Here is a 144,179-nt window from a genome sequence, read left to right on the forward strand (position 1 = left end):
AACAGAGGTCAGCAGCTATTAAGAGAGGTTGAAGCAGTAGCAAGCACCATTTTTGGCATAGGTTGTTAGACTGACAGTATAACACATCTCAAACAAAGGAGAAATACCTTGCCAAAGTTTTATGAGCAACAACACAGTAACTGTGGTGAGCAGGGATGGCAAGATCGATTAAAATCGATTTGGCTGAAGTAGATGATGGCACAGATCAAAGCTAAGAGCTTTGGTTAGTTCCACTGTCAATCAGCCTGGAGACCACATCAGGGTTGACAGCGGACACTTAAATGAGATCATGTAACTCTCCTGCAGTCACTGTACTTAGTCAGAATAATTCGCTTGCTTCTACCCATGAAAGACACTGCAGTTTTGTAACATGTATTTTCCACAGTGCACCGAGGCTTTTTTCAATTCGACGGCTTTATTTCAACTCTACGAGTAAATACCTTGCTTGTGGAATGATAAGATTTATTTAGATATACAGCACTGAATTGGCCCTCCGGCCCTTCAAGGCACACCGCCCAGCAACCCTAGCCTAATCAAAGGACAGTTTGCAATGACCAATTAACTAACTAGTCCATCTCGGGACCGTAGGGGGAAACCAGAGCACCCAAAGGAAACCCACGCATTCCGCGGAAGGACATACAGACTCCTTACAGAATTGAAGTCCGAATTCTGACGCCCCAAGCTGTTTATAGCATCGTGCGACCGTGGTGCCCAGCTTGCTGTCAATTCTGCCATCTGCCCCCTTCACCTTCAACTCAGCTGAAACACTGACAGTCGCCCTGGGAATGATTAGTCAATATCGTCTCTCCCCAGACAAAATCAGCATTAAGAGGAAATAACTTTAACATAGATTTCTCATTTTTGGAACCATTAATATGTGTATCTGTCAAATATCAAACAGTTGATCAGTTTTTAAACAGAACAGCATGTAGAAAAGTAGACTGAGTTCTCAAATCATCAGGTCCCTCCAAGTGTGGGGTAGGAGAGGGAAGGGCTTGAAATTCCTTGGTAGGGTGATGTTGAGCAGGCGAAATAGTCCCGTAGAGTAACTGTGGGACTAAATAGCGTGCATGTAACTTGAAGATACGATACCACCAACATGATACCCCCACTGCCCAGTGCTCACTTCTGCTCACCTAGTCAAGCCTTACTGAGGGTGAGCGGCCGCCCCCAGCGAGTCCTGGGGGTCCTGTGCGCCAGTGTTTCTGCTCACGGAGTCCCGGCAAGCCAGACTGGGCAGTGGTCTGATCACAGAGGTCTGGCGCACTCCCAGCTCCGCAAGCCCACAGTTAGTCCTCAGCTGACTGGGGACTAGGGGTGAGGGTGAGAGTGAGGCTCTCTCTGGCAGTTTCATAGTGTTATCCACGGACGAGGTGACTGGCAGAGGGGCTGTGGTACTGGCGTCTGTGCCCAGTTTGGTGTGACGTGTGCTCTCTAGCAGGCAGGCTGCGTCGGGAGCTGCAGGCATCTCTGTGGTGACGGCCATCCCGCCAGGATCCCCCTTCCCTTCAGACACCTTCCGAGGGCGGCCCCTCCTCTTCTTGGAGGCCTGCCTGTCTTCGGAGGCAGGCATCGAACTGGCAGGGCGCTTCCGTGGCGAGGAGCAGGCTGGCGGGCTTTTTGGCTGGTCAGGCCAGTGCTTTCCATCCTTGAGCTTGCTGCTGACAGAACCCTTGCCAATGGACAGGTCGAGTAAGGTGGCACAGGGGTTTACCTCTGGCGCAGGACCCGGGAGGATGACAGCCACTTTCTTCAGCATTGGCACGCTTCCCGCAGCCATGATCCCTGTGCTGCTGGCCCCTGGCGGCAGAGTGAGCGGTACCGGAGGTGGGATGGCACCCATCCGGACGGGCAAGGCAGAGGGGGCGACGCAGGGACCAATACTGGCAGTTGGAATTGTAACCAGTTTCTTGGCCTGTGCCTTGGGCCGAATGGGGGCGAAGCGATTTATCACGCTGTCGACATCAGCCGCGCTGGTCTGCTTTCCCCGGCCGGCCGGTGGCCCATCTTCCTTTCCGCTCTGGACACCTGGCACTGTCCCCTTGGAAACCTCCGTCTGTGAGATTGAAACAAATGGGAAATTCAGTTCAGAAACGCAATGGACTGAAAGTTCAAGGAGTACATCAAACACACAGGTCAAGCAGCATCTACCGAGGGGAATAAGACCATAAGTTACAGGAGCAGAATTAGGCCATTTGGCCCATCAAGTCTACTCCACCATTTCATCATGGCTGATCATTTTCCCTCTCAGCCCCACCTCCCTCCCGTATCCCTTCATGTCCTGACTAATCAAGAATAAATCAACTTCTGCCTAAAATACACCCAATGACTTGGCTTCCAGAGCCACCTGTGGCAATGAATTCCACAGATTCACCACTCTCTGGCTAAAGAAATTCCTTTTCATCTCTGTTCTAAAAGGACACCACTCTATTCTGAGGCTATCTCCTCTGGCCCTACACTCTCCCACCATAGGAAACACCTCCTCACATCCATTCTACCAAGGTCATTCAACATTTAATAGGTTTCAATGAGGTCACCCCTCATTTTTATAAATTCCAGTGAGTATAGGCCCAGAGCCATCAAACGCTCTTCAATCCTGGAATCATTTTCGTGAACCTCCTTTGACCCCTCGACAATGTCAACACTTCCTATCTTAGATAAAGGGCCCAAAATCGCTCACAATACTCCAAGTGAGGCCTCACCAGTGCTTTATATGAAGTCTCAACATTACATCCTTGCTTTTATATTCTAGTCCTCTTGAAATGAATGATAACATTGCATTTGCCTTCCTCACCACTGACTCAACCTGCAAATTAACTTGAAGGGAATCCTGCGCAAGGACTTCCAAGTCCCTTTGCACCTCAGTTTTTTTGTATTTTCTCTCCATTTAGAAAATAATTAATCCTTTCATTTCTTCTACTTAAGTGCATGACCATACACTTCCTAGTACTATATCTCATCTGCCACTTCTTTGCCCATTCTTCAAATTCTAAGTCCTTCTGTAGCCTCTCAAAACTACCTGGCCCCCCCCCACCCATCTTCATATCACCCGCAAACTTCGCAACAAAGCCATCAATTCCATCATCCAAACCCTTGACATATAACACAATAAGAATTGGTCCCAACACAGACCCCTGTGGAACACCACTAAGTACTGGCAACCAGTCGGAAAAGGTTCCCTTTATTCCCAGTCTCTGCCTCCTGCCACTGCTTTATCAATGCTAGGATCTTTCCTGTAATACTATGGGCTCGTAGCTTGTTAAGCAGCCTCATGTGTGGCACCTTCTCAAAGACCTTATGCAAATCCAAGTACACAACATCAACCAATTCTCCTGAGGTCAGATTGACTGACTTGTAGTTTTCTTCCTTCCGCCTGTTACATATCCAACGAGCATGATGTAATTATCTTGTGAGCATTATGTCATTACCTCGTGATGGGCATGATGTAATTGTCTCATGATAGCGGAGTGATGTGATATCACGGTATAAAAGAACACAACTGTGATACAGTTCTCATTTTTATTTTTAAAAGTGTGGAGTGACATTTGTAATTTTCCTGTCTTCTGGAACCATTCCAGAATCTAGTGATTGTTGAAAGATCATTACTAATGCCTCCACAATCTCTTCAGCCACCTCTTTCAGAACTCTGGGGTGTACACCATCTGGTTCAGGTGACTTATCTACTTTCAGACCTTTGAGTTTCCCAAGAACCTTCTCAAATTGCAGAGCGTATTCTATCATATAATGATCACTTTCCTTAAGGGTTCTTTTACCTGGAGCTCTCAAATCAATTCTGGTTCATTCCACAACACCCAATCCAGAATAGTGGATCCTCTAGTGGGCTCGACCATGAGCAGTTCTAAAAAGCCATCTCGTAGACACTCTAGAAATTCCCCCTCTTGGAATCCAGCACCAACCAGATTTCCCCCAATCTACCTGCATATTGAAGTTTCTGCACCACCCTTTTGGCATCATTTTCTATCTCCCATTGGTAATTTGTAGGCCACATCCTTTCTACTGTTTGGGGGTTCTGTAAACAACTCCCATCAGGATCTTTTTACCCTTGCAGTTCCTTAGCTCTATCCACAATGATTCAACAACTTCCAACCCTGTCACCTCTTTGATTTCATTTTTTACCAACAGAGAAACGCCACCCCTCTGCCTTCCTGCTTGTCCTTTCGAAACAGTGTACATACTTGGACATTAAGGTCCCAACTGTAATTTTCTTTCAGCCATGACTCAGTGATGCCTACAACATCATACCTGCCAATCTGTAACTGTGCTACAAGTTCAACTACCTTATTCAGTACACTGCACGCATTCAATTACAACACTTTCAGTCCTGTATTCACCCTTTTCAATTTTGTCCTCCTTTTACATTGCAACTCATCCTTCTGACTGCAATTTTGCCCATTCAACAGCCTCTTTCTTCACTACACATTGCCTCTGTAAACCAGCTACCTCATCTTCAGTACTATTATCTGCCTTTTCTATGATAATTCTTGCATTGAAATGTATGCAGCTCAGGACACTATTCACACCATGCTCAACCTTTTGAATCCTAACTTCTGTCTAAGGTTTTACCAACATCTGCCTCCACAACCTCTCCACTAACTGTTCGGGCCCTCTGGTTCCCATTCCCCAGCAACTCTAGGTTAAACCCCACCACGCAGCATTAACAAAATTTACTGCTGGATATTATTCCCCTCCAGTTCAGGTGCAAATCTTCCCTTCTGTACTGGTCCCACTTTCCATTGAAGAGAACCCAATGTTCCAAAAATCTTATGCCTTTCCTCCTACACCAATTCCTTAGCCACGTATTAAACTGTACAATCTTCCAAGTTCTGGCCTCACTAGCATGTGGCATGGGTAACAATCCTGAAATCACAGCCCTGGAGGTCCTGCCCTTTAACTTAGCACCTAACTCACTGAACTCCCCAACTCGTCACTTGTCCTACTCAACTTCTAGCTGTTCACCCTCCCACTTAAGAATGCTGAGGACTCCACCCAAGATATCCTGGACCCTGGCATCTCAGAGGCGACATACCATCCAGGAATCTTGTTCTCACCCACAGAACCTCCTGTCCGTTCCCCTAACAAACAACTTCCCTATCACCACAGCACGCCTCTTCTCCTCCCTTCCCTTCCGAGTCACAGAGGCAGACTCAATGCCAGAGACTTGCCCACTGTGAATTTCCTCTGTTAGGTCACACATCCCGACAAAAGTATCTGAAGTGATATACCTATTGTTGAGGGGGATGGCCACAGGGTTACTCTAAGGTGTCTCCTTAACCCCTTTCCCCTTCCCAACTGTCACCCAGTTTCCTGTGTCTGGCAGCTTGGGTGTAACTACCTCTCTATATGTCCTATCCCCTTCAGCCTCCCGAATGATCCAGAATTCATCCAGTTCCAGCTTCAACTCCTTAAAGCAGATTCGTAGAAGCTGCAGCCAGATGCACTTCTCGCAGTTGCAGTCGTCAGGGACACTGGAGGTCTCCCTGCCTTCCCACATCCTGCAAGAGGAGGATTTCACCTATCTTGTCTGTCATCCCTACTGTCCTAGCTGAGCAAATAAAAAGAAGAGAATGAGAAGAAAATGAGCTTTTCTTTCCTTTGCTTTCTCTGATTAAGCTTCTCTTCATTGAAACCTCGAAGAGCTAAAGCCTTAAGGTTACGACGACCGCTGCGTTTCCCTCTGCCTTCCTTTAATTTGCTCTTACTAATCAATCCCAAACACCGATTGGTCACAAATCAAGGCGCTATTACACTGCTGCAACTCATATTCAAAACATCCGTGGTCACAAGTGAGGTACCAGAAGATTGCAGGATAGCTAATGTTGCTCCATTGTTTAAGAAAGGCTCTAAGGATAAACCACGAAATTATTAGCTGATGAGCCTTACATCAGTAGTGGGTAAGTTATTGGAAGGTATTCTAAGGAACTGGATATAAAAGTATTTGGTCTAGACAGGGAATGATAAGGGTCAATCAATATGGCTCTGTCCATGGCAAGTTGTGTCCAACCTACCTTATTGAGTTTATCAAGGAAGTTACTGGGATAGTTGATGAAGGCAAGACAGTGGATGTTGTCTACATGGACGTTAGTAAGGCATTTGACAAGGTCCCGCATAGGAGGTTGGTTCAAGAAGGTTGTTATTTGGCATTCAAGATGAGGTAGTAAATTGGATTAGACATTGGCTTTGAGAAAGAATGATTGAGAAAGTGGTTGTAGATGGTTGCCACTCTGACTGGAGATCTGTGCCTAATGGTGAGCCACAGGGATTGATGCTGGGTCTGTTGTTGTTTGTTATCTATTGTTATCTATTAATATCTGGATGATAATGTAGTAAAATGGATCAGCAAATTTGTGGATGATGCTAAGATTGTGTGTGTAGTGCACAGAGAGGAGGACTATCAAAGCTTGCAGTGGGATCTAGACCACATGGAAAAATGGACTGGAAAATGGCAGATGGTATTTAATGTAGACAAGTGTGAGGTGTTGTACTTTGGGAGGACCAACCATGTTAGGTCTTACACTGAGCAGTGCAGTAGAAGAAAGGGATCTGGGAATATAGATCCATAATTCCTTGAAAGTGGTGTCACAGGTAGATGGGTCATGAGGAAAGCTTTTGACACGTTGGCCTTCATAAATCAACGTACGAGTACAAGAGTTGAGATGTTACATTGAAATTGTGTAAGATGTTGGTGAGACCTAACTTGAAGTCTTGCATCCAGTTTTAGTCACCTACCTACAGGAAGATGTAAATAAGATTGAAAGATTGTAGAGAAAATGTACAAGGATGTTGCCGGGACTGGAGGACCTGAGTTATAGGAAAAGATTGAAAAGGTTAGGACTTCATTCCCTAGAACGTAGAAGATTGAGGGAAGATTTGATAGAGGTATACAAAGTTATAAGGGACATAGATAGGGTAAATGCAAGCAAGTTTTTTCCACTGAGGTTGGGTGAAACTACAATTAGAGGTCATGGGTTAAGGGTGAAAGGAGAATTGTTTAAGTGGAATATATTTAAGGGGAACTTCTTCACTCAGAGAGGGATGAGAGTGTGCAACGAACTGCCAGCACGTGGTGGATGCAGGGTCACTTTCAACATTTAAGAGAAATTTGGATAGATACATGGATGGGAGGGGTTTGGAGGTCTATGATCTAGGTGCAGGTCGATGGGATTAGGCAAATTAATAGTTTGGCTTGGACTAAATAGCTGAAGGACCTGATTCTCTGCTGTAGTGTTCTATGACTCTATGACTATAATAGATAGGATCTCATTGAACGTTGCATGTGAAGTATGGTGACATTGCACGCTGTACTGTGTGGGTTTGCCTGGTTCTTGAGTTCACATTCAAATGTTGAATCCATGACTTCAAGAAAGGAGACACCAAGATTTTGTTCAAGGCCAGTCTGATCTGTCAGGACTTTCTGGTTTTGTTTAAGAGCAACTCTGATTCCTAGAACAACTGGCTCTGTCAGGGTAATGAGAAATGGTAAGAATGTCAGTAACACGCACAATGAGCAATGCTCAGCACTCACCTGCAGGTCTTGTTGGAACATTAAGCAGTATAGCACGGTACAGGCCCTTTGACCCACAATGTTATGCTAAACGTTTATATTTTTTAAAGTTGGTTTTGTTTGTCACATGCAGGTTGAAACATACAGTGAAAGGCTTCATTTGTATCAATGACCAACAGAGTCAGAGAATGTTCTGGAGGCAGCTCGCATGTGTCGCCATGCTCCTGGTGCCAACATAGCATACCCACAACTTACTAACCCTAACTCGTACATCTGGGGGGAAACCAACGTGGCCAGGATGATAACATTCAAACTTCTTACAGACAGCAGCAGGAATTGGTGATCACTAACGCTGTAAAACAAGGTGTTAACCACTAACCTACACTAAGATCAGTCTAATGCTCCCCACCCTTCACTTTTTCATCCATGTGCCCATCTAACAGTTTCTTAAATGTCCCCAATGCATCTGCCTTTACCACCACCACAGTTCCTTAAGGCCGTCATATCCAGGGGGGAGGGAGAAGATAGTGGAGATAAGCTCACACTACCTATTAAATGGTCCCAGTAGCATGCGTCTGATATCGCCTCTGACTATCAAGTCCAGCTCCTGGCCTTCACACATGGTTTAGCTATGAAGCCCGACATAGCTGGGTCTTTCTGGGTTTTCAACATATTTTCTGCAGGTTAAGTAAAGAGCGGAAATCATCAGGATGGAAGCGTAAATGTCAAGTTTTTAAAAATGAAAGGGGGGCGGGAGTGGTGAAAATTTCTTCCATGTCAGAATTGTGTCTACTGACAGGAGAAAGGGCAAAGGCAGGTTATTGGCGCCTTAAATCCAGTTGTTTCCGGCAGATGGGGCTTGTTAGTCATGGTTGGCGGCTCATCTATGAGAAAGAAAGCTCTGATCTCAAATCTCTGCTGCTTTATGGCTATATCCACTCATAGGGAAGGCTTCGGGAGTAAACTGTGAGGAAAAATCTAGAGCCAGAGTTCCTAAGGCAACACTGAGTTCAACATTGACTGGCAACTCCTGCAACATACTTTTCAGTCAAACTGCATTGGTCTCTGCTCTTTTTTCTGAATCCATCAGCTACATGGAGAGGGGGACCCTGTTGCATGGGCAACAGCTTTCATACTGCCTGTGTTATCATATTGACAGCTGGGACACAGCATCGATGGTCAACCAGGACCAACGGAGAACTTCATCACCCTGGCAGACCAGTCCACACACCCGCCACTCTGTAATAAAGAAACCTACCTCTGACGTTCCTGTCCTCTCCTCAGTTTCCTTCCCAGTGATCTTGGACTGCTGTCGCTGCATTGGATCTTTCTGGGTTTTCAACATATTTTCTGCAGGTTAAGTAAAGAGTGTTAATCAACAGGATGGAAGTGCAAATGTAAAGTTTTTAAAAATGAAAGCGGGGGCGGGAGTGGTGAAAATTTCTTTCATGTCAGCATGACCTTCCATTACGGTGTTTGTTGCTAGTGTGGTCCAGTAAAGCATCTTTCTTCCCGAACATGAAGCGATGCAAGATCTTCTGTTACAGAATCACACCTTTCAGCCCAATGGGACTTGACGGGTTTATTCTCGAGAAAAGCCTCACCACACTGCATGTAGGGTATTAACAGAGAAAGTCTAGGCAACTGTTTTCACTTCCACAGCATTCTGGAACCAATGAAGTTGTTGCACTTCACTGGTCCGGAAGGGCATGTTCAGCGCTGTATCTTTAAATACACAAATCACTGTTGTTCTTATTTTAGGTACTTTATGTGGAATAAATATTGGAGCACTCTCCTGGTTTTCTTCACAGGAATCTACATCCACCAGAGAGGAAGTCACTATTCATGTGAAACATGTTTGAGAGGAAATCATTTGCAAACCTTTGGTGGAACCGCATGGTTGGGAGAGGAGAAGCAGCACATTGAACACAAGGAACTGTAAATGCTGAAATCAGAGCAGCAAACTAGCAGCTGGTAGAAACTGGCTCAGGCTGCATCTGCGGAGGGAAATGTTTCGGGTCAAGACCCATCATCTGGACAGCTTTTCGAAAAGGAGCTACTTTGCATGTTGGGCTGAAGGGTCTTTTGATTTGCCACAGAGTTCTAACAGTTTGAGAAGGAAAAGATTCGAGAAGATTAGAGAAGATCCTGGTTCAAGGAGAGGTGCAAATGCTTCACTCACCAGTCATAAGCTCCTCCTTCACCAGCATTGCGTTCTTGGTCCTGGGGCTGATGAGGTGCTCCATCACGAGGAAACGGGCCAGGTCCACAACTGAGTCGAATTGCCTCATCAGCACCCGCTGAGCCCACTCACAGATCAGGCTGATGGCCGCTGACACCAGCACCTCGTTCTGCTGGGACTTGTCTGCTTCCTTCGCCTCCAGCTAACATGGAGAGAAGCAGGAGGGGAGGGGAGAGTGGGGAGAGGGGTGAGAAAAACACACAAAGCACTGGCATAAATCATGTTACATAGAAACATGGAAAATAGGTGCAGGAGTAGGCCATTCAGCCCTTCGAGCCTGCACCGCCATTCAGTATGATCATGGCTGATCATCCAACTCAGAACCCTGTACCTGCCTTCTCTCCATACCCCCTGATCCCTTTAGCCACAAGGGCCATATCTAACTCCCTCTTAAATATAGTCAATGAACTGGCCTCAACTGTTTCCTGTGGCAGAGAATTCCACAGATTCACCACTCTCTGTGTGAAGAAGCTTTTCCTCATCTCGGTCCTAAAAGGCTTCCCCTTTATCCTCAAACTGTGACCCCTCGTTCTGGACTTCCCCAACATCGGGAACAATCTTCCTGCATTTAGCCTGTCCAATCCCTTTAGGATTTTATACGTTTCAATAAGATCCCCCCTCAATCTTCTAAATTCCAACGAGTATAAGCCTAGTCGATCCAATTTTTTATCATATGAAAGTCCTGCCATCCCAGGAATCAATCTGGTGAACCTTCTTTGTACTCCCTCTATGGCAAGAATGTCTTTCCTCAGATTAGGGGACCAAAACTACACACAATACTCCAGGTGTGGTCTCATCAAGGCCTTGTAGAACTGCAGTAGTACCTCCCTGCTCCTGTACTCAAATCCTCTTGCTATGAATGCCAGCATACCATCCGCCTTTTTCACCGCCTGCTGTACCTGCATGCCCACTTTCAATGACATAAAATGGCATGTCTGGTCCTTAACAAAGGATTGGACTAGTACGGCACAGCCTTGGTCCAGCTCTATATAATGTGCCTTTCTCCCTCCCCCACCGCCAATCAATCCCACAGTGTACTATATCTCTCCCCATCATCCCTGACCATATCTCTCCCCCACTCCCTTTTCTCCATTATCCCTGTGTACCATATCTGTTCCTTATTCTCTGCTCCCCATCATCCCTACTGTGTACCATCTCTCTCCCCTGTTCCTTCTCCCCATCATCCGTCTACCATATCTCTTCCTCATTCCCTTCTCCCCATCGTCCCTACTGTGCACTATATCCCTCCCTCATTCCCTTCTCCCCAATGTCCTTACTACATACCATATCTCTCCCCCATTCCTTCTCCCCATCGTGTGTGTGTACATTTCCCCCGCCTTCTCCCCATCAATCTGCTCTCTTTCTCTCCCCTCCCCGTTCTCTTGTACACTATGCCACCATCTCCCTCATTCCATCACACATTGCAGACCTCTCTGCTTGCTGTGCATCGCCAACTCTGCTGCTGGGTTAGTGTCTCTACAGACCCACTCTGTCTATTTGTCACTCCTCTACATTTGGATTGACATCACACAAAAAAAAACAGCACTTCTGACAGTGGTGGACTCCCAGTAACACAGCAGACTCCCTCAGTATAACATTTAGTATTGATCTAGGTAGTGTGCTTAAGTCTTTGGAGTTATGAACTTGTACCCATGACACCACAACCCTGCAAGGAGAAACAATAAAACTCTGACTACACTTGGGAGTATTGTGTTCAGTTCTGGTCGGCTTATTATAGTAAGGATGTGGAGGCTTTAGGGAGGGTGCAGAGGAGACTTAACAGGATGTTGCCTGGATTACAGAGCATGTCTTACGAGGATAAGTTGAGTAAACTTGGGCTTTTCTCTTTGGAGCGAAGCAGGGTGAGAAGTGACTTAACGTAAGCGTACAAGCTGATAAGAGTCATAGACAGAGTGGACAGCCAGAGATTTTTTTTTCTCAGGGTATTTTTTTTTATGATGGCTAATATGAGGGGGCATCATTTTAAGATCATCGGAGAAAAGTACAGGGGGATGTCAGAGGTAGTTTGTTTGTTTTTAATGCCCTTCCAGGGGTGATTGTAGAGGCAGACACATTAGGAGTATTTAAGAAACTCTTACATTGCCATATGGATGATAGCATAACGGAGGGCTATGTAGGACAGAATGATTAGATTGACCTTAGAGTAGGTTAAAAGGTTGACACAACACTGAGGGGTGAAGGGCCTGGACTGTGATGTTCTATATTGTGTCCATTACCGATAAGAGAATGAAAAGTTACATAATCTTTCTGTGACTGCAAAAGTGAGAAGACAGGAGTCAGTGAGCAGTACAGTGAAGGGCAAGTGATTGCTTTTTTAAGAATGTACAATCCTCCTGGTCCAACGAGCCTACAAACAGACTAATGCAATAATATTTTGCAATCCCACTTACCGGGTCTGGGAGCTTCAAGTCCAGGCTTGGAAGGGAAGGCATGCTGACCACAGTCTTTCTTCTAATCCCACCATAGCAGTATGTTGGAAAGAGTTAAGTATATAAATAAAAACCACGAGATTCTGCACATGCTGGAAATCCACAGCAACACACACAAAATGCTGGAGGAACTCAGGCCGGGCATCATTTATGGAAATGAACAAACAGTCAACGCTTTGGGCCTTCTTCAGGACTGGAAAGGAAGGGGGAGGAACATGGAAAAAACCTACCTGGTTCACTAAGGAAATGTTTCATAGTCTGGTCTATTTCTCCAGCATTTTGGGTGTTGCTCAAGTATATAACTGCCTCTCAAAGTCCAACCCTACATCCCCATCGTGAGAGGTAGAAATGGGTAAGGGATGGCCAACGTAGCTCTGTTAAAACTGTATAGGCCAATCCCCTGTACAGTGGATACAGTGGATTGTAGGAACAATGATGAACTTCAACCATACCATCAACTTTGGACAATGGAGAAGAAGAGGTCATCAATGGGAGCACAGGGCCCAAAAACAAGAAGTACATGAACAACATCATCGCATTGTGGATTATGATAACATTGAATTAATTTCCTGGATTAGCATACAGTAATATTGATAATGATCTTTATTTATTTAAATGTTTTACTTAGAGATACACTGCAGAATAGGCCCTTCTGGTCCAACGAGCCATGCTGCTTAGCAACCCACCTATTTAACACAAGCCTAATTACAGGAGCAATTTACAATGACCAATTAACCTACTAACCTGTATATTTTTGCACTGTAGGAGGAAAACAGAGCACCTAGAGTAAAATCACTCGGTCACAGGGAGAGTGTACAAACTCTTTATCGACAGCGCCAGAACGGAAGTCTGAACTCCACTGCCCTGAGCTGTAATAGCATCACACTAACCAGTACGCTACCGTGGTGCCCCAAGGTAGTAACCTGTGGAGGCATGTTCAAATACCACCCAGAAAGCTGAGGAATTTAGCTTCATTTAATTACTTGAAAAAACTCACCTAAGGAAGAAAATGTTTCACTATCTGGCTTGAAAATTAGTGCAGACCCACCCAGATATCGGCACAGATAGAGTTGCTGCCTCACAACTCCAGTGGTCCAAGTTCGATCCTGATCTCTGGTGGCGTCTGTACGGAGTTCTTTTCTCCATTTTCCCTGAAACTCTGTAAGTTTGCTCCAGGCTCTCATGAATCCTCCTACATCCTCAAGTTGGGCAGTCAGTGGGTTAATGGCCCCTTGGAGTGAATGTGAGGGGGAGCTGAAAGGAATAAGGCCTTAGCATAATTGGCTTGATGGTTGCAAGCACCATGGAGGAATTTAGATTAACCTGCACTAGTTAAAGTTCCTTGGTGTGCACATAACAGATGATCTAACCTGGACCCACAACAGCTCCTCACTAGTCAAGAAGGCCCAGCAGTGTCTACACTTTCTGAGGAGACTAAGGTGTGCAAGGCCCCCCCACCTCTATTCTAACAACTTTCTACAAGAACAGCATCAAGAGTGTCTTTTCTGGCTGCATCATTGTGTGGTACGGAAGCTGCAGGGCATCGGACCACAAGACCCTACAGTGGATAGTAAAAACTGTCAAGAGCATCACCAGGGTCTCTCTTCCCTCCCATATGTGACAGTTAACAGGAGCATTGCAGATGATCGTTCAGAATCCCTACCACCCATCCCACAATCTCTTTGACCCACTACCATCAGGAAGGAGGTACAGGAGCATCGGGATTAGGACTGCCAGGCTGGGTAACAGCTTCTCCCTTCAGGCCGAGAGACTAATGAGTACCCTGCCACCACCGAGGTCTCGTCACTAGGACAGTGTGCTTTACTACATGCATTTTGAATTATACTTTAATAACTCATTTGTAGTATAACATTGTGGCTTACGTGCTGTGTGAAATATATATTGAGTGGGTGCACCTTGGTCCAGAGGAACATAGTTTGTGTTGGTTGTATGTATGTACAGTTAAATGACAATAAACTTCAACTAATATAGGGGGTGGCACAATAACATTACGGTTAGCAGAACACTACTGCACCAGTGATATGGGTTCAATTCTCATCGCTGTCTGTAAGGAGTTTGTATGTTTTCTGCGTGGGTTTCCAAAGACATGTGGGTTAGGGTTATTGAGTTGTGGGAATGCCACGTTGTCACCAGAAGCTCCGAGCACAGCCTTGGATCGTATGGGTGGTTGACGCAAATGACGCATTTTGTTGTACATGTGACAAATAAAGCTAATCTCTGTAAAAACATCTTGACATTAATATCCCAAAGAACAAATAAGTTAAAACATTGATGAGAGGTGTACAGTTAACAAAAAAGAATGCAAAAATGACCAAAATATAAAGAAATGGCTTTCTTCGTCATAGTGCCTCACATCACAAATTGTTCCATAGTCAACAAAATTGTTTTGGATGTAGCAATTAATTTTAGGAGAACTGATTATGGAATAAATATTAACCCTAGAACTACCCCCGTTTGTCTTCATTTTTATACAGTAGGTTCTGTGCTGGCTTCCTGTATCTTTTAGAATTGATTCTGAAGTTCTCTTACTGTCTTTGAAGCTCTTAATGGTCTGGGAGCAGAGCACATCACAGAATTGTTTTAGTTTTATAATCCTGCTCAAGTTCTCGGGTCTTCTTTTGCCCTCCCCTTAAATTTAAACAATCTCCATCAAAAGATAATTGGCTGGTCAGATTTTTTGAACTAAGCACCTAAACAGTGGAATTCAGTACCTAAAGCTGTGAGGGATGAAGACTCAGTTGACACTTTTAAACACCAGCTCAAAACCTATTTATCTACTGTAACCTTGCTTTTAACTAACAACTTTTTGTCTTTTATTTTATTTTCATGCTTGCTCTTTATAGCATTGTAAGCACTTTGAACTACATTGTATGAAAAGTGCTCTAAAAAGTCATTATTATCATATTGTACATCACTTGAATGAGCTCCATTCTAATATCATGCCCGAAATGTGACACCTGCAATAATATCGATCTTTCCGCACTTCACTGAGGGTCCTTGAATACCACCTTGGAGGTTGCTACTCACAGAGACCTCAGAGCACCACCACGATGGAGTGACAAAACACAAGCTGCTTTTAAGAACAAGAGGAAAAGGATATTTAGACTGGCCTCGCCCTCCCAGCCGTCGGGCCTTGAAGTTCGGAAAGACATCGCGCATGATTTTGCCAAAGTTTGCTGCACTCAGGAGCCGGTAGGATAAATTATTACAGTAACGTCTGTGTTCAAAAACAAAAGATTATATTCTTCTTATGTTAAAGGTTGTGAACCCTTTTGCTTATTAGAATCAAAATCAGGTTTAATATCACTGACATACTGTACGTTCAGAAAGTTGTTTTGCAGCAGCACAGTGCAATACAGGAAAAAATTATAAATTACATTAAGAAACATATTAAAACTTTAAATAAGTAGTGCAGACAGAGAGCAGAAACAGAGGTGGTCTTCATGGTGTTATCAATTTGTATGTTGTTTGATAAATCTTTCTGTCAGCCACCCTGATGTGTCAGTAACCATGTGATTGGGGAACCAGCCAACAACCCAAACAATCTGACAGTCCCTGAAGAACTCTAGAACCAGAGGGGGCAGACAAATCATTCCTGTACACATTAGGTATCACTTACGTACTTGTAAGCATCGTAGACATCTTGCTTTGGTAGACAGGTGTCTGGATGTTCCTCCAGGTGGTTCCTTATCCAGTTGCAAGCGTGCATTTGATCAGCAGTGCTTGTGGGATACGGGTCACTGCTGCTGATGCTGGAGCTGTGATCAAATAGGGGTTGCGATAAAGATAGTTAGTCTTATGCTTTTAGGTCTGTACACTACCTCACAAATCTTTTGAGACAATAACAAAGTAGGGGATAAATAAAATCAAGCACAGGCTAGAAACTAGAATATAAAAGCAAGTATGTAAAGGTGAGGGTCAGACTGCAAGGATTATTGTAAGCAGTTTTGAACTCCTTATGTAAGAAAGCATGTGCTGGCATTGGAGGAGGGTCCAGAGGATCGACAATGATTCCAGGAATGAAAGGATTAATGTTTAAGGCGTGTTTGATGGCTCTGCGCCTATACTAGCTGGGCTTTAGAAGAATGCGGGGGGGCAGGGGGGTTATCTCGTTGAAACCTATCAAATATTGAAAGGCAAAGACAGAGTGGACATGGAGAGAATGTTTCCTATAGTGGGGGAATCCAGGGCCGGGGGCACAGCCTCAGAATAGAGGGATGTCCAGTCAGAACAGAGATGAGGAGGAATTTCTTTAGCCAGAAGGTGGTGAATCTGTGAATTTCATTACCACAGATGGCTGTGGAGACCAAATCATTGGGGGTATTTCAAATAGGGGTTGATAGGTTTTGGGGAGAAGGCAAGAGAACTGGGTTTAAGGGGGATAATAAATCAGCCACGATGGAATGGCAGAGCAGACTCGATGGACTGAATGGTCCTATTCTCCTCCAGTATCTTATGGTCTTGACCATTTCGATGGAAATGAAGTATCATATAAACCACCATAGGAATTGACTTTCTGGCCTCATTTGGCTCTTATGTCTTATGCAATATAAACCAAGGGTGTGCCTCAAGATTAAGATGCTGGCCATTAAACATCACTCAAGCTGACAAAGGAGAGGCAACACTTAATAAACCATGGAGGCATCATATCCCCAATGTGTTATGATTTGAGGCTGACTTCTCAACTGAGTCATCAAGGACCCTCACCATCCAGGTGATGCTCTCTTCTTGCTTTTGCCTCCAGGAAGGTACAGGAGCCTCAGGACCCACATCACCAGGTTCCATAACTATTATTAGTCCTCAACCATCAACCTCCTAACCCAGAGTGGATAATTTCACTCACAACACTGAACTGACTACAGAAACTACAGACTCACTTTTAAGAACTCTACAATATGTTCTCAATAATAAGTTTCTTATTTTTATTTTGCTTTTCTTTTTGTATTTGCACAATGTTGTCTTTTGCATATTAGATGTTTGTCTATCTTTGTGTAAAGTTTTTCCATAGATTTTATTGTGTTCTTTGTATCTACTGTGAATACCTGCACAAAAATGAATTTCAGGGTAGTATATGGTGACATTTATGTACTTTGATAACAAAATTCACTTCGAACTTTGGTTTTTTGCTCTCTCCCTAAATCAGTTGTGCCATCAGCTGCCAAGACTCAACATCCCCTACCTAAATAATCCTGTATCACTTTCCTGGTCAAAGACGCTTTTTAAAGCCAACCCACTCTACTCTAATTAAAGTCCTGATAAGGAACTTGGCTCGAAACATTGATTGTTTATTCCTCTCCATAGATGCTGCCTGACCTGCTGAGTTCCCCCAGCATTTTGTTTGTGCTGCTCTGGATTTCCAGCATTCGCAGAATCTCTTGTGTTCATAACTCTAATTATGTTCATTGCTGTTGAATTTCATTTGATAAACCAGTTAATGCATTTGGGATCACTTGCATTTAAAAATCTAATGCATTGCTTGAGAAAGCTGTAGGAAGACTTATTAAGATACTTTTATAACGAGTTGAAGAGGAAGGAACTGCAGGGGAATGAAGAGAGGGCTTGGTGCACTCTTTCTAAGAGCTGTATCACCCAGCAGAATAATCTCTGTCCTCACTGCACTGTTCATCAGTCTCAGCTGAGTGAGCGGCATTGTCACTCCAGGTCATATGTTTGAACAGCATCAGACAATTCATATGAAAGGTCTCAGCCCAAAATAGCCACTATTGAATCACGTCCATAGATGCTGCCCAACCTGCTGAGTTCCTCCAGCATTTTGTGTGTGTAGCTCTGGATTTCCAGCATCCGCAGGATCTCTTGTGTTTACTGTTACTTCAGACCCAGTGACAGCAGCATAGAACAGGCCCCTTCAGCCCAGGTAAACCTTCGCCACAATCAATCCAACCCTTCCCTCCTACACAGCCCATTACCTGCCATTTTCTTACACAGTTTGGGGGGGGGGGGGTGGGAACAACAATCCTTGGTGGAGTCAGAATAGTGTCGCTCATTTCTAGTGGAGGTAGGTGGAATTTGAACCCTTACTCCCTGAATTACAAGTTCGTATCTTAACCCTCCATGCTACCATGTCACTCAGTTTGTAGGATGACACACACACACAAAATGGGGCATGGATGTGTAGCCCCCCGGTAAGCCTCAGGCTCGCTCAACTCGCTTTCGTCTGGGGGGAGCAGCCTTCGGCCCCACTAAACTGGATAATCAAGTAGGTGTGGATGCTGTGTGATGTACCCCACCCCGTCAAATAACAGACAATACACCATATGCCATTAAATGATTACACTTATAGATCTTACTGGAACTATGTAATTAATAGAGATAAAATATAAAAGGAAAATAAAAGGTGCCAAACTTATCAAATTTCAACCACTTCGTGCACAACCGTTGGAGTTCAATTAACGGAGATGAAAGAAAAATTTATTTATTGAGATACACTGTGAAACAGGCCCTTCTGGCCTTTCGAGCTGCACCGCCCAGCAATCCATCTATTTAACACTAGCCTAAAGACAGGACAATATTCAATGACCAATTAATCTACTAACCAGTATGTCTCTGGACTATTGACGGAAACAGAAATAACTGGAGGAAACCCATGCTCACACGGGAAGGGTGTACACACTTCTTAAAGAAGCAATTGAACTCTGACCCCCACCCCCCAAAGCTGTGATCGTGTCGCTTTAACCACTGTGTTACCGTGGGCAGAGAGACACAACCAGCGGAACACGGATGAAAGAAAAGAGAGTTACATGTGAGGATAGGGTTAGACTGATATTGGAGTAGTTTAAAAGGTCATTACAACATTGTGGGCTGAAGGGCCTGTACTGTGCTGTAAAGTTTCATGTCCTCTGTTCTAAATTTAAATGATCAGCATGTACAAGACCTGTGTATGAAGGACCAAACAACTTCAGTTGAGTCCAGCGCATTCTCTAGCAATAGCCTTTATAACTGGGCACTGGATACTTGAGCTGGCACCATTTTAAGAACCTGCCCACCCTGTACCTTTTGTCTCCATGGCTGGGGCCTGAAGGGAGCTGCAGATAGAGGTAAAGCTTCTCTGAATCCGAAAACCCTTTGACTTCTTGCTGCAAACAAAGTGAGAAAGTAAATCAAAACCCTAATCGAATGTTTGAAGAGTGATGAGATTGTTATGGTGGGAGAAGCAACTGAAACGATGCTCAAAGCATTGACAGGGTTCAAATATGGCTACGTATCTTGCATACTTACCACTCATGTTCACCACATTTATTGCCTATTTATCCATCATTAATGTATCCCTCTGCAATATTGTTGCAGAATATCACCATGTTGCGTACCACGCAGGCTCAAGAACAGCTATTACTCCTCAACCATCAGGCTCTTGAACCAGAGGGGATAATTTCACTCACCCCATCACTAAACTGTTCCTACAACCTACACACTCACTTTCAAGGACTCTTCACCTCATGTTCTTGATATTTATTGCTTGCTTGCTTATTTAATTGTTTATTATGCGTTTCTTTTCCCTTCTTTTTGCACTTGCACAGTTTGTTGTCATTTGTTTGTTTGTCCATCCTGTTGGGTGCGGCCTTTCATTGATTCTATTGTGATTCTTGTATTAAGTGTGAATGCCTGCAAGAAAATTAATCTCAGGGTTCTATATAGTGACAAGTATGTACTTTGATAACAAATTTACTTTGAACGTTGAATTCAAACAATCAATCTAAATAGAAATTTCTAACGGCATTACTGGTGGAATATTTCAGTGTGTTTCAGACAAGATATAAAACAAGGTCAGTATCTATCTTCTCGGGTGATCATAAGAGTTCCGTTGCACTAGAGGAAATGCAGGCCATCTTGACCCCATTGTCCAGTGGGCAAAACTTGCCCCTCACCCAACTTTAAAAGGCAAATGATCCAGTTGTTACCATGTTCTTTGTGGAAGCCTACTATGTGCAAATTCAATGTTACAGCAGCGGTTACTTTCAACAGTACTTCACTGGAGCCATCACAGGAATATGAAAGACACAACAAGGAAATTTAGGAGAATGATCCTGGGAATGAAAGGGTTAAAGTAGAAGCATTTGATGGCTCTGGGCCTGTACTTGCTGGAGCTTAGAAGAATTTAGGGGGGTGGGTGGGTGGGAGGATTTCATTTTATATAATGAAATGCCCAGATAAGAGTGGATGTGGAGAGGATGTTCCTATAATGGGGGAGTCTAGGACCAGAGGGCACAGCTTCAGAATAGAGGGACATCTATTTAAAAGCGAGATAAGGAGGAATTTCTTTAGCCAGACATGGTCATTGAGCATATTAGATAGATTCTGGATTGTTAAAGGTGTCAAAGGTTATGGGTAGAAGGCAGGTTGAGAGGGATATTTAAAAAATCAGAATGGTGGAGCAGGCTCGATGGGCTGAATGGCCTAATTTTACTCCTATGTCTTATGATCATAAAAATGCAGGTTCCCCAATAAAGGTTTCATAAATGTTTCAGGCAGAAAAAGGGAATCCATTCATTTTTAAGAAATAAAGCATCCTTTGTCATTGCCCCACAACCAACTCTGGAGATGAGATTTGAGGTTGAATGAAGAAACCTTATTTCCATATATTTTATACCCTTTTCAAACTGTTCGACTGTATGCTGGGGTGGAAAGAGAAGACATCAGAGGGTAGAAGACTGAACAAGTGCTTACCAGAACATTGTCGACCTTCAACTGAACATTTTTGCTGCAAGGAACAAAGAGAAGGCTGTTAAATTGTATCTTGGATCTTGCAATGCAGATGAAGCACTGAAGTTCAGTAGATCATAGCTGATCACAACACCATGAGCTCCTGATATTAGGAGCCATAAATGCAGACTTCATACAACTTCCCCGTTCTGCTCCAACATCTCCTGTACACAAGACCAATTCCTCAGGCACTCTTCCAGATGTGTAAGCATGAATGAGGCTGACACAAAACATCGGAGGAACTCAGCTGACTGAGCAGCCATTCATGGTGAGAAATGTTTCAGGTCAAGACTCATTGGCCCAGATGAAGGGTCTTGACCCAAAACTCAGTAGGTCAGGCCCTTCATCAATGCTGCCAAGCTCCTCCAGTGTTCCATCGCCATCTTACTCTGTTTTCAGGCTTCTCAGTTTGGACCCACTGAGGCTAACCTCACCCCCTCCCCCATCCACCTGCCTTCTCCTTCACCTTACTTCACCATCACCACCAAGCTTTCACTTTTTCTCCTTCCTCCACCTTCTTATTCTGGCTTCTTCCCCCTTTCTTTCCAGTCCTGATAAAGTCTCAGCTTGAAAAGTCATCTGTTTATTCCTTTCCAAAGATCCAAGATTGTTTAATGTCATTTCCAGTACACAAGTGTAAAGGAGAACACAATAATTGTTACTGCAGATGCAATGCAGCACAGAAAAAAACCACAATAACATAAAGAACACAATAACAGAAAAATGCAATGAAAATAAATACATGAGATACCTTATATACATAGAACAATTCTATATCCATAGTGACCCTAGATACAGGAGTGTCTGTATCTGAGGCAACTGACAGGAAATGATAAAGTAGAGGTGGTGCAGATGTGAAGGGGTGGGTCAGTGGGTGGAGGTGTTGATCAGTCTTACTACTGGGGGCGGTGGGGGGGGGGAGGAGCAACTGTTTTCTTGGAGTTTGCTGGTCCTGGTGTGGATGCTATGTAATCTCCTCCCTGATGGGCGTAGGACAAACAGTCTGTGAGCAGGGTGGATGTAACTGACCATTTACCAGCACCTTCCTGAAAATATGTCCTTGATAGCAGGTAGCCTGGTGCTGGTGATACGTTGGGTAGTCTTGACTACCTGTTGTAGTGCAGTTTCCATCCCATACAGTGATGCAGCATGTTAAGATGCTCTCCACTGTGCATCGTAGAATGATGCAAGTAAAGACGAGCATTGAAAGTAGAGGTTTCCTGATTGTGTAACGTATGCTCTGGCACCATGACAAGTTGTGCGAGATGCGCACTCCCAGGAGCTCTCTGACTTGCTGAGTTCCTCCAGCATTTTGTGTGTGGTCTCCCAGTGTTTTGTGGGTTGCTCAAGATTCCAACATCTGTTGTCCCTTAGGTCTCTATGTAAGACTGCCTTGCCTTTGGGAATTGAAAATCAAAGGAAACCACCCCCACGTGGGTAAGAGTTGACATATGGGCCAGACCAGATATTTACCAGCTGGAATTCGGGGCAATAGTCAATCCAACCTGCAGACATCAGCAGCAGGAGTCACCTTTGAAAGAATGTGTGCCTCCTTGATTTGAGTACTTATTCTGCAATGGACTGTATCTGCTGAGGTATAGCCAATTGGTTAAGGTATGCTGAACCCAGCATAAACAACACAGGCCAGGAGTGGTGCACCAATGGCACACACATTCAAGATGGAAAGCATAAAAATTTTGTTAGTACTTGGCGCCTCTACGATTCCTAAACCCCACCTACAATGAAAAGATACATCATAATTATCTTTACTCCCAAAAGAAGAAGCAAAGATATTCTTTTACAACCCGAGAGCAGTGAGATGATTTCACACGCTAGCTTGGTGCCAGCTAGACGGTTGGAAGAGCCTGTCATATTGGATGATACATTTTGAAATCCAAACAGACCTGGTGTAAACATCAGTATTTGGATAATAAACAGCTGGGCCAGTTGGTATTGGCTTCGTTCTGCTTACATTTTTTTTCTTCTGTCATTTGTGAGTGGACCGTTATTCAGTGATAATGGTAAATACTGTATGGAGTAGAGTGCCCCCATTTAGTCATGAACTTGGCCAAGTCTAATTCTAGGAGTAGAACTTACTGAAGAAACTTGTGCTACGAGCAAGGCTCTCAAATCAACCCAGTAGAAACCAGATACAAAATATTTGCCACTGTTCATACAGCAACAAAACTCTCACTGAGAGTAAAGTATGTTTGTTTTTCTTTCCTTCAGCTTTTATAAATTTCCAGTTTCAAGTTTCATTATCATTCAACCATATATGAATAAAGCCAAACGAAACAGTGTTCCTCCAAGGCCAAGGTGCAAAACACATTACCAACAGCACACAGCACATAGCAACAAACAGCATATATAATTATAATTTCAGAAAAACATACATTCACAGAGAAAAAAAACTGCCCAAGTCCCTGAGTGGCATGACTATAGATTGATGGTAAATTGACCTGGTCCAGTTTGCACCAAATCTTATTATTTGACGTACATATTTCTTATGTTATATATGAGATACAGTAACAATCCCATTTACAAATGATTCTACAGGTGTGCACACTGTTCTGATATCCAGCACCTGCAGAATCGCTGATGTTTATTTTTAAGAGATTATATTATTTTTCAACTGTGTTATGAAAAAGTAATAATGATTTTTGAATGTTTTTCCTAAAATGCTTCATTTGTTTCAATCTGTCTCTGGTATACTTTTATTAATAGTAAAACAATGAACACATATAAAAGACAACAGGACTCATCCTTTTTCCTTAAAAAAAACATCTGTAATTATTATCAAATTCATTAATCAATGGTAATTTCTGCTCAAAATTACCCTGGCACAAGGTAATTTTTAAAGTTTTTAAAATATTATCCCAAAAAGGGTCGCCATCCCTGACATAAGTAGACACACCTTACTACTATTATAATGACAGTTAGAATAGCATTGTTACTGTACCCACGAGAGGTAATTATCAGGAGCACTGTGTACATAAGATATTAGCATTGCCGATGATCCTTCCCATCCATTCTTTGACTGCACCCCCCACCATCAGGCAGGAGGTCCCATAGCATTAGGACAAAGACTGGTAGGATGGGAAACAGTTTCTTCCCATTGGCCATGAAACAACTGAACTTCCTGCCACCACCCAGGTCTCATCTCGTATGAAGTGCCAGTAGCGTTATATTGTTCACTTTGTAACTTGTGTTGAATATGCACCTTATTATTTGTTAATTTCTTTGTGATATTACTTTACGTGCTATGTGCGAGTTATGTGTTGTACACCTTGGTTCAGAGAAACGTTGTCTCGTTTGGCAATATAGATCAAATGACAATAAACTGAACTTGATAAAACCTGCGAACATGAAATTATAAGTAGAAGCCCTACTTTATCAAACAAATACTTGCTATTATTGCTTTTTAAACAGCACAGCCACGATCCAATTCTTATGGAATACTACGAGGGGTGATTGATAAGTTCATGGCCTACGGTAGAAGGAGTCAATTTTAGAAAACCTGCACATTTATTTTTTCTACATTTACACACTTAGTCCAGCGGTCGTGGAGCATACGGATCCCTTTGTTGTAGAAGTCGGCGTCTTGGACCTCCAGAAAGTGGTCCACAGCAGGGGTGATTGATAAGTTCATGGCCTAAAGTAGAAGGAGATGAGGAGAGCCTTCAAACTTTCTGCGTTTTCACTCAAAGAGTTGAACTTCACCTGCATGTAACGAGAGCTGTATAACTCATCTCCTTCTACCTTAGGCCACGAACTTATCAATCACCCCCGCTGTAGACCACTTCTACAAAGGGATCCGTATGTTCCATGACTGCTGGACTAAGTGTGTAAATGTAGGAGAGGACTATGTTGAAAAATAAATGTGCTAGGTTTTCTAAAATTGACTCCTTCTACCTTAGGCCACAAACTTATCAATCACCCCTCATACATTTCTACTAGTCTCTCCCACTCTTCTACGGCATAGGAGAACCAAAGCACCCCATAGAGAAGCAAAAAGTTGATTACTCTTCTGCAATTATGGATAAGAATGGGAGCCCCATGCGGAATAGTATTCAGACTGCTTCTCACCTGATACCACCCTTTAACTTGTGGAGCAGAGTACTTGGCTCGGTATCCACTGCCTCTGAATCGTGGGGTGTTAGACTCCCTCGGTTCGGTGATTTCAGGTGGGCCTCTTCTTCCTCCATGGAATCCAATCTCTAGGAGAAATGACATAACTTTTTCCCAGTGAGACAAATGATCCTACCCACCTCAGGTGTTAGTGAGGCTCAGTGAAGACCCATAAAGTTTTGCTCATTAGCACACCAAGTTCACATTTATTGTCATCTGACTATATACAGTATATACAACCAAATGAATTAACATTCCCCTGGATAATGGTATACCCACAAAACATGTATCGCGCACAGCACACAAAACAAGATAATACCATAAATAAGTTAATAAAATATCATTCGAAGTGCATGTAGTGCACAGCATAGGGATCCTCAACAATGCTTTGAGCCATTTGTCTACAACACTCCTGATGAATGTCATAAATAGGGGCGAGGGAAACCCTGGTGATCATCTCAGAGGTTTTTACTTTCAGTGGAGGAACATCGTTTTTATTATTTATTTAGTGATACAGTGCAGAGTAGGGCCCTTCCGGCCTTTCCAGCAACTCTGCCCCAGCAACACCGACAACTCTGATTAAGGAAGTATGGGATACAGAGAGAGATGATGAGAATTAAATTAAGGGAGTTGGGGGTGCAGGAATTCACATTAAAAGGGTTGCTGGGCATGGGTGAGAGAGCACAAGTCCGGGTATTGTTAGCGTTTTTAAGGGGTACAGGGGTTTTTTTTTATAGGATATGACGGATAAACAGGAATAGGGTACTAGGATGGTCAAAGATGGGAGGGTAAAGTGTAGGTTTGTGTGTGTGTGTGTGTGCGCGCGCGATTGGGTGAAGGGATTTAGAATGTATGTCTAGTGCACATTCTGGAGCAGAGGGTGGCGGTAATGCACCATTAAGCTGGATGCCAACCGCCGTAAAACAAGATACAGACAGACAACCCTGATTAAGCCTAATCTAATCACGGGACAATCTACAATGACCAATTAACCTACTTGATACATCTTTGGCCTGTGGGAGAAAAGCAGAGCACCAGGAAAAACCCATGCATTCCACAGGAGGTGTGTGCGCAGAGACTCTTTACTGAACGGCGTCAGAACTGAACCCCGAACTCCAATTCCCCGAGCCAAAGGGGAATATGTATCAATAATTTGAACAACGTTGCTTGAGAGATTAATACTGGAGCTGCACAACTCATCCTCATGGGATCATTTAGGTCCACCTGAGATGGGTCTCTCCCTGATAACTCACCCAAGAGATGGTACCTGTGGTCATTCAGCACCCCTCCGAATTCTCAGCCTGGATTTTTCTGACCAAATTTCTGCAGTGAATACAGCACTGTCAGAGGCCAGAGTGCTCTCAGCTGGACGCTGGTAGGTTTGGGCAGGGAAGGTGTATAATATGAAAGTACTGAGGTCAATTAGACCTACTCCATGCTCAGCTCATATCAATTCCCAATTAAACACACGCGATTGGTTACCACATGCACAAGAGGTTCTGCAGATGCTGCAAAACCTGATCAACACACAAAATGCTGGAGGAAGTCAGGAGGTCAGACAGCATCTATGGAAAGTAATAAAGAGTCAATTTTTTGGGCCAAAACCTTTTATCAGGACACTTGCTATCTACATAGAAAGGGAGAGGGAAGAAGCCAGAGTAAATTTACTTATTTAGCAATGCAGTGCTGACTCGGGCTTTCCGGCCCTTTGAGCTGCCACCCCAGTAGCCCCAATTTAACCCTAAACTATTTGAGGACAATTTACAGTGAGTAATTAACCTACCCAGTACATCTTTGGACTGTGAGAGAAAACCTACAGTGAGGATGTACAGAGGATGCCGGGATTGAACTCCAAATTCTGACAGCCCGACTGTAATAGCGTTGTGCTAACAACTATACCAACGTGGCACCCAATAATAAGGTGGGGGGGGGGAGCAGAGGGAAAGTAGAGCTAAAAGGCAATAAGTGCAGGTGAAATGAGAAGAACTGGGTTTCTCAGCGGGGTCCAAACTGGGGAGCCTCAAAAATGAGCTGGAAGCCATGTGCAACAAGATGGCAGTAGAGAGAGAGGTTCCCAGGAAGGAGACATAGCTGGGGTAGTGAGTCTGTGTGACCAATATGTTGGCCAATGAGGGACAGTAACGTATCTGTTTTTGTTTAACACCATGACAGACAAAAGAACCAAAGGCCTTGCATTTGCATTGTGCATTTCCTTCCTTTTTCAGACCCACTGGAAGGAGAACTTAAAGGGCTCTTCAATTGTGACTTGATTCTTCCCACAGCAAACTTAATGATCCAATCTGGCACTGAGTTGAAAGGGCAGTATGCCAACAAAAACGCTGGGAGTACCTCTCTTATCTGACAAGATAGGAAGTTGCCATATTTGTCACCACCTTCAAGGAAGGAGAGAAATCCAATTGCTGTAACTGTTGATGGATCACCCTGCCATCAGCCATCGGGATACCAGTCAGTGGCTCAAAGGCAGCTGCCCGAATCACATCATGCAGAGTGAATATAATATTCACCACATGACAACTCTAGTGATATTAGAGACCTGATGAATCAGATTCAGTTTTAATATCACGGCAATACTGTATAATATGAAGTTTGTTGTTTTGTGGCAGTACAGTGAATAAGCTATAAATTACATTAAGAATACAAATAAGTTAAAAGTAGTGCAAAATAGAGCAAAACAAGAAGAAAAAAAGTGGGGGAGTGTACATAGGTTCATTGTTCATTCAGATATCTGATGGAAGGAGAAAAAGCTGCTCCTAAGTTGATGAGAGTGTGTCTTCAGGCTCCTGTACCTCCTACTTGATGGTAGCAATGAGAAATGGGCATGCCCTAGGTGGTGGGGGCCCTTGATGAGGAATCACCTTTTGAAGACGTCCTCAATGCTCGATACTGTATGGTCCTGACCTAAAATGTCGACTCTTTATTCCTTTCCATAGATGCTGCCTGACCTGCTGAGTTTCCCCAGCATTTTGTGTGTTTTACTTTAGTGATATTATGGTCTTCTTGATCTAACTGTCTATCAATCACGAGGAACCATGAAGAATCCTTTGGAATTTCAGGAATCCTCAAAAACTTACCTCCATCCTAAATATGCTATAAAACTCAGTGATGGATGGTCCCAAGCCTGGCAGTGAAAAGAGGAGGGTTAGGCATGGGGCTAGTAACTCCATCCTGTTAAAAACCCAGAGCTACAGAAACACCAATTAAGACCTCATCCCTGGATCTTTGATGGGCTACATCTGGGGGCAACTTGAAAGACTGGTCCAGGGTAGAGGACTCTGGTGAGTTGCTGTCAGCAGCCTATGCCCCAGTAGGGGTGATGGACTGAAGTAAGTAAATAAGTAAGACAGACAATCTGTGATTTTAACCACAAGATCCAATTTCAATGCAAACTGGTGTTAAGTAAGCCCACATCATCCCAAAAACGTAATTTTGAACTTTTCTTATCATAATACTTCCACTGGAGTGCGGCTAACTGGAAAGTCAAATAGGAAATCCTTCACTCTACATAACCTCCACAAGACCAATGTCCATGAAGCCTCAGAACTGCAGTAATCTGATGAAGCTTGGATGTGCACCCTCTTGGAAGCCAAGCTCCAAGTGACCATCAATTCACTTGAAAAAACAGACAAGGAAACAGGCTTTTATACTTAGCATCCACAATCCAAAGGCCCTCTATCAAACTGCTCCAGGTGGACAACACAGCCCACCGACAGAGGTGCAAGGCTATAGACCCTACCAAACCAACTCTTCTTCCTAAATCATGAACACCCTCAAACAAGGGAGTACCATTGATGAAAGTTACCAATGCCCTCAGTAAGCCATGGTAGTCAATTGAGAAAAAAGGGTGTTTTAGAATGCAGAACTCACAATTGGCACAGAGTTCATGGTTTACCGGTAGTTGTACTACTCTTTGCTTATAGAACAGGCAACTGAAAGAAACGGCAAGATACAGCCACCACTGTCTGTGCAAAATTTTCCAAATTCACTGAAGGGGTAAGTAAACACACATCGCTTTCTCTCTTAAGCCAACATCTGATTAAAGATCTAATTACACCACCTGCAGTGAAGACACAATGTTTGCATGCCCTAAAGACTTAATAAAAAATTAACTCTAACCGTCTTATGTACATCGAAACATAGTGAAATGCATTGTTTGTGTCAACAACCAAAGACAGTACGAGGATGTGCTGGGGGCAGCCTGCAAGTGTTGCCATGCTTCCAGTGCCAACATAGCAAGCCCTCAACTTAGTAACCGTAGCCTGTCCATCTTTGGAATATGGGAGGAAACAGGAGCACCCGGTGGAATCCCAAGCAGTTATGGGGGAGAACATACAAGCTCCTTACAGGCAATGGCTGGATTTGAACCCCAATCGGTGTTCGTTGCCACTGTAAAAGTGATACACCCTACTCTGGTGCCCTAAGATAGGAGGGAGTCACCACTACTGGTAATGTGCAAATTTCTTATAGACAGTGGCACAAATTGAATCTCCATTACACTAAAGCCTGATTTATACTTCTGCGTTAACTCGACGCCATAACCTACACAAGTAACTTACACGCGTTGTGAGCATTTATACTTGTGTGTTGGTGTGTCTGTGTCACTCTGCAATTCACGCACGTCACGCATGCGCACACACCTGCCCACGCAAGGCTTCATGGTCATGGTAGTCTTTCTCCAGGTAAACAAGAAGCGAGCGTCTTTTTTCATAAAAGCGAAATGTGTCCTCCATAATTTCGGAGGTCTGTAAAGCTTTATGGAAAGCATTGCAGCCAGAGTTCCTTCCCTGCCCTTCAGTCACCCAATGGGAAGCTATTGCAGCGTAGGAGGAAATGCGATGCTACCAAGCCGACCAATCACAGCTGTTGCAGTCTGCGTTGCCGGGAGGCGCGATTACATTTTAGGAGAGGTGCGTGTCGCAGCAACGCAGGCTCTGGCGTAAGGATCCGCGTCGGCTTTGTGTAGGGTTTGCAGCGACACAGTACTTATAGTGTCACGTTAACGCAGAAGTATAAATCAGGCTTAGCTGCTACACTACCAAGCCATCCTAGGATCCTAAAACAAGAGTTCTGTTCCAAACTCCATTACAGGTGGAAAGAAGAATCAACTCAAGAATGATTCTCAAATTCATCCCTGTCAGTTTGTGGGGATGAATGGCCCATCATCATTCAAAATGGAAGACCATTCAAGGCACCACCAAGAACCAAAAGTATCTTCAACTAGAGCTCACGGAAACCCAGAAATAAGAAGTATCCCATAATGTCAACCAACAAGAGAGGTACAACTTTGTTGGGGTTTGGAGGCTCAGTGACGCAGAGAGCTATGTTGGCTGGAGTCAGGGCTTCACGCTTTAGCTCTTGGTAGAGTCACCCATGGCAGGCAGGTCAAAGGGTAGAGGGCAGACTAAAAGTGGTCCACCGTCCCTCCAAGTTTGGGGGTTCAGCTAGGGCTAACAACCCTGACTAGTCAAAGAAAACTGTTACGGAAACTGCAATGAAGAATCCTTTTACATCTGTGTGTGATGGTATTCCTGAGTCTCCATCTGGGACTTGCATGGCTGCCAAGGACAGACAGAGATGGAGGACTTTCACTGCTGCCCTAAATGCCTATGGCATAACGGGCAGTAAGTATAATACCAAATGGAGGATAAATATTAACAGGATACAGGGCAAGAAATACAAGAAGGATGCTGGAGGAACTCAGCCAGTCAGGAAGCATCTGTGGAGGGAAATGGACAATCAACATTTTTGGTCCAGACCCTTCATCTGAGTTGGAATCTCAACATGTGACCTTGACTGCTCACTGTGTGTGAACGGCACACTCGTGTAACACTTCACAGCATCTGCAATCGGGTTCAATTCCCGCTGGTATCTACAAGGGGCTTGCACGTTCTTTCCGTGAGCACGTGGGTTTTCTCCAGGTGCTCTGGTTTCCTCCCACGTTCCGGAGACAGAAAGGTTAGGGTTAGGGAATTATGGGCACGCTATGGCGGTGCTGCAAGCATGACGACACTTGTGGGCCACCCCCAGCACACTCTTGGACTGAGTTGTTCGTTGACTTTGTTGCTCCAGGTTCCAGCATATGCAGTCTGTGTGTCTATGAAGAATTATAGACAGAATTAAAAGGGCTAAATTCTGACTGACAGTTACAGCTTGACTATGCAAATAATGTTGCAAGTTAACTGTGGGTTAGATGTAAGGAAGACAGGAGTGCTTGTTGCATGAGAAAGCTGCTTGTGTAACCACTAATCAAGGATGCCTGACAACGATCAGAGTGCTATGTGATAACGAAAGTTTAACAAGCAGCTCCGGACAGTGAACATAGAATAGTACAGCATAGTACAGGCCCTTCGGCCCACAATGTCGTGCCGACCCTCAAACCCTGCCTCCCATATAAGCCCCCACCTTAAATTCCTCCATATACCTGTCTAGTTGTCTCTTAAACTTCACTAGTGTATCTGCCTCCACCACTGACTCAGGCAGTGCATTCCACGCACCAACCACTCTCTGAGTAAAAAACCTTCCCCTAATCTCCCCCTTGAACTTCCCACCCCTTACCTTAAAGCCATGTCCTCTTGTATTGAGCAGTGGTGCCCTGGGGAAGAGGCGCTGGCTATCCACTCTATCTATTCCTCTTATTATCTTGTACACCTCTATCATGTCTCCTCTCATCCTCCTTCTCTCCAAAGAGTAAAGCCCTAGCTCCCTTAATCTCTGATCATAATGCATACTCTCTAAACCAGGCAGCATCCTGGGGAATGCTGTGCTCGGGGCTTACTTGATTACAGATTTCCAGGGTCTATGAGCGGGGCTCTGTAATATCAACTGAGACGCAAGCTTGCTAATAAACAGTATGTAATCTTAAGTAAACTGTGTTTGACAACTATTCCCTTGGTCTGAACCTAAAGTCGTCTGGTAGAGAGGCAGAGCGACATCGTGAAATCGTGCCTCACATCTTTCACATCCACCCAGAGCCATTCAAAAAATCATTCCCAATGACAGTACACAGCTCCCTCAGTACTGTGAGGAGTGTCAGGTTGGACCAAGCTGAGCACAAGCTTTGTACCAGGTTTGAGGTCTTCAACATGCAATATGGTACAGTGGTGTAGTGGTTAGAATGACTAATACAGCCCAGGGCATCAGAGTTGGGGATTCAATTCCGGCATCTTCTGTCCTTTGCGTGTGACGCGGTTTTCCTCCGAATGCTCCGTTTCCTCCCACAGTCCAAAGATGTGCCAGCTAGTAGGTCAATTGGTCATTGTAAGTTGTCCCATGATTAGGCTAGGGTTAAATCGGGGTTGCTGGGTGGTGTGGCTCGAAGGCCTGGAGGGCCCTGTTCCGTGCTGTATCTCTAAATAAATAAGACCTTCACCTCAGACTGACAAAGGGTGCATTGACACACCAAAGGCCACTAGGATCTGCCCTCACTGAGAGGTGGCTACTGAAATGCAGAAAAGAAATTCACAATGTCCTGCTCTCCCAGTGCTAACAATCTACCTGCAGAACTCAGCAGGTCGAGCAGCATCTGTAGGAGGAAAGGAACTTTCAACGTTTCATGGTAAATACCCCAAATCAGGAAGTCAATGCCTCCGAAGCACATCAAAGACAACTGCTCTGTGCAAAGTCTGAGCTCTTTTTAAACACCCTTTACCTCAGACTGATGCAAGGTTTCAATCCAAAAATTTTTAGATTTACGAGGATGGTTGGATTGAGTTGTTCTGAACTTGACAATCCATTTGCAAATGTTTCATCGCCATATGAGGAGACATCATCAGTGCCCTGCTCATTTGGGGTGTCCCCCCCGGATGCTTATCAATCAGCTGACTGGCTGTCATTACGGAAACAATTGTGACGTAGGGAAGGGGTCTCGTTGCTGACTGGATGCGGAAAACCATGCTTCTAGGAATTCTCTTGCAAGATTAAGAGGGGCACAAACTTGACTGGGCACCAGTGAAAGTCATGATGCAAGCGAACGTGCGGCATGCAAGGGGATTCCTGAAAGCTTGGCTTTCCTTAAAGAATTCTGTAAACTGACATGTAGACTTCGATCCTATTTGTAAGCCAATGTGGGCAAAATTCCAGACCACAATGCACAGAGTTCACCATGCAGCCAATCAGCAATGAGACCCACCCCTCAATGTAATAACAACCAATCAGCTGATTGGCAAGTATACAAAGGCCATGTACTCGGAGCATACACCACAAATAAACAGCGGCCCGATGACATCTCCGTGTATGGTGATGAAATGTTTGCCAAGATCAGAGAACAACTCAACCCAACCATCACCCACCTGAGCTACACATTTTCCCAGTTATTTCCATTAGGAGATATTTCTGGGACAGTGTTACGAAGAGTTTGAGCAGACTGGGACTTTACTCATTTCAGTTTATGAAAATGAGACATTTATGGAGATGATGAGGATCCTTTCCCAAATTTGTAGAAATCAAGACTAGAGGGCAGAGGTGTACAGCAAAGGGGAAATTTAATAAGAACCTGAGGGGCAACTTCTTCACAGAGAGGGTGGTCAGTGTGTGCAATGAGCTGCCAGATGGTATTTTGAGGCAGGTGGGGGGGGGGGCCTTCGTCAGTCAGAGTTGACCATGAACGTTGCGTTCTAGTTGTCTAGATATGCAAGCCAGGGCAGAACGATATGGAGAGCAAGCTGTTGAAATTGCAACTGGCTTCCCCTCCCTCTCCATGCAGCTGATGAATCCAAAGGAAAGGCAGAGACCGATACAATTTGGCACCAGCTACGTCGTAGGAGTTGCTAGTCAGCGTTGAACTCCACGTAGAACTGCCTTAGGGCCTCCACCCCTGGATTTTTCCCTTAGGGTTTATTCCTGAAGCCTTCTCCACGAGTGGGTGTAGCTGTAAGGCAGCAGAGGTTTGAGATCAGAGTTTTCCTTCGGCTAGATGAGTTGCCGACCACAGCTGGCATGTCCTAACAGCCCGAAGCAACTGGTTTTAAGGTGCCAGCAACCCACCTTTGCCCCTTCTCCTGTAAGTAGAAATGGTTCCACTGGGCTTAGTAGCTAAACTGCAGGTAATGGCCAGCAGCTGGACTTTGCTGTCAAAGCTGAGGCAGGTGCATTAACAACATTTAAAGGGCACACGTGGATAAGAAAGGTTCAGAGAGATATTGGCCAATGTATCTCCCTTGGATATAAATCTTGGTCAGCATGGACCAGTTGGGTCTGAGGGCCCACTTCCATCCTGTATGGCTACAATCCGCTGAGTTCCTCCACTTGTTGCTCCAGATTATAACATTTGCAGTCTCTTGTGTCTTCCATTACCACCTGACTTGCACTATAGACGGCCACGCCACAATAATTCTGCAATGCCCCATCTAGAGAAAAAAGGGCATGAAAACCTGGTGCAGCATGCCTGCAGACACCCTCCCCAAGACTGAATTTGGTTCATTGGCTGTGCTTATTAGTTAAAATCAGGGCTGGAGCCCTGGTAGTTGGGATAGATTGGAGGGAGATGGCGAGAATGTTGACATTATTGAAGCCAATGTCACTAATCTTTCTTTCTTTCCCTCCCTCTCTCCCGGCCGGCCTACCACACCTCCCACCGTCTCGTTTACACCACCACACCATTCCTCCCCTCACGCCCATTCCTTCTCTTCTCTGCGATAGGCGTGTCCCAAATTCATACACAAACCACCACAAACGTGACATGAAGAACAAACGCATAAAATTCCCCTCATCGCCCAACAGCCTCGCGGAAATTAAATATAAATTATACCTTAAACAACTCGACCTCGGCTCAGAAGTCATGCCCCGCCCCCGACACCCGAGATAATTGGACAATCTGCCACCGGATGCGCCACATCCACCCTTCCATTGGACCGCCACCTTGTCAATTAACGCGCGGTATAAACACCAAGCCCGGATCAGCGGTTTCACATTTGAAAAAAACAGTCGATTTTATTTGTAGAAGATTCGGTTCCTTTGTATTCTCCATCGGTGTTTTTTTTAAACACTTGTTCGGAAATTACGGTTAACGACAAGTCACGTGCTTTAAAAGAAGAGACAACAGATGCAGATCAACCGAACTTAGTCAACAAGAAGATCCAACCTTCACATCACTCGCACATTTTTATTGGATGGTCGGCTTCCACCCCTACCGAATCAGATCTCTCATTGGACAGGACCGATGTCAATCAACCAAGCCCTCAAATACACAAGGTTGAGAGCGCACTAAATTAACGCAGCGCAAGCCAAGGCGCGCAAAATGTCAATAATGTTTGTGCTGTGAATCAGACTTTGTTAAACGCTGTTTTCTTATATTATTCGTATTTATTTGAGATTTCTTAGGCGCTTCTAATGTAAATGTTTAAAAACATGTTTTTGTTCAAGTATTGGGCAGTGGAAGTTACTAACTTCACATTTAACTTCATCATTCCATGCCCGTAGTTGATTGGCTTACGGGGATGGACTAGACCACAAAGTCTTATTCCTATAGGACAGGTCTGACGTCAATCATTCGAGTAATTGAGAGTGTGACAGGCAGTGGCTTAATGCTAGCCTAGATATGTTTGCTATTTAAAAAAATATTTGATACGGGTTGGCAAAAAACCTGGAGTACAAAATTCCACACTGTTATTTTTCAATTTTGACCTTTTTAAAAAAAAGGCAAGTGTGGGCACGTGGCCAAGTGGTTAAGGCATTGGACTAGCGACCTGATGGTCGTGAGTTCGAACCCCAGCAGAGGGAACGTGTTGTGTCCTTGAGCAAGGCACTTAATCACACATTGCTCTGCGATGACACTGGTGCCAAGCTGTATCGGTCCTTGTCCTTCCCTTGGACAACATTGGTGTCATGGAGAGGAGAGACTTGCAGCATGGGCAACTGCTGGTCTTCCAAACAACCTTGCCCAGGCCTGCGCCCTGGAGAGTGAAGACACAGATCCATGGTCTCACAAGACTAACGGATGCCTTATTATAAAAAAAAGGCAAGGATATAATTGATTCTCAGGACCATTCTCAAATTTTGAGTGACCTTAGATGTGAGATTCAGATTTTTTTTTATCACATATACATTGAGATATATAGTGAAATGTGTGGTTTGCATTAACTACCAACACAATCTAAGCATGTAGCCCACAAGTGTCGCTGTGCATTCCAGCGGTAACATAGCATGACCACAATGTTCTGCAGAACAACACAAGCAACAACAGCACAAACACCCTCCCCCTGCCCACTCACGTACACAGACAGGCAACCAACCACAGGACAGGCCGCATTCCGGCCGACAGTCCGTGGCCCAGGACTCGCAGAAATCGGGTCTCCAACCTCCAGTCCCAGGTCAGGTCTCACAGACTTGAGGGACTCCAGCTCCAGGCTCACCAACTTTTTGAAATATTAAATATAACACTGAAAATTATAGAATACACCACAGATGAAATCCAACCAGGCCATCATATTTCTGTGGTTAATTTCAGAGACATGTAATTAGTCCCTCACACTTGTGACTTTGCCAGCTGCAAATTACGAGACAAACTGGACCGTCTACAAGGAGTTTGTACATTTCCCCATGTGTACGTGGGTTTCCCCCCAGTGTCCGTTTCCTCCCACAGTCCAAAGGCGTTTCAATTCCGAGGTTAATTGGTCTTTGTAAATCGTCCTGTGTGTCTCTTTACTGCCCGTTATGCCGCTGGTGTTTAGGACAGCGAAGGTCCTACATCTCTGGCAGTGTTCAGGGCTTCCCTCATCATGTCAGTAGCTCGGTTTTCACTACTGTCAGTCATGCAGGGTGGAGGCTCCGGAGTACTCAGATGTAGAATGATTCTTCATTGCTGTTTCCGTAATAGTTTAGTTTTATAATCACAGTTGTTAACCCTGAACTGCACCCCCAAACCTGGTCTCTACCCGGTTTGCCATGGTTGATCCTAGCAAGAGCCAAAGCATAAAGCCCTGACTCCACACAGTCTAGCTTGGGTCATTGAGACGTGCAAACCTCAACCCCTACGATAGGAGGTTGTGGTCCTCTTAGTGGAGTCCTATGATCAGGCTAGGGTTAAATAGGCAGCACAGTCTGTTGGGCCTGTTCCGTGCTGTATCGCTAAATAAACAAACAAACAAATAGATAGATAGATAAAATCAGAAATGGTTTGGAAGGCTGTGAATTGTCTTTATATGATTATTCATTCATCTGCCCGATGAAAGTTACAACTGAAAATCTTTTGGTTTCCTATGTCAATGCTAGTAATTCACTGCAAGGAAAACTGTACTTATCTATTGTGTGTTTACTTGCCAAAGGTTCCTTCTCAACAAGCCATTGATGAACCATTTTGAATTGATGCTGACAACCTGAGTTGCTTTTATTTTAATTGAACTGAACCAGACTTTTATTTTCTGAAAAAGGCGGGAGGAGAAGATGGCAGCGCGACGCAGCGCGCGCAGCTCTCCGGTGAAATGATATTGTATTTGTAAGTAGGGGCCGTGCACAATTCTGATTTGATGGAGACAGACATGAGAAGCAGAGGAACATCTGGAGAAATTTTTGAAATGCCCGGTTCGCTGCCGCTGCTACTGTGCGATCGAGAATCTCCGGAGGGAAGGCCCCAAAATCCCTGGCTTTGCCTGCTACTGGCGACTAAGGCTGAGGTCGAAGCGTTCAGCCGAGATGGTGCTCGGTACTCGGTGTGGGAGGGCTGATCGGAGCTCGAAGTTTTCGGATGGCTCAGAGTCAGACCCGTGGTCGGGCATGGCAGGGAGAGTTTTCTTCCTTCTCTCACCTGCGTGAGATGTGGGACTTTCGAGAGACTTTGAACTTTTTTTACTGTGCCATGGCCTGTTCTTCATCAAGTTATGGTATTATTGCACTGTTGTAACTATATGTTATAATTATGTGGTTTTTGTTAGTTTTTCAGTCTTGGTCTGTCCTGTGTTTCTCTGATATCACACCGAAGGAATATTGTATCATTTCTTAATGCATGCATTACTAAATGACAATAAAAGAGGACTGCATGTCCTCATAATCTAATCTTTTTATAAAGTGGATTTTCTTTTATTTAAAGTTAAATTGCGAAGATGAGATTTAGTTTTGAGTTCTTCAGACAGGGTGTCCTTCACAAAGTAAGGGGGAGAAAGAATATATTTGAGTGTATTGTTGGAACCTGAAATATTTTGGAGGATATACCTTGGTACTGTAAAATACAAAATCAGTTTTCATGGAAAAGAGTGCAGTTGATGTTTCAGGCCGAGACCCTTCATCAGGACTGGAAAAAAAGATAAGGAGTCAACTCAGACTCCTCATCTTTTTTCACAATCTTGATGATGGGGCTCAGCTGAAAGCGTGGACTGTACTCTTTTCCACAGATGCTGCCTGGCCTGCTGAGTTCCTCCAGCATTTCGTGTGTGTTGCTTGGATTTCTAGCACCTGAACATTTTCTCTTGTTTGAAATCAGTTTTCAGTCTTACAGGCAATGGGAATGCGGAGGTCCGAAAGAAGTTTCTCATGAGAAGATCTTGAACTGTAACAGATTGCAATATCAATGTGACCAGCCAAGACCAAATTGAAGGGGTTTAAATAAAATGCCAGAGGAGATGAGGGTAACTATTTCTTCTGGGGGTTGAGTCCCAATCAGGAAGGAAAATTAGTGGTGGTGTTGAGAAGTTCTCTGCACATAAGGGAGTACGATAAGGGGCTGAGAAGGAATAAGGCATATTGGTCTTCATTAGCTGGGGATTGAGTTCACAAGCCATGAAGTAATATCGCACCTCTATGCAACCCTGGTTTGACCACACTTTGGTCAGTGTTGTGCTCAGTTCTGGTCACCTCACTACAGGAAGGACGTGGAAGCTTTAGAGGGCGCAGGGGAGATTCACCAAGATGCTGCCTGGATCAGAGAGCATGTCTTTATGAAGGTAGGCTGAGTGAGCTAGGGCTTTTCTCTTGGGAGTGAAGAAGGATGATAGGTGGCTTGATGAAGATGTACAGGATGGTAAGAGACACAGATTGAGTGGAAAGCTGGAGACTTTTTCCCAGGGTGGGAGTGGCTAATACCAAGGAGCACAATTTTAAGATGATTGGAGGAAAGTATAGAGAGAGGGGTGTCAGAGGTACATTTTTTTTCCACAGAGAGTGGTGGGTGTGTGGAACAGGGCTGGTAGTAGAGGCAGAAACTGTCAGATAGGCACATGGATAGAAAAATAGAGGGCTATGGGGGAGGGAAGTTAGACTGATCTTAAAGTAGGTTAGTCATAGTCATAGTCATACTTTATTGATCCCGGGGGAAATTGGTTTTCGTTACAGTTGCTCCATGAATAATAAATAGTAATAGAACCATAAATAGTAATATGTAAATTATGCCAGTAAGTTATGAAATAAATCCAGGACCAGCCTATTGGCTCAGGGTGTCTGACCCTCCAAGGGAGGAGTTGTAAAGTTTGATGGCCACAGGCAGGAATGACTTCCTATGACGCTCTGTGTTGCATCTCGGTGGAATGAGTCTCTGGCTGAATGTACTCCTGTGCCCAACCATGTAGTGGATGGGAGACATTGACCAAGATGGCATGCAACTTGGACAGCATCCTCTTATAAGGTCAGAACAACATTGTGGGCTGAAGGGCCTGTACTGTGCTGTAATGCTCTATAGATCTGTAATTCCCTCCCCTTCACTTGAACCAATTGAAGATATCAAACTCTGGCAGAATTTTGTTTGTAACGGTATTAAGAAATGTATAAACAAAGCATGCGAGATAGGGTTGAAATTAAGATCAGCCAAAAGCAGGCAGAGGACCTCATATAATCAAATATCCTGGCCTCCTGCCACATTGTAGCCTCTCTCAGGGTGGGGGTGCAACACTTCATATTCTGACAAGGCAGCCTCCAACCTAATGTTGTGAATGTGGAAGCACAACAGCGTGGTTGAGCACGGCTGGGGCCCTGGCCTCAAACATCACCAGCGCCCTGCTCACTTGTGGTGTGTCCTCCGAACGTTTGGCCTTTGTATATTTATCTATCAACCTTGCAAGATTGAGAGGGCAGAGGTCCAGCAGTAGAATGACAGGCTGAACACTGCTAGGAAAATATACCATCAATTGCCAAACATTGCTGCTCAGGATCCTGCACTATTTATGTGTTGTTTTTTTGAGTGAATATGCTTCTTTGGATTTGATATTTGTTATTTTTGAAAATTTTGATCCTTGGCGGCGGTCTTGTTCAGCTGTATGTAGGCGTGGCTTGAATGGTAGTTAAACTTGATTTGATTGTTCTCCTTCTGGTAATCTTCTTCTTTTCTTTTCCCTCCCCTTTCCCCCTTCTATTCCCCATTCTGGCCTCTTACCGCTCCTCCTCACCTGTCTATCACCTCCCTTTGGTGCCCCTCCTCCTTCCCCTTCTCCCATGGTCGACCCTCCTGTCGGATTCCTCCCTCTCCAGCCCTTTACCTGTCCCACACCACCCCCCCACCCCCCCAGCTTCACCCATCACCTTCTACCTTGTCCTGCTTCCCCTCCCCCCCCACACACATTTTTATTCTGGTGTCTTCCCCCTCCCTTTGCAGTCCTGAAGGTGGGTCTCAGCCCAAAAGGCCAACTGTTTATTCATTTCTACAGACGCTGCCTGCCCTGCTGAGTTCCTCCGGCATTTTGTGTCCGTTGCTCAAGTAGAAGCTGGCAGTAGTATTTTTACCTACTACAACTCAGAAAAAAGAGAGAAAATGAAAGCCTCCTTCTGTGTTATCAATTTCACTGACACACTGAGAGGAAAGCGGTGCATAAATTTGCGTTAAGTTCCTCAAAAAGTTCGCGAGCAAAGCGTTAAGACAACAGAAGTGATACACGTGAAGTACTCCCTTTAAAAGAGCTCTACATTCGGCCCAGTTACATCACGGGTAAAACCGTCCCAACCACTGACACATCAATGTGAAGCGTTGCCATAGAAACACAACATCCACCATCAAAGATCCTCAGCACCCAGGCCAAGCTCTTTTCTCGCTGCCGCCATCAGGTAGAAGGTACAAGAGCTTCAGGACTCGTACCACCAGGTTCAGGAACAGTTACCACCCCTCAACCATCAGGCTCTGGAACACTATATTCATTCTATTTCTGGTGTTCCCACAACTGATGATCCCACTTTAGAGACTGTTTATTTTGTTATTTCATGCTCATTATTTATTTATATTTGCATTTGCACAGTTTGTTGTGCATTGATCCCGTTTACAGTTACTGTTGTATAGATTTGCTGTGTATGCCTGCAGGAAAAGGAATCTCCGGGTTGTATGTAGTGACGCATATGCACTCTGATAATAAGTTTTGCTTTTAACTTTGAACTTACGTTTAGAAGATAAGAAAATTTAGCCTTTGCATCAAAGCAACTGCTTCAGTTGATTAGTTATCAGGCGATATTAAATCAGAGAACAGTATCGGAGGAGCCTTCTAAGACCCTTAATGATTCTCTACCTCCCCCACCCCAGGATCTTTTCTTCCCCCCCCCCTTCAATATCACTCAAAGTTCATCTACAGCCAGATATCGGAGCTGCAGTCCCCTCCAGGGTATCGGATTTCATGGGCAAGAACCGGCCCGTCGGGTTCCTTCCCGAAGTCCACCAGGAAGCTCTCGTTGATCGAAAGGCCACCCTTTACTGTGTCCACGTCAACCTGCAGCATCATCGATCCTCCCCTGCAAGAAAAACAGGTCACTGCACGGAACTGACACCCTTCATTGGGATCAACATGCACAAAATGCCCGAGGAACTCAACAAGGCAGGTAGCACCTGTGGAGGGGAGTAAACCATTGAAGTTTTGGACTGAGACCTTTCAGCAGGACCTCATTTGATAACTCACGGGTGCAGATTTCCTCATAAACCAAGGAGGCAATTGAGAGCTAACTGAATTTAAAGATAAAGATTAGCTTTATTTGTCACATGCAGATTAAAATGTATGACATGTGTCATTTGTGTCAACAACCAACACAGTCCAAGGATGTGCTGGGAGCAGTGCACAAGCATCTCCACACGTCCGGTGCCAACATAACATGCCCACAGCTTACTAACCTTTAGAACGTGAGAGGACACCTACGTGGTCACATGGAAAACGTACAAACTTCTTACAGACGACGGTGGAATTTGACCCAGGTCGCTGGCGTTGTAGTAAACTTACGCCAACCACTACACTGCCATGCCACCCTGAGTAGATGAGACTATTCTTTAGAGCTTGTAAACGTGAAAGGAGATTTGGTTGAAACTTGATATTCCTAGAGGGCTTAATAGGTTAGATATGTGATGTTTCCCCTGACTGGAGAGTCTTGGACTGGGGACTGCAAGGAGGGTTGGCTGTTGAACACTGAGATGAATCGCATCTTCACTCAGAGAGTGGTGAACCTTTGGAATTCTCTTCCTCCGAGGGCCATGGAGACCAGATTGCTATCTGTTCAGAACAGATCAATAGATTGGTCAATAAATTGGCCTGTTTTGAACAGATAACAATCTGGTCTCCGTGGCCCTCGGAGGAAGAGAACAGATTGATTAATCAATAGATTGATCTGTTTTGAACAATAATCAACAGATAGATTGATCAATAGATTAAGACTGTCACCTAAAACACATCTAAAATTGTTCAGTTGTACCGTGGAGGGCATTCTAACCGGCTGCATCATCTGGTTGGGGAGAGATGGGGGGGCAGGAAGGGCTACTGCACAGGATCAGAATAAGCTGCAGAGAGTTGTAAACTTAGTCAGCTCCTACATGGGCACTAGCCTCCATAATATCCGGGACTTCTTCAGGGAGCAAAGCCTCAAAAAGGCAGTGTCCATCATTAAGGACCTCCATCACCCAGGTCATGCCTTGTTCTCATTGCTACCAGCAGGGAGGAGGTACAGAAGCCTGAAAGCGCACACAGTGGTAAACCGTATACATATGTTGTAACTGGGTTACCTGTCTGGACACGCCCCTCTGCTGACTGCTCCTGTGGCTCCTCCCACAGGCTCTGAATAAAGGCGATTGCGCCATTGCTCCTCCTCTCAGTCTAGGGGCCGATACTCAGGATGGTGGAGGTCACACTTCACTGCTAATAAAAGCCTTTCAGTATTTACTCTACTTCTAGTCTTTTGGAGTTATTGATAGTGCATCACACACTCAATGATTCAGGAACAGCTTCTTTCCCTTTGCTGTCCGATTTCTGAATGGACACTGAACATCACTACTTTTTCTTTTCCATTTATGCCCTACTTATTTAATTTAACTATCTTACATATACAGTGCCTATCAAAGGTATTCACCCTCCTTGGAAGTTTTCATGTTTTATTGATTTACAACATTGAATCACTGTGGATTTAATCTGGCTTTTAACCAAACAAGACTCTTTTGTGTCAAAGTGAAAACAGATCTCTACAAAGTGATCTAAATTAATTACAAATATTAAAAACAAAATAATTGATTACATAAGTATTCACCCCCTTCAAGTCAGTATTTAGTAGATGCACCTTTGGCAGCAATTACAGACTTGAGTCTGTGTGGATAGGTCTCTGTCAGCTTTGCACATCTGGACACTACAATGTTTCTCCATTCTTCTTTACACAACTGCTGAAGCTCTGTTGGATTGCATGGGGATCGTGAGTCAACAGCCCCGCAAATTGGATTGAGGTCTGGACTCTGACTTGGCCACTCCAGGACATTAACTTTGTTGTTTTTAAGCCATTCCTGTGTGGCTTTGGCTTTATGCTTGGGGTCATTGTCTTGCCAGGAAACAAATCTTGTCCCAAGTCGCAGTTCTCATGCAGACTGCATCAGGTTTTCCTCCAGGATTTCCCTGTATTTTGCTGCATTCATTTCACCCTCCACCTTCACAAGCCTTTCAAGCATCCCCACAGCATGATGCAGCCACCACCACGTTTCACAGTAGGGATAATGTGTTTTTGATGATGTGCGGTGTTTGGCTTACGTCAAACATAGTGTTTAGTCTGATGGCCAAAAAGCTCAATTTTGGTTTCATCAGACCATAGAACCTTCTTTCAGCTGACTTCAGAGTCTCCCACATGCCTTCTGGCAAACTCTAGCTGAGATTTTACGTGAGATTTTTTTTCCAACAGTGGTTTCTCTTTGCCACTCTCCCATAAAGCTGTGACTGGTGAAGCACCCAGGCAACAGTTGTTGGATGCGCAGTCTCTCCCATCTCAGCCACTGAAGCTTGTAACTCCTCCAGAGTTGTCACAGGTCTCTTAGTGGCCTCCCTCGCTAGTCCCCTTCTTGCATGGTCGCTCAGTTTTTGAGGATGGTCTGCTCTAGGCAGATTTACAGCTCAGCCATATTCTTTCCATTTCTTGATTGGGTTAACTGTACTCCAAGGGGTATTTGGTGACTTGGAAATTTTCTTGTATCCATCTCCTAACCTGTGCTTTTCAATAACCTTTTCGCAGAGTTGTTTGGAGTGTTCTTTTGTCTTCATGGTGAAGTTTTTGCCAGGATACTGGCTTACCAGCAGTTGGACCTTCTTCTTGTGTTGTTTTATGGCGGTTGGCAAACCAGCTTTTAGGTGCATTACCGCCACCTGATAGACTGGAGTGTGGATCGTTGGATAAACAGGAGAAGGGAAAAGAATTGCATTCCCTATATTCTATATAATAAATGAGAGTCTTTCAGATACTTCATGATACGGAGCTGTATTTCTCTTGAATTCCCACTTAAAATGTCTTCTATATCCACATCAGTTTTTTTTTGTTTATTTTAAGCACTCCTATCATCTTCACTCTTTCTTGTTGATACTTCTTACATTTTATCAATACATGTTCAACTGTTTCTGGTTGATTCCAGTGTTCACACAACCCAGTTGGATGCTTCCCTATTTTGTGTAATGTGTAATTAAGACTAGTGTGTCCAATTCTCAAACGACTGATGATCACTTTCTATAGCCACTTGATAACCATTTGTATCTGACTTGTCTCTGTATTTTGTACAGATGTCTCCCTGTTTCACTCTCATCCCAATGCTTCTGCCAAGTCTCCTCAATACGTGTTTTAATAATGCTTTGCTAAGAGGGATCCGGACCTCTAATATAGACGATTTGAGCGACTGTTTAGCTATACTGTCTACCTTTTCATTACCCTCCACTCCACAATGAGCAGGAACCCAAAGAAAGCTTACTTCTACCCCATTTTTAGTCAGTATATATAACTTGCATAAAATCTCCAATAAAATATCCTGTCTGCTTTCTGATTTTCTTGATTTGATCGAGGTTAATGCGGATAAACTGTCTGAACAGGTTACAGCCTTTTTGACATTATTTTCTTCTGTCCAAGATAATGCACTCAATATTGCCATTAATTCAGAACTGTTCTCCAGCCCAGCAGTTGCCTGCAGTTGGACCTTCTTCTTCTTCCTTGAGTTTTTACGGCAGCTGGCATCCACACTGTTGCATTACTGCCACCTTCAGGATGTATTGTCCCTCATTGCCCATTCGCTTTAAAGCCATCTTTCCAGTCCCGTCGCCCTTAAAAAACTAAACAACCGTTTCCTCCCCTGATCACTCTCCCCACATTCCAATAAACAATTAACACTGTTCTCTACCAGTCCTATTTTGCATAATTGTTGTCACATTTGTCATCTTTCCTGTGCAAATTTCCTGCATGAAATAAAGATATGCTCTACTGTTTCAGTCTCCTGCCATAGATCGCAAAAACCTGTTTGATGTTTATTTATGATGGCCAGAGTGCCATTAAGGTTGCTGTGCCCAATTCTTAGCCTACTTATAATTACTTGCTCCTTCCGCTTTACTCTCCTACTTCTTCCCATATCTACTCTGTTCTGAATTGAATGTAAATGTCTTCCTTTTATTGCTCTATCCCAATGCTGCTGCCACTGTTGATTTATCCTTCTCCACGCTATGCTCTTCCCTGCAGTTGGACCTTCCAGGTACAAGTGTATTTCTACTGTAATCAATTGAAACACCTTGATTGCACACAGGTGATCTCCATTTAACTAGTTATGTGACTTCTGAAACCAATTGGCTGCACCGGTGATAATTTGATGTGTCATTTTTAAATGGTGGGGGGGGGGGTCTGGTGAATAGTTATGCAATTATTTTGTGTTTTATACTTGTAATTAATTTAGATCACTCAGTAGAGATCTGTTTTCACTTTGACACGAAAAATTCTTTTTCTTTTGATCGGTGTCAAAAAAAAGCCAAATTAAATCCACTGTGATTCAATGCTGTAAAACAATAAAATACGAAAACTTCCGGGGGGGTGAATACTTTTAATAGGCACTGTATATATAATTACTGTAATTCATTTTTTCTCTATTATTATGTATTAAAGTCAGGAGGAGAGCGAGCAGCGCGCCGCATGTGTGCAGCCCTCCGGTGAAAAATGATATCGTATCCGTTAAATAGAGGCCGTGGACAATTCTGATTTGATGGAGAATGGGCGTGAAAGCACAGAGGAACATCTGGAGAAATTTCTGAAACGCTCGTTCGCTGCTGTCGTTACTGCGTGGTCGGGAATCTTTCGGAGGGTAGGCCTCAAAATCCCCGGTTTTGCCTGCTGTTGGCCACCGAGATGGAGGTTGAATCGTTCAGATGGAAATGGCGCTCAGTACTCGGTGTCGGAGAGCTGATCAGAGCTCGAAGTTTTTGGATGACTCAGAGTCGGACTGTGGTCGGCATAGCAGGGAGAGTTTTTCTTCCTTCTCCCGTCTGCGTGAGATGTGGGACATTTGAGAGACTTTGAACTTTTACTGTGCTCACAGACTTCTTCATCAAGTTATGGTATTGTTGCACTGTTGTAACTACATGTTATAAGTTTTGTTAGTGTTTTTCAGTCTTGGTCTGTCCTATGTTTTGTGATATCACACCGGAGGAAATATTGTATCATTTCTTAATGCATGCATTACTAAATGACAATAAAAGAGGACTATGCGTCTTCATAATCTAATCTAATCTATTGCATTGTACGGCTGCCGCAAAGTCAACAAATTTCATGATATATGCCAGTGATATTAAACCTGATTCTGATTCAGATAGGGGGGAGTGCAGGGAATTGGCAGTGAATTGAAAATTAACGAATGGAAGCACAAGCTAGCTGGACTGAATGGCCCACTCCAGTTTCTACTTGTGTTCTCCTACAAAATTTAACACGATTTCTAAGATCTGGCATTATTTTTTGGGTGGAATAGCACCTTGATTTAAAAGAAGGGCTCTGTGATTATGTGTATGACTTACTTGACAACTTCGGGGTAGAATTGTTTGTCCCACCCACTGTAAAGAGACGTGGTGACATACAGACGTTTTCCGTCCAAGCTCAGCTGAATCATTTGAGGTCCACCGCGAATCCTTGTTCCCTGTTTCGGTAGAAGGATGTTATTTGAGATATGTAAGGAGTTTCATTTGTGTACACGCCACATCCAAAAGCCAGTTCAGTAGACAAGTACACACAAAATGCCGGGGGTACTCAGCAGGTCAGGCAGCATCTGCAGAGGGGAAATCACAAATGAAGGGTTTTGGCCTGAAATGTTGACTGTTTGTTTATTTCCATAGATGCTATCTGACCTGCTGATTTCCTCTGCATTTTGTATGCGTTGCTCAGGATTTCCAGCATCTCTTGTGTCCATAGACAAATACATGATGCTTCTTAAGAAAACAAAGAATTTGGACTCTTACACCAACTGAAACAATGTTCTGAAGCCTTTGCAAAAATCTGAAGTGTGGAAAATCTGCATGCAAATGTAAGTTCAAAGTTCAAAGTAAATTTATTATCAAAGTACATACAGATATATTACCATATACAACCCTGAGGCTCGATTTGCTGCAGGCATTTACAAGAAACAAATCAACAGAATTTACGAAAATCTATGCATATACAGACCAAGTCTGACAAACAATCAAAGCGAAATAGAATACTACTGTGCAAATGAAAACAATACTGAGAATATTAGTTGTAAAGAGTTCCCGTAAGTGAATCTGTAGACAGTACAATTAGTTAAGAGTAGTTTTCAGTTTACCAGTGTTCCAGTTATTAAGGAGCAACAAACGGGTTCCTGAAGGAACTCAGCAGGTCAGGCAGCGTCTGTGGAGGGAAATGGACAGCCAACATTTCAGATCCTGACTCTTCATCAGGACAGAAAGAGAGAGAGTTGGTATGAAGATGTGAAAGAAAGGGATGGAGCAAGAGCTGGCAGATGATAGGTGGATCCAGATGAGGGAGGGTGAGAGGCAGATAGGGGAGAGGTGGGTGGAATGGAAGGTGATGGGTGGATCCAGGTGAGAGAAGGTGAGAGGGGAGGGGAGAGTGGGAATGGGGGTAATGGGTGGATCCAGGTGAGGGAGGGTGAGAGGGGAGGGGGAGTGGGAATGGGAGGTGATGGGTGGATCCAGATGAGGTGTGGGGGGCTGTAATAGTCAGGTGGGGGAGGTAAGGGCAAATACTTCTTCCCCACTGTCTGCAAATGTCGCCATGCTTCTGGCACCAATGTCGCATTCCCACAACTGTCTAACCCTGACACATATGTCTTTGGAATGTGGGAGGAAACCCACACAGTTACGGGGAGAACGTGCAAACTCTTAACTAACAGTGGTGGGAAATGAATCCAAATCATTTTTGAGGCTTCTTGGTGCTGTAATGCATTTTGCTAAATTCTATGCTAAGTTGTAACTAAGCAAGAAGATAGCACTCGGGCGAAACCCACATGGTCATGGGGAGAAAGTACAAACTCCTTCTAGAGAGCATTGAGCACTAAACCCTAATCTCTGACACTTGCTAACCGCTAGGCTACAATACTGACCCTAATTCTATTTTAGACCATCTTTCCCTCAACTTACACTAATGTCATTATAGTTATTTGTGTTACTTGGCCATGTACATTTTGTATAACTTATGTTAATTTATGTTTATATGATTTATATTTGTAATATACTAGGCTGCTGCAAAGAGATAATTTTCATGGTGTTTACATATCCGTATGGCCATGCTAATAAACTTGAACTTGACTTGAAAGAAAATATCGGCATTGAAGAATGTCCAGAAAGATTCTCTAAGCCAAGTCCTGGGAGACACAGGAGAGACTGCAGGTGCTGGAAACCCAGAGCAGCACACCCAAAATGCTGGAGGAACTCAGCAGGTCGGGCAGCATCTGTGGAGGGGGATAAACAGTCAATGCTTCAGTGCGAGACACTTCAACAGGACCCTGTGACAATTAGCCTCCTGAGCCTGATACGTTCACTCACCACAACTCCACAACCTACAGACTCACTGTCAAGGACTCTTTACAACTCATTCTCAGTATTATTTTAATTTGCACAGTAGTTGTTTGTCAGTCGTTGTTTAGAGATAGTTTTCCATACATTCTGTTGTATTCTTTATTTTTTCCTGAAGTGCCTGAAAGCAAATGAATCTCAACATAGTCATATGCCAACATAAACACACTGATGATAAATTTACTTTGGACTTTGAGCAGGACTCATCTGAGCTGACCTCAGCCTGGAACCTCATAGGATGGAGGAGGATAAGAGCAGAGCTTACCTTAACGACTCGTGGCTCAGGCTGAGTCTTCAATTCCTTGTCTTCCAGAACCTTTACTGGTCCGTCCTTCAAGACGCATCCTCCGATAAACACCTAAAAGGGAAGTCAGCGTTGGTCTCCAGAGTCTGGTGCGGCAGAGTTTTGTTCCAGGTTCAGTTTATTGTCATTCAACCGTACACACGTACACTGCCAAACTAAACAATGTTCCCCGGGACCAAGGTGCACAACTCAGTACATGTAACTAACATATAAAGTGATATTACCACAAATAATAAGTTAGATTTGTGCTTCCTGAAGCACTAAAGGGAAAGGTGCACAATGTAAGATTTGAACCTTCCTGCATCAAGAATTCCTTACCTCCATCCTTCTCCACCATTGGAATCTCCCCACCACCAAGAAATGGTGCCTCAATAAGGCAAAATCCATCATGATAGAACTCCACCATCCAGGCCATGCCATCTTCTCTCAGCTGCCACTGGGCCAGAGGTGCAGAATCATGAAGTCCCACACCACCAGGTTCAAGAACAGTGACTTCCCTTCCACCATTCGGTTCTTGAACCAACCGGCACGATCCTAATCACTACAGTTTAGCGACAATTGTGTTCTTTCTCTTTCTCGTAAAATTGTGCATAAATTATGTTTGATGTTCTTGTGAATGTTGCTTTTATTTTATTCAGGGTAACAGTCCCTCCTGGTCCTATGAGCCACACCACTCGATTATACCCATGTGACCGATCGGCCTACGTCCTGTATGTTTTTGGAATGTAGGAGGAAACCGGAGCACTTGGGGTCAAGGGGAGAACGTACAAACTCCTTATGGACAGCGACAGAATTGAACCCGGGCGGCTGGTGTTATAATAGTGTCTCACTGACCACCACACCACTGTTCTGCCGCTCATCTGAAGCTCTGTGATGCAGGTTTCTTATTTCACCTGTGCACACGCGGACTTGTGCAACTGACAGTAAACTCCACTTTGATTTCGACACATGGGCAACTTCTGATCTTCCAAACTCAAACCTGAACTCACCCAGATTCGCCCGCACTCACCCAAACCCCGGCCCGTTCACCGTCCTGTGTGTTGTTGACCTGCACTGACTCAAAGTCCAGCAGTAACCCAGTCTAAGCCTTTTTCCCAGATTGCTCCGCAGGTCCGCACTTTTCCTTAGTCCGTGTTTCTTTATCAGTACGACATAAAGAACAGTTATTTATAGGACAGAAAGGAGGAACAGGCCATTCAGCCCACTACTGGACTGCTGGTTTGATGTTTGATATTCTATCTGTTGTTCGCTTGCATTTTGCCACTTGTGCAATTTGTTCTTTTTATTTTGTGCATTGGGTGTTTGATGTTTTCTTGAGTGGGTTCTATGGTGTTTCTTTCCTTCATGGCTGCCTGCAGGGTGGTGAATCTCAGGGTATATTCTGTAGAAATACTTTGATAATAAATACACTTTAGTTCTTGGAATTTTTGAATCTTGCACTAAAATAGGCCAACAACATCAAATGACCCTGTCTCTCCAGTTTCTCAGACAGAGCAGCTCCATTCTGGGCAACACCTTGATAAATCTCCTCTGCTCTCTCACGTTCTTCCTATAGTGCAGGGACGGGAACTGCAAGCAGAACTCCACCTGAGATCTGACCAACATTTTGTATTCAACGCCTGAGTGGAAAGGAATAGAACATAATCCCCTCTGCCTCCTCAAGGACATTACCAGGGTGACACGGTAGCATGGTGGTTAGTGTAACACTATTACAGCCCCAGTTTCAAATCCCCACTACTGTCTGTAAAGAGTTTGAACATTCTCCCTGCGACCACATGGGTTTCCTCTGGGTGCACGGGTCAGTAGGTTAACTGGTCACATGGGTGTCATTGGGCAGCACGGGCTCGTTGGGCTGAAAGGCCTGTTACTGTGCTGTATCCTAAATAAATAAAATAATTTCCTTACTTTTGCATTCAGTGTCCTAGCAAAGAAACGGACAGTGCCCCTTATGGCTCTTTAATCACCATCATGGATCTCTTAAACATTCACACCAAGATCACTCTGTTTCCTTTCATTCACGGAGAATGTCCCAGCCTCATCATCACCTCATACTTATCAGGATTGAACTCCATCTGCCATTTTATCAACGTGCCAACTGGTACCTGGGCGTAAGACCTCAGACCTCCACCGTGCAATAACTCGGTTACGGTCACATAGCTTGCTTGAGTTGGACCCTCTTCCCAAGGCACAGTTGGGTTGGACTAGCCTGGTCTGGCCTTCATGTAGGCCTCAGTTTTCCCAACTGTGCCTTATTCATCAACTCATTGACATCAGGTCAAGATGACCTTCCCTTTCCCCCCCTCTTCCTCTCCTCCTGCACAACGATAAACTTCCCTGAACGACGTTCCCATTATTTGGATCTCCAACCAAAGCAGAATCTGTCCATGCACTCTCACCTGCCCGACCAGCCTGGGGTTTCTGGTGTCCGTGATGTCGTACTGACGGATGTCACCATGCAGCCAGTTACTGAAGTACAGGAAGCGGTCGTCAAGGGAGAGGAGGATATCGGTGATGAGACCTGAAGCAAAGGCAAGTTCACATGTCAGAGCTTCCCGGCCATCAGGGTGACAAGCACACTAATTTTCTGGTAGATCTGTTCACACACAGAACAGGAGAGGTCGCCACCACGTTGATTTCAACTACAATAAAACTCCGATAATCTGGTGCACCTTATCGGAATTTTCAGAGCTGATACACCAGAGGCTGCAGATTGTAGAAGCTGAAGCAACACACACACAAAATGCTGGAGGAACTGGCCGTTGTTAATTAACTGGACTCTGAAAACTTGCCCCACTCCTCACCTGACTATCACCTACCCCTTGTTCCCCTCCTCCTTCCCTTTCTCCCATGGTCCACTTTCCTCTCCTATTAGATTCCTTCTTCTCCAGCCCTTTGCCTTTTCCCTCTAACACCTCCCAACTTCTTACTTCACCCCATCCCCCGCCCACTTGGATTCATCTATCACCTTCCAGCTTATCCTCCTTCCTTTTCATCCTGGCCTCATCCCCCTTCCTTCCCAGTCCTGAAGAAGGGTCTCAGCTCAAAACGTTGACTCCTTGTTCATTTCCATCGATGTTGCCTGACCTGCCGAGTTCCTCCAGCGTTTTGTGCGCATTGCTCTGAAAACTTGCAATCGTTCCTCAATCATATATAAATATTTAATGTTATGTAACTGTCAAGCTAGAGTAAACTCATGCCTGGTTACCAGCCTAGCAGCGGCTTCATAAAATTCCAAGACAGAAGCTTGTCATTGTATATTGAAAGGTTAAAGCAGAACATTGGTCCTAAAACTGACCTCACCCTCCTGTCTATATACACACTACATGCGGGGTGGAGATTGTGGTGGGGGGGGTAGTAGATATGTTCACGTTCAATTGTCATTCTACCATACATGAATACCCATGAACACAGCCAAACAAAACAACGTTCCTCTGGGGCCAAGGGAAAAGAGTCATATGCAGCACAAGGCATATATAGCACATCTAAGATAGCAGTAAACAGGTAGACACACAAAAAAATATATATAGCTCAATTTCCTGAGTCCGTGGTTATTGTTGGCAAGATCAAGCTGACAGGTGTCTGCAAACAAATGCAATCCAGCTTGACTTCCACCGAGCAAATACTGGAGGGCAGCATGGAGGCCCACCACACTGCCACAAATAATATAGTATCGTGTAGGAATAAGACCATAAGATGAAGGAGCAGAATTCGGTCATTTACCCATCGAGTCTGCTCTACCATTTCATCATGGCTGATCCATTTTCCCTCTCCTGCCCCAATCTCCTGCCTTCTTTGCCTTAAATATACATAAAGACTTGGCCTCCACAGCTGCCTGTGGCAAATCATCTCCATTCTAAAAGGACGCCCCTGTATTCTGACATTGTCTCCTCCGATCTTAGAACTCTCCCACCATAGGAAACATCCTTTCCACATCCACTCTACCAAGGCCTTTCACCATTTGATAGGTTTCAATGAGGTCACCTCTCATTTTTCTGAACTCTAGTGAATGCAGGCTCAGAGCCATCAAACGCTCTTCATATGACAAGCTGTTTAATCCTGGAATAATTTTTGTAAACCTCCTTTAAACCCTCTCCAATTTCAGCACATCCTTTCTAAGATAAGGGGCTCAAAACTGCTCACAATACTCCAAGTGAGGCCTCACCAGTGCTTTATAAAGTCTCAACATTACATTGTTTCTTCTATATTCTAGTCATCATGAAATGAATGCAAACATCACATCTGCCTTGCTCACCACAGACTCAACCAGCAAATTACCTCTAGGGAATCTTGCACAAGGACTCACAAGTTCCTTTGTGCCTCAGTTTTCTTGTATTTTCCCTTCATTTAGAAAATAGTCAACCTCTTCATTTCTTCTACCAAAGGGCATGATCATACACTTCCCAACACCGTATTCCATCTACCATTTCTTTGCCCATTCTCCGAATCTGTCCAAGTCCTTCTGTAGATTCTCTACTTCCATCAAAATTACCTGCCCCTCCATCTATCTTTGTATCACCTGCAAAATTTGCAACAAAGCCATCAATTCCATCATCCAAATCATTGACATAATAACATAAAAAGAATCAGTCCCAACACAAACCCCTGTGGAACACCACTAGTCACCTGCAGTCAATCAGAAAAGGCTCCCTTTATTCTCTCTCTTTGCCTCCTGCCAATCAGCCACTGCTTTATCAATGCTAGAATCTTTCCTGTAATACCATGCACTCGTAACTTGTTAAGCAGCCTCATGTGTAGCACCTTGTCAAAGGCCTTCTGAAAATCCAAGTACACAACATTAACTGATTCTCCTTTGTCTATCCTGCTTGTTATTTCTTCATAAATTTGTCAGGCAGGACTTTCCCTTGAGGGAAATATGCTGACTATGGCCTATTTTATCATGTGCCTCCAAGTACCCTAAAACCACATCCTCAACAATCAACTCCAACATCTTCCCAACCTCTGATGCCAGGCGAACTGCCCTGTAGTTTCCTTTCTTCTCCCTCTCTCCCTTCTTCTCCCTCTCTCCCTTCTTGAAGAATGGAGCAATTTTTCAATCTTCCAGAACCATTCCAGAAACTTGAAAGATCATTACTAATGACTCCACAATCTCTTCTGCCATCTCTTTCAGAACTCTGGGTTGTACACCATCTGGTCCAGGTGACTTATCTACCTTCAGACCTTTCAGTTTCCCAAGAACCTTCTCCCTAGTAATGGTAACTTCACACACTTCTGTCCCCGACACCTGGAAATTCCACCATGCTGCTAGTGTCTTCCAAAGTGAAGACTGATGCAATGTACTTATTTTGTTTGTGCGCCATCTCCTCGTCCCTAATTACAACCCCTCCAGCATTGTTTTCCAGTGGTCCGATAGCCACTCTCACCTCTCCTTTACACTTTATGTATTTGAAGAAACTTTTGGCATCCTCCTTAATATTATTGGCTCGCTTACTTTCGTATCCCATCTTTATCTTCTTAATGACTCTTCTTAGTTGCCTTCTGTTAGTTTTTAAAAGCTTCCCAGTCCTCTAACTCCCCGCTAATTTTTGCTCTATTATATATCCTCTGCTTGGCTTTTATGTTAGCTTTGACTTCTCTTGTTAGCCACAGTTTTGTCATCTGGCATTTGCAATTACAACTTCCTCTTTGGGATATATACATCCTGTGTCTTTCAAATTGCTTCCAGAAATTCCAGCCATTGTTGCTCTGCCATCATCCCTGCCAGTGTTCTTTTCCAATCAATTCTGGCCAACTCCTCTCTCATCCCTCTGTAATTCTCTTCATTCCACTGTAATACTGATACATCTGACTTTAGCTTCTCTTTGTCAAATTTCAGGGTGAATTTGATCATATTATAATCACTTGCCCTTTAGGTTCTCTAATTAAATTCTAGTGTATTGCACAACACCCAATCCAGAATAGCTGACCCTCTAGTAGGCTCTGTTAGAGTGGATTTCTTTTTGGGTAGATGATTTGTTAACAATTAAATGACTTTGGCCACCAGACTTCTATTTTAACTGTTTGACAAAGGACTGTGGAATGAGTCCACCACAATGGGCTTCCTAAAAGGTGTAAATACCAGATGCTTCTGGTGCCTGATGCTGTAGTTTCGAAGGCAGTATCACCTATACATTATAAATATTAATTGTCTTCGATGTTAGCACGTAAAATGCCAAATAAATGTACTGTGGATTGAACTAAAGGCTGTGGATACCAACACAGACATGTTGGCGTCAGAAGGAAAGGATGAAATCTGAAGGTGTGATGTTTGTATGTAGCTTCAAAAGGAAGCATTATCTATGCATTGTCTGTAACTTTTTAAGTAGCGATTGCCTTTGTGTTTAGCATATAAATATCAAGCCCACATAGAGCTAGCAGACCTTTCTTCGGAAAGCGTCTCCGTCCGTAAGATGCCTGCTGTACCTTGTGTCAAATAAAGAAGCTGCTTTGTATCTACCAGTGACTCTGTCTCTCCGGTAATTTCATCCACGCTACCACATTTGGTGTCGGAAGTGGGATACCATTGTGACCCGTCGTGTGGCCAGCATTCCTAGCAGTCTAAGTTGGTGAGTATTTTTCTAAAATACACTCACACTTGGATCTGTTCGGTCGGTGGTGCACGGGTCACGAGGTAATCGCGAACGTGGAGAGCTGAACTGGTAGATATAAAAGTAGTGTGTGCATGTGCATGTGTGTTTATGTAAGTGAGGAATCTTTGCATGTTAACTTGGTGAGAGTTGGACCACCAGTTGCGAAAGGTGGTAACCAACGGTACGGTTCGAGACGTCAGCGTGGGGGCATGTATACTCGTTCGGGGAGCTGCATGTTAGTGTATACGTGTGCAAGTGTGATGCAAGGGAATACAGCAGGCATCAAGAGTTCAGGTACTCAAAAGTGGCAGATTGTGGAACACATACTCTGTGGTTTTAAGTATGTACTGTTTAACTGCTACCGGTCTATGATATTTTGCATAGTGTGGGAATTAGCGTGGGGATATCTCAGGGAGAGGTTTTACCCAGAGAGATCTACCAGAATGGCACCTACTGAGGTCAGGCAACGTCAGGTTGAGAACTCTGATGATCCCAGTCAGCCCTTGACATTGATTACGACTATTCATAAGCCCTTCACCCCCGGGGAGAAACAGAGCATTTTGTCCGAGTTGCCCTCACTTAAAGTTGCATGTGGGAATTCAGAATTCTGGCGTAAGCTCAAGGAAATGGTTGAAATTCACCAGATGCACCCTAAAGATATACATGTGTTAGTGAAAGCCAAGTGTCCGAGGAATATGTGGGACAGGATGGCCCAGGGAGGTGCGGGATGGTACATGGGCAACTACCGGGAGCGCCAGTAATGAAGAAAGATATCGCTCTTTTAAAGGGGAAGTGAGGCAGCGCCTGGGGGGAGGCGAGAGTAGCTGGGGAATGATAATGGCAGTGACCCAGAGGGCTGACGAGACAGCCATGGATTATGCAGAACGTAAATACCGAGTGTACGAGGACTATTCTGGGTTGGATAATCCAGGGAGGGATGACCCAGTCTTCCTAAAAATGCTGAAGGAAGGCCTGAGTTCAGCCCACCAGGAAGTTTTGGATTTAGGCATAACGGTGGGGTCCAACTACTCTGAGATAGTGTCATGGGCCAGTGAGATAGACCAAAGAAAAGGCAAGAGAAATCGTTAAGTGGATATAGTGGATGCAGCTGCTGTGATGTCCCGGAGGGTTTGCTTTGCTTGCCAGCAGCCAGGGCACCTAGCAAAGGACAGCCGGACCAGGTAAAAGACAGTGAAGGAGTTGATATGCTACAGCTGTGGCTTATCGGGACATAGCTGGAGACAGTGTCCAAAAGGGTGGGGGAAACCCCAGGCGAAGGAGACGGCAGACACCCAGTCACTCACCCCATCAGCACCCAGTCTGTCCAGTCTGACTGCTGACCAAATCATAGAACTAGTAAAGACGGCTTCTAAGTCAGGAAAAGATGTGGCAGCAGGCTCCACTGCCAGCGCTGGTGACCCGCGGATGTACACAACGGCATTGTTAGGGGGACGGCAATGCAATATGTTAGTGGACACAGGGGCATCTGTATCGATAACAGACTTATCCTTACCAACAACCGGACAGGCCAGTTATATCAGGGGTGTAGGAGGGAAAACAGTAAAAGCAGAAAGAAGCAAGAAGCAAATATTAGAAATCGGGGGAGTACAGCTTCCAGTGTATTTTTGGGTATGTCCAAATAATGAAGGCATGATCATTGGAACAGCTATCCTAAGGGAAGCAGGAGCTGTTATAGATTCAGGAAAAGGAGAAATAGTATGGACGAGCCAGGGGCAGCGAACGTGCACAACCAACAGAATACACGGCCTGGCCAGCATAGGCGCAGCTGCCCTGATCATTAGAGACTGGAGCCAGGATGGTGTCTCTGGGTTACCCTGTCAGCAGTTCCCAGCTGTGTGGGCTAGAGACAAGCAAGATTCTGAGCAGGTAGAGATAGACCCAGTTAAAATCGAGGAGGGTCTGTATAAACCCCCTAAGCAGGACCCTATACAAACTGACACTCTGACCGCTGTTCAGGGTATAGCGAAGGAACAAAAACACCAGGGGATACTCAGAGAGACTGCAGCCACTCCAGAACATAAAGTTTCCCCAGTTCCTCCGAGGGCAGACATTACTGCAAATAAGGAAGCAGGGGAACAAGAGGCAATTGAAATTGCAAGTGTGCAGGAGGAAACGACAGAAGCCAGCTTAGTAAAATTATGTGAAGAGGTAGAGGCAGAAGAGAAGGGAAAATGGAGGAGAAAAGGAGTGAAGAAGGGACCAGGTGGGTGCTGGACACGTGGGAATGTTGAGAAATTCTGCCGCCGTTTATCACTTGTGCCCAGCATAACCCTGGTAAGGGCAGAAAGCTGCAGCGGGCAAATCAGCCTCGGCCGAGGGGACCCTGGGAAAACATCCAGATAGACGTCTAAAAAGCAGGGGGAAAAGTTACTATCAATTTAAAGTATTAAAGGACCGAGCGAAACAACAGCGAATCGCTGATCAGAAAGAGCCAAAGGGAAAGGGGATAGTCCTTCCACAGCCTGGCGACCAAGTCATGGTGAGGGTGCTGCCAGAAAGGCCGGGGTTTGCCCCAGGTGGATAGGACCACAGACGGTACTCTTAACGAATGATACATGCGTCTGTGTACAGACTCGGCGAGGCAGCCAGTGGGAACACTGGACTCAGGTTAAAGCATACAACTCACCCTCTTGTTGCTCCCACGGACGGAGTGGGGAACCAAGTGTACCCAGTAACCATGTAATTACAGAGAACCTAAGAGAGGAACACCAGCCGGCCATGCCAGACCTGACCACTGCTGATGAAAACATACCCGGAGAAAACGCAAAGGCAGAAAACGCTGAGAGCGTGGCAGAAGACACGGAGAACGTGTGGAAAACCATGAATAGCCTGCTAAAGCGTGATGATGATGGTACTCTGTAAAGAAGGCTGGTTGCTGAAGGCAGATGATTAATTTTATAGCATAGTTATTTGGGAAATAGACGGGGAGGGATTTTTGAGTTAAAGCAGAGATGGCAAGTTCCACCACTTCGATGGCATTTCAGATTGCACACGGCATCTGGAAGCAGTCACCCCCAGTCTGAGGAGCTGGGCCCTTTTCAGCAGTTGAGCCAGTGATCGACGGAACAGTTCGCAAGGGGGTGCCACCAGGGAGAAGTCCTTGCAGACATTTACGTAGAGGCCACCCCAACCCCTTCGTGTACATCGATCAGAGAGCCTGTGGGTGCTCCTGGAAGGAGAGTTTCAGCAACCAGAGGATAAAGGGCCGAAGACAAAGGAATGTGATTTAAGATGCAGTCAGCCTGCAGGCACATGAAACGAGCTGCATTCCTAAAGACTTGGAACAGCCTCTCTGTTTAACATTTGGTAGGTAATGCTAGGATAGATATCGAGGTACATAAAATTGGGGGGGAATTTCAAGACAGGGCATTTTTGCTGCCCTATTTCAGCAGATCACCCTAGGTTGGCCTTTCCTGATACAAATTTAATTTGTCCAGGGGGGCCAAGAGGAGGGACTGTTAGAGTGGATTTCTTTTTGGGTAGATGATTTGTTAACACTTAAATGACTTTGGCCACCAGACTTCTATTTTAACTGTTTGACAAAGGACTGTGGATTGAGTCCACCACAATGGGCTTCCTAAAAGGTGTAAATACCAGATGCTTCTGGTGCCTGATGCTGTAGTTTCGAAGGCAGTATCACCTATACATTATAAATATTAATTGTCTTCGATGTTAGCACGTAAAATGCCAAATAAATGTACTGTGGATTGAACTAAAGGCTGTGGATACCAACACAGACATGTTGGCGTCAGAAGGAAAGGATGAAATCTGAAGGTGTGATGTTTGTATGTAGCTTCAAAAGGAAGCGTTGTCTATGCATTGTCTGTAACTTCTTAAGTAGCGATTGCCTTTGTGTTTAGCATATAAATATCGAGCCCACATTCCTTTCTTCGGAAAGTGTCTCCGTCCGTATGATGCCTGCTGTACCTTGTGTCGAATAAAGAAGCTGCTTTGTACCTACCAGTGACTCTGTCTCTCTGGTAATTTCATCCACGCTACAACAGGCTCAACCATGAGCTGCTCTAAAAAGCTATCTCATATACACTCTAGAAACTCCCCCTCCTGTAATCCAGCACCAACCCAATTTTCCCAATCTGTCTGCATATGGAAGACCATCATGATTACTGTAACATTGCCCTTTTGGCATGTATTTCTATCTCCCGTTGTAATTTGTAGTCCACATCCTTACTACGGTTTGGGGGGTCTGTATACAACTCCCATCAGGGTCCTTTTACCCTTGCAGTTCCTTAGCTCTATACACAATGGTTCAACATCTTCTGACTGTATGTCACCTCTTTCTAATGAACTAATTAGATTTTTTTGCCAACAGAGCAATGCCACCCCTCTGCCTTCTTGCCTGTCCTTTCAATACAACGTGTATCCTTGGACATTAGGCTGCCAGCTATAACCTTCTTTCAGCCATGATTCATACAACATCATACTTGCCAATCTGTAACTGCACTACAAGTTCATCTACCTTATTCCGTATACCGCACGCATTCACATATAATACCTGCAGTCCTGTACTCAGCCTTTTTGATTTTGTCTGCCTTTTACATTACAACTCATCCTGTTGACTGTAATTTTGCCCTATCATCAGAGACTCCTTGCTGGGAGTCTCACTACACACTGCCTCTGTTTGTAAACCAACTACCTGATCTTCCGCACTATCACTCCAGTTCCCATCCCACTGCCAGATTAGTTCAAACCCTCCCGAACAACTCTAGCCAACCTGCCGTCAAGGACATTGGACCCCTCTGGGTTCCCTTTTGTACAGGTCATACCTTCCCCAGGAGAAATCCTAATGATCCATAATGCTGAACCCCGGCCCCCCTGCCCCCTGCACCAGTTTCTCAGCCACACATTCACCTACCAAATCATCCTGTTCTTACCCTCACTGACATGTGGCACAGGCAGCAATCCAGAGATTACTGCCCTGGAGGTCTTGTTTCTCAACATTCTACCTAGTTACCTGAAATCTCTCTTCAGGACTTCCTCACCCTGCCTACCTATGTCATTGGTGCCAATATGCACCAAGACTTCTGGCTGCTTACCCTCACTCTTGAGAATGTCATGGACCCGATCCAAGACATCCCTGATCCTGGCACCAGGGAGGCAATATTCCATCCGAGTGTCTCCATTGCACCCTCTGTCACTCTGACTAGGGAATCTCTGATCAACACTGCAGTCCACTTCACGCCTCTGCTCTTCTGAACCACAGCACCAGACTCAGTGCCAGAGACCCAGTCACTGTGGCTCCCCTGGTAGGTCATCCCCCTCAACAGTATCTGAAGTTGTATATTTGTTATTGAGGAGAAGGATCACAGGTGTACTCTACACTGGCTGTGTATGTCCCCTCCTTCTCCTGACAGTCACCCAGTTACCTGTCTCCTGCAGTCTAGGAGTGACGACCTCCCTGTAGCTCCTGTCTATCACCTCCTCGTTCTCCCGTATGTCCAAGGTCATCGAGCTGCAGCTTCAGTTCCTTAATACATTCTCTCGGGAGTTGCAGCTCAGTGCACCTGCTGCAGATGTGTTTTCCAGGAGAATGGAGGTTTCCCAGACTTCCCACTTCCCACAGTGCAGGACACTGCCCTGGGAGCCGTTCTCATGACACTATCTATGCCCAGATAAGGATGAACAAAAAAGAAGAGAGAGAGAGGGGGGAGAGGAGGCAGGAAAGAGAAACTTGCAAGATACTTTACCTCACAGAAGCCTGATGAGCCAAAGCCACTTTAAACACCGGCACATTCCAAATGAATGGCTGCTGTTTGCACTTGAGTTATTTTTAATTGTCCCTTTCTAATGAATCCTTCTTGCTGATTGGTCCTTCCTCAACTCAGAGAAAATGCCACAAAACTCTGCCTTTAAAATCTCAATTGCCGTCCTGATTAAAAGATAGTTCTTTTTACACGCCACTGACTTTGATTATCTGACTCAGAGAAAACGGGCTTGAAGCTCCGCTTTTAGTCATCGTCATAATCATACTTTATTGATCCCGAGGGAAATTGGTTTTCGTTACAGTTGCACCATAAATAATTAAATAGTAATAAACCATAAATAATTAAATAGTAATATGTAAATTATGCCAGGAAATAAGTCCAGGACCAGGCTATTGGCTCAGGGTGTCTGACCCTCCAAGGGAGGAGTTGTAAAGTTTGATGGCCACAGGCAGGAATGACTTCCTATGACGCTCAGTGTTGCATCTCGGTGGAATGAGTCTCTGGCTGAATGATTTTTAAATCTTGAATGCAGACCTGACTGAAAGGTGGGTCTTTTTACACAATGCCACTTGCTGATTGGACGTTCCTCAATCCAGAGAAAATGCCATGAAATTCTGCCTTTAACATCTCAAATGAAAACTTAGGTTCAGGAAGCATTTCAGGTTTTGGCATGGACTAAATGGGCCAAAGGGCCTGTTTCTGTGATGTACTTTTCTATGACTCTATTCATTCTAGGATTAGTAACTCCCCTGTTGATGTCAGCTTGTAATGAAGAGTAGGTTTATTCTGAAGGTGAGCCCCAGACTCCGTGTGAATTCTATCTACAATTGTCATTGCGTAAGACTATCGCCCGATCGATGTGGAATTTTTTCACTTGCCTGGCATTTCTGGCAACATCCAGCCTTCAACTTTCTTCCCAGGAACGGTGATGACTTTCTCAGCAGCCCAGTCTCCTTTCTGTGGGAATGGAAGGGAAATCAGTGAAAAATCAAAATTTAAGGTAAGATCCAATTCAGATTCATTTATTCCTCACATGGACATCAAAACATACATTTCTCACTTCCATCCACCCACACCAACAGACAGTCCCCCAACTCCAGGATAGGCCGCCTGCGGCCTACAGCAGCCTCACTGATTCCTAGACTTTGGACCTTTGACTTTCCCAGTGGACGCGCAGACCCAGAGCTGTATCAGCCCATGTTCTGCCAACTCCCGTCTACCCATACCTGGGTCATACCCCTCCCATCCAGGTACTTATCCAAAACTCTCTTAAAGGTTGCAATCATGCCCACATTCACCACTTGTGCTGGCAGCTCATTCCACACTCTCACCACCCTCTGTCTGAAGAAGATTCTCCTCAGGTTCCCCTTAAATAAAGTTCAAAGTAAATTTTATTATCAGGCACATAAACGTCACCTCATACAACCCTGAGATTCATTTTCCTGTGGGTATACTTAGCAAATCTATAGAATGGTAACTATAACAGGATCAATGAAAGATCAACCAGAGTGCAGAAGACAACAAACTGTGCAACTGCAAATATAAATAAATAGCATTCAATAACCAGAGCATGAAATGATGAAGTAAAGGATCTTTAAAGTGAAATAATTGGTTGTGGGAATATCTCAGTGGATGGGCAAGTGAGTGTAGTGATCTCGTTTTGTTCAAGAGCCTGATGGTTGAGAGGTGGTAACTGTTCTTAAACCTGGAGGTGCCAGTCCTGAGGCACTTGTACTTCTACCTGACGGCAGCAGCCAGAAAAGAGCATTCCCCATATCTGTCTCCCGTTCTCACCTTATCTCCTTACCTGCCCATCGCCTCCTTCTGGCGCTCCTCCCCCTGCCCTTTCGTCCATGGTATTGCCACCTTTCCCGTAGTGGGAGAGCAGTGCCCCTTGCACGTCATTTTATTCTGCGTTCTGCTTTGCCTTTTACTACCTCGGTGTACTGATCTATGGCACGGTGTGCCTGGATGGCATGCGAAACTGTATTTCACCGTTCCGATAACACTGAACCAATAATAACACCGAGACGTCATGCTGATTCGTGGGCCTACCTCTGTCTTGTAAAAGCGGAAGACACAACTGCTCAGAGCACAGCCGACCAGCCCCTCTGCGGCACTGGGCTCGTGGAGGAAGCGGATTTCCAGGGGAATGGACCCGTCCTTGCCGAGATCAATGGTCTGTATGCGCGTGTGCTTGTTCCAGTCCCAAACGTGAAGGCTGTGCCCGTAGTGTCCTACAAGAAGCAAATCCCACCTCACCATGAAAACCTAAGACCTTTACTAGTACTTTCAAATTAAATTTACTTTCAAACCACGCACACTCAGTGGCTACTTTATTGAGTGCCTTCTGAGCCTAATAAAGTGACCACTGAGGGTGTGTTCATGGTCGTCTGCTCCTGTAGCCCATCCACTTCAAGCTTCAAAGTGTCCTTTAACCAGTCTGGCCATTCTCCCCTGACCTCTCTCATTAACAAGGCAGTTTTGGAACAGTTCAGTGATGGGGAGAGTGAAGGTATGTTTCTGTAGGGTCGCGATGTTTGGAAGTCAGGTCGTTTGTAGCCCTGGGAGCCCCTGTATTCTTATCTGATGCAGGCAGGGTGAATAAGTTTTCACGTTGACAAGCGTGAGTTTGTGCGAGAGAAGAGAGCATCAAAATCAGAATCGGAAGCACAAGAGATTCTGCAGATGCCGGAAATCCAGAGTAACACACATTAGATGCTGGAGGAACTCAGCAGTCCAGGCAGCATCTATGGAGAGGAATAAACAGTTGACATTTTAGGCTGAGACTCTTCATCAGGAGGGGAAAGGAAAGGAAGGGGAAAAGTGAGAGTAAGAAGGTGGGGGAGGGGAGGAAGTAGTACAAGGAGGTAGGTGATAAGTGAAACTGAGAGAGGGGGAAGGATGAAGTAAAGAGCTGGGAATCTGATTGGTGAAAGAGATAAAGGGCTGGAGAAGGAGGATTCTGATCGGAGAGGACGGAAGGCCATGGAAGAAAGGGAAGGGGAAGGAGCACCAGAGGAAGGCAATGGGCAGGTAAGAAGGTGAGAGAGGGAAAAAGGGAATGAGGAATGTTTTTTTGGGGAGGGGGGTTAAATTATTGGATGTTTGAGAAATTGATGTTCATGCCCCTCTCCTGCAGCATGAATTTGAAGGTATCAACAATCATCTTCATTGTTACAATGAAAATGAAGATTTGGAAGATGCAATCATTGAAAGCATTGTCTGAAGGCATTCGAATATCTACATCAGGTGTCTACGCTGATTTTGTTCATTTAAATTAGGTTAGATTAGATTAGATTATGAGGATACACAGTCCTCTTTTATTGTCATTTAGTAATGCATGCATTAAGAAATGATACAATATTCCTCCGGTGTGATATCATGGAAACACAGGACAGACCAAGACTGAAAAACTAACAAAAACCACATAATTATAACATATAGTTACAACAGTGCAATAATACCATAACTTGATGAAGAACAGGCCATGGTCACAGTAAAAAAGTTCAAAGTTTCTCTCATTTACAGTCAAACAAAAGAACATGCCAGCGTACAGCGGACGAATTCCTCAAATAATAACTGTTAGAAACTAGTACACAGTTTAATGGTACTGTATTAGTATTGTTAATGTTCTAATTTATTCTGTAATTCATTTAAATACATAATTTGTTACTCAGTTAAACAGAGTTTGTGTTTTTTATGCCTTTTTATCTATTTCCATGAAAATTCGGTTAATTAGGTCAGCCATTTAATTGAGCCAACATAATGAGTCCCAATTAACTGGAATCCCCTGTATTTCTAGAGTACAGAAGGAATAAGAGGATTATCTTTTAATTGTTCATAGGACACAGGTCTGTGTCAGAGCAGTACGTACTGATGTTCCCTAAACGCCCTTGAGGAGTGAGCCAGTTTGTTCGTGTGGTAAGGGCGTTCCCACAATGCTGTTCGGTGGGCACTTGCAGGACTCAGACTGAGCGTTAAAGGAATAATAATGTACACTCAGTGACCATTTCATTATGTACTTCCTGTGGCTAATGGAGTGGCCATTGAATGTATTTCAGAAACAGAAAAATGTGCGACACAGGGCAGCCGCTCTGATTGAGGGATTGAGAAGGCAGTAAGAGCAGAGTCTGGCAAAATGACTTGGAATTTTTTTCTCCAAAACGCTTTGGAATTCTCTACACAACAGGTTCAAAGTTCAAAGTAAATTATTATCAAAGTACATACATGTCACGTACAATCCTTCTTGTGTGCATTTACAGGAAATGCAAAGAAACACAATGGAAACAATGAAAGACCGTATCCAAAACACGGACATACAGCCGATGTTCAAAAGACAACAAATTGTGCAGATACAACAGAAAGAAAACAGACAGATAGATAGATAGATCGTGAGTCCTTGAAAGTGAGTCCATAGGTTGTGGGAACAGTTCAGTGATGGGGTGAGCGAAGTTATCTCCCCTGGTTGAAGAGCCTAATGGTTGGGGGGTAATAACTGGTGGTTCAGGAGCCGTCGGTGTTGGCTTTCACCGAATATTTCTGACTGAGATGGATGGATTTTAAGCCAATATGGGGATTTGGGGATTGTAGGGAACAGGCAGGCCAAGGTCAGATTGGCCAGAGGAGAACAGGTGAAGTTCGAGCGCACAGGGAGCCAGAGATCTGCTGCCGTTCAGGAATGGTGAATGAACTTGCATCATCGCCCTTGGTACTGGTTTATTACTGCCGCTTGTCCCGAGATACAGTGAAAAGCTCATCTTGCACACGGTTCATACAGATCAGGTCATTACAGTTCCGGCATTGAGCTAAAACAATAACGTGTAACATGGAGGTGTACTGTGGAGAGCATTGTAACTGGTACAGAGCATTGTACAGAGAAAGTTCAGTGCAGGCAGACATTAACGTGTGAGGGCCACTGAGGTCTCGAGTCCTGGGAACCATTCAATCGTCCTGTAACAGTGGGGTCGAAGCTGTTTTTGAGTGTGATGGTGCGCGCTTTCAGGCTTTTGTATGGGGAAGAGACAATGTCCAGGTGAGAGGGGTCCTTGATTATGCTGGCTGCTTTACTGAGGCAGCGGGAAGTGTGAACAGAGCCCATGGAGGGGAGACTGGTTTCTGTGCTGTGCTGAGCTGTGTCCACAACTCTCTGCACTTTCTTGTGGTCCCAGACAGAGCAGTGGCCTTACCAAGCTGTTGTGCATCAGGAGAAATCAGTGAGGGTCAACGGGGACATGCCGAATTTCCTCAGCCTTCAGAGGCTGTAGAAGTGCTGGTGAGCTTTCTTGGCCATGACGTCTCCCTGGTGTTGATCCAAGGACTGAGAAATCCCTTTGAGACAGGGAGGTGCTTGCGAGTTCAGGCTACAGGAAGGTAGCAGAAGGAAATGACAGACATTGTGGATGAACAGAAGCTTGGCTCGTAGAGATACAGCCTAGTTCAGCTCAAACTTCTTGACAATTATCATCAGTTTTGATACACATAACTACGGGTTATAATGTGGAGATAATTATTTGTGAACATCCCACAGTCGTGTAGGGGTTAGTGCGATGCTATCACAGCTTGGGGCGTCGGAGTTCAGAGTTCAATTCCAGCGCCTTCTGTTAGATGTTTGTATGTCCCTCCTGTGAACCACATGGGTTTCCTCCGGGTGCTCTGGTTTCCTCCCACAGTCTAAAGACATTCCAGTTAGTAGGTTAATTTGTCATTGTAAGTTGTCCAGTGATTAATCTAGGGTTGAATCGACGGGTTACTGGCCAGAGGGGCCTGATCCACATTGTGTCACAAATAATTAACACAATAGGGGTGTGTGTGTGTGTGTGTGTGTGTGTGTGTGTGTGAGTTTATGTGTCTGTGAGAGAGTGGGTGGTTGTGAGTGTGTGTATGTGTGTGAGAAAGAGAGGAGTGTGTGTGTGTTTGTGAGTGCGTGTCTATGTAAGTGGGTGTGTGAGAGTGTGGTTGTGAGTGTGTGAGAGAGTGTGTATGTGTGTGAGAAAGAGAGGAGTGTGTGTGGGAGTGTGTGTGTGTCTGTGTGAGAGTGTGTGTCTGTGTTTGTGTAAGTGTGTCCGTGCAAGTTTGTGTGTCTGTGAGTGTGAGTACATGTGGGTGAGGGTGTGTGGAGTGGAGACATGGTAACGTGTTTGTGTAGAATCGGTTGTTTGATGGTTGGCATGGATTCAGATTTCCGTATCTCTGAGTCCAGCACAAGGAAAGTTTGGAGCAGGTTTTTACGTTATCACACACTCACCGGCTTCAACATCTTCCAATTTAAATCCGTAGGCAAGGGCTTTGGGTGTGCCCCATTCTGAGCTGATCATGACATTGTGCCGTGGCTGGTACCAGAAGTCATACCCGAAGGGAGCCGCGTCACCCTCGCGTTCCCAGTTCCCCTTCACCTCAAACGTCTCTCCGTCCAGTAACACAAAGCCACCTGTTTGACAAAGCAGATGAGAGTCAAAGATTAAAGAGGGGCACCAGTTTAGCGGTTAGTGTGACACTATGACAGCTCGGGGCCTCAGAGTTTAGAGTTCAATGCCAGCATCCTCCGTAAGGAGACTGTGCATCCTCCCTGGGGAATGTGTAAGTTTCCTCCACGTGCTCCGGTTTCCTCCCACAGTCCAAATACGTATCAGTTAGTAGGTTAATTGTTCATTGTAAGCTGTCACGTGATTAGACTAGTGTTAAATTGGTGGGTTGCTAGTGGCACGTTTTATTGCATATACATATCACACACACACACTCACTCACCAGGGCTCATATACAGACTTTTTTTTTTGTTTTGCTCAGCATAACAAAACTTTCAATTTCTAGGTACGTTTACATTTCTTCCCCTCACAGATATCAGCTAACAAAACACTTCCATCAAAGTACAGACATCACCACCACATCCTATACAAAAGCCTTTATTAGTATAGCAGACAGGTTTACATCTACATATTGTAGAAAAGGTTGCCATGTCTTATGAAAACTTTTTGTTTTTGAGTGTACCATACATGTTAAAAAGTCCAAAGGAATATATTCCATGATTAATTCACACCAACCAGAAAGTCCAGGGGCCTTATCGGATATCCAACAAAGTAAAATGTTCTTCCTCGCACAAAAAGTCAGGATGTTAAAAAGTTTTTTCTGATGTGCGTTAATAGTATGACTGCTGGGTAGGCCTAAGAGAAAAGATACTGGGTCCAGTATTTTGGGTGAAATGGAAAAGATTCTGAAGATGGAGCTTGAGCTGGGCCCATATACAGACTTGGCTTGTTAGCCGACTCTGCTAACAGCCACGGGACCCAGTGGTCAGAAGGCCACCTCTGATAAACAATACGTCTCGGGTTGGTATCTTCAGGGGTTCAACCAAACAGGAACGGCGTGATGGTCTGATTAAAGGAAAGCCCAGAAATGACAGATTGTGCGCCAACATAAAATTATAAAGAAAGTATATTTAACAAATTTTTCAACTTTAACAGTTACAGAAAAAGAAAAGGAAAATAAATGGGTCCGTTACAGTTAAATCAGTCCAAGATGCACATAAACATGGGAGCTCAGTCTGGAGACGGTGGGGGTGGGGTGTCTCTTTTCTCACGCACTGGTCTACATGAAGGCACCCACCACATTCCAAGTTTCTCTTGAAGACGATCTCAAGTGAAATGCCTCTCTCTCTCTCACAGGAGTATTGGCCCTTCCTCCCAGGAGCCATTCGTCAGCACAAAGCGCTTCTTGCAACGGGGACTCTCCTTCCGACAGCATTCTGCAGCCAATTTCCTTGTCCTGCGCTCTGCAGCTCCCGCCAAAAGACCCGAAACGAGACCGCTGTCCTTCAGAAAACTCTTCCCCACAGCTCTCGCGCACATCCCTCAATGTCATCCTGATTGGCTGACACACATTCCTAAATTGGGCAACATGGCTCCTTATCTTTAGCCGAAGCCAAAGCACTCTTTCCAGCAGGTCACACTGCTTTCACAGAAAACTGCTGAAATAGAATCTCTCACAGCATAGCAGCAGAAATCTTACCCAGGCCATTACTTATGTATTGCAATGACCTGCTGCTACAAAACAACAGATTTCATAACATATGCTGGTGATATTAAACCTGATTTTGATTCTGATTTCATTGGGCGGAAGGAATGTACCACCAGGTTCACGGATAGCTTCTACCCCACTGTTACCAAACCCTTGAATATTCCCCAAGTTACGTACAATCATCCCTTGACCTCATCATTTTTCTCCTCATGACCGTTCACCTTACCGTCTGCCTGCGCTGCATTTCCTCTGGCACTGTCACATTTTATTCTGCTTTCTGTTGTTGCTTTTCCTTGTACTACCTCAGTTCACCCTTGCAATGAAACTATGGACAGTGGGCAATGAAACTATGGACAGCAGGCAAAACAAAGTTTTTTTACTGCGCACACGCCAATAGCAAAGCAACCTTGAACATACTTCAGACATATCCTGCCTTTTGTGACAGACGGAGCAAAGGTGCTTGACAAAGAGAATCCTCCAGTCTGTGTCAGGTCTCTCTGATGTAGAGGAGGCAGCACTATGGGCACCGGACACACTACAAAACTCACTTTGTTCAGAACATATTTCTTGGTTCTCGCCCAGAAGGTGCAGTTTTGTGTTTTGAAGATCACGATGCAGACTGTTTTCCGGGAGGGTGGCAAGGTAGTGTAGCGGTTCGCGCGACGTTTTTACAGCTTGGGGTGCGGGGGTGCGTGAGTTCGATTCCTGCACTGTCTGTAAGGAGTCAGGACATTCACCTTGTGACAGCACAGACAGCAGTTCTCCCACTATCCAAGCGTGTACGGATTAGTAGGTGAATTGGTCATTGTAAATTGTCCTGTGATTAGGCCAGGGTTGTCGGACAATGTGGCTCTTTAGGCCGGAAGGGCCTGTTCCATGTTGTATCTATAAGCAAATAAAGCAAAACATGACACGACTCCACCTTCTCTGGAAAACAGGAGTTGTCTGCACGTGGCTCTGTCAGGGGTGGCTTGGTAGTATAGCAGTTAGCATGGTGCTCAAAAGCACCAGTGAATTGCGTTCAATTCCCACTGCTGCCTGTAAGGACTTTGTACAGTCTTCTCATGACTGCCTGGGTCTCCCCGCATCCTCATTCCAAAGGTGTGCAAGTTAGGGTTAGTAAGCTGTGGCTGTGTTATGATGCAGGCTGCCCCCCCAGCACATCCTCGGACTGTGTCGGTCGTTGACACAACTGACACATTTCGCTGTATGTTTTGATGGACAGGTGGCAAATAAAGCTAATTTAATCTAAATATCTTTATATCTTCTCTTTATGAGAGCCGTTGCCTTTGAGACTTTACCTTTGGCGTTCCCAGACGGGTCACCAATTGTACTTATCATCACCTCCCCACTGGCCAGGCAGTGAGACGTGTGCGGGTTTGCCAAGTTGCACTTCCAGAACACATCCGTTGGCTCCACAGTCTGAAGAAAGCAGGGAACAATTAAATAAAAGGGTGCGGGTTATTTCTGCAAGATCAATAAACACATGTCATTCTACGTTACAGGAAGATCCTGAACTTCACCTCAAATCACTGAGATTGTTTCCATCTACACTTCTTGCTGCTTTGACATAATCAAGAACCCCTCCCCACCCCAGTCATTTTCCCTTCTCCCCTCTCTTATCAGGCAAGAGATGCGAAAGCCACAAAGCATGTAAGAAAGCTCACCAGCCACTCAACTTTCTCGGGAGGCTAAAGCAGTTCAACATATCCCCATTGACCCTGGTTAAGTTTGATCGATGGACCTCAGGAAGCACCCTCTCTCGTTCGGTACGGCAATTGCTCAGCCCGAGACCGCAGAGGGTTAGGGACACAGCTCGGCCCACCATGGAAACCAGCCTCCCCTCTATTCACTTTATCTACACTTCTCGCTGCCTCGGTAAAACAGCCAGCGTTATCAAAAACCCTACCCACCCCAGACATTCTCTCTTCTCCCCCCTTCCTTTGGGCAGGAGGTACAAAAGTTTGAAAGCACTAACCACCAGGCTCAAGAGACTCCACCCACACACAATCCATTTGGTAGGTTTCAATAATATTCCCCCTCCCCAACTTATTCTTCTAAATTCTATTGAGTATAGGCCCAGAGAAGGCAACATAGAACATAGCGCCCGTGGTAGTGCGTTCCACTTTTTGTGTAAAAAAAAACTATCTATCTCTGTCACCCCCATCCCATACTTTCTTCCAATCACCTTAAAAGTATATGCTCTTATACTAGCAATTGACACCCTGGGAAAAAGGCACTGGTTGTCCAATCTAACTATGTCTCTTAGCTTGTACACCTCCATCATGTCACCTCTCACCCTCCTTCCATCGAAGGAGAAAAGCCCTAGCTCACTCCACCTTTCCTCATTAGACATGCTCTCTAATCCAGCCAGCATCCTGGTAAACCTCCCCTGGACCCTCTCTAAAGATTCCACATCCTTCCCACGATAAAGTGGCCAGAAGTGAACGCAGCCCTCCAAGACAGGTCCAGCCAGGGTTTGATGGTCGTACATTGAGGTGTCGAACTGGAAAGTGTCACCTTATGCAACCTGGGTGCTCGGGGTTCCGTTCCCACGTCCGCCACGTAAATCCGGGACGAGATGAGAGCTGGCAGGATCAAGCGGTCACGCTTCTTGGAAGGGTTCCCATAGCAACTGCTGCAGGCGTTCCAGCCGGAGTGGTGCAGCTCGTCATTTAGGTTCGGCATCGGCAAGCGATGGATGACCTGAAGACAGAGAAAGAAAGACAGTCGTTTTTTTTCCCCATTCCCTCCGCTCTGCCCAGATTTCCCCTGGACTCCGGGAATATGTCAGTCGCAGCCTCAGAGAACTCAGATTCTCCCAGTTGCACTGCCTGCGACGGGTAAACTATCCCTGCTTCTTGGCCACAAGCTGGTTGGTGCATCCTTAGAGTCAGAGTTATACAGCATTACAGTACTGAAACAGGCCCTTCAGTCCATCTATCCTAACCCCTTCACACCCAGAAGGAGAACGAGGGATGCTGCCACTAGTAGGTTCCCCTCACATCAAACACTACCCTCACTTGGAAATATATTACCACTTCTTGGAGTCACAGAGCGCTACAGCAGTGAAGCAGGCCATTTGGCCCATCTAGCCTATGCTGAACTGTTATTCCCATCAACCCACACCTGGATCATAGCCTCCCACACTCCTCCCAACCATGTGCGTGTCCAACTTCTCTTAAATGTTGAAATCGAACCTGTCTCCACCACTTGATCTGGCAGCCTGTTCCACACTCTCACCACCCTTTGAGTGAAGAAGTTCCCTCTCGGATTGCCCTGAAATATTTCACCTTTCACCCTTAACCGATGACCTCTAGTTCCAGTCTCACCCAACCTCGGTGGAAAAAGCCTGCTTGCATTTGCCCTATCTATATCCCTCATAGTTCTATATACCTCTATCAAATCTTCCCTTTCCTCAAGACCTAGCAACGTCCTTTTAAATTTTCTCTGCACTTTTTTCTACCTTATTCATACTTTTCCTGTCGGTAGGAGACCAAAACTGGACACGATATTCCAAATTTTGCCTCACCAACCTCTTGTACAATTTCAACATAACATCCCAACTCCTGTACTCAATCCTTTGACTTCTGAAAGCCAAAGTGCCAAAAGCTCTCTTTATGACCTTGTGAGTCCTGTGCCGTCTCCTCTGCTTTCTTGATATCAATTCTAATACCATAGTTGTAATAAATGGAGGAGAAATAGAATTCTGATTTGCTGTTCGGAGAGAGGGGATCAGAACAATCACTTTTTTAACTCTCTCCTCTGTTTTGACCTCGCCAGGTTACGTTTCAAACTTGGGCTCATGCTCAAGGAGGCAGCTTACAGCAATTTCAGGCTCAAGGAACTGCAGAAGGCATAGATGAGAGAGGCTCAGCTTGACCCCAAACTCGTACAAATGTATTGTTGAGAGTATCCTGACTGGTTGTGTCAGGGAGCGGTACAACAATTCAAATGCAAAGGAGCTGGAGTCAGCCAATCACGTGGCTGCAACTCGATGTACAAAAGCATGCAGACATGGTCAAGAGGTTCAGTTGTTGTTCAGACCAAACATCAGAATGGGGAAGAAAATGTGATCTAAGCGACTTTGACCGTGGAATGATTGTTGGTGCCAGATGGGGTGGTTTGACTATCTCAGAAACTGCTCATCGCCTGGGATTTTCACACACAACAGTCTCTAGAGCAGGGGTTCCCAACCTTTGTTATGCCATGGACCAATACCATTGAGCGAGGGGTCTGTGGACCCCAAGATGGGAACCCCTGATCTAAAGTTTACAGAGAACAGTGCGAAAAACAAAAAAAAAGTGGCAGTTCTGTGGGTGAAAACACCTTGTTAATGAGGGAGGTCAGAGGAGAATGGGCAGACTGGTTCAAGCTGACAGGAAGGTGACAGTAACTCAGATAACCATGTGTTACAACAGTGGTGGGCAGAAGAGCAACATGTCCAACTCGTAGTGGATGAGTTACAGACGTAGAAGACTGCACCGGCTTTTGCAATGGCCGGTGACCTTTTGATCTCTGTCTCAGACACCAATGTCAGGACATCTTTCAAGAGGGTGAACCCCCACAAGGCGTCAGGTGTAACTGGTAGGGCATTGAAAACCTGTGCCAATTAATTGACGGGCGTGTTCAAGGACATCTTCAATCTCTCACTGCTGTAGTCGGAGATTCCCACCTGCTTCCAAAGGGCGACAATCCAGGGTTAGCTGACCCAACAACTGTCGCCCAGTTGCACTCACATCTACTGCGATGAAGTCATTGAGACTGGTCGTGGTCAGAATCAACCCCTATCCAAACAGGGACCTGGACCCGCTGTAGTTTGCCTATCGCCACAGTAGGTCTACGGCAGATGCAATCCCACTGGCTCTCCACTCATTTATCACATGGACAATCGCAAAGTCTATGTCAGGCTGCTGTTAATATTGACTACCGCTCAGCGTTCAACACAATTATACCCTCAGTTCTAATCAACAAGCTCCAAAACCTGGGCCTCTGTACCTCCCTCTGCAACTGGATCCTTGACTTCCTCAGTGGGAGACCACACTCGGCGCAGATTGCTGATAACACCTCCTCGTTGACAATCAACACTGGTGTACCTCAAAGATGCACCCTTAGCCCACTGCTTCACTCTCTGTACACCCACAACGGTGTGACTGTGCACAGCTCAAGCGACATCTATCAACTTGCAGGTGACACAACTACTGTCGGCAGAATTTCAGATGGAGGAGTACAGGAGCCAGGTAGATTTGCTGGCTGAGTGGTGACGCGACAACAACCGCGCGCTCAGCGTCTGTAAGACCAAGGAATCGAGTGTGGACTTCAGGAAGGGGAAGTCGAGGGATCACACTCCTGTCCTCATGGAGGGGTCATCAGTAGAAAGGGTGAGCAGCTTCAGGTTCCAGGGTGTCAGCACTTATGCGGATCCATCCTGGACCCAACATATCGATGCAGTTACTAAGAAGGGACGGCAGCGGCTGTATTTCATTAGGAGTTTTAGGGGGTTTGGTACGTCACTAAAAACACTCACAAATTTCTATAGATGTTCCGTGCAGAGCATTCTAACTGGTTGGATCAACGTCTGGTGCGGTGGGGCCACTGTGTAGGATTGGGAAAAGGTGCAGAAAGTTGAAAACTCAGCCAACTCTATCATGAGCACTAGACTCCCCAGCACGGAGGACACTGTCAAAAGGCGATGCCTGAAAAAGACTGTGTTCATCTTTCAGGACCCCCATCACCCAGGACATGCCCTCTTCTCATTGCTACCATCCAGAAGGTGGTACAGAAGCCAGAAGACGCAATGATTCAGGAACAGCTTCTTCACCTGCTTGCCAGATTCTGAATGGACAATGAACACGTGAACACTACCTCAGTATTTTTTTTGCTCTCTTCTTGCACTGCTTACCACACACACACACACACACACACACACGCACGTGCGCGCACACACACACACACACACACACACGCGCACGCGCGCACGCACACACACACACACACTCACACACACACACACACACACACGCACGTGCGCGCGCACACACACACACACACACACACACACACACACACACACACACACACGCATGTTTTATTTCCTCACCAGGAGACCATGAACATACATTCAGTGGCAACTTCATTAGGTACTGGAGTTACTGAGTGATCATTCTTTCCTGAAAGGCTTGTCTCTGAACGTAAGATGATCCCAATTGCCCTGGAGTCCACCATCAGTGAGACTTTACGGCCCTGATAAATGTACTGAACCCTTTGCTGAGGAGTGGTTTATTGGAGCTGTTTTATCATGGGAGTACACTGAAAACCTTTGTTTGCACACTTTCTGGCTGATCATTTCATACATAATTACATCGAGGTAATAAGTGTACAGGGAAAGCAGGATAAAGCGCAGCAGTTACAGGGAGAGGGCAGTACCAATGCACTTTTTACTGAACTCCCAAAGCAATCTATTGCTAAGCTCCAACTCATTCAGAATGCTGCTGCTGGACTGTTAGCCAAAACCAAGATAAGAGAACAGATCACTCCTGTATTAACTACTCTGTATTGGTTTCCTGTATCTTTCAGAGTTGATCTTAAGGTTCTCTTGTTTTTAAAGCTTTGGGATCAGAGTACATCACAGAATTGTTTTATAATCCTAATTCAGCTCTCAGGTCTTCTTCTGAAGGTCTCTTAAATTTATACTGTCTCCCTCAGAAGATAATTGGCAGATCAGCTCTTTTGATCTATGCTCCTTAACTCTGGAATTCAATACCTAAAACTCAGACTCAGACTTCAGTTGACACTTTTAAACGGCAGTTCAAAACCCATTTATTTAACCTTGCTTTTAACTGACAACTTTTTGCCTTTTGTTTTCATATTTGCACTTCATCCCCCTGTAAAGCACTGTGAACTACATCGTCGTTGATCCTGTGGGCTCAGGCTTATTTATTTATTGAGATACAGTGTGGAACAGACCCTTTCGACCCTTCAAGCCACACTGCCCAGCAATTCCCCCGATTTAATCGCAAACACGAGGAAATCTGCAGATGCTGGTGTTTCAAGCAACGCACATAAAAGTTGCTGGTGAACGTAGCAGGCCAGGCAGCATCTCTAGGAAGAGGTGCAGTCGACGTTTCGGGCCGAGACCCTTCGTCAGGACTAACTGAAGGAAGAGTGAGTAAGAAAGTGGGGGGGGGGGGAAGATCCGAAATGATAGGAGAAGACAGGAGGGGGAGGGATAGAGCCAAGAGCTGGACGGGTGATTGGCAAAAGGGATATGAGAGGATCATGAGACAGGAGGCCCAGGGAGAAAGAAAGGGGGAGGGGGGGAAGCCCAGAGGATGGGCAAGGGGTATAGTGAGAGGAACAGAGGGAGAAAAAGGAGAGAGAGAAAAAGAATGTGTGTATATAAATAAATAACGGTTGGGGTAGGAGGGGGAGGTGGGGCATTAACAGAAGTTAGAGAAGTCAATGTTCATGCCATCAGGTTGGAGGCTACCCAGTCGGAATATAAGGTGTTGTTCCTCCAACCGGAGGGTGGCTTCATCTTGACAGTAGAGGAGGCCGTGGATAGACATGTCAGAATGGGAATGGGACGTGGAATTAAAATGTGTGGCCACTGGGAGATCCTGCTTTCTCTTTACAATGATCAGTTGATACATCTTTGGACTGTGGGAGCAGCCAGTGGAAACTCAGAGAGGAAGAACATACAAGCAGTGGCAGGAATATTGTATCTCCTGTCTGATGGGAGAGGGGAGAAGAGAGGATGCCCAGGGTGCGAGAGGTCCTTGGTTATGTTGCTGCTGTCTGGAGGCAGCGGGAAGATGGCATCAACAGAGAAGAAACTGGTTTATGTGATGGTCTGGGCCACGTTCACAACTCTGGAGTTTTTTTTGTGGTCTTGGACAGAGCAATTCATCATTAAGGACCCCCATCAGCCAGGACATGCCCTCTTCTCATTGCTACCATCATGGTCTCTGGCTTGTATGTCTCTTGTCATCTTGTACACCTCTATTAAGTCACCTCTCAGCCTCCTTCACTCCAAAGACAAAAGCCCTCTCTCATTCAAAGATCTTCATTGCTATCATAGAACCAGAGGCCACAGTTTGAGAATAAGGGGTAAACAATTTAGAACGGAGTTGAGGAAAAACTTTTTCACACAGAGGTTTGTGGATCTGTGGAATGCTCTGCCTCAGAGGGCAGTGGAGGCCAATTCTCTGGATTCTTTCAAAAAGAGTTAGATAGTGCTCTTAAAGATAGCGGAGTGAAGGGATATGTGGAGAAGGCAGGAAAAGGATACTGATTGTGGATGATCAGCCATGATCACAGTGAATGGTGGGGTTAGCTCGAAGGGCTGAATGGCCTACTCCTGCACCTATTGTTTATTGTCTATTATCATCAGGAAGGAGGTGCAGGAGCCTGAAGACCCACACTCAATATTTCAGGAACAGTTTCTTCCCCTCTGCCATCAGATTTCTGAATGGACATTGAACCCATCACATTTCTTCACTATTCTTGCTCTCTTTTCTCACCAGTTTAATTTTTTATATCTATGCAGGCATATATTTCTTTTTCTAGTTTATAGTATATTTTCTGCACTGCACAAGATCTGGGTTGTGGCCTTGACCTTCACACAAACCAGCCTCCCCTCTATTGACTCCACCTACACTTCCTGCTGCCTGGGGAAAAGAGCAGAAAAACAACAAATTTCCCGACGTATGTCGGTGGTTCTGATTCCGAGTTGCCATTCCGAGCTGCGATGCATCCGGATCGGAATCTCTCTGTGGTACGTCTGTTAAAATCATTAAGTGTGATCGGGAAAATACAGAATTTCCTTAACTTGTAAAGAAGTAGAGGCTCTCTCTATCCTCCACCCATCCGAGATATTTATCAGGAGCCCTGTATACGCAGGGCCCTGAGCATTTTTCAATGATCCCTCCCATCTGTCCAACAATCTCTTTGACCACTTCTCCCCCCCACCACCCCAAACCAGGCAGGAGGTACCATAGCATTAGGACAGGAACTGTTAGGATGGGAAACAGCTCCTTCCCCCAGGCTGTGAGACTACAGAACTCCCTGCCACTACGTATGAATCTCTTCGTATGGTCTCATCACGTATGAATGGCCAGTAGCATTATACTGTTTACTTTTTAACTTGAGTTGTAAATGCACCTCATTATTTGTGAATGTATTTGTGGTAATATTACTTTATGTGTTATATGTACTGTGTTGTGCACCCTGGTCCTGAAGAACGTTGTTTCGTTTGGCGATATACATGCGTAAAATGAATGACAATAAATTGAACTTGAACTCGAGGTGAGTGTTCTTGGCCGTGGCGTCTGTGGGGGTGAAACAGGACAGGCTATTGGTGATGTTTTCACCGAGAAACTTCAGAGTTCAATTCTGGTGCCGTTTGTAAGGAGTTTCAATGTTCTCCCTGTGAGTGTGTGGGTTTCCTCCGGGTGCTCTGGTTTCCTCCCATATTCCAAAGACGTAGGTTAATTGGTCATTGTAAACTGTCCTGTGACTAGGCCAGGGTTAAATAGGTGGGTTTGTAGGTGGTGTGACTTATTGAGCTGGAAGGGTCTGGTCCATGCTGTAACTCTAAATAAATAAATAAGTGCATCTCCACCTCAGCTCCATTGATACAGACACGGGTATGGACTCCATCCCACTGCCTGAAATCAAAGACCAGCCCCTTCATTTTGCTGATGCTGAAGGAGAGGTTCTTGTCTTGACACCATGCTCCAGGGCTCTCCGTCATCTGATCATCCCACCTCTGAAACCCCATATGAATCGGCCTTGTAATTTCCAGCAGGGGGGTACCCACCTGGGAGTACGTGGGGGACTTGGGATCCACGTCCACCGTGGCAAGGTAGTCCGGTTTGTTGACCGCCGTGTTCCTGTAGATACAGGGCAAGTAGACAATTTCTTCCCGTGGCCCTTATTGAAGAAAGAAGAGCGTTTCAATCCCAAACCTTGCGTTTGTTCACAAACACGGGAGATTCTGTGGATGCTGGGAATCCAGAGCATCACGCACGCAGTGCTGGAGGAACGGTGGCGCCATGGCTCGCGGAACACGTCACAGCGCCGAATGTAACATTGGGGTTCAATTCCCGTCGCTGTCCCTAAGGAGTTGGTACGTCCTCCTTGTGACTGCGAGGGTTTCCCTCAATGTACAGATGTGACAAAGTGGTCTGCATGGGCAGCAAGCAACACAAAGTTTTTCACTGCACCACAGTACTTTTGCAAACTGTTTATCAATTTAGCAATACAGCACGGTGTAGGCTCTTCTGGCCCTTCGAGCTGTGCCAGCCCGGAACGCCTGACCTAACCTAATCACGGGACAATTTACATTGACCAATTAATCTCCAGGTACATGTTTGGACTGTGGGAGGAAATCGGAGGACCTGGGGAAACCCCCCGCAGATTCCACTGGGAGGACGGGCAGACATCTTACAGAGGATGCTGGGGCTGAGCTTTGAGCTCTGACACCCTGAGCTGTGACCAGCATTGTGCAAACCTCTACGCCACCATTGCGCCCAATCAGCAATTGCCAAACAGGACCCATTCATCACCCGGGTTATTACCTGGAGGCGTTCATGTTCGGTCTTTGAACATTCCTCAAGTTACACAAATTTCGGTCACTGTTACCTTGTCCGTCTGTTGCAGGATGTTGATGTTCTCAAATTGGCCACATTTGAGGCCCTCTGTTGGCCAGGGTCGACCTTGGACATTGTGCCCGACTGTCTACATGACACACAAGCTGGGACAGTCTGATATGGAGACCGAGCTGTTGCCCGTACAGCAGGCTCCACGCAGCTGATGAATCCAAAAGGATCGGCAGAGACCGACACAGTTCGGCACCAGCAGCGTCACAGGAGTTGCCAGTCAGCGTTGAACTCAACGTAGGACTGCCTTCGGGATGCCAGCTCCAGATTTTTCCTCAGGGATTGCTCCCAAAGCCTTCCCCATGAGTGGGTATAATCGGAAGGCAGCGGAGGTTTGAGATCAGAGTTTTCCTTCTCTGAAATGAGCTGTTGAGGAACTCCACCTGCCCGACGCGACCGGTTTTAAGGTGCCAGTGACCTGCTGTTGCCCCTTCTGCTGTCAGTAGAAACTGTTCCGTCCAGCTCAGTAGCTAAGCCACACGAGAAAGTCCAGGAGCTGGACTTGGTTGTCAGAGGCTATTTAAGATGCACACCATTGATAGGTAGTGAGAGTTTGTCCCCATTACCACCCCCGGCTACAACATCCTTAAGGGGCCCACCTGCGACATGACAACATCTAATGTGATCCCATCTCACAACTCACCCTTCATGGCGTTGAGGGGGCTGCTGAATCCAGGGCCACACTGTCCGCACTTCCCGGCTGCGGAGGAAACAACAACCTGTCAGTTTGTCTCCATCACCTGCAGCGCCCTGGAGAGAGAACCACCCACCTTCATGCAGAAACATCTCCTCTTTTCGCTCATGAACCTTTTCCACAGGGAGCCAAACGGCCTTGTTCTGTTCCTGTGCCTTATGGTCTTCATTGCCACAGACGGCTGTGGAGGTACAGTGTGCTTAAAGTGGTGGTCAATAGGTTCCCGGCTACTAATGGCACCAGAGGTTACGGGGAGAAGGCAGGAGAACGGGGTTGAGAGGGATAATAAACAGGCATGATGGGATGGCAAAGCAGTCTCGTCTCGATGGCCTAATTCTGCTCCTATGCCTTATAAGACCATAAAATCTATCTATCAATGTATTTGTCTACTCATCTATCTATTTACTTCGAGATAGAGTGTGGAACAGGCCCCTCCAGCCCAACGAGCCTCACCATCCAGCAACACCCCCCTGGTTTAACCCCAGCCTAATCACAGGACAATTTACAATGACCAATTAACCTACTAACCGGTACGTCTTTGGACTGTGGGAGGAAACTGGAGCCCCCGGACGAAACCCACGGTCACGGGCAGGATGTCAAAACTCCTCACAGACGGTGCCAGAACTGAACCCCGAGCTCCCGAGCTGTCATAGTGCCACGCCAACCGCTACGCTACTGTGGCGCCCATGAGCAGAATCGGGCCATTCGGCCCAACGAGACCGCTCCACTGTTCTATCGTGTCGGCGCGTGTTCTTCAGGCTCTCGCTCTTGCTGTCCCTGGCACCAGGCTGCACTCCTCTGCTTCGCTTGTGGACCAATACCGTGGTTTTGGAGTACGTCCGGCAGCTTCTGTCGCGCAGTCCGCCTCTCACGTGTAACGTCCCACCAGGCAGAAGCCGGCCATCATTCTGTGGGAGGCAAGGTAACCATCCAGGTGCAGTTTCTGCTGCTTTCTGTGAGCAGTTTGTACGTTCTCCCCGTGACCGCGTGGGTTTCCTCCCACAGTCCAAAGGTGTCCCGGTTAGGGTTACTAATGTGTGGGCATGCTACATTGACATCAGAAACATGGCAACCCTCGCCAGCTGCCCCCAGCGCATCCTCGGACTGTATTGGTTGTTGGCACAAAATTTCACCAAGGGTTCCGATGGCCTTCGAGGGAATGGAGCAAGTGTAGAGACAAGGTAAAATATTAAATATTAAATTAAATTTGGATTACTTGTCACATGTACTTCAAAGCAAATGGTGAAATCTGTAAACACGAGGAAATCTGAAGATGCTGGAATTTCAAGCAACACACATAAATATTGCTGGTGAACGCAGCAGGCCAGGCAGCATCTCTTGGAAGAGGTACAGTCAACGTTTCGGGCCGGGACCCTTCGTCAGTGAAATCTGTTGTTTGTGTCAGCGACCAACACAGTCCAAGAGTGTACTGGGACAGCTGGACTTCCAGTCTCAACATAGCATTCCCACAACTCTCTAACCCTAACTCATACGCCTTTGGACTGTGGGAGGAAACTGGAGCACCCGGAGGAAACCCACACGGTTATGGGGAGAACGTACAAACTCCTCATAGATCACGGCGGGAACTGAACCCGGATCAGTGGCGTTAAATCTACGCTAACTTGCTGGGCATGTAGAAGTCAGGGCAAAGAGGGCAGCCGTTTGGTCCTCATAACTATTGATAACCCGATGCAAAACTTTTACCCTGTTGCCCCATCACGGGGACCAAGGACCCAATCTCCCCTTGCGTTCTTTACAGAGGTCGAAGTGAAGTACCGAGAGTAAAGACTCTCACTTCGTAAGAGGAGGGCAGGAAATGCTGCTCCTTCAAGATCTAAACAACAGTCACTTGGAACAAAGCCATGGCAGCCAATGAACTCCAACTTTCTAAATAATCATTCCTCTTTCCCTTGTTGTTGGGTGGACTGGTGGACTCAGGGTTTCATATGAGGTGGTGATGGTCCAGCCTGTATCTTTTGAGTGGACTCATGGTTTTGTGTACAGCGGTGATAGGCCAAGGTGTAGGGCATGGTCTGCTCACAGAGGCAGAGGGAGAAGGGTAGAGAGAGGTGCAGAGGGAGGGAGACAAATAGATGGAGAGGGGGAGGGGTTTAGAGGGGGGGAGGGGGTGGAGGGAGAGGGTGGAGGGTGGAGAGTAAGGGTAAGTTATAGTGATATTCCATTCGCGTCAGAAGCATGACTCGCTTGAGGCTCCTCGGAGCTAAAGACTGAGACGTTAAGCCAATCCCTCACTAGCCTGACTAAGCCTATGGACAATAGTGGGCTGCGTCTGCCCACTGCTCTGAGACAAGTACTTATTCTGCAAGGATATATTACCCTATTATTAAATAGCTTTAGAGATACAAATCATACAGCAGGTTCTATGCCGAATAAAATTCTCACCTGGGCTAGTCTGAAAGAAAATAAAAGAAGTCAGACCTATATTCCTGGATTGCTGTATCAACCTTTGAATTAATTTAATGTTTTGAAGTTCAAACATAGCAGCCTGTGTTTGGCCTATGTCCTCTGAACCTTTCCTATCTGTATACTAGTCCAATCAACTTTTAAATTTGATTTCTGTGGGATATTTTCTGTAAGTAAAAGATCTGCTACATTGCTAATACTCAATCAACTTGATTGTGCTGAGAACTACGCCCAGGCAGCAGTGTTGCCTGTTGCAGCTGTCCAGGGGGGAGATCCTGGGGCGGTGTGGAAGAGAGCATTTCAAACTCTAGCAACACACATCAAAGTTGCTGGTGAACGCAGCAGGCCAAGCAGCATCTATAGGAAGAGGCGCAGTCGATGTTTCAGGCCGAGACCCTTCGTCAGGACTAACTGCAGGAAGAGTGAGTAAGAGATTTGAAAGCTGGAGGGGGAGGGGGAGATGCAAAATGATAGGAGAAGACAGGAGGGGGAGGGATAGAGCCGAGAGCTGGACAGGTGATAGGCAAAAGGGGATACGAGAGGATGTTTGAAGACTGTAGGACATAGGACCAGAGTTAAGCCATTTAGCCCATCAATTCTGCTCTGCTGTTCCATCGCGTCTGATTTATTTTCCCTCCCAACTCTTTTCTCAGTTGGACAGTCATGAATCTGTGGAATTCATTGCCACAGGCAGCTGTGGAGGTCAAGAAATTGAGTATATTTAAAGCGGAAATTGATAGTTTCTTGATGAGTCAGGGCATCAAAGGCTAAAGGGAGAAAGCAAGAGAGTGGGTTAAGAAGAGTCAGAGATCGGCCATGATAGAATGGTGCAGCAGACTCAATGGGCCGAATGGCCTAATTCTGCTCCAATGTCGTGTGGTCTTATGGTCGATCTTGTGGGTTGAGACACTTCATTTGAACTGAAAGTCAGACTGGGAGCAGCCCACATACAGTGGTAGAAGGAAGGGGTAGTGCAAGATCTGGCAGGTGATGGGTGGATCCAGGTGAGGAGGGGGTGTAGGCAAATAGGGGAGGGGAGAGTGCGAATCCACCAGAAGCTGGGAGGTGGTCGGCGGAAGAGACATGAGGCCCACGATGGTAGAAAGCGGGAGGTTGTGATAGGAGCCCAGAATCAAGGGAGGGAGTCGGGGAGGCCAGATGGAGGGAGTGGGGGACGCGAGCCTGAGGGAAGAGGGTGTGGGTGACAGGCAGAATCCGAGAGTGGTGGAGAGGAGTTAATGAGGAAATGGGGAAAGTAAACTGGGTTAGAACTGGATTGGTGCAAAAAATGGAAACATACAAAATGCCAGAGGAACTCAGCATCTATGGGGAGGGATAAACAGTTGACTCCTCAGGCCAAGACCCTTCCTCAGCACTAGAGTGCCTGACAGCTGAGGGATCTGCTCATCGCTTTATCTCTCTCTGCGACTCCTGTAATATTTACTTCAGGACTAAGTTGGGCCCAGCTTCCCTCGGTGAATCCTGTTTGTCCCTCGTCCCCCTGAATGAGGCTCACAACACACTTATTTTTACTCCTACGCAGCAGAGACAGTTTGCTGTATTAAAAGAGTCCAAGTAAATATTAAAGCTGTTGTGCTTCAAGTTACTCACAGACAGAGGCTCTGAATAACTGACACTACAGTTGATCTACTGCACGAAGAGATCTATTTATAATTCAGTTTCAAAAGTTCAGGAGCTTCAGGCTCTGTTGAAAGTCTTCCAAAGGAGACACATGCATCAAGACTGTCCTTAAGATAGGAACAAATCAGGCAGAGTTCCTGCATCTTACCCATTCTCTCTGAACACGGGCGGCCAGCAATGAGTTGAGTGAGAGAGCAGAACGACACAGCAACTGGCACCAAGAGACTGGAAACTCGACTATGTTTTAAGGTCGTCTGCAAATTTACCTTGGGGGGAGGGAGTATGGGCTTATTGCCAAGAAACTGGCTGAATTTTTAACTCTTGGCAGTCCAAGCTGCTGTAACCCAATAACTCCTTTCCCCGCCCATCGTAATTGCCTGCAACTAACAGATAAGGGTGACACACGGCGTGTGTGTGTGTGTGTGTGTGTCCGTACAAGACCATAAGACATAGGAGCAGAATTAGGCCATTTGGCCCATCAAGTCTGCTATGCTATTCCATCGTGGCTGATTTACATAGAAACATAGAAAACCTACAGCACAATACAGGCCCTTCGGCCCACAATGTTGTGCCGAACACGTCCTTACTTTAGAAATTACCTAAGGTTACCCATAGCCCTCTATTTTCCTAAGCTCCACGTACCTATCCAGGAGCCTCTTAAAAGACCCTGTCGTATCTGTCTCCTCCACCGTTGCCGGCAGCCCATTCCACGCACTCACCACTCTCTGCGTAAAAAACTTACCCCTGACATCTCCTCTGTACCTTCTTCCAAGCACCTTAAAACTGTGCCCTCTCATGCTAGCCATTTCAGTCCTGGGAAAAAGCCTCTGACTATCCACACGATCAACATGATCCACACATCATCTTGTTCACATCTATCAAGTCACCCTTATCCTCTGTCGCTCCAAGGAGAAAAGGCCAAGCTCACTCAACCTATTCTCATAAGGCATGGTCCCCAATCTAGGCAACATCCTTGTAAATCTCCTCTGCATCCTTTCTATAGTTTCCACATCCTTCCTGTAGTGAGGTGACCAGAACTGAGTACAGTACTCCAAGTGGGGTCTGACCAGCATCCTATATAGCTGCAACATTACCTCTCGGCCCTTGAACTCAATCCCCCAGTTGATGAAGGCAAATAAACTGTATGCCTTCTTAACCACACAGTCAACCTGCGCAGCAGCTTTGAGTGTCCTATGGACTCGGACCCCAAGATCCCTCTGATCCTCTACACTGCCAAGAGTCTTACCATTAATACTATATTCTGTCATCATATTTGACCTACCAAAATGAACCACCTCACAGTTATCTGGTTTGAACTCCATCTGCCACTTCTCAGCCCGGTTTTGCATCCTATCAATGTCCCGCTGTAACCTCTGAGAGCCCTCCACACTATCCACAACACCTCCAACCTTTGTGTCATCAGCAAATTTACTAACACATCCCTCCACTTCCTCATCCAGGCCATTTATAAAAATCATGAAGAGTAGGGGTCCCAGAACAGATCCCTGAGGCACACCACTGGTGACCCGTCTACAGCAACTCTTTGCCTTCTGTGGGCAAGCCAATTCTGGATCCACAAAGCAATGTCCCCTTGGATCCCATGCCTCCTTACTTTCTCAATAAGCCTTGCATGGAGTACCTTATCAAAGGCCTTGATGAAATCCATATACACTACATCTACGGTTCTACTTTCATCAATGTGTTTAGTCACATCCTCAAAAAATTCAATCAGGCTCGTAAGGCATGACCTGCCTTTGACAAAGCCATGCTGACTATTCCTAATCATATTCTGCCTCTCCAGCCCCATTCTCCTGAAACCCTTGACACCCTGACTGATCAAGAACCTATCAACCTCCGCCTTAACTATACCCAATGTCGTGGCCTTTGCAACCTCCTGGGGCAACGAATTCCACAGATTCTCCATGCTCAGGTCAAGAAACTTCTCCTCATCTCTGTTCTACTGGGACATCCCTCAATTCTGAGGCTGCACCTACTACCGGTCAGCCGATTTTCTATCCATGCTAATATCTGTCCTGTAATACTGCGGTGTGTGTGCGTGTGTGTGTGTGTGTGTGTGTGTGTGTGTGTACGTGCAGTTGACAAATTCTCTCAATGACCATATGGATTTCACCACCACCTCCCCACCCCCCATCACCACCTCCAGTTTCCACCCACACCTCAAAGTTTGCACCTTAGTTAGCTGCTGTAAGTTGCCCCTGGTATGTAGGTGAGGGGTAAACTTTGGGAAGTCACAGGGATTGGTGAGTGCGTGGAACGCGCTGCCGGGGGTGGTGGTAAAGGTAGCGGGGGGGGGCAGGAAGTGGCACCAACGCAGCGCAGGAAGCGTTGAGGTGCCTTACTGGTGAAGGCTTGTTCCATGTAGCTGATGAGAGACAGGCACAGATGGGGCCAATGTGGTTGCTCAAGGCTTCACCTTGGGCTTGGACAAAGTGGGAGTAGGAGGCAAGAGAGAAATCGTTGAGGATGAAAACCAGCTTTGCCAGACACAGGAGGATGTTAATAGAGAGCAACACGCAGAAAGTGCTGGAGGAACTCAGCAGGCCAGGCAGCGTCGATGGAAAAGAGTACAGTCGACCTTTCAGGCCGAGACCCTTCGGCAGGACTGGAAAAAAAAGATGAGGAATAGAGTTAAAAGGTGGGGAAGGGGAGAGGGGAACACACAATGATAGGCGAAATCGTGAGGGGAGGGGTGAAATAAAGAGCTGGGAAGTTGATTGGCGAATGGAGAAGGGGAGATCTGATAGGATAGGCAAGAAGGCCACAGAAGGAAACAAAGGGGGGAGGGAGGGAATGGGCAGGCAAGGAGATATGGGAAAAGGGGATGGGGAATGGTGAAAGGGGGAGGGGGCATAACCGGACCTTGAAAAATCAATGTCCATGTCACCAGTTTGGAGGCTACCCAGTCGGAATATAAGGTGTTGTTAATCCAACCTGAGCAGGGCCTCATCGCGACAGCAGAGGAGGCTATGGATAGACCATTTTGATACCTTTTAACCCTACTCCTCACCTTTTTCTTCTCCAGTCCTGCTGAAGGGTATCAGCCCAAAACACCAACCGTACTCTTTTCCACAGGTGCTGCCTGGGTGCTGAGTTCCTCCAGCATTTGTGTGTGTGTGTGTTGCTTGGATTTCCAGCATCTGCAGATTTCCTCTTGTTTGTGGTGATAGAGGGGGACTGGTTAGGTCAGTTGTCCATTAAGAAGCACAGAGTTTTGAGGCCTTCCTGAGAGGGGATGGATGCGTACAGGGACTGGACATCCATGGTAAATATGAGGCAATCAGGGCCACGGAACTTAAAGTGATTGAAGTGATCAAAGAATGTGTGAAAAGTCACAGGTATGAGTAGGAAAGGACGAAATCTAGGAGGACAAAATGGAGTCCAGATATGCGGACAGGAGTGCAATGGAACAGGAGAAGTAGAAACAAGTTGCAGTGTCTGTGGGAAGTGGCTTCAGGTGCTGATTAATCCCCATCAAGCCATTTCCCACAGACACTGCAACTTGAAAATCCATTTCAAATCTTTCAACCGGTACATCCACCCAGTTTGTTAATCGTTTACAAACAAGACGCTGGAAATCCAAGCAACACACACAAAGTCCTGGAGGAACTCAGCAGGCCAGGCAGCATCTATGGAAAAAAGTACAGTTGATGTACAGGAGTCCTGCTAAAGGGTTTCAGCCCCAAACATCGACTGTACTTTATTTCCATTGATGCTGAGTTTTGTGTCTGCTGCTAATCATCTAACTCTATTCAACCAATTTGGTTCTGAATCATTTCACATTATAAAGAAATGTGAAGCTACAAATCTTTTAATAGTCATTCGTTCTGAAGCCCTCTTTGTTCTTTGGACAATCCTTGGCTTTAAACACCTTAAACCTCTTAAATCCCAGCAATGCCAAACCAGGTGTTGTGAAGGTCAAAATTTTAAGTCGAATTTATTGTCAGATGCAGTGAAAATGTTGGACTCTTGACCTCACAATCTATCTCGTGATCTTCCACCTTATGTCGATTCACACTGCAGCTCAGAGTCAGGTTTAACATCACTGGTGGAAGGCATGAAATTTGTTGTACGTTGCAACACATAATAATAAAAAAAAATTACAACATAAAATACTTAGATTATTACGTTTATTGAAGAGCTTTTTTCTGACCCTTTGCAGTGGTGATGTTAAAACACCACCACATTACATTTTATCAAAGTTGCTGGTGAACGCAGCAGGCCAAGCAGCATCTCTAGGAAGAGGTACAGTCGACGTTTCAGGCCGAGACCCTTCGTCAGGACTAACTATTCTGGTCCTTCCTTCAGTTAGTCCTGACGAAGGGTCTCGGCCTGAAACGTCGACTGTACCTCTTCCTAGAGATGCTGCCTGGCCTGCTGCATTCACCAGCAACTTTGATGTGTGTTGCTTGAATTTCCAGCATCTGCAGAATTCCTGTTGTTCACATTACATTTTAATCTGCTTTGGTGTTCTTTCCTTGTTCTATCTCAGTTCACTGTCAGATGAACTGAACTGCTTGGACAGTTTGCAAGACAAGACTTTCACTGTGTCTCAGTACATGTGACAACAATTAAACCAATTCCATAGGACCATAAGATACAGGAGCAGAATTAGGCCATTTGGCCCATTGAGTCTGCTCCGTCATTTCATCATGGCTGATCCATTTTCCCTCTCAGCCCCGGTGTATCCCGTCATGCCCTGACCAATCAAGGATCTATCAAAGGCTTCAAAGGTACATTTAATGATAGATAGATAGATATACTTTATTAATCCCGAGGGAAATTTGGTTTTGTTACAGCCGCACCAACCAAGAATAGAGTGTAAATATAGCAATACAAAAACCACCAACAGTCAAACAACAAAATGCAAACTATGCCAGATGGAAAATAAGTCCAGGACCAGTTTATTAGCTCAGGGTGTCTGACCCTCCATGGGAGGAGCTGCACGTTCGATGGCCACAGGCGGGAACAACCTCCCGTGCTGCCCAGTGTTGTATCCCTGTGGAATACGGCCAAAGTCCAACAGTAAAAAGTTCAATATCCAGTCTGCAAACACGTTCCTCGATCGTAATATACCCCGGATTGCACCATCCGTCGTTAACCAGAACAGTAAGCACCCAACTCCTTTACGCTTACCGCTCTCAGTGCACTTCCGGTCAGCCGGAACTGTGTTACCCACCGAACTCCTCTTCTCCAAAAGTCTCTGTTGTCTCGACCCGGTCCTCTTTCCTCGGCTTTGTAATGTCAGAGAAATGTACACCCTGAAATACTTTTTCTTTGCCACCATCCACGAAAACAGAGGAGTGCCCCCAAAGAATGAATAACAGCTAAATGTTAGAACCCCAAAGACCGTCCCCAGCTCTCCTCCCTCCCGCACATAAGCAGCAGCGAGCAACAATTCCCTCTCCCCCCACCAGCAAAAAAAAATCATCGGCACCTGCCAGCAAGCACTCAAGTGTGCAACAAAGCATCAATAAAGACACAGACTTGCATCATCCCAAAGACTGCTCGTTCACCCGGTAATTCGACATTCCACAGGCTCTCTCACCATAATAAGGGAAAGAGAGGAGTCTCTATTTCAGAGTTTTGCCTGTGTTCAGAGCTGTGTGTTCAAAGCTCTGTATCAAGCTTTGCCTTAAGCATACCCAAAGACCTGGCCTCCACAGCTACCTGTGGCAATGAATTCCGGAGATTCACCACTCTCTGGCTGAAGAATTTCCTTCTCATCTCTGCTCTAAATGGACGTCCCTCTATTCTGAGGCTGTGTCCTCTGGTCCTAGACTCACCATAGGAAACATTCTCCACACCTACTCGATCAAGGCCTTTCAAAGTCATACGAGGTAGATTAAGTGGGCATTGTTAATTGTCCCGTGATTAGGATAGGGTTGATGGGGCAGTGCAGCATGAAGGGCCTACTCCACGATGTATTGCAAAATAAGATAAATAAATGGTTGAAGGGAGCATGCTGAGGGAACTCGGCATCACTAACACACACAAAATGCTGAGGGAACTTGGCATCTCTCACACTCAAAACACTGAGGGAACTCGGTGTCTCTAACACACAAAATGCTGAGGGAACTTGGCATCTCTCACACTCAAAACGCTGAGGGAACTCGGTGTCTCTAACACACATAAAATGCTGAGGGAACTCAGCGTCTCTCACACACAAAATGCTGAGGGAACTCAGTGTCTCTAACACACACAAATTGCTGAGGAAACTCAACGTTTCTAACACATAAAATGCTGAGGGAACTCAGTGTCTCTAACACACACAAATTGCTGAGGAAATTCAACGTTTCTAACACACAAAATGCTGAGGGAACTCAGTGTCTCTAACACACAAAATGCTGAGGGAACTCAGCATCTCTAACACACACAAAATGCTGAGGGAACTCAGCATCTCTAACACACACAAAATGCTGAGGGAACTCAGCATCTCTAACACACACAAAATGCTGAGGGAACTCGGTGTCTCTAACACACACAAAATGCTGAGGGAACTCGGTGTCTCTAACACACACAAAATGCTGAGGGAACTCGGTGTCTCTAACACACACAAAATGCTGAGGGAACTCGGTGTCTCTAACACACACAAATTGCTGAGGAAATTCAACGTTTCTAACACACAAAATGCTGAGGGAACTCAGTGTCTCTAACACACAAAATGCTGAGGGAACTCAGTGTCTCTAACACACACAAATTGCTGAGGAAACTCAACGTTTCTAACACATAAAATGCTGAGGGAACTCAGTGTCTCTAACACACACAAATTGCTGAGGAAATTCAACGTTTCTAACACACAAAATGCTGAGGGAACTCAGTGTCTCTAACACACAAAATGCTGAGGGAACTCAGCATCTCTAACACACACAAAATGCTGAGGGAACTCAGCATCTCTAACACACACAAAATGCTGAGGGAACTCAGCATCTCTAACACACACAAAATGCTGAGGGAACTCGGTGTCTCTAACACACACAAAATGCTGAGGGAACTCGGTGTCTCTAACACACACAAAATGCTGAGGGAACTCGGTGTCTCTAACACACACAAAATGCTGAGGGAACTCGGCATCTCTCACACACAAAATGCTGAGGGAACTCAGCATCTCTAACACACACAAAATGCTGAGGGAACTCAGCGTCTCTAACACACACAAAATGCTGAAGGAACTGTGTCTCTCACACACAAAATGCTGAGGGAACTCGGCGTCTCTCACACACAAAATGTTGAGGGAACTCGGTGTCTCTAACACACAAAATACTGAGGGAACTCAGCAGGTCAGACATAGAAGGATTGACAGAGATGCATACAGAAAAGGAGAAGAAAGGTGGACAGAGCTGTCAGAACCACTTTCTGCACTCTCAGAGTCAACTCCTACAAACATCATGGAGGAGGCCCCAGAACCTGAGGTTGTTTCACAGCCACAAGTCTCTCCTGACAAGCAGAGTGATCCCCCTTGTCAGGAGAGATGTTATCCCACAAGAATAAGTAATCCTCCACACCTCAGTATAATGCATTGCAGGTTATCTGTAAAAGTACATAAATGGCATACGTCATCATGCCACCGTGTAATGTGCACGTGCCTCACTTAAAGTAAAAAAAAAGTTGGACTCACATTTCAGACTTCATCTCTTCCTTTCAATTATTTTAATGGAGTTACAAAGCATAACAAGACCATCTGTGTGAATTAGTTTGTCCCAGCAAAAGGCGGCTGAACTTTCACAGGTGTCTCATCAATTACAACGTGCTTTCACTGTAAATGTGTACCTCAAAGGAACCATCTGTCAGACACAAAATATTGAGAAAAGCGATATCGTTCTAACTATTGAAATTGAATTGAATCACCCGCCGTACCTTTGATCTTAAGGGTGTAAAATATTTTGAGTTTGTGAGGCTCTACTGAAAAGATCTTCAAGAGAATGTCTGTTTGTGGCGATGAATAAAGACTTTCCTGTGTACCATCTTCTCCAGTGACGTAGTCACAGTCACAACACCCCCCCCCCCCGCACACACACACCCTGTACATCCTCTCTTCTTCCCCACGAGCGGGTAGAAGAGATTTGAGAGGTCAGCTTTAGCTGTCACAGGTACATTGAAACATTCAGCGAAATGAGTCGTTTGGATCAACGACCAACATGGTCTGTGGATATGCTGGGGGCAGCCCGCTAGTGTCGCTGTTGGCCAGCGGCGCCAACACAGCACACCCAAAACTTACTAAACCTGACCCGGACGTCACTGGGAGGATGTAAAAACTGCTTACAGACAGCAACAAGAACTGAACACCAGTCTCACAGCTGGCACTATAAATTGTCATTCTAACTGCTACGCCATCATGCTGTCCCAAAGACAAAGACACTTACCAGCATGCTCAAGGAGAACTGCTATCAGACTCTTGACTGGTTCCCTTGTATGAGATGAACTCTTGACCTCACAATCAACCCTGACATGACTTTGTAGCTTAGTGCTGCCTGCACTGTGCTTTCTCTATAACTGTCACACTTCTTTCCTGCATCCCGTCATTGTTTTTCCTTGTATTCCTCAATATTATTCGGGAGGAGGAGAAGATGGCGGGGCGACGCAGCTCGCGCGGCCTCTCCGGTGATGGATATCTGTTATCTGTCAAGTAGGAGGCCGTGCACAATCCTGATTTGATGGAGACAGATGTGAAAACACGGAGGAACATCTGGTGAAACTTCTGAAATGCCTGTTTTGCTGCCCCCGCTACTGTGTGATCTGAAATCTCTGGAGGGGAAGGCCCCCGAATCCTCGGTTTTGCCTGTTGCTTGGCGGCTGGGGCCGGGGTCAAAGCGCTCGGCGGAGATGGTGCTCGGTGTCGGAGGGCTGGTCGGAGGCTCAAAATTTTCGGACGGACTCAGAGTCAGCTGTGGTTTGGTGCTTCCAGGGTGCTGCATCGGCAAGTTTGCGGCGCTGGAGGTTCATGGCAGGAAGAGTTTTCTTCCTTCAACCGTCTGCGTGAGATGATGGGGCTATCGGGACTTTGAGACTTTTTTTTACCGTGCCCATGGTCTGCTCTTTATCAAATTACGGTATTGCTTTGCACTGTTGTAACTATATGTTACAATTATGTGGTTTTTGTCAATTTTAGTCTTGGTCTGTCTTGTGTTTCTGTGATATCATACTGGAGGAAGATTGTATCATTTTTTAATGCAAGCATTTCTAAATGACAATAAACGAGGACTGAGTGTCCTCATAATCTAATCTAAATAATCGAATATTCTGATATAATGAAATGATTGGTATGGATGGCAGGGAAAACAAATGCTTTTTACTTGTGGCATGTGACAACAATGTATTTTATTACGAGATCCAGCACAGTTACAGTCCCTTTGGGCCCAACAAGCCCGTGGTACCCAATTACATCACGTCACCCACCAACATGTATGTGGTTGTTGTTCCTTTTCACGCCTTGTGGCACATCGTGGGGGGGGGGCAAATTTTCCATTTCCTTATCATTTTTCTGTTTTTTACGAGGCAGAGTTGCCAGCTCGACACTCCGTGTGCAAGGAGCCAGCCAAATTCAATCCCAGGACCACTCAGCTCGAAGTCACTGCACCGTTGGCCGGCTAAGTATGCGGTTGGGTTGAGTTGTTTTCTGATCTTGTCAACAGTTTACTCTTTTCCATAGATGCAGGCCAGCCTGTTGAGATCCTCCAGCATTTTGTGCGCGTGTGTTACTTTGGATTTCCAGCATCTGCAGATTTTCTCCTGTTTGTGTAGCCTTTTCCATTCCTGGGTTTTGGCGTTTCCATACTAGATCATGATGCAACCATTTAGGATAGTCTCCATCTATAGAAGTTTGTCAAAGTTTTCAGTGACTTTGTAAGAGTTTTGTTTCTGCAGGGATTTGTTGCAGACATCAAATAGAACATTACAACATAGCGCAGGCCCTTTGGCCCATAAAGTTGTGCCAACCTTTGAACCCACTCTACGACCAATCTAACCCTTCTCTCCCACATAACCCTCCATGTGCCAAATGCTGGAAACGCTGAGCCAGTCAGAAACAGTCTCTCCGCAGATGCTGACTGACTTGTGAATATGTTTAGCAGTTATTTCAGATTTCCAGGAATGCATCGTTCAGTTTGCACGCTGCGAGGGACTGCACACGGAGGGCGCCGGGGTGCATGCAGTGCCCTCTTGCGGTGCCGAGAGTTACTGCAGGTACAGAGTAAACTCCCTCCAGTGGGAAACTCCCGGAAAGATCGTACGCACCTCGGGAAGATGCAGGTGGAAATGGATAGAGTAGAACATGGAAATGCAAGATAGAACAGAAAACCCACCAGCATTTAATGCATATGAAAATATATACAATAATAACAATTAAAAACAAAAAACTATAGTAATATATTATAGTTAAGCTGAAATAAGTTAGTATGAAACTCACAGACCCCCCCCCAGTGTGTCGACCCAACGAGCGGCTGCGGAGTTTGATTGACAGTGACTGTACCACAGATAGACGGGGGGGTGGTAATTAAGATTAAAATAGACAGTAATTTACAGAGAATGAGTGATTTTATGCTAGATACATTTATTTATTAATACTATAGCTGGTAGAAGGTGTGTGGGCTACTTTATTGTGGTGATCACGGCGGCAGGCAGAGTCGCTCCCCCCGTCCCTCGGCTCGGTGCTGCGGCCCGGCTCCGCCCTCACTTGGCAGAAGATGGCGGCGCTGAGCGACCGGTCGGCGGGGATGTGGGCGAACGGACCGGTGCCGGGGCAGTTTTATTCCGTGCCCGGCACAGGCCTGGGTCCCAGGAAGTGTACCCTGTGAGTGTAACGTCGGTGCTGCACGGAGGGCTGGGGAGATCCCGCCGGCTGGTGGTTGCCTGGGCCTCAATTGCTGTCTCATCCGCTCTGGGCTGGGCGTCGCGGCCTAGGATGGAGGCGACTGTGGGCTCTTCACTTCCCCTTCCTCCCGCTCCTGCTGCCCCTCCGTCCTGTTGCCCTTACCGTTTCCTCCTCTCTTACTATCCCCCGCTCCCCTCAGCGTAGAAACAAGCTCTTTAGATCAGCCAACCAAGGTGTCTCTTATCTAGGGCCATTGGGCCCACGCCGGTCTTTCCTACCCATAAACTGCTCCAGATGTTCTTTATATACCCATCTCGACTAGCTGTAGGCTCCCAGGTTAAATCCTGATCTGTGGTGCTGCTTGCCTGTGTGTGGAGTTTGAATGTTCTCCCTCTGACTGATAGGTCTTCCCCGGGTGCTCCCATTTCCTCCCACATCTCAAAGTCGTGTAACTTGCTAGGTTAATTGGCTGTGTAAGTTGCCCGTGGTGTGTGGGCCTGATGGGCTAATGAGAACATGGGGATGAGTGTGCAGGATTAGTGTAAATCGGCGACTAATGGCTGGTCCAGACTCAGTGGGCTGAAGGGCACGTTATGGTGCAGTATCTCTTCATGAACACCCTGGTCCTCATCCAGGAGCGACTTTAGTGTACATCACCCACTACAGGAACTACAGCTAATGTGGAGAGAGTGAACAATGAAAGGGGGTGCAGGCTGAGAGGGCCGTCGTGTCCTGGATGGGGATGAGCTCGCTCATCTAGAAAGGAGGAATGAAAACTCACCACGTTGCTTTGCGGGGGGGGGGGGTCCCTGGTGGAGAGACTTTGGGGGTGGGGAGGGAGGGGGTCAGGAGGCAAGTTCTTGATGCAAGATACCCTCCTTCAATAGTTCAGTCTCTTAGTGGCCGCCCCGACACAAGCCAGCTCCCATTCACCCCCCTTTTATCTACATTCACTCGGCCTGGTTACCTTCTCCTATGTGATATTTCCCAGCTGAGAGGGGTCCCTCTATTTCCACACCGGCCACAGTGACGGTCGCTAATTGGTACTGAGAGGCAAACAGCGAGAAGGGGTTTAGTCTCTTTTCCCCAGGATGCTGTATGAATTAGAACCTTCTGGTTGTAAAAAGAGTTTGTTCAAACTTGGGTTGGTTTACATAGAATACTACAGCACAGTACAGGCCCTCTGGCCTACAATGTTTTGCCAAACTTTTAACCTATTCTAAAATCAATCTAAATCTTCCTTCGTACATAGCCCTCCATTTTTCTATCATCTATATGCCTATCTAAGATTTTCCTCAATGTCCCTATAATATATCTGCCTCTTTCACACTCTCGCCTTTCTCTGTGCAAAAAAAACCTTACTTCTGACATCCCACCCATACTTTCCTCCAATCACCTTAAAATTAAGCTCTCTTGTATTCACCATTTCTGCCCGGGGGTTGGCGGGGGTGGGGGGGGGCGGTCTCTGGCTGTCCACTCGATCCATGCCTCTTTTCATTTTGTACATCTCTACCATGTCACCTCTCATCCTCCTTCACTTCACTCCAAGGAAGAAAGCCCTAGCTCATTCAACCTATCCTCATAAAACACGCTCCCTTATCCAGCAGTGACCTGGTAAATCTCCTTTGCACCCTCTCTAAAGCTTTGGCAACCTTTGGAAGTAAGTGGTGTGGCAGTGAATTCTAAAGATTTACCACCCTCTAGCCAAATAAATTCGGCTCCATCTCTGTTCTAAAAAGATATCTTTTTAAAAGGAAGGCGGTGTCCTCTGGTCTTAGATTCTCCCATTACTGGAAACATTTTCTTTCCATGTCCACTCTATCGAGACCTTTCAATATTTGCTATCAATGAGAACCTCCTCCATTTTTGTAAATCTACTCTGGATCCTCTCCAACACCAGCAAATCCTTTCTCAGATGTGAGGTCCAAAACTGCTCACTGTGCTCCAAGTGGAGGCTTTCCAATGCCTTGCAAACCCTCATCGTTACATCTGTGCTCTGATTGTCAGAGGCATTGACCAAGCCCTGGTGTCCCTGCGCTGTCCAGCAGGAGGTGGAATTGGCGGAGTCTAAGCCCCTCAGGTTTCCAGCTGGGGGCAGTGCTAGAGGTGCCTGAACCACTGTAGTCTACATACGAGCCACTGTGATGTGTTTGGTGGGGTATCTGAATCCTGGAGTCCCTGAAGGGTCTTGGCCCAAAACATCACTCTTTATTCCTTCCTATAAATGCCTGACCTACTGCATTCCTCCAGTATTTTGTGTGTACTTCTCTGGATTTCCAGCAACAGCAGAATCTCTTGTGTTCCTGAAATATGTCAGGACTTGTCCTGTTATCCCTGCACTGACCAGCAGGTGGGGAGTCTGAGCTGTGATGCCCAGCAGATTGGTCTTTGACCCAGCGGGAAGTGAGCAGGGAGAACCTGGCAGTGTACAGCAGTTAGTGGTGCGGTCCTGGAGACTGTCTGATATCCCTACATTGTCTGATACCCCAGAGAAAGGGGCCCAGATGGCCTGGCATTGTACGTTGGTTAGTGGTGTGTCCGAGCACCGGATTCCTCACACAGCCCAGCTGGAAGCTTTGTCCAGTTGAAGGTCTTGAGAACTTAAGCGGTCATCATGGGAGTGTAGCAGTCAGCACCATCACTTCGCAGTGCCGGTGATCGGAGTTCATTTCCCGCTGTTATCAGTAACGAGTTTGTACGTTCTCCTCATGACTGCATGGGATTCCTCCAGGTGCTCCGGTTTCCTCCCACATTCCAAAGATGTATGGCTGGGGTTAGTTAGTTGTGGGCATGTTATGTTAACACCAAAAGCGTGGCAACACTTGCGGACTTACCCCTGCTCGTATTCAGACTGTCGGTCATTGATACAAAATGTCACATCTCACTCCATGTTTCGATGTACATGTGACAAATATAGCTAATCTGTGTAAAACTGATCTTCATTTCTAGGAGGGGACAGTGTTGGGAGATGGAATCCTGGTGTTCCTGTACCCTCGAATGGGTGAGGGTGAAATCTCTGCTCTGTTCACCCCACCCTGTCCAATGGGAATCTGAGCTCTAATGTCCCTTCTCTGAGCAGCAAGAGAGGCACTTGCAGACTTTAAAACAGGTAGTCAGAACTGCCCAACGCATCACTGACACCAGCCTCCCTCCCCCCCCACCCCCAGCCGCCATCAAGGACATATGTGCAGAAAAGGGCCAGTAACATGAAGGAGCAAATCCACCCTGTTCATGGACTGTTTGCCCCACTCCCTTAAGGGAGGAGGCTATGTAGCATCCACACCAGGACCAGCTACAGTTATTTTCCTTAAGCAGGAAGGCTGATCTACACTTCCCACTAACCTGCCCACCACCACGACTTTATCGTTTCCTGTCAGGATGTTCAGGAACACTTGTGCCTAGCTTCACTTTATGGATAACTATAGCCATATAGCAGTTACAGCACGGAAACAGGCCATCTCAGCCCTTCTAGTCCGTGCCGAACTCTTACTCTCACCTAGTCCCACCGACCTGCACTCAGCCCATAACCCTCCATTCCTTTCCTGTCCATATACCTATCCAATTTAAATGACAACATCGAACCTGCCTCTACCACTTCTGCTGGAAGCTCGTTCCACACAGCTACCACTCTCTGAGTAAAGAAATTCCCCCTCATGTTACCCCTAAACTTTTGTCCTTTAACTCTCAACTCATGTCCTCTTGTTTGAATCTCCCCCACTCTCAATGGAAAAAGCCTATCCAAGTTAACTCTCCCAATCCCCCTCATAATTTTGAACACCTCTATCAAGTCCCCCCTCAACTTTCTACGGTTATAATCAATCTATGTCTATAAGCTATCTTATATATTTATATTTATTGTGTGTGTTTGTTATTGTGTTTGTGTGCTGCGTTGAAGAAACATTGGAGTGTCAGCACTATGCCGGAGGCTGTGCTGGGTGGCTGCTGTCTCAGCGCTGGCCAGCAGGTGGTGCTGCTGAGCTGCCTCATCCCTGACACCTTCCACTGACCAGCAAGGTGCTGGAGGTCTCAGCCTCTGTGTTCCTGCAGTGACCAGCAGGTGCTGCTGCTTGGGACATCTGAGTCTGGATGTCCCTCCACTGAGCAGCTAGGGAAATGCAGGATTTGGAGGGAGCATGAGAGAAGTCTAACTCTGCCATGGATGGTCTGAAGCCAAGGCATGGGGCTAGCAATCCCATCCAGTTTAAAAACCCAGTGCTACAGAAAAGACCTGATCCCCGGGAGTGGAAGGATCTTCGAGATGGGCTATACCTGGAAACAACTTGAAACACTTGCCCAGGACAGAGGACTCTGACAAGCTGCTGTTAGCGACCTATGCCCCAGTAGGGGTTATGGGTTAAATGAGTGTGATATCTCACTCTCCTCACGCTCCTCCCTCTCCCATGAGTGAGATTAGCTTTATTTATCACATATACATCAAAACATTACAGTGAAATGTTTTGCATCAATGATCAGCACAGTCTGAGGATGTTCTGGGGGCAGTCCACAAGTGTCTCCATACTTCCAGTGCAAACATAGCATGCCCACAACTTACTTACCCTGACCGATACATCTTTGCACTGTGGGACTCTGGGAAGAAACTCCTGGATCATGGGGACAATGTACAAATTCCTTACAGGCAGCTTCTATCCTACTGACAGAAGACTACTGAAAGTAAGTCCATAGGGTGTGGAATCAGTGCAGAGCTGAGGTCAAGAGCTTGATGGTTTCAGGGTAACTGGTGGTGTAGGACCTAAGGTTTGTGAACCTCCTGCCTGATGGCGGTAGAGAGAAGAGGGCATGAATTGGATGGAAGGATGTGGACACTGTGTGAGCAGGAGGACTGGTTTAAACAAAAACATAGAATAGTACAGCACAGTACAGGCCCTTCGGCCCACAATGTTGTGCCGACCCTCAAACCTGCCTCCCCTATAACCCCCCACCTTAAATTCCTCCATATACCTGTCTAGTAGTCTCTTAAACTTCACTAGTGTATCTGCCTCCACCGCTGACTCAGGCAGTGCATTCCACGCACCAACCACTCTCTGAGTAAAAACCCTTCCTCTAATATCCCCCTTGAACTTCCCACCCCTTACCTTAAAGCCATGTCCTCCTGTATTGAGCAGTGGTGCCCTGGGGAAGAGGCGCTGGCTATCCACTCTATCTATTCCTCTTATTATCTTGTACACCTCTATCATGTCTCCTCTCATCCTCCTCCTCTCCAAAGAGTAAAGCCCTAGCTCCCTTAATCTCTGATCGTAATGCATACTCTCTAAACCAGGCAGCATCCTGGTAAATCTCTTCTCTACCCTTTCCAATGTTTAGTTAGGTATTTAATTACTAGTTAGTTTGTAACATTATTTAACTGTTGGCACTATGACTCTCCAGGACTTGTCCACTTTGCAGCCGCATCTTCTGTGAGTTTTTCATCTTCAATATCATCCTGATGTAGCTTCTCGGCTTGAAATGCTGACTGTTTATTCCCCTTCTGACCTGCTGAGTTCCTCAAGCATTTGTGTGTATTACTCTTGATTTACAGCATTTGTGGAATCATCTGTGTTCAATTTAATTTGTTAAATTGTTGGTCTGTGACCTGGAATGAGAGGCCATCTAAATCTTTCTGTCCCCTTTTTAATATTCCTAATGCCTGGAAAAGTATTTAAATCAAAGGGAGATGAAGACCCAGAGGTAATCATCTCTAAATTTTTGGAAATATGAACACTTGAATTTGAAGCAGACAGATTGTCCTTGAATCCAATCAGTTCCTGGATGTTTATGAGTAAAGGAAATCTAGTAATGTGGTTTTATAAACATGCCCTTGAGGCCGCTCCAGTATGGAGGTTGCACCCCAGCTGCCTATGTGATATGCAAGGCAGGGTAGTACGATATGGGGAGCAAGCTGTTGCCCACGCAGCAGGCACTGCCCCTCCACGCAGCTGATGAACCCAAAGGAATGGCAGAGACCGATACAGTTTGGCACCAGCAGCACGGCAGGAGTTGCCAGTCAGTGTTGAAGTCAATCGAGCCTTAGGCACACCAGCTCCTGATTTTGCCTTGGGGTTTACTCCTGAAGCCTTCCCCATGAGTGGGTATATTTGCAAGGCAGTGGTGACTTGAGATCAAAGGTTTCCTTCTAGATGAGCCGCCAACCACAGCTGACGAGCCCCATCTGCCCGAAGCGACTAGTTTTAAGCTGACAGTAACTTTCTTCTGCCCCTTCTCCTGTCAGTAGAGATGGTTCCACCAGGCCTAGTATATAAACTACATATGAAGGCCAGGAGCTGGACTTGCTTGTCAGAGGCCATTTGAAACGCGTACTGTTGCACCCATTTTATAGGTAGTGGGAACTCATCCCCACTGCCCCCCCCAACTGATTATTAACAACTTTTTTGATTCGTTTATGGGATGTGGGCCTCACCAGCTAAGCCAGCATTACCCTAGTTGTCCTTCAGAAGGTGGTGATGCGCTGCCTTCCTGAACCACTGCAGTCCCTGAGGTGCAGGTACACCCACAGTGCTGTTAGGGAGGGGATTCCATGATTCTGACCCAGTGAAGGAACAGCGATATGTTTCCAAGTCAGGAGGGTGAGTGACTTGGAGGGGGATTTCCAAGTGGGGGTGTTCCCAGATATCTGCCGTTCTCGTCCTAGATTGTAGTGGTCGTGGGTCTGGAAGGTGCTGCCTTAGGAACTTTGTGTTGTTGCAGTGCATCTTGTAGATAATACAAACTGCTGCAACTGTTTGTCGATGGTGGAGGGATTGGATGCTTGTGGAAGGGCTACCAATCAAGTGGGCTGCCTTGTACTGGATGGTGTCGAGCTTCCTGAGTGTTGATGGAGCTGCACTCATCCAGGTGAGTGGTGAGTATTCCATTACACTCCTGACCTGAGCCTTGTGGATGGTGGACAGGCTTTGGGGAGTCAGGAGGTGAGATACACACCACAGGGTCTTAGCCTTTGACCTGCTCTGGTAGCCATGTGTTTACATGGCTAGACCAGTTCAGTTTCCTGTCAGTGGTCACCCCCAGGATGTTGATAGTAGGGGACTCCGTGATGGTGATGCCACTGAATGTCAAGACGATGGTGGGAACCTCTCTTGCTGGAGATGGTCATTGCCTGGCACTTGTGTGGCTCGAATGTCACTTGTCAGCCCGAGCCTGGACCCTTGACTCCCACAGAGCCTAACAAGCCACTCGCCTGTATCAAACCCAGCTTTTTGTTGATCAGGATTAGCTACTACTCTATGGTTAACTGCTTTATTATTGTCTCTTGTACCGAGGTACCGTGAGGAACTTAGTTTTGCACGCTGCATTGGGGTTGTACAAATGCAGAATGAAGTGTTACACTTACAGAGAAGGTGCAGTTGAAGCCATGACAAAGAGGATTGTGATGTCAAGAGACCACCTTGCTGTACTAGGGCACAGTTCAACAGTCTTGTAACAACAGGGGAGTAGCTGTCCTTTAGCCTATGGGACATACTTTCAGACTGTTATATCTTCCCAATAGGAGGGGTGATATGAGAGAATGTCTGGGTGGGTTTTGCTGGCTGCTTTACTGAAGCAGTGAGAAGTGTAGACAGAGTCTGTGCAGGGGAAGGCTGGTTCCCATGGTGTGCTGAGCTGTTTACACAGTTTCTTGCTGTCTCAGACACAATAGTTGCCGTACCAAGCCATAGTGCATTTGGAAGGACGGGTCAGAATGAGCAATAACCAGCTGCAGAATATTTAGTGTTCCGGGAAAGTGAAAGCAGTCTCCAGCTTCCTGCTGTTTAACACAATTCTCAGTGAAAGTAAAACCACAGTAACCACGGAATGACAGGGTTGTTTCAGTCTCACTTGGCATTATGGGTAAATGCAGTCTCCATTATTGCCACTAAGCAACCAGCTTACACAAAATAGTGGAGGAACTCTGCAAGTCAGCAGCATCTATGGAGGGAAATAAACAGTTAACATTTCAGGCTGAGACTGTGTGTGTGTGTGTTGCTCAAGATTTTCAGCATGTGCAGAATTTCTTGTGTTTATAAACTACAGAGTAAAATCCAAGTAGAACGTGCTGGACGACACTCTGGGTTGCACAAAGATTTTTGGGTCAATGGTCTGTATCAGGACTGGATAATGTGTGAAATTTAATTTCATAATTGCAGCCACACTAGGAGTGACGTCGATCAATATTTCTTCACCAAACGTGGAAATCGGAAAACATTTAAAATTGACAGACTATTTGTGGGGTTGAGGTATTAAATCAGAAGCTGGTTAATGGAGTTACCACATTTGTCTTGATTTCTTCAGAAGGATTAGATTTATTTGTCACATGTACATCGAAACGTACAGCGAAATGTGTTGTTTATGTCAACAACCAACATAGTCCAACAACGTGCAGCACCAACATAGCATGCCCACAACTTACTAACCCTAACCTGCACATCTTTTGGAATGTGGGAGGAAACCAGAGCACCTGGAGGAAATCTATGTGGTCATGGGGAGGAAGGATACAAACTCCATTTTGACAGCAGTGGGAATCGAACCCAACTGGGGATTGTTGGCGCTGTAAACCATTTGCACTAACAGCTAAGCTACTGTACTGTTCATAATGGAACATGCAAAGAGGCCTGCTGTAGGCTCCCCGATCCTAATGCAACCTTGTTTTTCTTTGTTCCAGGAGCCCCATGGTGACAGGTACCTCAGTGCTTGGGGTAAAGTTTGATGGTGGGGTGATCATTGCGGCTGACATGCTTGGCTCGTATGGGTCCTTGGCACGCTTTCGGAACATACCTAGGCTGATGAAAGTGAATGACAACACAGTACTGGGGGCCTCGGGTGACTACGCTGACTACCAGCACCTCAAGCAGGCTATCGAGCAGATGATGTAAGTGAAGAGTGCAATGTTTCATTGTATCGGCTCCTCCAGTAGCAGAATACCAATAATGCAGCAACAATGGGCTATTTGTAGTGTGTAGCTGTGGAATTCCAGCATCTGCAGAATCTCTTGTGTTGATAATAGGTTACCTTATCACTGAAGCTTGTCCAGTTCATTAACTTTGTCTCAAATTCATTAGGTCCAGCCCCAACACCTCTCTTCACTTTCTCAATCTGTCTGGTGACATCTTTTACAAATCCACAGGGATTAGATTTAAAGGTTTTTAGAGATAAGCTTTATTTGTTGCGCTTATGTCGAAACATACATTGACATGTTGCCATGCTTCATAATGCCAAAGGCTTTTAGTGAAATTTTCAGAGTGACTTTCTAGCATTTCCTTTCGCCTCCACAGAAATGCTTTTCTTTCTCTAGTTCGCCGTAAAGCAGCGTCTCAGGCAGCTGATGGGGTGGGATACGAGCGATGAGGCCTGCCTAGTGTAGGATGGTGTAGATACTGGGCTTACCCGCCGTGGTATATACCTCAGTATCAAGGATTCTGCCTTGCCACTTAATGTTGAGGAGCTTTCTGAGGCGGACTGTGTGGAAATGGTTCAGTTTCTTGACGTGCTCTTGGTACACTGTCCATGCTTCGCAGGTGTAAAACAGAGTGGGAAGTACTATGGCCCTATACGCACTCAGCTTTATCTGTAGACTTGCTGCTCTTCTGTTCCAGATGTTGCTGTGAAGTCTGCCATAGGCTACGTTTGCTTGAGCGATGCTGGGGTTTACTTCATCACCAATGTTGATGTTTTGGTGTGCTGCCAAGATACATGAACCTGTTCGTTGGGTTGAGACTTTGACTGTTGATTGTGATGCTTGGCTCAATAAATGATTTCCCTGGAACGGGTTGATGCATTACTTCAATCTTGGTGTTGATGGCAAGCCCAGAGTTGGTACCTGCATCAGAAAACTTGTTGACACAACGCTGAGTATCATCAGCATTGAGGGCACAGTCATAAGCAAAAAGGAAGTCTTTGATGATAGCTATCATAACTTTAGTTTTTGCTTGGAGCCTCCTGAGGTTGAACAGTTTCCCATCAGTGCAGAATCTGATGCCGATGCCCAAGCCACCGTCTCTGAAGGTATCAGTCAACATGGTGGAAAACATCAGACTGAATAGTGTTGTGCCAAGACACAGGGTCAGAGGCAGGGAAGGGCTTGGATGTCTCACTGTAGTCCTGAACTCTAGCTTGCTTGCCATCATGGAATTGCAGCACCATGGTGATGAATTTCCTAGGGCATCCGTACTTTGCCATGATTTTCCACAGACCGTCCCCACTAACAGTGTCAAAGGCCTCAGACAGATTGACATTAAGGGAGAACAGGTCAACAGGTTTTTCTCCTGACATTTCTCTTACGGCTGCCTTGCAGCAAACACCATGTCAATAGTCCCGGAATCCACACTGGCTGTCTGGTAGGAGTCCCTGGTCAAGGTGTGATGTGAGATGGTTGAGAAGAAGCATGACGAAGATCTTGCCTGCGATCGACAGCAAGGACATTCTGCAACAGTTGTCGCAGGACTGTTGCTTTTCTTTTTGGTTGTACAGGTGGATGGTGTATGAGTCTTTAAATTCCTGTGGAATCGACTCTTGCTGCCATATGAGTTGGAAGAACTGATGGAGTTTTTCTGTTAGCACTGCCCCGCCTTCCTTGTAGGACACGGCCGGTATTGTGTCTGATCTAAGCACTTTGGTCGCTAGAGAGCTGATGTATTGCTTTCTGGGTCTTGGCTAAGGTCAGTGGAACATCCAATGCTTCACTGACAGGTACTTGTGGGAGGCAATCAATGGCTTCGTCATTTATAGTTGAAGAACAATTCAAAACAGTGTTAAAGTGCTCAGCTCACCTGTGAAGAATTTTCTCTTTGTCCATGATCAGCATCCTTTCCATCAGCACTAAGGAGAGGAGATGATCCTGATAATGTGGGGCTTTTAGTCCAGTATAGAAGTTCTTTAAATCATACCTCTCTGCATGCGCCTGGATCTCATCAGCTTTATTGCTCAGCCAGGAATCCTGCATCTGGTGCAGCTTGTGTGTACAGTTCTCCATATGTTATTGAAGGCATTCTTCTTTGAGATGGACGGGGTCACTAAGGAGAGCTTTGTACAGACGATCTTTCTCATCTAGCAGTTGTTTGATGTCAACGCAGTTTTTCATCAAACCAGTCCTTGTGCTCTCTGGTAGCAGGCCTCAGAATCTTTGTAGCAGTGTGGTAGATTAGCTCTTGAAGGGTTAGAAACATAGAAAACATACAGCACAATACAGGCCCTTCGGCCCACAAAGCTGTGCTGAATATGTCCCTACCTTAGAACTTCCTAGGCTTTACCCATAGCCCTCTACTTTTCTAAGCTCCACGTGGCCGTCCAGGAGTCTCTTAAAAGACTCTATCGTTTCCGCCTCCACCACCGCCGGCAGCCCATTCCACACATTTACCACTCTCTGCGTTTAAAAAAAACACAACTTACCCCTGATATCTCCTCTCTACCTACTTCCAAGCACCTTAAAACGATGCTCTCTCGTGCTAGCCATTTCAGCCCTGGGAAAAAGCCTGTGACTATCCACATGATCAATGCCTCTCATTATCTTGTACACCTCTATCAGGTCACCTCTCATCCTCCGTCGCTCCGAGGAGAAAAGGCCAAGTTCACTCAACCTATTCTCATAAGGCATGCTCCCCAATCCAGGCAACATCCTTGTAAATCTCCTCCGCACCCTCTCTATGGTTTCCACATCCTTCCTGTAGTGAGGCAACCAGAACTGAGCACAGTACTCAATTCTGAGTACTGAGTCCAGGGTCCTATATAACTGCAACATTACCTCTCGGCTCTTAAACTCAATCCCACGATTGTTGAAGGCCAATGCACCGTATGCCTTCTTAACCACAGAGTCAACCTGCACAGCAGCTTTGTGTGTCACAAGATCACAAGACAAAGGAGCAGAAGTAGGCCATTCGGCCCATCGAGTCTGCTCTGCAGCTCCCCCATGAGCCAAACTATTCACCCATCTAGTTCCAATTTCTGGCTTTTTCCCCATATCCCTTGATACCCTGACTAATTAGATATCTATCAATCTCCTCCTTAAACACCCTCAATGATCGGGCCTCCACAGCTGTATGTGGCAACGAATTCCAGAAATCCACGACTCGCTGGCTAAAAAAATTTCTCCTCATCTCTGTTTTAACTGGGTACCCTCTAATTCTAAGAATATGGCCTCTTGTCCTGGACTCACCCACCAAGGGAAACAACCTTTCCACGTCTACTCTGTCCAACCCTTTCAACATTCGAAATGTTTCTATGAGATCCCCTCTCATTCTTCTATACTCTAATGAATACAATCCAAGGGCCAACAAACGCTCCTCATATGTTAGGAATATGTCTCCTCATATTCCAGGAATCATCCTCGTAAATCTTCTCTGAACTCTCTCCAACATCAGTACATCCTTTCTAAGATAGGGGGCCCAAAACTGCACACAGTATTCTAAATGAGGTCTCACTAATGCCCCATAGAACCTCATCAACACCTCCTTACTCTCATACACTATTCCTCTTGAAATGAATGTCAACATAGTATTCGCTTTCCTTACCGCCGATCCAGCTTGGTGGTTAACCTTTAGGGTATCCTGCATGAGGACCCCCAAGTCCCTTTGCACTTCCGATTTTTGAATTTTCTCCCCATCTAAATAATAATCTGCCCGACTATTTCTTCTTCCGAAATATACAACCGTACATTTGTCAACTTTGTATCTCATCTGCCATTTCTTTGCCCACTCTCCTAAACTGACTAAGTCTCTCTGCAACTTTTCCGTTGCTTCAACATTTCCTGCTCCTCCACCTATCTTGGTGTCATCCACAAATTTAGCCACAAAACCATTTAATCCATAGTCCAAATCATCGATACACATCGTAAAAAGAAGCGGCCCCAACACCGACCCCTGCGGAACATCACTAGTAAGCGGCAACCAATCAGAATAGGATCCCTTTATTCCCACCCTTTGCTTTCTGCCTATCAGCCAATGCTCCACACATTTCAATATCTTTCCTATAATTCCATGGGCTCTCATCTTATTAAGCAGCCTCATATGTGGCACCTTATCGAAGGCCTTTTGAAAATCCAATACACAACATCCACGGCCTCTCCCTTGTCAATCTTATTCGAGATTACCTCAAAAAATTCCAATAGGTTGGTGAGGCAGGATCTTCCCTTCATGAAACCATGCTGGCTTCGGCCTATCTTGTCATGCACCTCGAGGTATTTCATAACCTCGTCCTTGAGGATTGACTCCGACATCTTTCCAACTACCAATGTCAGACTAATAGGTTTGTAATTTTCTTTTTGCTGCCTTCTTCCTTTCTTAAATAGCGGAATTACATTTGCGACCTTCCAGTCCTTCGGAACCATGCCAGAGTCTATTGATTCCTGGAAGATGATTTCCAATGCTTCCACAATCTCCAAAGCCACCTCCTTCAGAACCCTTGGGTACTCCTCATCCAGACTGGGAGACTTATCTATTCTTAGTCCATTTAGCTTCCCAAGCACTTTCTCTCTAGTAATCTTGACTGTACCTAATTCTATTCCCTGATACCTCTGGCTATCAGGTATATTGCTCATGTCTTCCACTGTGAAGATTGATGCAAAATACTCATTCAGTTCCTCCGCCATCTCTTTGTTATCCATTATAATTTCTCCAGCATCATTTTCAATCCGTCCCATATCTACCCTTGTCACTCTTTTACTCTTCATATATTTAAGAAAAACTCTTAGTATCCTTTTTTATGTTAATTGCCAACTTCCTTTCATAATTCATCTTTTCTTTCCTAATGGCTTTCTTAGTTTTCTTCTGTAAGTTTTTAAAAGTCTTCCAGTCCTCACTTTTCCCCACTAATTTTTGCTTCCTTGTACGCCGTTTCTTTTGCTTTTATTTTTGCCTTAACCTCTCTCGTTAGCCACATTTGTGCCATTTTTCCATTCATGATTTTCTTCTTTCTTGGAATATATTTTTCCTGCATTTTCCTTATTTCTTGTAGGAATTTCATCCAATTTTGCTCTGCCGTCCCTCCATTTAGTTTACTTTTCCAATCGACTTGGGCCAGTTCCTCTCTCATACCACTGTAATTTCCCCTGTTCCACTGAAATATCGATACACCTGATACCAGCTTCTCCTTTTCAAATTTGAAACTGAACTCAATCATATTACGATCACTACTTCCAAGGGGTTCCTTTACCTTCAGCTCCCTAATCGCCTCAGGTTCGTTACACAGCACCCAATCCAAAACAGCCGGTCCCCTGGTGGGCTTCTGGACAAGCTGCTCCAAAAAGCCATCCTGTAGGCATTCTACAAACTCCCTCTCCTGAGATCCATTACCTTCCTGACTTTCCCAATCCACTTTCATATTAAATTCCCCTGTAATTATCTCGACATTTTCCTTCTGACACGCTTTTTCTATTTCCAGCTGCAACTTGTAGTCCACATCCCGGCTGCTGTTTGGAGGCCTGTATATAACTGCTATTAGTGTCTTTTTACCCTTGCCATTTCTTAATTCTACCCATAAGGATTCTACCTCTTCTGATCCTATGTCCCTTCTTTCTATTGATTTGATATCGTTACTTACCATCAGGGCCACGCCACCCCTTTTACCTACCTTCCTATCCTTCCTGTACACTGTGTATCCTTGGATATTCAGCTCCCAATCACATCCATCATTTAGCCATAACTCAGTGATGGCCACAATGTCATATCTTTTAACCTGCAGCTGTGCAGCAAGGTCATCCACTTTATTTCTAATGCTACGTGCATTTAAGTACAGTACATTTAGATCAGTATCTGTTGTCAATTTTGCTATATTTCTATTTTGCAGCAAATTATCCTGTATATTCTCCGGCCTGTCCTTCTTGCCATCTTTGCTGCACAGTATTTTTGACTTATTTCTATTTTCCTCTTCCTCGACCCTAACACCTTGGTTTCCTTCCCCTTGCCAACTTAGTTTAAACCCTCCCTAACAGCTATATTAAACAATGCTGCCAGGATATTAGTACCTTTTGAGTTCAGGTGTAATCCATCTTTTTTGTATAAGTCATACCTTCCCCAAAATAGATCCCAATGATTCAAGAATTTGAAACCCTGCCCCCTGCACCAGTTACTTAGCCACACATTCATCTGCTTAATTCTGCTATTCTTACCATCATTAGTGCGCAGCTCGGGCAGCAATCCTGATATTATTACTCTGGAGGTCCGGCTTTTCAATTTTCTTCCTAGCTCCCAGTAATCTTTCTTCAGGACCTTCTCTCTTTTTCTGTCTATGTTATTGGTACCAACATGTACCAAGACTTCTGGCTGCTCGCCTCTCTCCTCAGAATACTCTGGACCTGATCTGGGACATCCCGTACCTGGGCACCAGGGAGGCCACACACCATCCGGGTATCCCTGTCGAACTCGCAGAATCTCTTGTCCGTCCCCCTTAGGATGGAATCCCCTATAACTACCGCATTTCTACTTGCTCTCTTGATTTTGGCACTGGGCAGAATGCCAGAGTCTCATTCACTGTGGTCCTCCTCTGTCAGGTCTGCCTCTTCAACAGTCCTATGGACTCGGACCCCAAGATCCCTCTGATCCTCCACACTGCCAAGTGTCTTACCATTAATGCTATATTCTGTCATCATATTTGACCTACCAAAATGAACCACCTCTCACTTATCTAGGTTGAACTCCATCTGCCATTTCTCAGCCCAGTTTTGCATCCTATCAGTGTCCCATTGTAATTTCTGACAGCCTTCCACACTATCCACAACACCCTCAACCTTTGTTTCATCAGCAAATTTACTAACCCATCCCTCCACTTCCTCATCCAGGTCACTTATAAAAATCACAAAGAGTAGGGGTCCCAGAACAGATCACTGAGGCATACCACTGGTCACCGGCCTCCATGCAGAATATGACCCATCTCAACCACTCTTTGCCTTCTGTGGGCAAGCTAGTTCTGGATTCACAAAGCAATGTTCCCTCTGAACCCATGCCTCCTTACTTTCTCAATAAGCCTTGCTTGGGGTACCTCATCAAATGCCTTGCTGAAATCCATATACACTACATCTATGGCTCTACCTTCATTAATGTGTTTAGTCACATCCTCAAAAAATTCAATCAGGCTCGTAAGGCACGACCTGCCTTTGACAAAGCCATGTTGACTATTCCTAGTCATGTTATGCCTCTCCAAATGTTCATAAATCATGCCTCTCAAGATCTTCTCCATCAACTTACCAACCAGTGAAGTTGACCAAGCAGTTTTTACATTTTGATTGTCCGGAGGCGTAGAGTCAAAACAATCTTCCAGAGTGTTAGCAGAAGACTGCTTTATGTTGCTGCTTTTCAACTTGGAGATGTTCGGCCACTTTGGGGCTTTCTTGCCTTGTCAGCATCTCTTGGGCTGGATATGGATGTTCAGTTTAGAAACTATGAGATGATGGTCTGCCCAGCATTCAGCACCGCACATAGATTTTGTCACCCTTACATCCTGCATCTGTCTCTCTTCCTGACGATGATGTTGGCAATTAGGTGCCAGTGCTTAGAGTGATGATGCACCTTTGAAGTTCTGTTATGGGTGGGAAGGCGAAAGATAGTGTTGGTGATCAACAATTTATGTTCGGTAGGTCTGGAGTAGTTGAAGACCGATACTGTTGCAGTGGCCAACGGTGTATACCCCAATGACCCCATCCCAGAAGGGGTTGTCAGAGCCTACTCTTGTGTTAAACTCACCAAAGATGATAAAACTTGTCTGCTTTGGGACCAGTGGCAATAACTGAGTGCGGTTCTTCATAGAACTTATCCTTGACATCATCTGGTTTGGTCATGGTTGGGGCGTAAGCACTGATGATGGTGACATGTTTCTTACCATGCGGCATGGGGGGGAGATTCCCCTCTGAGGTCTGTCAGCATCGACTCTGTCCAACAGTGTGCGCACATTCCACACACCAAGGGTAAAAGAAATGATCCTTAATTTTCTCTTTGTATTTTGACCTCTGTGATAGGGTCCCTGCCAGCTGTGGTAAACTGGCCAGGGAATGAATGGCGCAGGCAATGTTCAAGACACCCTTTCTAGCCCCTTCCTCATACCAGGTAGGTGAGCAGTGCATTCCTGAAAAGAGCTGCTCAGTCACTCAAGACGCTGCCGATAGCTGCTCCTGGATAATGACCAGTTGGCCTGAGCCACAGTGTGCAGGTTTGTGGCTGTGGTTGGCAGTGTACCCACACCTGCCGCTTTGTCGCTAGCCTGTCGCCACAGGACAGGTTAGTTTGGGTTGGGAAGAATGGATGATGAGAGTGACGTGCAAAAATTTAATTTAAAGTGAGGAAGAGCTGCACAGTGTCGACTTCACTCACTTTTCTGAGACCATCTGTATCCGATGTCAAGACAGCTGGAGATGGAGTCAGATGTGGTGGCTGAGCATGACGACCATAGTGCCTCACCACGCTCTTAAGTGCTCCACAGCATCTTGCTGGGTTCTCCTTCCTGCCTGTTGGGCCAAACTAGTGGTTTCCTCCACACAGTCTGCCGGGTCTGATCTTTGCTAGCTTAGGTGGGCAAGCCCAAACTCATCGAGGGTTTAAGACCAGTAAGTTTCCCTCACCTGGTTTATTCTGCTCGTCAATGTGGTTTACCATGGTGTGGTCACTATTGCTAGCAAACGGCTACTTGGAACCACTGGTGAGAGCTGAGTGCCAGGTGGGGACCAATGGTGGACGAGCTACTCCCAGGGGAGCATGACGTGCCCACCTAATCTAAGGTGCTACTCCTCCCTGCCACCCCATACGCCTGTGTATCCACTTTCCACAGGGATCACTCTCATCGTAACTCCCATGTCCCCTCATCCCTTGCCACCAGCTCCCCCTCCAGGCACTTATCCCTTCAACTGTGCAAAGTGCTACACCTTACTACCATTCAGGGTCCTGAACAGTCCTTCTAGTGCATCAGATGTGAATCTATTGGGGTAATTTATTACATCCAGTGCTCCTGGTGTGGCCTCCTCTACATCGACAAGACCCAACGCAGATTGGGAATCACTTCGGCAAGCACCTTCATTCTGTCCCCCATATGGCCAGGATCTCCTGACGACCATCCATCTTAATTCAGTTTTCTAGTTCGTGGCCTTGTCTACACCATTTTTAGGGCTAAACACAGATTCCGTATATTCCATCTTGGTAGTCTTCAACCATTGGCATCAACATTGATCTCTCTAACTTCTGGTAATCACTCCACTCTGTCTGCTACCCCTATTCTCCCCTCCCCTCACCCCAACCCTTTGTTTTGCTTACCCTTCTGGCTTCTACCATTTCTCTTTTCCCTCCCCTACACTCCTGACCTACCCATCACCCACACCTTCCTCCCTCCTTCCCTTTATTCCATTGTCCATTATCTAGGTGAGAGTAAGCATTCGGCACGGACCAGAAGGGCCGAGATGTTCTGTTTCCGTGCTGTAATTGTTATATGGTTATATAAGTGACTTTGGCCATGGAATGATCATTGGTGCCAGACGAGGTGGTTTGAGTATCTCAAACTGCTGATCTCCTGGGATCAGCTGTAAGCTCCAGAGAATGGTGTGAAAAACAAAAAACATCCAGTGAGCAGCGGTTCTGTGAACAAAAACGCTTTGTTAATGAGAGGGGTTCAGAAGAGAATGGCCAGGCTGCTTCAAGCTGACAGGGAGGCGACAATAACTCGCCACATGTTACAACAGTGCTCAGACGCTGCTATGCCCTTTGGCCTGACTATCAGCCTGAACAAGACTGAAGTACTTCACCACCCCATGCCAAACACCAACCCCATAGAACCAAAAATCATTGTTGACGACAGCCAGCTGACAAATGTAAACAGCTTAAAATACTTGGGAAGCATCAACTCAAGAGATGGGTCTTTGGAGGAGGAAATTGACTCCAGGATCAGCAAGGCCAGCCAGGCTCGGGAGGCTGCGTACCAGAGTTCTCAATCAACATGACGTCCGCATCTTCACAAAGCTGAAAGTCTACAGAGCTGTGGCCATCCCTACTCTCCTATACGGATGTGAGACATGGACTCTGTACCAAGGACACATCAAACAACTGGAGAAATTTCACACGCGCGCCCTCCACTCCATCCTTGGCATTCGTTGGCAAGACCATGTCTCCAACCTGGAGGTCTTGGATCGCGCGGAGTCCACCAGCATTGAGTCCCTGATCATCAGAGCCCAGATGCGGTGGGTGGAACACATCATCAGAATGGACGACCACCGTATGCCTCGCCAGCTGCTCTATGGTGAACTGGAGAGCGGAAAGAGACCTCAAGGTTGTCCACACAAGCGCTACAAAGACACTGTGAAGGAAACCCTACGCTACTGTAACGTCCAGCCGAGGGAACTAGAAGCTGCGGCTGCTGACAGAACCCGCTGGCGAGCCCTGTGCTATGAAGCCTACACCAGTTTTGAAGACGGGCGCTGCCAAAAACCGATGGAAAACCGTGAGCAGCGTCACAGAACAGCAGTCACAATTATTACAACAACGGACTTCCAGTGTCCCCATTGTACCAGACTCTGCGCTTCCAGACTGGGACTGCAGAGCCACCTCCGTGTCCACAGATGAACTGCACAACAGCATGTCGTCTTCCAATCCGATGACTACCACAACAACAACAGTGCTGTGTAGAAGAGCATCTCTATACATACAAGATGAAGAACCTTGAAGTGGATGGGTTACAGAAGCAGATGTTGGTGTACCCAATAGGTGGGCCTAATAAAGTGGCCACTGAGTGTATATTTACACAAGTCTTGCAACCAGATTAGTTAAATTCACCTACTAAATATAGATATTAATATAGATACGAAAGATAGTGCCACGGTTAGCATGACCATTAGCACAATGCTATTACAGCTCAGGACGCTCCAGAGTTCAGAGTTCACTTCCGGAGTCTCTGTCTGTTCTTCCCGTGAACGTATGTGTTTTCCCTGGGTGCTCTTGTTTTCTCCTTCAGTTCAAAGACGCATTGGCTATGAGGTCCACAAACAAGAGAAAATCTGTAGATGATGGAAATCCGGAGCAACACACACAAAGTGCTGGAGGAACTCAGAAGGCCAGGTAGCATCAATGGGGGAAAAATGTAGTCAATGTTTCGGGCCAAGACCCTTCAGCAGGACTGGGGGAAGAAGATGAGGAGTAGTTCTAAAATCTACTTTTAAATCTATTAAATCTTTTAAATTTAGTGCCTGGCCTGAATTCCTCCAGCATTTTGTGTATATTGCTCGGTTTGTAGGTTAATTGGTCATTGTAAATTGTCCTGTGATTGGGCTGGGGTTAAATCGGTGGGTTGCTGGGCGGTGAGGCTCGTTGGGCTGGAAGGGTCTGTTCTGCGCTGTATCTCTGAATAAATAAAATAAAAGAGCCAATAATTTGGACGTTGTTTTTTATTTGTGGGAGTTTGCTGTGCACAAACTGTCTGTCTCACCTCCCATATTACAACAGTGACCTTGCTTCAAAAATAAGTGATTGGCTGTAAGGCTTTTCTGTGCTAAATGGTGCTATGTAGGTGTAGACAAAACAAACTGCAGATGTTGGAAATCAGAAAACGCTGCAAACTTGTCAGCAGGTCAAGTAGTGTCTACAGAGAGAGGGAACAGTTCACAGTTCAGAACAGGATGTGATGAAGGGTCTTTAACTTGAACATTAACTGTTCCACTTTCCATAGATGCTGCTTAATCTGCTGTGCGTTTCTGTTCTACAGAAATGCAAGTACACGCAGTCCCTGGGTTAGAAAAGGGTTCAGTTCCTGATGTCTACCCCCCCAATCAATTTCAGTTTTCCCAAAGTCAGAATTGTCTATTTTCTATATACATATATCATAACACTCTGCATACTTTTGCTATTCTTTTATTTCACAGAATTTCTTGTATGTTTGTCATTTTAACTAGTTAATATTAACATTATTACTGACTTGAAAAATTCTTCTCAAATTTATGGGAGAATTTACATAAAGCTGGACTTCCCCGTAAATTAAATGTGCCATAATCCAGGAAATCCCTGTAGCTTGTTCCAAACTGTATGGACATCATGTCCATGACGATGGAGAGGAAGACTAACAGTTCAGCACGGACTAGATGAGCTGACGTTCCTGTACTGTAGATTGTACAGTACTGGAGACTGTGGGTTCTCTAGTACCTTCTCCAGGGATTGGTTAAGGTAGCATTTAAGATGGGTGATATCTGAGGGACGTTAAGAGGTTCACATGGTGTCAATGTAAGTAGGGCACAGATGGGCCAAATGGCAAGTTTTAATGCTCTCCATTTGTTCCATAGGATCGACGAAGAGTTACTTGGAGATGGTCATGGTTATAGTCCAAAAGCAATCCATTCCTGGCTGACCAGAGTCATGTATAACAGGTGAGTTTTATTTGTCACGTGTACATTGAAACCCGTAGTGAAGTATGTTGTTTGCATCTACGACCAATGCAGATCCAGGATACGCTGGGGACGGCCCGCAAGTGTCGCCACGCTTCTGGCACCAACACAGCATGCCCACACCTCACTAACCATAATCTCTGCGTCTTTGTAATGTGGGAGTAAACGCACGCAGTCAGAGTGAAAACGTGCAAGCTCCTTTCAGTCAAAGGTGGGAATTGAACCGCAATCAGTAATCACTGCGCACTGTAATAGTGTTGCACTACCCACTATGCTGTCATACCACTACGGTGATGGTAAGCACTGAGAGCTTCGCAGCAATCCCTATTCCCATTCCAGCATGTTGGTCCACGGCCTCCAACCTGATGGCATAAACATTGATTTCTCTTAACTTACAATGGCTTTCCCCCTCCCTCTTCCTCCTCCTTCCATTCCCTACTCTGGCTGCCCTCTTACCTCTTCTCGTCACCAGCCAATCACCTCCTCTGGTACCCTTTTCCCTTTCTCCCATGGTCCACTCTCCTTTCCTCTCAGATTTTTTTCTCCAGCCCTTTACCTTTTCCACCTATCAACTCCCTGCTTCTTTCTTCCTCCCCGACCCACCTGGCTTCACTTATCACCACCTAGTTTTTACTCCTTGCCCTTCCCCTACCTCCTCATTCTAGCTTCTTCCCTCTCCCTTCCCGGTCTCTGCTCCAAACGTCAACTGTTTATCCACTTCCTGATATGTTGCCTGACTGGCAGAGTTCCTCCAGCATCGTGTGTGTGTCGCTCTCAATTTCCAGCATCTGTAGAATCTCTTGTGTTCTGAGCATTCCCATGCTCTATGGCTCAAGCTTTCTCTTTTTTCCCCAGGAGGTGCAAGATGAATCCTCTGTGGAACACAGTGGTCATCGGTGGAATAAGCAACAACGAGAGGTAGGCTGCTGAACTTGGAATGAGGAGGGCTGAGAGCCAGGTGTTGATTTGTGTCTGGTCCCTTGGATGGAAGGGAAAGGTCTTACTATTGGCTATAGAGCTGTGAATGAGATGTGCATACCACTTCATCGACCACATCAGAACCACAAGTAGCCCAGAACTTGCACAACCTTTCTTCCTTGATGGACCGAAAGAGCCTGATAATTTTCAGGAATGGCCTCTCATGGTCAATAGGTTCCAGGTGGCTGGATTGGCGTCTGGAGTGCACTAGGCCAGCGGTCCCCAACCACCGGGCTGTGGACCGGTACCGGGCCGCAAAGCATGTGCTACCGGACCACGAGGAAACGATATGAGTCATCTGCACCTTTCCTCATTCCCTGTCGCGCACTGTTGAACTTGAACAGGGTTGCCAACTGTCCCGTATTTGCTGGAACATCCCGTATATCGGGCTAAATTGGTTTGTCCCATACGGGACCGCCCTTGTCCCGTATTTCCCCCGCTAAGGTAGAGTGTTCCTATGAAACCTTTTGTGCTGAAATGGCGTAAAGCGAAGAAGCAATTACCATTAATTTATATGGGAAAAATTTTTGAGTGTTCCCAGACCCAAAAAATAACCTACCAAATCATACCAAATAACACATAAAACCGAAAATAACTCTAACATATAGTAAAATCAGGAATGATATGATAAATACACAGCCTATATAAAGTAGAAATAATGTATGTACAGTGTAGTCGGGAAGATTAAGCCAAAACCAATTTGTGGAGAAAAAAATTGGCAGGTACAGGCATGCACACGTCACATAGGCGAACGTCACGCATGCGCACACAGCAACCCGTGCAAGGCTTCATGGTCATGGTAGTCTTTCTCGGGGTAAACACGTGTCTCATCAACACATACAAAACGCTGGTGAACACAGCAGGCCAGGCAGCATCTATAGGAAGAGGTACAGTGGACATTTCGGGCCAGGACCCTTCATCAGGATTTGACTGCTACTTTTGTCCCTTATTTGGGAGTGAGAAAGTTGGCAACCCTAACTGTAAAAGACATGTTGAGGTGAGTTTAACCCTACTTGACACACCCCCCACCCCACCGGTTGGCCGGTCCGCAAGAATATTGTCAATATTAAACCGGTCCGCGGTACAAAAAAGGTTGGGGACCCCTGCACTAGGCAATCACAAGCATGAGTAGCATGAGTAGGCTGCTGGAGCACAATGATTGTTCCAACAGTGGAGGGCAAAATCCTCACCAGGGCCAACTCGTGTGTTTAATCCAGCAGTCTGGAACCTGTAAACCATGAGAGGCCATCCTGAAAATCAGCTGGTCCTTTCAGTCCATCAGGGAAGGAAAGGAAATCCTGTTCTGCTGAGTAAGTTCTGTGCTACTTGTGGTTCTGATGTGCTTGATGAAATATTTTGCATGTCTCTTTCACAGCTCTATCTACTCCTCAACCAAAATGTAGTGTGGCGGTTAGCATAATGCTATTTTAATAAATAAGTGTAAGAAGTTTGTAACATTCTCTCTGTGACCGTATGAGTTTCCTCCCATGTTTCAAAGACATATGGGTTAGTAGATTAATTGGTCGCATAGGTGTAATTGGGCAGTGCTGGCTGTACCGAGAGCCTGTTACTGACACCTTTCCCCTCTGTCTAAGGAAGCACATACTATACTAGTATATACTAAACTCCAATTTAATAAACCCCTTTGAAGGCTCTCAGCCCATAATGTCAACTGTTTATTCGCCTCCATAGATTCTGCCTGACTTTCCTCCAGCGTTTTGTGCACGTGTTTTAAACCAGCCGCACTGCAGATGATGCAGTGTCTCCCTCTCCTTAGGGTTAGTAAGGTAGGGTAAGTAGGTTGGGGCTGGAACCATGGAGACTCTTGCCCCCAGCACAGCTTCAGACTGTTGGTCGATGACACAGACAGCATGTTTTGATGTACATGTGACAAATAGAGCTTAATCTGTAAGTGCTGGGAAACCAGACTGGTATAGATAGGTGCTTGATGTGGTGATGGGCAAAAGGGTCTGTTCCTGTGGTGTCGGACTGCATTGCCTCAAACAGTAAAGTAGCCCTCTGAGCTGTGGCATTCTTCAGCCAATTTCATGGTGGGTCTTGACTGAATACATCAAAGGTTGCAGTAGATCCCTTACAAAGTCAGGTAGGCTCCACTGTTCTGATACCTGGAAAGACGTAGCTTTGACTCACTAGTGTTGGGCTTCAGAAACCAGTGACACCAGGTGGTGATTGATAAAGCACCACTAGTCACCAGATTACAACTGACTGTTGAAAGGGACTTGGGAGTCCACTTGCAGGATTCCTTAAAGGTTAAGTTGGTAGTAAGGAAGGCTTTCATTTTAAAAGAACTAGAATACAAAAGCAAGGATGTATGGCTGAGGTTTTATAAGGCATTGGTCAGACTGCGCTTGGAGTATTGTGAGCAATGTTGGGTCCCTTATTTAAGAAAAGATGTGCTGGCATTGGAGAGGGTCCAGAGGAGGTTCACAAGAATGATTCCTGGAATGAAAGGGTTAATGTATGCAGAGTGTTTGGCTCTGGACCTGAACTTGCTGGAGTTTAGAAGAAAGGTGGGGGGAATTTTCATTAAAACATACTGAATATTAAAAGGTTTAGATATAGTAAAAGTGGGGAAGATGTTCTGTTATCAGGAGAGTCTCGGCCCAGAAGGTCCAGGCTCAGACTAGAAGGACATCTATTTAGAACAGAGATGGGAAGAATTTCTTGAGTCACAGGGTGATGAATTTGTGGAATTCAATGTCGCAGACGGCTGTGGAGGCCAAGTCATTGGGTACATTTAAAGTGAAAGTTGATAGGTTCTTGATTAGTAAGGGTGTTGAAGGTAATGGGAAGAAGGCAGGAGAATGGGGTTGAGAGGGATAATAGATCAGCCAGGATCAAATGGTGGAGTAGACTTGATGGGCCAAATGGCCTTATTCTGTTTTTATGTCTTGTATGGTGCGAAATGGGTAAATAACAGAGTTTAAAACCCTGCCCAACATTTGCAGCTTTCTGGGTTACGTAGACAAGCTCGGCGTCGCCTATGAGGCTCCGACAGTGGCAACTGGTTTCGGCGCCTACCTCGCGCAGGTGAGTCCCCATCACCTTTGGGGCTAAGTGCCATTTCTCCGAAGTTTTGTTCCTTCCCTCTTGCCTTTGTACTGATAGTTTTGATTTTCACCCACAGCCCCTGATGAGGGAAGCCGCTGAAAGCCAATCCGTCATTTCCAAAGATGAAGCTCGCCAGCTGATCGAGCGCTGCTTGAAGGTCCTTTATTACCGGGATGCACGGTCTTATAACCGGGTAAGCAAAGCTGGCCGGAGCCTGGATTAACACAAGTTCTGAGGGGCGGGTAGACAAAGACACAGGAGACTGCAGATGCTGGAATTGGAGCAACACACAAAATGCTGGAGGAACTCTGCAAGTCAGGAAACAGTAATGGGGAGAAATGGCCTGTTTGTTTTGGGTTGAGGCCTCAAATTCTGTTTATTTTTCTCTGTAGATGCTACCTGACCTGCTTAGTTCCTCCTGTACTTTATACTGCTGCAGACAAAGGAACAAGTAGCCTTAACACTGTAAATCACCAATAATTTGTCCAGGTCCAGCTATGGGGATGCTATGGCCAAGAAAAAGCCTCTATACTTCCTCAAGAGGGTAAGGAAATCGACATGCCCCCATTGACCTGAATCAATGTTTAAAGATGCATCATAGAAAGCATCAGTATGCAGGTGCATCACAGCTTTCTTTGGCAACCTCTCTTCGCGAGACTGCAAGGAATTTCAGAAGATTTTGCAGGCAGGTTCAGTGATGATATTTCAAAGTCATTTGGATTACAAAGTTCTGATGAAGCGTCTCTGCCTGTACTGCCCATAGCTGTTGCTCGACCTGCTGAGTTCCTTCGGCATTTTGTGTTTGTTGCTCTGGATAGTACTGTACATGAATAGGGAAAGTTTGGAAGGATAAGGGCCAAGCACAGGAAAATGGGACAAGCTTTGGTGGGCTCCTTGGTCAGCATGAACAAGTTGGGCCAAAGGGCCAGTATCCATGCCGTATGACTAATAAAAACATAACAGCATTAACGAAAATCAGTGGCTGATATACAACACTGATTTGGTGGGCTCAGGGTCCTGTTTGTGCTGTATCTTGGTAACCATCAAACTGTTCACCAGTAAGTGCAGTGATGGGAAAAAGCAATTGCAGTGAGTGGGGTTGGAGAAATTTACGCGCGCGTGCGTGTGTGTGTGTGTTTGTCCTTGTCCTTGTCCTTTAAAACTCTTTAACCTATGTATCCTTGTCATTGATACCCCTATCATGGCAAAGAAGATTCTGACTGTCATATCTTCCCTCAACCTCCAACACTCAGAGAAAGAAATACAAATTTGTCCAAACTCTCCTTATAACTAAAACTCAACAATTCATGCAATGATCTGGGGAAACATCATTTATATCTTCCCGATTTTTAAAAGACATATGTTTTAAAAGGAGACCAAGTCTTTGCTCATTGTACTGCTGTTGTAATTCTTAACACGTTTGCTGTTTGCCTCGCAGTACCAATTAGCGACAGTCACTGTGGCCGGCGTGGAAATCGAAGGACCGCTCTCGGCTGACACCAACTGGGAAATAGCACATATGATAAGGTACATATGAGTGATGGTAGATAAGAGGTTGATTTGGCTGTTGAGAGACTGAGAAAGCAGAGCTACTGGACACGGGTATGCTGCGGCAAGAACTTGTCTCCTGATCCCCCACCCAAAGTCTCTCCTCCAGGAACACCCCAGCAATGTTGCACATTTTCATTCCTCTTTTCTAGATGAGCGCAGTGAATGAACTTAACCTCATCCAGGACACGACAGTGTTCTCAGCCATCTCCTATCCACCCATTTTCATTGTTCACTGTCCATGTTAACTGTAGTTTCTGCACTGGGTAATGTGCACTAAAGTAACTCCTGGAAAAGGACCAGGGTGTTCACAACCTGAAGTCATGGAGGGGTACAGCGCCCAAAAGGGACCATTCAGCCCATTGAATGTCTATTACCTCAGTCACCCATTTACACTGATCCTACACAAACCAGGATCAGAATAAGAAAGATGGGGCCAGAGAGTGGCAACTTTTTGCATGCAGCTCTGAAGGGAATCATCAAACATTCCCATCTAGGATTACTACAGCGGAACTCTACAGTCACAGCCCCAATAGTTCAGTATGCAACAGTTTTTTTTAAAAGATATACCATGTTAATCTTTCCCACATCCCCATCAACCACAACACCCAACCCCTAAACTTCACTCCTCACCCACATACTCGTGCAACTTACAGCAGGCCTGCGCGTACCAACCCACCAACCGCATGTGTTTGGGATGTTGGAATATGGATTCTGATGCTTAAATCCAAGGTACTTTTTGAAGTCAGGAATGGCACAAAACCTTTGTCTTCACGGTTGTTTTATTAAGAGTTGATAGAACAAAGGAAATGGGAGCAGGAGCTCGTAGCAGAAGGCTCACAGGCATGGTGCTGTTTTGTGCTTAGCTATTTTATATTCAGAGATAAGGGAAAATTAAATTCCAATCTACAGATAACAATTAACCAATTAGAAAATACTTATTCAATACTGCAGTAAAAATGAACCAATGAGCACACTTATACACTTAATGCAGAACAAAGAAGCTTCCAGAGCATTCCAGAATTATACTCTGCATAACCACTGGAAACTTAATAAAGTATTATATGCATAGAAGAACTACCGTATTTGGGCCGGCTGGTGGCGTAACAACATCGGCGCTGGACCTGGGAGCAGAGGTTCCCGGGTTCGAAACTAGTCGGGTCCGCCCCTCGAGCACGCTTTCCATCCGTGCCGGGTTGAGTGGGGACACCGCAACTCAACCTCGTAAAATAAAGGGAAAATACTGTGAAAATGTCTGTGTGAGGAGTGGCCCGCCACACAGTCCCTCCCCCCTCCCCCCCTCTCTTTCCCCCCCTCTCTCTCCCCCCCCTCTCTCTCCCCCCCCTCTCTCTCTCTCTCTCTCTTCCCCCCCCAATATAATGTAACAAAAATTAATAGAGATGGTTAGAAGTAGCATTTGTGATTGCCAGTTCTCTGCTCTGTGCCTCTTCACATTGCTGTCCAATAATTATATGACTTAAACTCTTTCTGTTTCAGTGGGTTTGAATAGAAGAGCTCAGCGTCCACAGCAGGACTGGTGAATCAACAGGAGCGGAACCTTTCCACAGAGGACTCGAAAAGCCATTGCTTGTTTGCTGTTGTATCTCTTGGAATTGTTCCATTGTGTTTGTTTCAGTGTATATGTTTTATAATGGGCTGGGGTGGGCAGAGATAAGTAACACAAAAAATAAAAAATAAAATACTGTCTTCGAGGACTGGCATTTCACTTGCATTCTTCGTTCTCATGAGACATTTTTCTGAGGAACAACTGAATCAAAAAACGGGTTTCACAATGGTACAGTGCTCCTGTAGCTCTGTGGACTGGAACTCAGTATATTTGCCTAATTATTACTGATGTGTGATGAAATTTGGTGTTTTGCGGTAGCAGTACAGTGCAAGAATGAAAACTTATGGAGAAAATAGCTGGGATTTTCTTCGCTTATTTGGGACACTATGCTGCTTAATTGGGGGGACTGTAGCCAAATAGTTTCTAACTAGTGTCAGTCGCATGTACTTGTGTGGCTGTTTGACACTACAGTACATCGTGCTTAGAATGAACAGTTTTTAAATATTGGCAGTTGCGTGTGTTTGTGTTCAAAATCCGTGATTTTTGTCACTGATGGTGAGAAGTAAGCGGTTTTGAGCATTAAGGGTTGGAGATGCGAGAAAGGGCTGGGAGTGAAAATGAAAATATTTCACTACTTCAAATTAGGAACCATGAATAATTTGGAGGATGCAACAGTTTCTAACTAGCATCAGCTGCATGCACTTGTATGGCCATTAGACACTACACCATGCTTAAAACTAAGTTTTTGAATGGCATTGGTTGTGTATTAGTCATTTGGGCTAACCAATGCCGAATTAAAAAGTAGTGATTTTTGAGACGTTTTCATGCGGGAAGGCAATGAAGGCACAGGGAGTCTGCACTAATTTTTTTTTCATTCATTCATTTACTGTGCAAAAATCTTAGGCACATACACATAGCTATGTCTTTCCAATTACCAAATAACACTTAATACTACTGAGCTAATACAAAGCTAAAAACTCTTGTATCTGTTTCCCAACCACCTTACTATTTTAGCCAATATACGGTACTGTGCAAACGCCTTAAACACCCTAGTTATATATTTGTGCTTAAGACATTTGCACAATACAGTGTATATAGAATTTAATGAGTAGTGCAAAAAGAGCAAAAACATTGAAGTGTTCAGGGGTTTGTTGTCTGTTCAGAAATCTGAAGCTGCTCCTAAAATGTTGAGTGTGTGTCTTCAGGCTCCTGTACCTAACTCCTCATAGTAGCAGTGAGAAGAGGGAATGTCCTGGGTGATTGAATGCTGACTTTTTGAGGCCTTGCCTTTTGAGGGTGTCATGGGTGCTGGGGAGGCCAGGCCCATGATGGAGCTGGCTAAGTTTGCAACCATCTGCAGCATTTTCTGTTCCTCTGCAGTAGCCCCTCAATACTAGACAATGATGCAACCAGTTAGAATGCTCTCCCTGGTACATCTGTGCATCACACACAGCAAGTTCCCATGATTGACCGAAGTGCTCATATCCTAATTCAGACTTAATGATGTTGAACGAGGGTTGATAAAACAGATAGCCTGACACCAGGAGAGCTTCCCTCTCTTTAAGTTGGTCATAAGAGTTTTCGCCACAACATCATGAGCCGAAAGGCCTGTCTAGTGCTGTACTGTTCTATGTCTGAATGTCAGTTTTTGGGGCTCTAAATTTGGCCTCAGACCTTTGACCTTGTCACTTCCAGATCAGAGTGCTCCCATCTCTGGTGTGACTTACAAAAGCAAACGGACTAAGTGGAGTTTGTCTCAACCCTAATGTCTTCATGTCCTATGTCCTACACTTAAGTTCTGAGTTTTGAACCATAACTAACTACAAAATGTTACAAATAACAAGAAATTCTGCGGATGCCAGAAATCTTGAGCAATACTCACAAAGTGCTGGAGAAACTCATCTGGTCAGGCAGTATCTATGGAGGAGAATAAACAGCTGATGTTTTGGGTCGAGACCCTTCACCAGGATTGGAAAGGAAGGGGGCAGAAGGAAGAATAAGAAGTGGGAGGAGTACAAGCTGGCAGTCGATACGTGAAACCCTACTCCTTCCCCCTTCCTTTCCAGTCCTGATGAAGTGCTTCAAAACAGAAATGTCACTGGTCGTTACAAATGAGAGGGAACATTGATTGCAAACTAAATAAATCAACATTTTCACCCACACACTTTGAAAGGGAGAATAAAACTACACCTGTGCAAATCTGGTGACCTTGTGATCTCTGTCTCAGAGGCTGATGTCAACATCCTTCAGGAGAGTGAACTCTCACAACACATCAGGCTCTGATGGTGTATTTGGTAGGGCATGAAAACTTGTGCAAACCAACTGGCGGGAGTGTTGAAGAACATGAACAATCTCTCACTGGTTCATTCGGAGGCTCCCGGCTGCTTCAGAAGGGTCACAATCATCCCAGTGCCCAAGAAGCAGGGTGAGCTGCCTCAATGACTATCACCCAGTTGCACTCATGTCTGCCGTGATGAAGTGCTTTGAGAGATTGGTCATGCCAGAACCCTGCTCAGGCAAGGCTGCAATTTGCCTATTGCCACATTAGGTTACAGCAGATGCAATCTCACTGGCTCTCCACTTGGCCTCGGATCACCTGGACAATAACAATACCTACCTCAGGCTGTGGTTTATTCATTACAGCTCAACGTTCAACACAATCATATCCTCCGTTCTAATCAACAAGCTCCAAAGCCTGGGTTTCTGTACCTCCCTTTGCAATGGATCCTTGATTTTCTGACCACAGTCAGTGTGGATTGGAAGTAATATCTTCTCACTGGCACAACTCAAGGAGCCGTGTTTACTCCCTCTACGGCCACGATTGTGTGGCTAGGCACAGCTCAAAATGCAGTCTATAAATTTACTGATGATATAACTTGTTGGCAGAATTTCAGTTGGTGACAGGGAGATGTACAGGAGCAAGATAGATCCGCTGGTTGAGTGGTGTCATAGCAATAACCTTTCAGTCAATGGTCGGACCAATATAGACTCCTGGAAAGGTATGTCGAGGGGACACACACCAGTTCTCAAGGGAGAAGCAGTGGAATGGGTGAGCAGTTTCAAGTTTCTGGATGCCAATGTCTCTGAGTATCTATCCTGGGTCCAACATATTGAAGCAAATACAAAGAAGGCATGACAGTGGCTATACTTCATCCATGGGCTGGAGAAGGGGGACTGATCAGAGAAGACTGAAGACCATGGAAGAAAGAGAAGCAGGAGGAGTACCAGAGGGAGGTGTGATAGGAGATAGGGTGAGAGAGGAAAGAGGAATGGGGAATGGTGAAGGAAAGGTGGGGGTCAATTATCAAAAGTTTGAGAAATCGGTGTTCATACCAACAGGTTGGAGGCTACCCAGAGGGAATATGAGGTGTTGCTCCTCCAACCTGAGTGCGTCCTCATCGCAGTTCTAGAGGAGGCCATGGACTGACATGGAGGAATGGGAAATAAAATTCAAATGGATGGCCACTGGCAGGCCTGGGCACAAACAGCAACTAGGTATGAAGCTGGATGTGCAATAGTTTCAGATGTTTATTGTCATAGACCTGTACACTAGTGTGCTCACAGAGTCAGCAGTAAATACAACAAACACGGAGACAAACCAATCAATGCAATGGTGCAAAGATTGTAGTGCAAAAGGAAAGACCCTGGAGTGACAGTAACAGAAGAGGTAAATTAAGAACAGGAAGGGGTGTGAGAGAGGTGTTTTGCTTCAGAAGTTTGACACCAGTCATTCTGAAATGACTCCACAACCTATGGACTTTCTTTCAAGGACTCTACAACTTATGCACACTGTATTATTTACTTAGGATGGTGGGGTGGAGATGTGTCTCTACCAAAGGAGGTGTAAAGCGCTCCTTCCCTCCACTAGCCTGCAGGTCACCCTTGGGCAAGATGTAGCACCTGCTTGGCCCCCAATACTTTGAACTTTGAGCAGTGGGGAAGGGGTTGTTCTTAAGCCCTGTCATCTGGGCTTTCCAGCTCTTGTATCTTCTCCCAGCCGGTAGAGACAGATACCCGCCAGGGTGGCGGGCATCCTTGATGATATTATTAGGCTTCCTGATTCATCGCACCACTGCATGGGGAAGTGATAGGAGATGAGAAGGAATCTGGCCAGAGAGTGGTTAATCTGTGGAATTATTTGCCACAGGCAGCCGTGGGGGCCAATTCTTTATGTATATTTAAGGCAGAGGTTGATAGATTCTTAATGGGTCAGGGCATGAAGGGATATGGGGAGAAGGCAGGAGATTGGGGCTGAGAGGAAGATTGGATCAGCCATGATGAAATGATGGAGCAGACTTGATAGGCCAAATGGCCTAATTCTGCTCCTATATTTTACGGTCTTATGATAAGCCATAATCACAATCCTAAGCCATATTGTGAGGATACTGAGGCAGTGTAGAGGGTGCAGGGAGATTTACAAGGATTCCAGCACTACGACAAACCTACTGGGAGAGAATAAACAGTGTTCTATAGAAGGCGGAGCCATGACCCAGCCAAGAGGTACCTACAGGTGAGAGGTTGGTCACTGGCATCATCGCTAAGTAAATGTGCAAGTGTGTTTATTAGAAATGAACGGACACAATGGCCTGGCATTCATGCTGGCAACAAACACTCATTGATAAGTGAATACTGCTATACTCGGACACTAGTAGTGTAGGATAGTGCAAGTCCAATTCACTGGTTCATTGGTGAGACCAATGGCGGGGGGAGCTGTGTGGCGTATATCAGGCCCTCGTGCCTCGGGAATCACCTGTAGCAGCAGCCAGGGAAGGAGGCATCGAGACGGGTTGTGTGCCACTTGATTCCGTGCTGGGTAGAGGGGCTGCTCCCTCCCATTGCCACCGTTCTCCGGTGCTCACTTGGTGGAAGACAAGCTAGATTGTGTTTGTCTACGCCTGCACAGGCGAGATGAGAAATTGCTCTGGGCTTGTTCTGGCAGGAAGTGGCTCCAGGCCAGCATTCATGCACAGGCCATGACACCCAGGGATTAGAGCTATAGTATGATTGTTTTTTCTCATATGTTTTGTAACTATATGTTTTTCTGCTATATTTGTGCTCTAGGTGCTGTGTGCTGTGTGTGACTGTTGGTAGTGTGCTTTGCAGCTTGGCCCCAGAGGAATGCTGTTTTGTTTGGCTGTATTCGTGTGTACGGTTGAATGACAATTAAACTTGAATTTGAATAACAGCAAAACTAGCAGATGTCAATAACTGATGCTTAATATAAATTCAGAGAAACCGGCTTTAGAAATACACAACTGCAGGGGCGCATGAGGTCTCTCAGCCCATCCGTGCATGCTGGCTGCAGTGAGAGTCACATCCCATTGTCTTGCAGTGTATTTCCCTTCAAACGTCCAACCCTCTTTGAGAACCCCAGCCATCACTATCTCCCGATCTGCACCTGTCTTCTGGTCCTTAAACCACCTGCTAAGCTTCTCTCAGTTTGACCTGAGCCAACCCCATTGAGGTCAGTTCCACTCCCACAGGATGTTTCCTACAGTGGAAGAATCTATTACTAGAGGGCACTACCTCAGAATAGAAGGTCATTCCCAGACAACAGAGATGAGAAGGAAGTTCTTTAGCCAGAGGGTGGTAAATCTGTGGAATTCATTGCAAGTCATTGGGTATATTTAAAGCGGAGATTGATAGTTTCTTGATTAGTCAGGGTGTCAAAGATTAAGGGGAGCAGGCAGCACAGCAGAATGAGGTTGAGAGGGATAATAAATCAGCCATGATGGAATGGCAGAGCAGACTCATTAGGCTGAATGGTTTAGTTTTGCTCTTTTGTCTTATGGTCTCTCAGAGCAGTCCCACATCCCTCACTAACTTTCCCTGTAACCCATTCCCATCGAATCCCTCTTCCCCCTCACTCAACCAGACACTGGGGGTTATGCACAGCCACCAAATAACCCACCAACCATGATGGAATGATGGAGAAGACTAGGAGGGCCGAATGGCCTAATTCTTCTCTTATGTCTTATGATCTTATGATCAATTCCAATCAGATCTCTTCCTTCACTCTAACCCTAGCTTTCCCTATCTAAACCCCAAGCTGAAATTCTTCCGTTATTCCAATTAGCATCTTCCCAAAGTGGTGTGACCAGAGCCAAACATGATTCTCCTGTTGGGGCCTAATCTAGTTCATATAAAAGCTTCTATACAATTTGATGAAGTATCTCAGTCTGAAGTGACAACTTGTATTCCCCAACAATGACTTGCTAATTTCCTCAAGTGCTTTGCTGAAGATTTCCAGCACCTGCAGGATCTTTTGTGTCTACACACCTTCCTTTCTTTATTTTGTTCTTCATTCACAGCTTCTAGATTCCTCATAGTTTAATGTCCTGCTGCCTTCAAGACTTGATGCCTGCACAAACGTAGGTCAACTCTGTTCCTGCTCACTATTCAGCTATATTGACTTTCCTGCTCAGAGAGTGGGAAGAAAGGACCTCCCCCAAATGTTCATTCTCTCATTTACCCTTCTCATGTAAGGCAGAAGATATAAAACCATAGGAAGAGATATCACCAGGCTCAAGGACAGCCGTTATCAGCCTCTTGAATTTACTTCTGAAACATTAGAGATTAAAGATTATCTTCAAAAGGCGATGCCTCAAAAAGGCAGCGTCCATTTTTAAGGACCCTTACCACCCAGGACGTGCCCTCTTCTCATTGCTGTCATTAGCAAGGAGGTATAGGATCCCGAACACCCACTCTCAGTGCTTTAGGAACAGCTTTTGCCCCTCCACTGTCAGATTTCAGAACAGATTATGAACCCAAGAACACTACCTCGCGTTTTTTTTTCATTACTTACTGCGAGGTTACATGATCTTCCCCCCGAGACTGTGTTTAAATCCCAAGACAACTTCTAACTGCTTGTCAATATGCAAAGTAAATTTTAATTGGTTCTCTAGTTCCCAAACAAGATGTTGTTATAACCAACTTGGATTTTGTTGCACACGTAATGTTTCCACTGCCTTTTAATGTCTTTTCCCCCTTCTTTTCCCTCTATTCCTCACTCCGGCCTCTTATCTCTTCTCCTCACCTGCCTATCACATCACAATGTGCCCTCCTTCTTCCCTTTCTACCATGGTCCTCCCTCCTCTCCTACGATTCTTTCTTTTCCGGCCCTTTACCTTTCCCACCCACTGGCTTCACCTACCACAGTCTGCCTCGTCCATAAGATATAGGAGCAAAATTAGGCCACTTTGCCCATCGCGTCTACTCCACCACTTCATCATGGCTGATCCATTTTTCCTATCAGCCCCAGCCACCTGCCTTTTCCCTGTATCTTTTCATGCCCTGACCAATCAAAAATCTATCAACCTCTGCCTTAAATGTACCCGATGACTTGGCCTCCACAGCTGCCTGTGGCAACAAATTCCACAGATTCACCATTCTCTGGCTAAAAAATTTCTCCTTATCTCCATTCTAAAATGACACTCCTTAATTTTGAGGCTGTGTCCTCAGGTCTTAGGACCTGAAAACATCTGTTCCACATCCACTCCAACGACTTTCAAAATTCGATAGGTTTAATGAGATCACCCCTCATTCTTCTGAATTCTAGTGAATACAGACTCAGAGCCATCAAATGGTCCTCATATGATAAGCTTTTCAATCCCGGAATCATTTTTGTGAACCCCCTTTGAACCTCCTCCAATATCAGCACATCCTTTCTTAGATAAGGGGCCCCAAAAGTGCTCACAATACACCAAAGTGAGGCCTCACCAATGCTTCATAAAGCTTCAACATTACATCTTTGGTTTTATATTCCAGTCCTCTCGAAATGAATGCTAACACCACATTTGCCTTCCTCACCACCAAGTTAACCTGCAAATTAACCTTTAGTGATTCCCAAGTACATTTGCACCTCAGATTTTTGAATTTTCTTTCCATTTAGAAAATATTCAACCTTCTTATTTCTTCTACCAAAGTGCATGACATATAATTCTCGACACCGTATTCCAACTGCTGCTTCTTTGCCCATCCTCCTAATCTGTCTAAGTCCCTCTGTAGCCTCTCTACTTCCTCAAAACTACCTGCCCCTCCACTTATCTTTGCATTGCCAACAAACTAGGCCACAAAGCCATCGATTCCATCATCCAAGTCACTGCCATATCACATAAAAAGAAGCAGTCCCAACACAGACCACTGTGGAACACAGCCACCAGCAGCCAACCAGAAAAGACTCCCTCTATTCCCACTCTTTGCTGTATGCCAATCAGTCAATGCTCTATCCGTACTATTATCTTTCCTGTAACATCATGGGCTCTTAACTTGTTAAGCAGCCTCATGTTTGGCACCTTTTCAAAGGCCTTCAACATCCACTTATTCTCCTTTGTCTATCCTGTTTGTTATTTCTTCAAAGAATTCCAACAGGCAATATCTTCCCTTAAGGAAGCCACGCTGACTGTGACCTTTTTTATCAAGTGCCTCCAGGTATGACAAAACCACATCCTTAACAAACGACTCCAGCACCTTCCCAGCTACTGAGATCAGACTAACTGGCTTATAATTTCCCTTGAAGAGTGGGCTGACATTTGCAATTTTCCATTCCTACGGAAGCATGCCAAAATCAATTGATTCTTGGAAGTTTATTACTAATGCCACCAACAATTTCTTCAACCACCTCTTTCAGAACACTGGGGTGTGTACCATCTGGCCCAGGTGACTTATCTACCTTCAGACCTTTCACTTTCCCTAGAACCTTCTCCCTAATAATAGCAACTTCACACACTTCTGCCCCCTGACACACTTGAACTTCAGGAAAACTGCTAATGTCTTCCACAGTCAATATTGATGCAAAATTCTTATTCAGTTCATCCGCCTTTTCCTTTTCCCCCATTATTACCTCTTCAGCATCATTTTCCAGTGGTCTGATATCTACTCTCACCTCTCTTTTACACTTTATGTACCTGAAGAAACTTTTGGTATCCTCTTTAATATCATTGGCTACCTTACCTTTGTATTACATCTTTTCCTTCTTTATGACTTTTTTAGTTGGCTTCTGTTGGTTTTTAAAAGCTTCCCAATCCTCTAACTTCCCACTATTTTATGCTCTATTATATGCCCTCTCTTTGGCTTTGACTTCTCTTGTCAGCCATGGTTGTGTCATATTGCCTTTAGAATACTTCTTACTCTTTGGGATATATATATCATGCACCTTCCAAATTGGTCCCAGAAATTCTAGCCATTGCTGCCTTGCCGTCATCCTTGCCAGTGTTCTTTTCCAATCAATTTTGACCAACTCCTCTCTCATGCCTCTGTAATTCTCTTTACTCCACTGTAATATTGACATATCTGACTTCAGCTCAAATTGCAGTGTGTATTCTATCATGTTATGAAAACTATCCCTAATGGTTCCTTTACCTTAAGCTCTCTAATCAATTGTGGTTCATTGCACTACACTTAATTCAGAATAGCTAATCCCCTAGTGGGCTCAACCATGACATGTTCTAAAAAGCCATCTTGTAGGCATTCTAGAAATTCCCCCTCTAGGGGTACACTCTTCACAGCCAGAGCTGCACAGATAAGCCCACCTTACCCAGAGAGGGGGCTTCCACTAGGGTCAGGATTTATTTCAGGAACACAAACTAAACATAAATTGTGCTGAAGTTTTTCAAGATTCAAAGATTCAAAGTGCAATTATTATCAAATAATGTATTAATTATACAACCTTGAGATTTGTTTGCTTATAAGCAGTCACAAAGCAAGAGACCCGAAAGAGACCAATTTTAAAAAATTAAGTCCAACCCCCAGTGGCCACAGTGAAAGAGGGAAAAAAACCCAAAATAGACCTTGCAAACAATAGAAGTGAGAAGAAACAACAACATTCCAAACCGAATTGAGTCTTTAGATCCAATTCCCCTGAGCAGTTCGGAGTAAGCCCGAAGCCTTGGTAGTCAGGTAGTGGGGCAAGTCGTCACAAACAGCAGCAGGGGGCAGTCTCACAGTCTTAGTGTTGTAGAGAGAGGAGCCCCCAGACTATCAGGGTCGGCATTTAAATTGTCCAAACCTTGTACTAGGACCCAGACTCTGCTGCAGTGAATTGCCCCAGGCCTAGATTTCACTGTCAAAGAAGCTGTTCTCAACCTTTCCAAATCAGTCGGTGCCCAGAGGGATCCAACCTTACCCAGCTCTAGACATCCTGCCTTTCCAGACTATCTGGGCTGGCATTTAAATTGACTAAACAGCATATTGTGCCTCACATTAGGACCAGGCCTAACTGCAGTGAACTGCTCCGTGTCTAGAACACGCCTGCCAGTGATTTGCTTTGAATCTGGATTTTGCTGCCAAAGGAGCCGTTCTTGACCTCTCCAAGTTGGCTCAGTGCCCAGAGGGATCCACCCTCGCACCCGGGTTAGTTGGGTGGGCATCGGAACTCCTCTGTCCCATCTTCTCCCCTCCGAATCGTCCACTCCAACCAGCACGGCTCCAACTCCAAGTGCAGTGATTTTGCAGCGTACATCTCTCAAATTCACTTTACCCTCACTCGCCTCTTTGTTGTTTGTGGTGATAGTTTATCACAAAACTACTTCAAAAAAGTATTATTCGTAATATTTTTAATTAAATTCCTTTGCTTTTGAACCACCAGTAAGCTGTTGCATGCCTTCAGTAGCGTCATCTTAAACACAAATTACACAATTAAACACTAACACCATCTTAAACACAAATTACACAATTATACTGAAAAGCATCAAAATTCACTGCAGTGCAAAGTCATTGGGTACCTTTAAAGCAGAAGTCGATAGATTCTTGATTAGTAAAAGGTTACGGGAAGAAGGCAGGAGAATGGGGGTGAGAGGGATAATAAATCAGTCATGATGGAATGGCAGAGCAGGCTCGATGTGCCGAATGGTTGCTATACTGAGGTGGTAATTGGGATTATGCAGGTTGGTTCAAGAACCAAGTGGTTGAAGGGAAGTAGATGTTCCTGAACCTAGTGGGTGGGACTTCAGTCTTCTCCAATGGGAGCCGCGAGAAGATGGCCCAGGACAGATATTCAATTTGCATTAGGGAAACCTGCATTAGAGCAGAACTACCTGTATAAGAAAGTGTGAAGAACAAAGGCATGACTAGGTATGATGTGCTAATGATATTAGTGACTGGTCAGGTGGAACAAAGCAGAAAGAAGCTATGGTTTTGGCAAGAGCAAACGATGTGAGAATGGCACTATACATAAAACCATCAGACACAGGAACAGAATTAGGCCATTTGGCCCATTGAGTCTGCTCCACCATTCGATCATGGCTGATTTATTGTCCCTTTCAACCCCATAATGGTGTGGCACAGCATCCATACTGGTGCTGCCCTCCAGTGTTTGCTCGGTGGAAAATAAGCTGGACTGCATTTGACTACAGATTGCTTATTTATTATTATTATTATTATTATTTCTTTTTGTATTTGCACAGTCTGTGGTCTTCTGCACTCTGGTTGAATGCCCTAGTTGGGTGGTCTTTCATTGATTATGTCATGGTTATTATTCTGGAGACTTATTGAGTATGCCCACAAGAAAATGCCAGGGGTGGTGGTGGAGGCTGATATGTTGGGGACATTTAAGAGAATCTTAGATAGTAACATGGATGATATTAAAATGGAGGATTATGTGGGAGGGAAGGGTTAGATTGATCTTAGGGTAGGTTGAAAAGGTCGGCACAACATAGTGAGCGAAAGGGCCTGTATTGTGCTGTAATATACTATATTCTAAGTAGACTCAACATGCTGTATGCTGGCGACACAAACTAACTTGAAAAGGACTCTTGGAACATTAACCTGCCTCCTAATAACTGCTAACTGACAATTTTTCTCAGAGTGTGCAAATAAAATAATCCAGAAAAGGAGAAACTCAGTATTTACTGACAATCAGGACTGATTGGCAAAAACCACAACCAACCAAGAATGAGAACTTACATCGGTTCCCCTTGTTCCTGGATTTAGAACCATCCACTGAGTTGCTTTTCCCATACATTGACATCAAATCCTTCTCTGCATCAGGAAATTTACAGATGATAAACAGATAAACAGGGATTGAGGAGACTTTGTACGTCACCAATGACACTACACTCACAAATTTCTACTGATGTACTGCAGAGAGCATTCTGACTGGTTGCATCATTGTCTGGTATGGAGGGGCCACTGCACAGGATTGGTAAAAGCTGCAGAAAGTTGTAAACTCAGCCAACTCCATCATGGGCAATAGCCTCCCCAGCATCGAGGACATCTTCAGAAAGTGATGCTTCAAAGAGGTGGCATCCGCCATTAAAAACCCTTCATCACCCAGGACATGCCTTCTTCTCATTGCTACCGCGAAGGAGGAGGCACATCTTATATCACCTCTTCCTACACTTTCATACTCAATGTTTCAGGAACTGCTTCTTCCCCTCTGCCGTCAGATTTCTGAATGGACAGTGAATCCCTGTATACTACCTCTTTATTTGCACTCCTTATTTAAATTTTTTCATATATATACTTACTGTAATTTGTATTTTTTATTATTATGTACTGCTACCATGAAACAACAAATTTCACAAATGTTGTGATATTAAACCTGATTCTGAAATAAAATTAATAATTTTCTATTCTTCCTCATTAAAAACACAGTTCTCCATATTCGCCTCAGTAGGTAACTTGTTGCTGCAACTCTCTGCATCCTTCCTAGTTCATCTTGCACAAAGCTTTGTAACGCCAACAGTAATTTATAGGTCATTTTCAGTATGTAGATCAGTACAGCGTAGGTCAAGTCCTTGGGCCCACAATGTTGTGCCAAACTAGTTAAGCTCACGATACCCAATTAACTTATTCATATCTGTGTGAATATAGTTCAACCAGCACTCTGTCAAGGACATCTTCAGAAGGTGATGCCTCAGAAAGTGGACTCCAATTAACTGAGGCAGGTTGGGACCAGTACGTTATGGTTCAATTAAGTGGCTGCCACAATTAGCTGAATTTTCATGGAAATAGTTAAAAAGGTATATAACAGACAAACTACTGTTTAACTGAGTAACAAATTATGTCTTTAAGTGAAATACAGAACATATTAGAACACTACAAATACTACTACAGTATTATAAAACTTTGTATCGGTTCGAAATAGTTATTGACGACACACTGACTGTAAGTGAACAAAATCAGCTGCAGACACCTAGTGTGGATAATGGACTGCCTTCATACAATGCATCCTCCAAATCTTCATTTACATTGTAACATTTAAGATGATTCAAATTCTACTTAAATTCCTAACTTTTTGAAGTAGTTTCATTTCCACTTGCGGCTATTTCTGGTATCTCTAAGCCTGAATGCTTGAAACTGCAGTGAGAAAGCAGTTCTGAATTATCTTACTGCTTGTTGAAGTAGTGAAATCATTTCATTTTCACTCCTGTCCTTTTCTGGCATCTCTAAGTTTCAAAGCGTGAAACCACAGTGAGCAAAACCGTTCCAAATCATCTTACTGCTTATTTCTTGCCAACTGTCAGTGACAAGAATCACTGCTTTGTGAATATTAAAACATGCAACAGATGCTACGTAAAAACTATTTGCTCTAAGCATGGTATAATGTCTAACGAACACCAAAACTAGTTAGAACCTGTTTGGCAACAGTCTCCTAACCCAGTTAAGCAGCACAGCGTCCCAAATAAACAAAGGGAATCCAGGCTTTTATTCAAATAGTTTTTGTTCTTTAAGACTTGTCCCAAAATAGTTTCTAACTCGCGTCAGTCGCGTGTCGTTGTGTGGCTGATAGACCATGCTTAGATCAAACAATTTTTAGATAGCATCAGTTGTGTGTTTGTGTTCAAAAAGCAGTGATTTTGTCACTGATAATTGGTGAGAAATAAGCAGTAAGATGATTTAGAACTGTTTTGCTCACTGAGGTTTCAAGGATTGAAGTTTGGAGATGCCAGAAAAGGACAGGAGTGAAAATGAAATGATTTCTCTACTTGAACAAGTTAGCACTACGAAGTTATTGACCTGCAATGTTACTATTAGTCCCCAGCGACCACATCCCAGTACACCGCTTCATCAGGCAGGCTAAAGCAGGTGAGGGCAGCCAGTGGGTTTCATACCACAGTGAGATAGGGACATGTCTGTCCTTGCATGTGAAGTCTGCTCCGGCGGTCCAGGCGGATGAGATCTACAGTAAGATCCAACGGCCAGGAGGAGAGAAGGGCATGACAAGGCACAGGAGAAGACATGGTCAGGGAAACTCTAGTTATGACATGTACTTGTCCCATTGGACCCAGACCTCCAGGTTGAAAGACTGGAACTGCCCCAGAGCAATAACTTTCTCCCCTTTAAAAAGTCTCCCGCACAGGTTTCCTGTCATTGCTGGATCCGAGGGACAACCACCGGTGGTGTTCTAATTTGCTCTGTATTTCATTTAAATATCTTCTTACACAGTTAAATGGCAGTTTGTCTTTTTAGCTACTTGTATCTTTTTAACTATTTCCATGAAATTTCAGCTAATTGGGGCAGCCACTTAATTTGGCCAAAATATACTGGTCCTGATGTGTCACAATTAACCAGAACTCACTATGTATATATTTCAGGTGATGCATTGTACTGCTGCCACAAAACAATAAATTTTATGACATATGGCTGATTCTGACCCTCTGCATATTCATGAGCCCATCTTAAGAGCCTCTTAAATGCTTCTCTCGTACCTGTCTCCACCACCATCCCTGGCAGTGCTTTCCAGCCACCCACTACTCACTAAATAATAAAAAGATTACCAAGCACATCATGCCTCCTCACCTTAAATGTGTGCACTCTGATATTAGGCATTTTAACCCTGTGAGTAAGATCCCACCTGTCTACTGTATCTATGCCTCTCATAGTTTTATAAACTATAGTCAGATCTTTCCTTAGTCTCACTGCTCCATAGAAAATAAAAGTTTGCCCGATCTCTCCTTGTAGTTTGTGCCCTCTACTCCAGACAAAATGCTGGTAAACGTCTTCTGCACCCTTTCTAAAACATTCACTTCCTTCCCATAATGCAGAAATTGGAACTGAATATAATACTCCAAATGTAGCCTAACGAGTTTCCATTTTCATTTCAGTTCATTTTCAGTGTTACAGGATGCAAATAGCCATGTTAGATTTTATATATGTGCAAATGTAGCGTAACGACCATAAATGTGTACTGACTGAATCAGAATGAAGTTTAATATATAGTGGCGCTAGAAAGTTTGTGTACCCTGTAGAATTTTCTCTATTTCTGCATAAATATGACCTAAAATATGATTAGATCTTCACAAAAGTCCTAAAACTAAAGAGAACCCAATTAAATAAATAACACAAAAACATATACTTGTTCATTTATTTATTGAGAAAGATAATCCAATATTACATGTATTTGTTGGAAAACGTATGTGAACCTCTGGGGTAATGCCTTCTACAAAAGCTATTTAGAGTCAGGCATTCCAATCAATGAGATGAGATTGGAAGTGTGGGTTGTAGAGAGGGTCCTGCCCGATAAAAAAAAAGACACACAAAGTCAGGTTACTGACAGAGGCTGCTCTTCTCAGGAAATATGTATAATGCAACTTCCAGGGGACCTTAGAAGAAGAATTGTAGAGATGCATGAAGCTGGAAAAGGCAGCAAAAGCATTTCTAAAGACCTGAGTATACATCAGTCCACAATAAGAGAAATTGTCTGCGAATGGAGGAAATTCAGTGCTGTTGCTACTCTCCTTAGGAGTGGGCATCCTGTAATGATCATATCAACAGCACAATGTGCAATGCTGAATGAGGTGAAAAAGAACCCAAGGGTAACAGGAAAAGGCCTGCAGAAATCTCTAGAACTTGCTAAAGTCTCTGTTCATGTGTCCACTATAAGAAAAACACTGAACAAGAATGAAAGGACACCACAGAGGAAGCCACTGCTCTCCAAAAAAGAGAACATTGCTGCACGTCTCAAGTTTGCAGAAGACCACCTGGATGTTCTACAACGTTTCTGGGACAATGCTCTGTGGACAGATGAGACCAAAGTTGAACTTTTTGGCAGAAATGTACACCACTATGTTTGGAGAAAAAAGGGCACTGCACAGCAACGTCAAAACCTCATCCCAACTGCAAAGCACGGTGGAAGGAGCATCATGGTTTGGGGCTGCTTTGCTGCATTAGGGCCTGGACAGCTTGCAATTGTTGAGGGAACAATGAATTCAAAATTGCATCTAGACATTTTACAGGAGTATGTCAGGGTAGCAGTCTGTCACCTGAAGCTTAATAAAAGCTGGATAATGCAACAAGACAATGATCCAAAAGACAAGAGTAAATTAACAACAGAATGGTTTAAAAAGAAGAAAATTTGTGTTTTGGAATGACCGAGTCAAAGTCCTGACCTTAATCCTATAGAAATGTTGTAGAAGGGCCCGAAGCAAGCAGTTTATGCAAGGAAGCCCACCAACATCCCAGAGCTGAAGCAGTTTTGTAAGGAGGAATGGCCTAAAATTCCTCCAAGCCGATGTGTGGTACTGATCACCAGTTACTGGAAACATTTGGTTAAAGTTACTGCTGTACAGTAGGTCACACCAGTTACTGAAAGCAAAAAGTCATATACTTTTTCCAACAAACAGATGTAATATTAGATAATTTTTCTCAATAAATAAATGAAGAAGTAGAATGTTTTTGTGTTATTTATTTAATTGGGTTCTCTTTATCTAGTTTTAAGACTTACATGAAGATCTGATCACATATTAGGTCATATTTATGCAGAAATAGAAAAAATTTCTACACAAACTTTCTAGCACCACCATATTTGAATCCCGCTGAAGGGTCTTGGTCCGAAACATCGACTGTACTCCTTTCCATAGATGCTGCCTGGCCTGCTGAGTTCCTCCAGCATTTTGCGTGTGTTGCTTGGATGGCCAGCATCTGCAGATTTTCTCTTGTTTACTATCTCTGGCATATTTCGTAGAATTTGTTGTTTTCCGGCAGCACTACATTGCAATGCATAAGAGTGTAAAAGTGTAAAAACTGAGCAAAAAAAAAAGCAATATTTTTAGGTTGTTTTCGTGGGTTCATTGTCCATTAGGAAATCTGATGGTGGAGGGGAAGAATATTGAGTGTGTGTCTTCAGGCTCCTGTATCTCCTCCTTGATGGTAGCAATGAGAAGAGGGCATGTCCAATGATAGATGCTGCCTTTTGGAGATATCCTCAATGCTGGGGAGGCCAGTGCCATGATGAAGCCGGCTGAGTTTACAGCTTTCTGCAACTTTTTCTTATCCTTTCATACCAGACAGCGATGCAACCAGTTAGAATGCTCTCCATGGTACATCTGTAGAAATTTGCAAGGGTATTTTGGTGATATACTAAATCTCCTCAAATTCCTAATGAAATACAGCCGTTGTCGCGCCTTCTTTGTAGCTGCATTGATATGTTGGGTCCAGTTCAGGTCCTCGGAGATATTGACACCCAGGAACTTGAAATTGCTCACTTTTTCCACTTCTGATCCCTCTGTGAGGACTGGTGTATGTTCCTTCATCTTACTCTTTCTGAAGTTCACAATCAGTTGCTTGGTTTTACTGACATTGAATTCAAGTTTGTTGCTGCAATACCACTCAGCTAGCTGATATATCTCGTTCCAGTACGCCCTCTTGTCACCATCTGAAATTCTGCCAACAACAGTTGTGTAGTCAGCATATTTATAGATGACATTTGAACAGTGCCTTGCCACACAGTCATGGGTGTAGTGAGAGCAGAGCAGTGGGCTACACACACATCCTTGAGGTGCACCAGTGTTGATTGTCCGCGAGGTGGAGATGTTATTTCCAATCTGCACAGACTGTTGTCTTCTGGTTAGGAAGTCGAGGATCCAATTGCAGAGGGAGGTACAGAGGCCCAGGTTCCGGAGCTTTTTGATCAAAACTGTAGGAATGATTGTGCTAAATGCTGAGCTGTAGTCAATAAACAGCATCCTATTATAGGTATTAGTATTGTCCAGTAGATCCAAGACCACATGAAGAGCCAATGAGATCATGTCCACTGTTGAACTATTGTGGCAATGGGCAAATTGCAATGGGTCCAGGTCCCTGTTGAGGCAGAAAATGATTCCAGCCATGATCAACCTGTCAAAACATGTCATCACCATAGATGTGAGCGCTACTGGATGATAATTGATAAGGCGGTTCACTCTGCTCTTCTAGGGCACTGGTATAATTGTTGCCCTTTTGAAGTGGGTGGGAACTTCCCACTGTAGCAATGAGAGATTGAAAATGCCTTTGAACACTCCCGTCAGTTGGTGGACACAGCTTTTCAGAGCTCTGCCAGGTACTCCACTGGGGCATTTCGCTTTGCAAGGGTTCACCCTCTTAACGGGGATCACAAGGTCATTGGATGCTGCAGGAATCCTCATAGTTGTAGTTTTATTCTTCCTCTCAAAGCAAGCATAAAAGACATTGAGCTCATCTGGGTGTGATGCATCACTGCCATTCATGATGTCAGATTTTGCTTTGTAGGAAGATGGCCTGAAAACCCCGACAGAGTTGATGTGCATCCAATTCCACCTCCAACCATGTTTGAAATCATTCCTTTTCTCGAGATAGCCCTTCGCAAGTCATACCTGGTTTTCATGACAGTCCTGGGCTGCCAGACTTGAATGCCACAGAGCTCACCCTCAGCAGGTTGTGCAGTCGAGTTCACTCGACTTCCCCTTTCTGAATGCCACAATCAATTTCTTGGTCTTACTGATGTTGTGACGTCATTCAACTAGTTGATCTATCTCTTTCCTGTATGCCTTCTCGTCACCATCTGAAGTTCTGCCAACAATAGCTGTGTCATCGGCAAATTTATAGATGGTGTTTGAACTGTGCCTAGCCACACAGTCCTGGGTATGGAGAGAGTAGAACATTGGCTAAGCATGCATCCTTGAGGTGTGCCAGTGTTGATTGTCAATGAGGAGGAGATGTTATTTCAGATCCGCACAGACTGTTTTGTTCCAATTAATTAAATGTCTTTTAAAAATCCATATATATTACATCTGCTATCTCCCCCTTATCGATACTCTAAGATATGTTCTTAAAAAGTTCGAACAGAAATTATGGAAAAATTATGATGCAGAAGTTGGCCACTTGACTCCATGACAATGAAAAAATCTTTATTACCTAGATCTGTCAAGTAAGACCAAAGCCAATGCCTCTGTCATCACCGTCTTTAACTGTGATTTAAATTATGGCTCCTGAAGAAGGGTCTCGTCTCAAAACATCGACTGTTTATTCATTTCCATAGAGGCTGCCAGACCTGCCGAGTTCCTCCAGCATTTTGTGTGTGTTGCTCTTAAGTCATGGGTGATTGGGTCTATTGGAAGTTTTTTTGGTGCTGGGTTTCATTCATTTTCTTATATTTTCTCTTACTTTCACGAGGTTATTGGTTCCCAGAACATTCAATATATTCTTTCTGTCTTCTACATTGAAGGCACACAGATAATATTTGTGGAACAGGAGAGCGTATTACAGGCCCGTCAGCCCACAATGTTGTGCGGACCTTTTAATAGACTTCATGATCAATCTTGCCCTTCACTC

The 144,179-nt window shown here is 45.2% G+C and overlaps 3 protein-coding genes across 6 annotated transcripts; 1 reads left to right on the top strand and 2 right to left on the bottom strand.

Annotated features, from left to right (window-relative positions):
- Nucleotides 1–391: 391 nt before the first annotated feature.
- LOC134342965 (DNA-binding protein RFX5-like) lies at nt 392–35,173 on the bottom strand. 4 transcript variants are annotated; one of them, XM_063041714.1, is made up of 11 exons: nt 34,845–35,173; nt 33,829–33,965; nt 25,040–25,170; nt 20,918–20,951; nt 19,247–19,329; nt 15,859–15,993; nt 15,333–15,452; nt 12,176–12,254; nt 9,705–9,906; nt 8,781–8,872; nt 392–2,056 (listed from the first exon to the last, which is right to left on the bottom strand). In XM_063041714.1, exons 3-11 carry the CDS (start codon nt 25,156–25,158, stop codon nt 1,148–1,150), a joined length of 1,773 nt encoding a protein of 590 aa, XP_062897784.1. In that variant the 5' UTR covers nt 25,159–25,170; nt 33,829–33,965; nt 34,845–35,173; the 3' UTR covers nt 392–1,147. The 4 variants fall into 4 exon arrangements, with proteins under 4 accessions (XP_062897784.1, XP_062897785.1, XP_062897786.1 ...); XM_063041715.1 differs by lacking the exon at nt 34,845–35,173 and having other exon boundaries at nt 33,829–34,669; XM_063041716.1 differs by lacking the exons at nt 33,829–33,965; nt 34,845–35,173 and adding an exon at nt 31,521–31,542.
- A 6,020-nt stretch (nt 35,174–41,193) lies between these two features.
- On the bottom strand, nt 41,194–85,608 carry selenbp1 (selenium binding protein 1). Its single transcript, XM_063041717.1, has 12 exons — nt 85,507–85,608; nt 81,243–81,299; nt 79,759–79,871; nt 72,459–72,644; nt 71,240–71,360; nt 68,173–68,355; nt 63,981–64,162; nt 62,804–62,882; nt 51,991–52,112; nt 49,556–49,648; nt 47,260–47,378; nt 41,194–41,728 (listed from the first exon to the last, which is right to left on the bottom strand). Exons 1-12 carry the CDS (start codon nt 85,508–85,510, stop codon nt 41,566–41,568), a joined length of 1,422 nt encoding a protein of 473 aa, XP_062897787.1. The 5' UTR covers nt 85,511–85,608; the 3' UTR covers nt 41,194–41,565.
- A 10,429-nt stretch (nt 85,609–96,037) lies between these two features.
- On the top strand, nt 96,038–124,818 carry psmb4 (proteasome 20S subunit beta 4). The gene is made up of 8 exons (XM_063041719.1): nt 96,038–96,165; nt 104,840–105,046; nt 117,407–117,490; nt 118,364–118,426; nt 121,456–121,537; nt 121,635–121,751; nt 122,997–123,085; nt 124,604–124,818. Exons 1-8 carry the CDS (start codon nt 96,059–96,061, stop codon nt 124,614–124,616), a joined length of 762 nt encoding a protein of 253 aa, XP_062897789.1. The 5' UTR covers nt 96,038–96,058; the 3' UTR covers nt 124,617–124,818.
- Nucleotides 124,819–144,179: the final 19,361 nt, after the last annotated feature.

The sequence above is a fragment of the Mobula hypostoma genome, chromosome 2, assembly GCF_963921235.1.
Source record: "Mobula hypostoma chromosome 2, sMobHyp1.1, whole genome shotgun sequence".
Taxonomy (NCBI): domain Eukaryota; kingdom Metazoa; phylum Chordata; class Chondrichthyes; order Myliobatiformes; family Myliobatidae; genus Mobula; species Mobula hypostoma.

What these genes read in the sequence shown, in the direction of transcription:
- LOC134342965 (XM_063041714.1), bottom strand. Translation starts at nt 25,158, where the DNA reads ATGGAGGAAGAAGAGGCCCACCTGAAATCACCGAACCGAGGGAGTCTA. An exon ending in TGAAGGTCGACAATGTTCTG is followed by an intron (nt 19,330 to 20,917) that starts GTAAGCACTTGT and finishes CTTTGTTTGCAG; the next exon opens with CAAGAAGTCAAAGGGTTTTC. An exon ending in ACTTGAAGCTCCCAGACCCG is followed by an intron (nt 9,907 to 12,175) that starts GTAAGTGGGATT and finishes TCTCCATGTTAG; the next exon opens with CTGGAGGCGAAGGAAGCAGA.
- selenbp1 (XM_063041717.1), bottom strand. An exon ending in GAGCACCCAGGTTGCATAAG is followed by an intron (nt 71,361 to 72,458) that starts GTGACACTTTCC and finishes TGCTTTCTTCAG; the next exon opens with ACTGTGGAGCCAACGGATGT. An exon ending in TTCTACCCCGAAGTTGTCAA is followed by an intron (nt 41,729 to 47,259) that starts GTAAGTCATACA and finishes TTTTTCTTGCAG; the next exon opens with GGGAGGATCGATGATGCTGC.
- psmb4 (XM_063041719.1), top strand. Translation starts at nt 96,059, where the DNA reads ATGGCGGCGCTGAGCGACCGGTCGGCGGGGATGTGGGCGAACGGACCG. An exon ending in GGTCCCAGGAAGTGTACCCT is followed by an intron (nt 96,166 to 104,839) that starts GTGAGTGTAACG and finishes TCTTTGTTCCAG; the next exon opens with GAGCCCCATGGTGACAGGTA. An exon ending in ATGCACGGTCTTATAACCGG is followed by an intron (nt 121,752 to 122,996) that starts GTAAGCAAAGCT and finishes TTTGCCTCGCAG; the next exon opens with TACCAATTAGCGACAGTCAC.